Source organism: Indicator indicator, chromosome 9 (assembly GCF_027791375.1).
Source record: "Indicator indicator isolate 239-I01 chromosome 9, UM_Iind_1.1, whole genome shotgun sequence".
In the NCBI taxonomy this organism is placed as follows: Eukaryota; Metazoa; Chordata; class Aves; order Piciformes; family Indicatoridae; genus Indicator; species Indicator indicator.
Window position 1 is genome coordinate 13,419,367 of NC_072018.1, and position 144,179 is coordinate 13,563,545.

Here is a 144,179-nt window from a genome sequence, read left to right on the forward strand (position 1 = left end):
AATTCTGAGTTACCTATTAAGAGTATTTAAGAAAAACTGTTCTCAACTATATGAACTATGAGTAGTGCTTACCAGTTTCAGTGCTCCTGTCCCCAAGGGCTGATATTGTTAGTTATTAGAAGCTGATTTGGTGTTCAGTAAAGTTCTTTGATGGCTCCCAGGATCGATTCTCAAATTTCAACCATGCCAGAAGAACTGAGTAACCAGCAGTTACAAGCATTGTTGACTGTCTCATTTTCACTTGGGAATTGCTTGCCAGGCTTCTTGACATTCTTTATCAGCTATTGCCCAACTCTCTGCTACATGTAGTGACTCCAGTTGTTCTCTGGAAACTCCAGACATGCTAAAGCTCAATGCAAAAAAAAAAAAAAAAAATCATCTTTAGATCTGATCTGAGCACCAGGCACTGAGTCCAATCCATGATGCTGAATCCTTTTTTCAAGAAAACCATGTTATATTAATGAAAGAACTCATAAGATCTCACTAATAAGTGTAATTTTGAGGTTACCATTAAGAAATTGTATCATGCTATCACTTATCCTGGGGTTTTGTTTCTTTGGGTGCTTTGGTTTGGTTTTGTGGGGATTTTTTGTTCTGTTCTGTTTTTGTTGTTGTCGTTGTTGTGTTTGTTTTGTTTTGATTTGTTTGGTTTCTTTTTTTAATCCTTTCATTAGTACTTTTGCACCAAGATAAAGAACCCTTCATTAAAATATTGTGGAGAAAATACTAGTGTCTAGATTATGTATAAATAAGCTATTAATAAAAGAAACAAAAAAATCTGGAAACCCAGTGTTGTAGCTTTCACAATAGTAAATAATATTTTACAACAACAGCAACAAGAAAATCTGAAATGCGTAGAAGTTTAAGTTGTCAAACTGAATATGTTTAATTGCAATCTATTTAAGACTTCTAATTAGTTTTGGGAAAATTAAGACAAGTTTACAATGGGCCAGTTTAGGATGAAAAAAATAAGAAAAGTGCAGGGAGGATCAGGCACAGAGGGAAACTGGTGATGTGGTCTCAAACCAGGAGACCATTGGCATCTCTGAAAACCACTCTGTACATGCCAGGAGGAAAAGTAAACAAGAAATGTGTGAAAGCAGAGAGAAGATTAAAGGTCAGCCTTTTTATTATTATTTTTAATAACAGTCAGAAATACCTATCAATGTCAGTGTAGATTTACAGTTAGAACAAGACAGTGTGGTCTCTCCAGTGCTACAACTGTTAAAGCACAGCTCTCTGATGCTACTCCACAGAGTGACAAGCTCCTTGAAGTTACAGATGGTTGATGTGTGAGATCACGTACTGTTCCTGTACTATTGCACATGGGACAGATCAAAGATACAAGAAAGGTCACCCTTATAACTTTGTGAACAGTATTTGTCAGCTTTCAATCTCCAAACTTGCAGCAAGGTCCCTGAATTTTTTTAAAGGGCAATACAAAATCCTTCCCATAACCTTTTCAGTGAGAAGACTGGCAGTCAATTTCTCTGATGATTTTTCCAGTAATTTGTGGACACAATTATGAGAAAAGGCTGGAACAAGAAGTTAACATTATAGCATAAAGTACCAAAAGCAGATGATTAACAGGGGAGAGAGAAATGATGTGGTTAAGTAGGTGGACTGATGGGAATGATGAGAGCAGAATCACAGAACAGGCTGGTGTGACAGTAAGGAATACATTTCTGAATGCTCTAATTAGTATTAATCTTAAGCATTTGTTCAAATGCCTTGAGTACCCTTGTAAAGCTTAATTCAGGAGTCAAAACATGTTTGTAATATAATCTTTATAGTTACAGTGCATAATGAAGAGATTCCCTATAGTGGCATAAGTTCTCATATCTGCTACAACTTTTATGTTAGTTTTCTCCTGCTCTGGTAAATGACTTCTGCAGTAAAATTAGAACTAGTACTTCAAACTAATTTTCCATGGGTTTGATAAGATCCCACTTCAGAAATTTTCTGTTGATTTTGAGTATCTTGCTACAAACTGAGTAAAAATAAAATGGAAAGATGAAAATAATAAATGTGTTTAAAATTTATTAATGTAGAATACTTTATTCTATCTATAGTGAAGAATAATTTTGTCCCGGTGAAGTAACTAGGAAAAGAGTTTAATTCAATGAACAAGTGTAATCAAGTGTTTCCACCTTGTGTTCCATTGAAGAAATGAGTGAAGAACACAGCTGGTGGAGCTTTAAATTAAATGTTGGAAGAAAACAAAAGGTAGGAACAAGAGCCCATGAGAAGCACAGATCTCTCTATATTACTGCTTCAGGGAGGGTGGTTACCACGATCAGGGTGATGGATTTGAGATGAATCAAGTAATTGGTTGAAACAAAAAGTAAATGGAAGGAGAATATTAGAGAAAAAAATTCAGATTTATTTAAGAGTGGAAAAAAAAAAAAGCCTAAGAAATGAGGAATAGTGAAAGCAGAGTGAAAACTCAAGGTCTTATCTCTTGCTAAGTAGAAAAAGCCATTTATATTAATGCAGACTTCTACTTTAAAATTGATGGCATTGTCTTGCCCACAGTATGACTTGTGAAAGTACCATCAATAGCAAGGAATAAAAAGAGATTAGGTCATCACTCAGGAGTTTACTCCAGATCTGTTCTCTTAGGCTTTTCCAGTGACTCAGAATCACCTCACCATCAAACCATAAAGAACTGGTGTAACCACAGACATCCATGGATGGCTTTCACATTTAACAGTTGTGCTCTTGGCAACCCGCAGCATCTACAGGCTTAGCAGAAGCGATCTATGTGTTCTTTCCATCCATCATTTTTGCAAAGTCTTGGAATCCTAGAACTAGATCAGACTAGAAAAGGCCCCAAGAGGTCATCAAGTTCAACCCTCTGTTCAGGTTGTTATTTTTACATTTGAACATAGGCTACCATTTCAAAATACAAGGAAATTCATCCAAAACCAGCTATACTCATTTAAGTCAAGTTTCCTGAGATCCTTGGTGGTACATATAAAGGCACTAAATAATTCCACCCTACTATGTGAAGTACATCACTTGAGACTCAGGTCAATATAAAACTGATTCTAGTATTTATCTGACTATTACAGAAAATTTGAGTTGATTCAGGACAGCCTTATTCATTTCTCTGTTTATGTAAATAGCCAGCACCTTCACATATCTGAACTAGGTTCACAGGAAGCAAAAAGCCTAATATGTTTGGGTTCTTTCTGTCTATCTTTCAGTTTCTTGTCCTTGAAGGTAAAGGAGTTGTTCTTCTTCTTATGTATCTCCTACTGACACAGCAGGGATATATATAATATATATTATCATCCATCCTTAGATATCTTACTGGAAAGACAAAAGATGAAGCTTCTATTTATAAGAGTTTGGAGGAAGTGATGGTTCAAATTGTAAGAATAGAGAAATTACCTCTGTACTTCAGAAAACAAAGTGTGCTAGAATCTGTTGAATAAATTGGAGGAAAGTTAAAAAATACAAATTCCATTGCAATACATACTTGCAACGAAAATGCAACTCCAAAAGCTTCAAATACAACTGCAAAGCAGAGAACTGTCCTAAGACATCTATAACAGAAGCTACTGTTTTATTTGTTATGTATTATAAGTAAATTAAGTTTAGGATAAAATTCCAGTAATGAGGTTTTTTTCTGTCAACATTGAATTTCAAGAAAAATGCTTTTTAAATAAAATGGACACATTTTAGACACTTCAGTAAATTTTATTTATTTATATTTTAAGTGAGAAGAACCAAAATAAGAGGGGGGAAAAAAAAAGTAAAAATCAAGTTTCTTAACTATTTTTCTGTCAATATGTTAGTGAATGTGCAGTGATATCTAGCAATGTCACAGTATCTAGCATGCTTTCTTCTGAAAGGTATCTTTGAGTTACCTTGAGAGTTATACCTCACAGATATCATTTGCTTACTTTTAACAATGACAGTCATCACTCTCTTCATAATCCATAGTACTTTGACAATATCATCAAAGAAAATGTTTGTTTCTAGGTTTCTGAGCCTAAGGCTAACATGATAATTACAGAAGCATCTTCTAGAGAGCCTGCTGTTTTAGTTAACACCTTGATTCTGGAAAGATCATAGCCTGTTTAGAGTGAAAAAGAAAATAAAGAAAAAAACAAAGAAAAATAATGTTAAATTTACCAAGCTTCTCTAAAGATTCTATAATTAATGTCTACAAACCAAATTCTATTCAAGAGTATGTGGTAAGTTAATCTTGACTGGATGTTAAATGACTACAACTCTCTTATTCCCCCTCCACAAGGGAGAGAAAATAAGACAAAAACGCTCATGGGTCAAAACAAGGGCAGAGAAATTGCTCACAAATAACTATAATGGGTGAAATAGATAACTTTGGCAAGACTAATTATTAACAATTAAAATAGATCACGATAGCAAAGGCAAAATTAATACTACTTTCCTTCCACCTTCTTCTTCTTCCCAGACTCATCTTCACTTCTTATTTCCCAACTCTTTGCACACCCATCCTGAGCAGCACAGGAGGGTAGGGAATGGGGGTTGTGGTAGTCTGGAACACTTCATGTCCACCATAATGTCTCCAGGAGCTGCAGCCTCCTTCAGGGCAGATCAGCCTGCTCCCTCATGGGGTCATCTGCCTGCTGCAGTGTGAATATTTACTCAGTCCTCTGTGGACTGTTGTTGACAGCCTTGTTCACAATGATCTTGTTCACAAGCTATAGGGGAATCTCTTGTCCAAGATTTGAGGGACCTCCTTCTCTTCACTAACCTTGGTGTATGCAGAATTGTTTCTCTCACTTTTCCTTTACTTCTTTTCACTGGCTGCTGTGCAGCTCTTTTGAATATGTTTTCCTAGAGGTGCCACCAGCATTAGTGATGGACGCAGCTTCAAGCCATCATTTTGTAGTCAGTTAGAAGTGGCTGTGTCTGGCTTGGGACACCTTTGTGTCACTTCTCACAGGAACCACTTCTGCAGCTCCTTACTGCCAACACCTTGGCATATGAAGACTATATGAGTGCTAATGTTATTTGCCAATGGCTTTAAAATCAGGTATTAGTACAATTTAATTCTTTTTTTTTTAATGATATCTCAGGATTTCCCTGAAATTCAACAAAGAAACTGAGCAAAGTGACACATTTAATCACCAACTGATATTTACTAACAAGTGTCACAAAGTGATACTGTTTGCTGCCCTCCTCGTTTAATAAGTCTAAAATAAATTAAAAATATATCTATTTAGACTTTCACTTTCTAGACTGAATATTTTCACTTCCTGCCACCCCTGACACTGAAGCTACCATTTTAATAGTTGTGCAATTACAGATTTTTCTATCTTGTGCTTTAATTTCCTCATTAGGCAGTCAGGTGCCTCATAATTTATTTAGAAGTGATTGTGGTAGAAGCTTTCCTCAGAGATTTTGCAATTGTGAAGGAAAAAAAAAAAGATTCAGGATGCAAGTCTGAGCTTATTAGAGTCATACTCTGCTAGAAATTTGCAAAACTGATTACAACTCCTTGAGTGGCCTTCATCAATTTAACAAATATTAAAAGTCCAGCAGAGGGAATTGAAAAAGATTTCGCTTCCTTTAGCTGGATAAAACATTAAATTTGTTGACATGAGATAAAACAGGTGGCGGTTCTGATTAAACTTTCTTATATGAACACCATTTCCATACATTAAATTCCCTCTTTCCTGTTATTTCATCAATTTAGTTGCAAGCTCGAAGCATTGGATGTGAATAGAAAAAAAAACCTGCTTTGAAATTTTTTTACCCTACAGCAAAATCAGACAGAAGTAAATACAAATATATCCCTGTTTGTTTTTCTTTTCTTTCATTGAAGTAATTTTATAGAACGTGTGTAAGAATTCATGAACTTAATTACTCAATATCATTATGAAGCCAAATATTTCCTCTCCAAAGGGTGGAAATACCTGAGTGGATTATGCACATGTGCCGATGCAGACTAGGAGTTTACTGGCTGGGAAATGATCTGGAGGTTATGGTGGAGAAGGAGGTGTACATGAGTCAGCATGTGTGCTTACAGTGGTGAATATCAAACTTAACTGCAATGAGCATAACCAGCAGGTTCAGGCAAGAGATTATTGCCTTGCATTCAACACCTGTTAAGCTACACCTGGGGTTCTGTGTCTAGTTTTGGTGCAGTAATGACAAAGTGGATCAAGTCTAGAAAAGGGCCACTAAAATGATTTGGAATCTAGAGCATATTACATAAAGAAAAGCAACTGAAGAAACTTGTTTTATCTAACCTTCAGAAGATAAAAGGAGATTTAATTACTGTATTCCATGCCTAAAGACCAAGCTATATTCCAGGTTAAAACGAATTCAGTTCACAGTATCAAGGAGTAAAATTCGCCCTTCTCCACACTTCATTTATAGCTAAAATGTTGATAAATTCAGTAGTTGCTCACTACTCACAGCCACATGTTCTTAGAGATATCTATCATTGTTTTAGCTAGAGAGAGATTCTTGTTTAAGGACATCACATGAAAATGCATTTGTTGGTGCATTCTAGCTCCTAAAAGTCATAGATTGTTGTTAAGGAGAATTCATATTTCACTGTGAAAAGAAAAATAGGGAAGTTAAAGGTTATGTTTTACTTTGTTTTGTGGTCTGAAGAAAGAGAAAACAGAGTAAAATATAAAATTTTAATTTCCCCATTCTTTTTTTTTTTACAGGATGTGGCAATTGCACTCACCCTGACAAAGACTGGGGTTTTTTGGAAGTCAAAATGTACAGTTGGGTCCTTCAGCCAGTAAGAGCTGACATGACCACCTATTATGACAGTTTAAACCCCACTGGTGTATAAAGAAAGTCCCATCAGGGAGCCTATCTGAGTAGGTCCTACTTGGAGCCACAGATCTGCAGTCAGAAATTCTCCCCTTGGATCCAGACATTGTCCAAGTCAACTTCCTGGGACTGAGTGAGCCCTCCCTCTCTCTTTGGTGAGGGAATATTTCTGGATATATACTTGAGTAAGCCCTTGTTCCCTGTGGATGAGTGATCCCTTTTCTGGGTACCCTTGAGTGAAAGATATTCCCCTTTGCATGCACCTTTTGGGTCATCTTTCTAAAAAAGGAATATTCACAAAATTTAGGAATTAGTTGTGTAGTGTTACATTGCTGCTGACACACAAACTTGTAATTTACTTTTACTTGCCCAGAGTGATGGCCAATTTTTGATTGGAATAAATCTGCATATTGGGTAGCTACTGCTGTCTGGCTTGTGATTGCCTTTGCAACACAGGAAAAGAGATTACACTGATGCTGAAAAAAATTTAATGTACATTATGAACTAGCTTCTCAGAAACAGAATCTGAAAGAATTGCAAATTTATGCTGAAACTTGTTTAAGCCTGGATTTGCAGAGTCAAGACAATGAAATGCAGATGAGGACAGGCAACAACTAAAAGTAGATACACTCTCATTTTTGTGTACTAGGAATAAAATCACATAGAAGACAATGCAGAAGAATAAAAAGAACAGTAATAGTTGAATACATCAAAGTATTTCTACTGGCATTTCTGTCTGAATTATTCTATATTCTTCTTTTGCATTGTCAGACAGATATGATTAATGAAACACATGAAGAAATAAATGCAGTACAAGTGAGCAAACAGATCCTGGATTACCATCAGAAAGGTCAAGACTTTCATTTTTCTTTTATTTTTCCAATGGTATACTCAGTGAACTAGAGGAGTGTATGTGAGGGTCAAGGCACAGGTATCCATCTAAATAAAGAGTTATAGATAGAACTCAAAGAAATCAAAGCCAACAGGCTGGGGACTCCCATTCCAAAACCTAATTAATCCTGTGTGACTTCCATATATAAATCATACAGGTGTATAAAATACATCCTTTGAAACAGAATTAAAATGAAGGCTGGAGGTTTGTATGTTCCTTCACTATGCAGAAATGGCTTGGTGATTATAAGGAGACGTAAATCTGGGAAGTATTTCATCATTAGAAAATCAGTTAATGAACAAACTTTCACACGTTCCTGCACAGAGTAGTCTGTCGTGTTGTTATTTTGAGAATTTTAAAATTAAGCAATTTATTTAAATACACAATATACTACCTAACCTTCCCTTAAGGGGAAACTCACCCCCTGCAGAGGACTTGCACAAAGCTATGCATCACTGAAATCATGTCACTGCTTTAGGATCTTAGTTTGAGTGAGAGACAAATGCTACATTTACACTTCCATACTGTTTTTTTGTTTGCAGTAGGTACTGAGTCTCCTCACCTGGAAGTAAAAACCTTGCATAAAAACACTGCCAATTTACATGAGTATTGTTGAAGCATGATGGCCTCAGTTTTTCAGTGCCAAGTCTCAACTGCCCATTTGGGGCACTTTTCCAGACAATACACAAAAACGAAATGTGCTCTTCCTGTCATGTGGGCATGGTGTCAGCCCGTGGCCAGATGTCTCAACCTGCCCAAGTGTATCAGCATAGGCTCAGCAGCTGTTAAACTTCAGACAGGGCAGTGAACAGATTCTAACCCCAGTATGAGACACCAATAGAAGCTACTTGACAGAATAAGTTTATGGCCTTTATCTGCCAGACAAGATGCCAGCTCAATTCTTTACAGCTGGAACATTTTCTGGTACTTCAGATCCAAACATACAAAATGCATAGACAGCTTCTGAAGAGCTCTTTGTACTGACGTGGTGCAGCTGCTAAATATGCATACAGCACAAAAAAACACCCCTCCTACCCCCACCCCCCCCAGATTTTAGCACCAGTTCTAGACTTAGAACAAAAGTAAAAGCACAGGTACTGAATTCTTTGGACCAGGTTTCATCTGGTACTTGCAGTCACTGCTTGTGTGTACTTTTGGCTACCACAGCTGTAACTGGATACAAAAACCGTGTATACATCCCTAAAAAATGCTACCCAGCTGCAGTCAAGCAGCAGTTTGAGTCTTAGCAAAAAAAATCAGGATCCAGAGCTTTGTAAAAAGAACCTGTCTCAGTATCCAAATCAGATCTGACTGCAGATACCCTTAGAAACAATTGTATTTGTTAGGCTGACTGCTGGGAAAAAAAAAAAAAAAAAAAAAGAAAAGCTGGGGGGAAAAAAAATGGATGGAACATGGCTATTACATTGCAATCTACCCCAAGAGTACCACATACACAGAGTGAGTAATGTCCTCTGCTGTTACCTGTGCACTTGTACACTTCAACCAATGTTTGAGTCTGTCCTGAAACAGCACAATATTGCCTGTGAACAGAAAGGAGTCTTTGGGCATTTTCCTCTTCTTTGCTGTGGTATATTTGTTAATCTAGAAGCGTTGACCTAAGCCTAGTTTCCCGAATGTCATGTGCTGAAACAAACCCCATTAATCTATTTTATATGTATCTTGTGAAAGGAAAGCAAACTAGTACAAAGAACCTCTGTCCAAAAAATTGTCATACAGAAGGAAAAACACAACTATAAATAAAAAAGACATGTATTTTCTATGTTTAGTTATCACTAATCATTTACAGAATAAACAATTTGGCATTTTTACTGAGGAAAAGGCTATTGGAGAATAATTGGAGAGTATGTTCTAAGTGACCAGATCACAATATTTTCATCCAAATCCTGATTCTTTCTGTTGGTGTTCATTTGATAAAAAACACAGAGCTATAATTTTATGTTGAAATTCACTTGTAACCCTGTGCCTAAACTGTCTTTATGATCTATATTCTACTTCTCAATTACACTTCAAGAGGCCAACCTAAATCTATAGTATTTACAGAGGATGCAAGAGCTGTATTACTGAAGGCAAGCTAATAATTTCTATTTGCACTTACCCATAGATGTATTAGGACTCAATATAAGTGCATTCTTAATGTTAAAAATTAATAAATATATTTTTTATAATAATTTGAATTAATCAGGCCATTGGGAAAAAATTCCAGCAGGCAATTTCAGATCAATAAAAAAAGGATTGTTTGTTTGGGTTTTTTTTAACCTTTAATTCAAATCATTCTTTCAAATCTAACTTACATAAATGTAACCAATTAAATACAACCCAACTGTCAAATTATAAGGACTGGCCATTACAATAATTCCATTGTTTTGGTTTGGGTTTTTTTTTTAATATTTGAATAAGCATTCTTAAATCCCACATAGATTTCTGATCTTGTAAATAACCAAGGGAAGAAAAGAAATATAGCACTGAGATGATTATCAGGTTAAAGTCAGTCTCTGAAATCAGTTATTCTCATATTGGAAGGGAAAGGGGTAAACAAAACCTTGCTCTGGATTGTATTTACTTTATGCTAAGCAATAGCAAAGACACCATCTAGATGGCAAGAAGACAGATGACAAGATGATAGAGGGTGACTTTCAAACCTCTAATAGTAGAAGACAATTTCAGTTTCTTTCAGATAGATTGTAGAATTACAGAATCATGTATGTTGAAATGGACCTTTAGCAGTCACCCAACCCATCCTTCTGCTTGAAGAAGGCTGAATAGGTCAGGTTGCTCATGGCACTGTCTATCTGAGTTTTGAGAAGCTCCAGTGATGGAAATTCCCCAACACCTCTTGGCAGCCTGCTCCAATATATGAATATATAACTATTTGACTGTTTGTATGGCGAAGTCCTTCCTTATGTCTAATATGAATTTTTCTTGCTCTGAATGGTGTTTTTACCTTTCCCCCCTTACCTTTTACTTTTCCCCTGTGCCTTTGAGAAAAGTCCAATTCTATTTTCTGTTCTCTGCCTTTAGGTAGCTGAAGACAACAAAAAACTAGCTAACTTAAGGTGGAGCAAAACCAATTCTCTTGTCTCTTATGATTTTGTGTGTGTGTCAGCCACCCCGAATAGGAATATCTTGGTCCTTGTCTACAGACTGAAGCACATAACATGGAAGATCATTCTTTGAAATGTCTCTATGGATAAAGCTCAAGACAAGCATAGGTGTGTGTCCTGTTGGCTGGCAAGTGCTGCATAGGCAGACAGAGTGCACAGGCCATCTACTACACATTTGCAGAGAATTCATAGTGACTGGGAAAAGATCAAATGTACCAAAGATCTGCAGATCTGTGTGTGCACTGGATGGACAATTGCCTAGAATATCTGAGAGCTGTGCAGCACATTCAAAACTATTACTGCTATAAAGGGACTATTTGGCATTGAGAAATCCTGGGCAGATACACTGTATCAGCAGCATCAATGAGAGCTAGATCCACTTTGTTCCACTCCACTACATCTTCATCTGCCACCTATCATTGCAGTGGGTGATTAGAGCTGAAAGGATATATGCAAGACAACAGCACATGATTTACACTTGTTTTTATTTCTTTGCAAAAGCTTCACCTAAGTTATATTTTTCTGGCTGACTATAAGGTCTGTCAGGATTTGTCTGTATTTGCTTTATATTTTACCATATAAAATTTGGGGATATTTCTTTAGTATGATAAGAATTTTTATTTTTTAAACATGACACATTTTGTCAGAGAATAAACAATATCACATCTCATATATTAAAGGAAAATGTTATAAGCAATACATGGTCTCATAAACTGTCATAGTTTTTAACCTGTAGTTCTCCTATCCCAAAGGCATGTAATGTTAATGGCAATAGAAATTGGCAGATAAATCTGCAAAATTATGCAAATATTATTTTATCTAATGTATTTTAAATCCTTATATGGGTTTTTATTTGTGTATTTATATAGTAAGATTTTCTAATTCATGTTCCACAAGACATTAAAATAAACCTGTAAATAAAGACATAAAATTCAATGAGGAAAGAGAAGCCATTAAGGAGCTGATGGCAGATTGTGAAGCAAAACTCAAGCCTTACCTTCTTGATTAGACATGCCAAGTTCCATTGCTGCAAAAAAACCTTCATGTGTTTTGATCCCATGTTTGATGAAAGAAAAAGGTTTCAGAAGAAACGAGTAGGAAAAAAAATAGGAAGCATGTTCTTGCCCCTGCTTTCTAATTGCTAAGAAGAATTGATCTGCCAGAATATAAACAGGCAGACTGTTCCATAGTGATTGACTACAGAGACACAGAGGTTAGAAGTTATCTTATACAGATGTACTGTCTCCATGTTAGGCAATGAAGATGATGAACTGTACTACTTTTCTAATCAAAGGAGAGACAGAGACTTATTCTGATGAATGTTCACCACATACCAAGTTAAATTTGCACTTGGAATCACAGAATCACAGAATTGTTCTGGTTGGACCTTTAAGATCTTTGATCCAACCATCAACCCAATACCATCATGCCCACCAGTACCTGTTTTAAGTGCCATGTCTACATGGTTTTTGAACACTTCCAGGGATGGTAACTCCACCAGCTGCCTGGACAGCCTGTTCCAATGCCTGACCACTCTTTTTCCTGATATCCAATCTAAACCTTTCCTGGTGCAACATGTGGTCATTTCTTCTTATTTTATCACTTGTTACTAGGCAGAAGAGACCCACACCCATCTGGAGTGGACTAAGCTATCAGTCTCCTCTACTTACAACGGAGACATAAACAATTATCTTCGTGTAACCATTTAACTTTTACAAAACTGAACATGAGTCATAGAATCATAAAATCATGGAACTGTCGAGGTTGGAAGAGACCCTTGAGATCATCATGTCCAGTTGCTCACCTAGGGTTTACAATCTCACCACTGCAGTTAAGCCACTACCACTAAAACCCTAAGTACCTCATGCACATGGAGGTATTTTAAATACCTCCAGGGATGGGGACTCCATCACCTCCCTGGGCAGCTATCTGGAAAGCAATTAATATATTTGTCTCAAGTCCTGATGGTGAAAACAGACAAACAGACCAAAGAGATGAATCAATGATTAAGTCTAAAGACAGAAATTGTTAGTTAGTTTATTCTAACCAATTTTGATTTCACAATGCTGATGGCTCTTATCAAATATTACAGCTAAACTGAAATTCTATTTTCCCTGTTTAAATTTCTGAACCTAAGTAGTGCTTCCTTCTGTCAGCTGTGCAAACACTGCAAACATGAACTACATCACTGGTATGTACATGAGTAAAAGGGCTGAAACAGTAGCAGATGTTTCTAACCCTGGGTTTGTGCAGCATAAAGCATGAGGCATCAGCATGCGGCAAGAGAGCCATATAAATATTGCTTGTACTGAGCACTGCAGACTCAGAGTAATTCACAGGTCTTTGTTCCATTTTTTTTTTTTCATTTGGGTGCAACTGACTACTACAAGATCCCTGTCCAAAAGCAAACAACCACTTGCTTATGAAGCAGCAGAAATATGTGTGAGTCCTTTTACTTACAACATAAATAAAACATCGTGTCACATGCAAGCAGACCACTACAGAATTCTGAAGTAAAATCCAAGTATTATAAATCTAAAAGCACTTTCTTAACTTCAGGAGAAAAATCTTCTCTAGGAAATCTCTTATTTAAATAAAACCATTAGTTTGGCTTTGACTTGGATGTGTACATTTGCCATAGGATGGAATATCAAGGAGACAGTGAGTGAAACAAAAAGAACATAGTGAATGTTTAAATTGCCAGCTCACCCAATTCACATTTAATCTGATCCCTACAGTGTTTCCCCAACTAGCCTTGCTAACATCCTTTCAAACTGCTTTACTAATGCTGGTTCTTCTTTATTCTTCCCATAAACACAGACCCATGTCACCCTATCCTTTAATTCTGAGGACTTGGCCAATGCCCAAGGTCTTGCCACACCATTTTTAATAGCAAGAGAATATAATAGCGTGAGACAGGTATTTCTTTGGTGCAACAACCATTATTTGAAAATAATTTATTTGAAGATTTCCATTTTCCTTATAGTTATGATCTTAAAGTGACAGTGGAGATACCATCAGTTGATGTATATCTATTGTCACTCCAAAGTGAAGGTAAAGATCACAGGATGCCATCCCATTTTATACTTGAAGAAATCACAATTCTCAATTTACAATTTTATGTTGAAGACTTCACACTTTACACATTGCCTTGCTGACTGGAAAAAGGCATTCTACTCTTCCATGATTTTTCTCTTTATGGATAGTGATTTGCCTAGTTCAAATAAGCATGCAAAATATTCCAAATGTTCTCCCAGTGTGTCATTAGAACTTCCAGAGAAGCCCACAATGAGAGGATACAAACTGGCCCCTATGTAAGTTAAGGTCTAACAGGGAACAAGAAAAGTTGAATTTTAACAAATCCCAAGAAAAGAAAGACCACCAAAACATAATATCCTTCCTTAGGTGAAGGTTCTCCTGTCACATGTGCCGAATATAAACTAAGACCTAAGCTGCTGGATCTGTGAGATGTTATAGAACAGAATCATAGAATTATTAAGGTTGAAAAAGACCTTTCAGTTCATCAAGTCCAACCATTAACCCAACACCACCATGCTCACTAAACCACGTCCTAGACTGCCATGTCTACATGGGTTTTTTAACACCTCCAGGGATGGTAGCTCCGCCACCTCTCTGGGCAACCTTTTTCAAGCCTGATGACTCTCAATAAGGAAATTTTTCCTAATATCCAATCTAAACCTCCCCTGGCACAACTTCAGTCGGCATGATTACTCTCCTCCTTGTTGCCTGTGTCCCTGACAGCCTTGCTATGTTACACGTTTTGTGATTAAATGTTTTCGTTTGTTTTAATTTCAAACTGAAGAGTGATCACAAAGTACCTTATGTGTAAACATATCCAAAGGGCCTTTCTGCATACAAATGATTATCATTTTCTAAGCAGAATTTTGGAGCACTTTTACAGTGGCTTGAATTCACATGGGTTGTTTTCAGGATATCCAGTGAGAAATTCTCTGCCCTCTATACAACCAACACTTAGGGAGCCACTGAGGCTGAGGAGGAAGGAGTATCCTCTGCTGACAAATACAAGCAGAAAAGTTTCTCAGCATAGAATGGGCAAGCTTTTCAAGGAAAAAGAAACCCAAGAAATTTCTTTGTTTATAAATTAAAGCTGCCTTTCCAAAAGGTTTTCTGCTTATAGGAACTTTATTTCTCCCAAGGCCAGACTCAGACTGTTTATCTGACTGTCAGCTTGCATTCTGGATCATCCCACATACAGTGCAATGGTCAATTCTAATTGAAACAATGCCAAAGCCATCACTGTTTCAAAACATCTCAGAGGGATCATTTTAGACTACATGGCTGAGCTTCCATTCAGACTTTGCCACAGTGGTCTGCACCTTGGGAAGAGGATTGTATTGTTCCAGCTAAAAATTGTTCCAACTAACAATTAATTTGGTTGCTTCCTAATTTAGTATAAAAGCAGAGGAAAAACACTTCTGTATGTGGCATTTGGATACATCTATTAGCACATCTGCCTGGAAGGTTTGGACCTTCCAGCATAACGTTTACATTCTGGGTGTACAGAAAAAGCTGTTTACCCAGCCAAAGACGACTCAAGCTATTCAATTGCTTGCATAACACTATCAAAATGGTATTTAAAAATATCTACATACAATTGCTAATGAGAAAATAGCAACTTATATAAAAGATTAGCCCAAGTGATTATTTTAATTATATATAAGATAAATTCTCTTTCTCTTGTCAGCTTAGTTTCTTGGCCTCACAGTGATGTGGAGAATGCAGCAGATTCTGATTAACTCCTCTGTGATGGGCTGCTGAAGAAAATGAAAGCCCTTGAGAGGTGCAAGCTCTAGTCATGGGAGAGAGGAGCTGAGCCCTTCATCTGCTGTCATCAGAATCTCAGTGTTGAGAATGACCTTTGTATCATCAGTATCTCTTTGGTTTCGCTAGAGCATATTTGCCTCTTGCCAGGTTAATCTGATGCAAAAACTGCAATTCTTATTATTTGAATGACACTTTTAATCAAACTCAAGAACTTAAAAAAAACCAAAGTGGGGGCAGTCTTAAAATTTCCAAGATATCTTAGAAAAGCAAGCAGTGAACACTGAATTACTCAGAGATTGTGCAAGAAACTCCATTGGCCCAAATTCTGTGTCCGAAACATATGCCCAGCAAAAGGCACAGAAGAATTATTCTTACAAAGCAACTCCATAGTGATTTTGGTTCATGCAGTTTCTGTCCTACAACATAAGACACTTTTTCTGTTGAAATATTGACTCTTTAGCCAGCACCGACTTCTTGCCTCTTTACAGGTATGAGTCTGTTGATGTGTTATCCATCCTACTTATGTACTCTCATGGCCAAACTGTGCATAGAGCACTTACAGATTGTCTGCCTCTCACAGAAGGAAAACAAACAGTTCCTTATAGAAAATAATATTTCATATCTTTAATAGCATGTTTAGGCATTTCCACTCTCAGCTGAACCATGTTAAAATGACCTATTTCAAATAAGAATGTATAGACTCATATAGCAAATCAGTGTCATAATTATTGCATAAAGACCTGAACAAGTAAGAAAGCTGCCAGGTATTTCTCCATATAAGAAAGTTATTGCAGAATATGTTATAAATGTTTATTAGTATTCCCACCTAAAAAAAATTCACTCTATAATATGTTGAATTGAGTCTCTCTCTGAGTTCACTTTTAAATATTTTAAAAGAATGTTGTGTAAAAGCTCAAATCTGGATGATTTATCATAATGTTTGACACAGGAAGACTGCTAGACCTCTGAAAACAAATAAAATGTTTTAATGCACGTGCACATAATAGGAAGATGTTTTCAAGACAACATAAATTTAAAATCTTGCTGAATTTTATGGTTCTCGTCTAGTGGTCATCTCTTTTTTTCACATTCCAGAACACTCATTGCTTGCTGGAAAATAGCCCTGCCCATATTCCACTGATTTTACTGTGAGTTACATATGAAATGTAACTCACAGTAGAATACAGATTCATTGTTTTCCTTTTACATCACTTCAAGACAGCTCCAAAACTTCACAGCGTAAATGTAATTAGAATTTTAACTTGAGTAAGAAAAAATGAATCCCTAACAAATGCTATTCTTTTGGTATGAAATTAACTGTATCTGAAAGTCTGTTATAGTAACATTTGAAACCTATTACTGTATTTTGTATAATAACAAATCTATTCGTTGTTAGCATTTTCCCAGTGATGATTTGCATCTTCTGCATAACACAGATCAAGAAACAAAACAGAATATGGAGAAATGGACATCTTTATTGTTTATTTACTGTGCAGTTATTTCCAGTAATAATATAAGCAACGTGGCAGTGATAATACTGATTTTTTTTTCTTCAGAAAAACCTAAATGGGAAGTATCTGTATGCCTCCATTTTGTCATATAGATTTATTATAATTTACAGAAAAACTAAGTGCAGAATTTCTCACAGAGATGTTTTTATCTTCCAGCAAAGAAATATTGGGTGTAGCTTTATTAAAGTCAGACGGATTCTGACAAACAGCAACACTGAAATGAAAAGAACCTCTGAAAACTTGAATAAATGCAGCCTGTGTTTTCAAACGTGCTCTCAAGAACTTACACTGTCCAGTTTGCAGGCTCAGGCTATGAAATAACTTGCCCAGGAACTGTCACTAGTTTCCTGAAAGAAAGAATCATTGTTTTGAAATATGCAAAGTCTTTGAGTGTATGCAAAGTCTGTTAAAATTGCCTTGCTTGTTTGTTTGCTTGTTGCTGCTGTTGGTTTGTTAATGAGAAAGATTAGGTTGGTAGATGTTATCTTCTGTATTATTAAGCTCTTCTAAACATTACTTCTCAGAAGAATGCTTCTTTTCCAAGATGCCTTGGAGGTGCTTAGATTATTCAAAATTATTTAAAGCAATTTTTGTTCAAAAAAATATAAAATCATATTTGTAATTTCTTTTTTCTTAAGTTAAAATTCTTATGAAATGGTCCAGTCATGGCCAAGTTACACTAGGTGCCTAAAACAGAAAAGTCAGTTATCAAAATATTTTAAAGATGTTGCCTATATTACATCTCTGAGAAAGTAAAATAAAAGTTATTTCTCAAGGAACCACTAGATGCAGCTGCTCAGATTTAAAGATCTAGACTGTTTGGGATTTCTTTATACATATATTTACTTAAACTTTCATAATTGGTTTTTAAGCCATTGGATACTACGATATATAAACAGGGAGAACTTGGATTCACATAGGATTTTTTGTTTTGTTTCATTGTGTTATGATTAGTTTTCAACATCTTGGAAAAGGATAAAACATGTGCCTTCATAACAGAGTAACTGAGTGCTTCCTCAGGTTTTTTAAACTAGCTGACAGATAAACAAATCTACATTGGGAGTTGTATAACAGAATATTTCTGGACAAAAAAATTATCAGTGCTGAAAGAGGTTTGGAATATAAATATGTTGTTTACAAATAACCTGTCATCCAATACACATGGGAAATGGCAGGAAAGTATGAATTAGAGGGGGCTATAGAGGGAATATGTGAAGTTGTTAAGTAATCATATAAATCTCAGTAGAGGTTTTTACATAAACTTTTTTAAAAACTAATGAAAATATGTCATTTGTGGTTTCAGGTAGGATACATTTTAGAAATGATAGCATTTCAACACTCTGTACAATAACAGTTGTGTATTCTCACACTGTTTACTTACTACCTAAGAAGGACAATAAATGCTCGAACATAAACAAGGAAGTAAATAATTGTCATATAGGCTTAGCATCCCTTTGATGTCAAAAGTAAAAGTATAGCTTTAATACTTGCTTAGTAGGTTGATCATCATGTTTCCCTAGCTGGAAGACATATAGTCATACAATAGCATTTCTGGGACTTTTTTTATGAGAAAAATAATGTTAGAAATTCAACTAGATGGTGGTCTGCATTGTGAAAGTATTTTGCAATTCTGTTGGAAGACGTGTCTTACTAAGGAGCATTACATAGGTGGTTTTGTGTGCAAAATTCCACAAACACTGATAATGAGCAGATATGGGAATGCATACATCTTTTTCCTTCAAGATAAAAGTGAGCCAATGAAGACTTTGTATTCAGTAGAGGAAAATGAGCATCTTCATAGGGTGATTCATCTCATCCTAACGCGAGTAGATCATTCAGCATGAATGCAGTCAGAGCACAAAGGGATCCAACGGTGCCTAGCTTCAGATGTTTCACTTTTGAATATTTAGGGATAGCTGAGGTTATTTCTATCTATTTTACCTTCAGTAAGAAAAGGCTGTCATACAGCAAAGTAGTCTACAGTCAAATAAGTAAATCATTTCACCATTTTGGGAAAAAAAAAAAAAAAGAGAGTAATAACTAAAGTACCAGGCATTCTCACAGTAGCATGTTTAGGGAAACAGAATTTTCATTTTGACCCTGCAGGCATAATATGTCTTCAGTGCACAAGGTAATAATTTTCTTGTTATCTTATTAAAATGGTACTCTATGTTCTTTCAGATTTAAATTGTTATGGCTTCTGCTGTGCAAACATTCTAGGACACCATACACAAGGACTTGAATCGTGTTCTTCTGGGAAGAATCTTCTTTTTACTTCCATAAAACATAAGTACTATAGTAACTATTTGTTAGGTCTAGGCTAATGTATATGTTTAAACTGGCACTTGTGACAAAGCTGAAAGTGGGGAGATTCAGGCTGGACATAAGGAAAAAGTTCTTCACCATGAGAGTGGTGAGACCCTGGAATGGGTTGCCCAGGGAAGTGGTTGAGGCCCCATCCCTGGAGGTACTTAAGGCAAGGCTGGATGAGGCTCTGGCCAGCCTGATCTAGTGTGAGGTGTCCCTGCCCATGGCAGGGAGGTTGGAACTAGATGATCCTTGTGGTCCCTTCCAACCCTGACTGATTCTATATGATTCTATGACTTTTTCTATAACCTTTAGTGGTTACTTTTTAGAGCCTGTCTGTACACATAACATTTTTGCTCAGTTGGAAGAGAGCTTTTTGCCACACCAAAAAGTTTTGCACAAGAATTATGCAAATCTCTTGAGATTCAACAAGGCCCAAGTGCAAGGTCCTGCACCTATGTCAAGGCAATCCTTGATATCAGTACAGGCTGGAGGAGGATGGAATTGAGAGCAGCCCTGCCGAGAAGGTCTTGGGGGTACGTGTGGATGAAAAGATGGATACGAGATAGTAATGTGTGCTTATAAGTCAGAATGCAAACCTTATCCTGGTCTGCATGAAGAGAAGTGTGGCCAGCATCAAAAAGAAAGTGATTTTCCTTTACTGCTCCACTCTGGTGAGGCTTTACAGTGAGTACTGCGTGCAGCTCTAGGAGCCTTCTGTCGAGGAGAGACACAGACCCTTTGGAGCAGGTACAAAGGAGGGACACAAAAATTATCAGAGGGCTGGAGCACCTCTCCTATGAAGAAAGGCTGAGATTGTTGGGGAATTTCAGCCTGGAGAAGGCTCTGACAAGACCTTATTGTGGCCTTTCCACACTTCAAGGGGGCCCATGAGAAAGATGGGGACAGTCTTTTTAACAGAGCTTGTTGAGATAGGACAAGAGGTGATGGTTTTAAACTATAAGAAGGTAGATATACACTAGATATAAGGAAGAAAGTTTTTACAACAAGCGGAGTGAAACACTGCCCTAGATTTCCCAGAGGGGTGGTAGATGTCCCATTCCTCATTCCAGGTCAAGGTCTACCTTTAATTAGGTCATTCTAGGTCCTGACCTAGTTAAAGGTGTCCCTGCTCACTGCAGGAGGGTTGGATTAGATGATCTTCAAAGGTCCTTTCCAACCCAAACCATCCTACACTTCTATGCATCTATAAATACATACTTGTATTGAGGTCCAAACCCAGACATGGTTCTCTAGATGTGAAGCCATCATGGCTTTGTACAAGACTGGTGAGCAACATGCTCCTATTTCCTAATCACCTATGACTGGTGACAGTTCTTTTCAGTTGAACCTACCTCTAAGTGTACCACAATGCTGTCTCACATGTGGTCTAAGAAATGAACTGATAACATCAATTTAGGACATGAAAAAATGGCTAAAAATTGTTCAGTGCTGACCTAGGATAGTTGAAGCAGTGATGTAAAATTGAAAGTTCCTTGTGTCCTATTATATATTCCTTGATACGTTTAGGTGTCTGCTGTTATTTTTGGCACAAATGTATTTCACAAATTGTGTTTCAGCCACAAAGACTTCACAGCAATAAAAAAGTTCAGCATCATTAGGGGAATTTGTAACATTGTTAGCAAAGGTAAGAATTTCAGAAGAAAGGCTGGACACATCTAACAGAACCAAAATTGGCTCATATATGAACAAAAACATGGTCAGTGAAGTTACTAATTGGGCCATGTTTTAAGTGACTTATGAGTATTTTCCACATCAAAGCCACATAGTGTCACTGACAAGAAAAGAAGGATTAAAAGAAAATATCTCCAACCTACAGAATAACTATAGGGTTTAAAGGAAATCAGAAAGGCAGGAACATTTCACAAAGGATAAAGCATCAAACCTAAGAAAGGCAGAGACAAGAACTAGAGAAAAATATCTTTAAAAAATATATTTCAGGGGAGGAAACATCAAAACAGTGTCTCTTTGCACCTTGTCAGAAGGTGCTTGATTGAGTTATACACAGTGGGTACATAGGAATTTGTTTTGTAGAGAATAATGCTTTGAGCAGTATGTATTAGAAAAACCCTTTCAACCTTAAACACTGCAGCATTGCCTTTGTAACTGGCATCATGCTCATTGGGAGCATGTAGAGGAAAGAGCAAAACAACCCTCCAACTCCTTTGTAATCTCAGATTTCTTGTTGCCTTTAATTAGTCTGCAAATTCTCTGAATAGGGGTTTGCTGTAGTTTTATGTTAATCCATCACATCAAAATGTATTTTTTTTTAACTGAGTATTTTTAATCAAGGCATCAGACCAAAAATAATCCTTTATTCTAATTTAGGCTTCAAGTGTTTCACTATGATTTTGAGCTCTTATTATGACTGTCAAGAGACTGAGGCATAGACAATCCTGAGATGGGCTCTATTACAAAGCTAAGATTAAATTAACAAAAGGGATTGTGTTTATACAGACAGAGTTTGAACTAGACCAGCAGCCTGATCTAGCTGGAGCTGTCCTTGCTTGCTGCAAGCAGGTTGTACAAGGTGGCCTTTGAAAGTCCCTTCCAACCCAATGCAGTTTGCAAACCTGTGGATTTCCAAACTGCCACCACCCTAGTAATTAATCAATGATTGAGAGCAGTCCTGCAGAGAAGGACTTCAGAATACAGGGGTGTGAAAAATTGGGTATGAGCCAGCAACATGTACATGAAGCCCAAAATGCCAATGCTATTTTAGGCTACACAAAAAGAAGTGTGGCCAGCAAGCTGAGAGAGAGAATTCTACTCTGCTCACCCTCTGCTCTCATGAGACCCCACCTGGAGTACTATATCCAACTCTGGGTTTCTTAGTATAGGAAAGGCATGGAGCTGTTAGAGTGGGTCCTGAGGAGGGCAGGGAAAATAATGAGAGGTCTGGTACACCTCTGGTGTAGAAAGGGCTGAGCTGATTCAGCCTTGAGAAAAGACAGCTCCAGGGAGACCTTATTGTGGCCTTTCGATACATAAAGGGCACTTATAAGAAAGATGGAGAAAGACTTCTTACTGAAGCCTGGAGCAATAGGACAAACCCCAAAAGTTTTAAACTGGAAAAGGATGGATTTAGTTTAGATATAAGGAATGAATTATTTACAGTGAGTGTGGTGAGACACTAAAACAGGTTTCCCAGAGAAGCTGTGGGAGCAACCCAGCCTACTGGAAGGTGTCCCTGCCCAAGGCAAGAGGTTGGGCTTGATGACCTTTGCAAACATTATCTTTGTCTAGATGTATACAAACTGAAAGAGTATCTGTCTATTCTTCTCTTATTTTAACATCTCTTATTAAAATAGACACAGGATATACTAATAGCTTTGTGTAAAACTACATGAGAATTCCCAAAGGGAGAACTGCAGTATGCAAGCTGTAGCACCCAAATGTTAGAATAAACATAACAAAAGTCTTCCCAAGAGTGCATTTTCCATAATGAATATTGCATTAGACACAATACAAAGAAGAGACAAGTAAAACAAAAGGTTGTGGGTTTTTTTGGCTTGTTAGCTTGTTATTCATAAAGAAAAAAAAAACAAAACAAACAAATACATTTTATAACCTGACTGGACACTATCCTACATCTTTCAAATGTTTTGCAGTGAATGCTATGATAAAAGCACTTAATTCACATATTTACTGTATTCCAAACTTCTCCTTCTTGTTTCTTCCATGTTCTATTTGCTGTGTGTAAAGAGTATGTAGCCTACAGCTGGGACCATCCACTACTGTAGGCTTTTACAGTACTTAATTTTAAAAGGAATCATGTAATGATTTTGAGCTGCACTTTGTAGCAGACCTTTGTTCAGCTATGGGGGTGGTCTTCACATAAGAAAGGCAAAGATGAGGACTACATAACTTAACCATGACAAGCCTGGTGACATGTCCATTTATTTGAAGAAGTAAGGAGATTCAGAGATTATGGGAGTCTATTGAGATAATGACAGCTGAATGGAAGTAGTAGTGCTGCAAATTTGGGTACTTAACTTGATTTCCATCGACTCTCTTTAGGTATATTAACCTCCAATTTAGGTTTCTTAATCTTTTTGTGTTCCTCACTAATAAGGCTCAAAATACAGTAACCCTCTGGCGTGTTCTTTAAAAAAAAAAAAAAAAGAACATCATAGCTTTGTGTTATCCTGGAGGTGTTACTCAAAACAAGCATTAATCATCTTCAGAGAACTGATGTGGAGAACACTTTTATGTGGATTTACTCCTCTAATTAAGCCACCTATCTGAGACTTCTCAGTTAGAGGAACATCATTAGGTAATTCCCCTGTGTAGTCAGTGAAGAGAGACAGGCAACATAAGTGAGTAATTCACATTGATCAAATCAATGGTTTGAAACCGAGCCTTCTCTCAGAGAACACTATCAATCAGAAAGGAATGCAATTTTCATTAAAATCAACTTTATAATGGACTAGCTTTCCTATCAGTAAATCAAATGTCTTCATAAGTTCTTTATTACCTCAAGAATAAAAGTTATAACAAGAAAAATCACTGCTTTACAATATGTGTCAGCAAAAAAATCTCTTGCTGTGAATTAAGTACATTTAACTACAGAGCAGATTTGTCATTTAGCTGGATGAAAACAGCTTTTACTTCAAATCCTAATCCTGCCGTGTAAATTTAAAAGGACTCTGACAACTTATCTCTATGTGAAAGATGTTGGGTCAGGTATATTCAGGTCAGCAGCAGCAGGAGTACTGAAGTGATTGTCCCTCTGTACGCAACAGTGGTGAAACCACCTTGCAAATACTGTGTTCAGTTTTGGGCCACCCACTACGAGAAAGACGTTGAGTTTGTGGAGTGTGTTCAGAGAACGGCAACAAAGCTGCTGAAGAGACTAGAGAACAGGTATTGGGAGGGCAGCTGAGAGACCTGAGGTTGTCCAGTCTGGAGAAAAGGAGGCTGAGGGGAGACTTTGTCACCCTCTTCAACTACCTGAGAGGAGATTGTATTGAGGTGGTTGTTGGTCTCTTCTCACTAGTAACAAGTGATAGGATGAGAAGACGTGGCCTGAAGTTGAACCTGAAGAGATTTCAATTGGACATTGGGCAAAAAATGTCTGAACTGAAAGAGTTATTAAACATTGGAATGGGCTGCCCAGGTATGTGGTTGAGTCACTATGCCTAGAGGCATTTGCAAGACATATTTATGTAATGCTTAGGGACATTCTGTAGTGTTGGGCTTAGAAGTGTTAGGATAATGACTGAACTTGATGATCCAAAAGATACTATTCCAAACCCAAAAATTCTATGATTTTATGAAAATATGAAATCTACTTAGCCTGTTAGGAAAAAAAATAAACACAAAGGTCTCTAGGATACACTTGAGATTCAGCTTTTATTCTTGCTGTTTTCCTCCTGCTGTTCCCAGTGTTCTCACCAACAAGCCAGCATAAGGCTCTTTGCCTGAAACAAAATGAGGGATGTTTTGTGGGTTTTTAGAATTTGAGTAGGTGAACATATTCAACCAAGAGAATTGAAGGTATTTCAACAGAAAACAGAACGTTAAACTAGATTTTGTGCTGCAAAGAGGTGTTTTAAACTACTGGTATAGGCTTACAGGCAATCATGTGTCCCTTTATCTTGTTTTTCCTTCTGTTTAGGTTGCAACTTTTTTTCTATGAAAAGCATTAAAATGATGTACACTAGCTATTTCCTTCTGTTTGTGCATTTCCTTTTAACTCTGTCATCTGTCACGAGAAAAGACTCAAGGTACAGAAAGCATAATATTGTTTGTGATAGAGAGTGAGAAACTACAGTTGAAAACATCCCTGTTGTCATTCATTATGGACCACCTTCAGATAAATAGCCATCTTTGCAGAGATACTAGGATAAAATTAAGGTTAACATTTATTTTTAGTCCTTTCTGAGACATTTTTTGTCATAAATAATTTCCAATATCTCAATTGATACTTTGCCTTTTTTCTTTTCTTTTCTTTTCTTCTTTTCTTTTCTTTTCTTTTCTTTTCTTTTCTTTTCTTTTCTTTTCTTTTCTTTTCTTTTCTTTTCTTTTCTTTTCTTTTCTTTTCTTTTCTTTTCTTTTCTTTTCTTTTCTTTTCTTTTCTTTTCTTTTCTTCTCTTTTCTTTTCTTTTCTTTTCTAGCATACATAAAGCAAATGCAAAATGCACAGACTTGAAAGACAACATCCAGCTGGTTCTTAGACATCTGTTAAAGAACATATCCTCCCACAGAAGTGTTTACTACCCACTGAAAGCTATGATGGGCATTGTGATCTGATAAAATTGAAATATATAAAAGAAAATAATCAATGGGCGTTTTCAATATAGCATAGAAGACTGATAACAAAAAAAGTACTGAACAGAACCCTCGGTTAATACAAGCACATAATTTTAATAAGAAATATGCCTTCAGTGTTATTTAAACTAATTTCAATGAACACATCATTGGATTTACACTGTCACAAAGCAGACATCCATAAGACTGGAATATGAAATCAAAGCTGTGTGGCAGAAGAAACCTCATTAAAGTTATGATGTGGTGTCTCATTCATCTCTAATCCTTTCCTTCTCTTTCTTTGTGCTTTCCACAGTTGTTTGTTTGTGGGTTTTTTTGTTTCTTTTTTTTTTGGACTGGCTACAGAACACAGGAAATTATTTTCTTTTTGGTATAGTCACTTTGCAATTGATTACATACCTACCAGGTATACCTGACAAAATTGATGAAATTATTTTTAACTGTAATGAAAATCTAGCATATTTATTCCATAAGTCTTGTACCGAATCATAGCATTTGGATACTGACTTTGATAAAGAAACTAACTGCAGAAAGTGAAACAACCCAGATTGCTATCAGTTACTAGAAAGAAAAAAATCAAATATGAGTCTATGTACATACAAATAAAATACATGAGGTGTGGAGAATGCAAATTTTAATACAGCATTTGATACTATATCTCATAAAATTTAACTTCATTCAGAAGGACAGGGGCACTGTTACCTCAGCAATTAATGAAGCAATATTAAAAAAATCTACTCTGTGCCAGAATAAGAGGGAGTATCTGGTATGTGGGAAGGGTTATGTTAGGTGTGATTTCATTTAATATCTCTATTTGATATTATAAACTAAAGTGATATGTTGGTAGAAATTAATTTGTGGATTCACAGGGCCAGGTTCTCTTGCATAGCATATCTTCATTGAAGGCTGTGTCTCTGCACACATTAACATGAAATTAGAAGCTTGCTTTAGCATTTTCTGGTGGCAACCTCCTATCCAATTCAGAAAACAGAATGTTTGGTAACTTTTAGCTGAGCTAATGATTCTATCTAAAGAGGCAACCAAGTAATGCTGAAGTGGGAGGACAGCAAAAGATGAAAAATCAAAAAACAAGAATACCAGGAGTATGAACAGGTGGATGGAAAAAATAACATAATAATAAGATAATTATTGGAAATTTAAGATGGTTCAACATTTTCAAATCAATAGTTTCACATCAAACCTTACCTATAAATCCAAGTTTTACTTGACTTACCACAGTTCTAAATATTACAGTCCCTGCAACTTCTCAAGTGAATATTTTCTTTTCGTGTTTTTATCTTGTGCAGGTTTTGCTGAAACAAATGTACCTCATTTTCACTGAAAAACAACAGCAGTTTTCCTTCTTCTTAGGTATTATCAAAATTTCCACAAACAACAAAACAACAAAAGGATAACATTTCTCACAGTCTTCCTTTTAAGATCTCTAGAAATTATGAGTGTTCAGTGAAACACTGCTCAAGGTCAGATAGTTTGTCACAGGTTTGACTCAAGGTATTTTCGAAACTGCATCTATGAACCCAGACTGTTAGTAGGCAGATAGGTCTGGATTAGATTTTCTGTTTCCCAGTCAGAAGGAGTTCCTAGGAAAGCAAACCCTGTAGGGATAATCCTCTGTGGAAGCTTGAGAAAAAGACCAGGATCTAACAGGATTGGGAAAGAATAATCTTGAAGGAAAATGAAAGGCAGAATCAAGTTGCAAAAGTCCCTGTGAATATACAAGGTAAGATGAGTCTCATCTGGAGTAACTGTCAGAAGAATCTGGGAGAGGAAGACTATGATGGCAGCAGCAAAAAAATCTGATACATGGAACATAGTACTGTTGGAAAGACCTGCAATTAGAATTGTTGCTCTTCTAGATTAATTTGTACTATTCAAACTTGAATACAAACCTGAATAAAGAGTGGATAAAATGGGTGTCCTGGATCACTGACAACAAACAGGAAAGAGATGATGACTGTGTGTTTTGCTCTGTGCATTGCAGGAGCATTTGCAGAATCTAACAGGGGAAAAGACTTTATTTAAAATGGCTTTACCAATCTTATAGTTTTCTTTAAAGCAGGAAGAAAACAATCTCTTGAAAGACATACTTAATTAGGGGTTCTGTTATTTGCAGAACAGAAATAGATGAAGGATAGGCTCCTTGAATATCAGTAGAGACAGCTGCTGGAAGCAATACCAACATTCATAATATACAGAGAATGAGATGTAATCCTCTGGAAATGACATCTTTTGCTGAAACCAGAAGGCATCTAGGCTACTGATTGAAATGCAATCAATAACTGAACAGTACATGAGATGAATCTCATTATTAAGATGATGTTGCTGAAGTTAACACAACACATTTTAAGACACTTACCAAATTAGGTTCTGACAACTATTTATTTGATTACTGCTACATATCTGTTTATGCTGAAACACTATAAATGCAATTTCTAACCAGCTGAGTAAAGTGTTCGAGCATACTAAGCATGACCATAAAGACAGATTAAAAAACAACATGAAACTCTCTGCTTCCAGAAAAAAGATTTTTTTTTCTAATGGTTGCTGTTTATTATTCGTCATTTTCCTGACAAACCAAAGGAATTAGCAGGAGGAGTAAAAAAATCAGAGGTTCTGCAATGCAAAAAAATCTTACATGATTTTATCAGTAAGAAATATTAAAGCTTGAAACTCATTTATTCCTGTTGTACAATATTCTGTATGAACTTTAAAAGACAACAAAAAGGAATAACTGTTTTGTGTAATTTTTTTCTAATGACCCTGCTTTGGACTTCAGGAGATGGGAAATGCTCACATTTCCCTTTCACCTTTCAGTCATGACACTATGGCAAAAACTCGAGATATGAGGATCTTATCTGGGAAGAACACTCCCACAAGTAGCATGTTTGTCAGTCTCAGATGGATACATACCTGGAGACCATGGATCTGGACCAAGGAGAAGATGGAAAACTCTTTGAAGTCATCTTTTCCTAATCCTTCTGGTCTCCTCCTTAAGTGCCAAAAAAGTGCTTGGAGTGGTCTGCGCAGGAGGATACCAAGAATAAGAACAATGCCGCGATGCGAGAGACGGGACAAAGCCTGATACAAGCAAAGTGTCACTTTATTGTACAAAGCTTTTTTTTATATAGGTTAACATAATATCAGAAGGCAGCTTGTAATTGGTCAATTCCTTCAGAACAACAAAGCTGGTGAAGGCTCTAGAGCACAAGGCTTGTGAGGAGCAGCTGTGAGAACTGGGATTGTTCAGCCTGGAGAAGAGAAGGCTGAGGTGAGACCTTCTGGCACTCCCTGAGAGGATGTTTGACCCAGATGGGAATTGGTCTCTTCTGCCAAGGAACTAGTGACAGCGTGAGAGGATGGGCCTCAGGTTTGTGGCAGGGGAGGTTGAAGTTGGACATGGGGAACTATTTCTTTCCCAAGAGGGTTATCAAGGGATGGACCAGGCTGCCCATGACAGCAGTGGAGTTCCCAACCCTGGAGGGGCTTCAAAGCCATGGAGATGCGGTGCTGAGGGACATGGTTTAGTAATAACCTGGCAGTGATGGGTTAATGGTTGGACTCAGTGATTTTAAAAGGTCTCTTCCAAACAAAGCCTTTCCATGATACACACTTGCTCAAGATACTGCACGCTCTGCCTTTGTACTCCTCCGTGGGAAACTCTGGCAAGTAAGGCAAAAAAGGTTGGGTTACCTCAGCTTTAGGAAAGGAAATATAAAGAGAACACTGTTCATGAAGATGCTGGGAATCATTATTTTGGGTACCATTAAAGTCTTACCTGAGACAGGATCATATAGCTAATTTAATCTCCTGTGCCATCTCACAGTATTCATGGTCTGGACAAACTGAAAAAAAAAAAAGAGTTTAGCAATGCTTGATGAAGATGCTAAAGTCTTGCAGAGTCAACTAATAAATATGTGGTTAAAACATTTTGTCCTGTGTTAATCAAGCACCAAATCTCTCCATTATTGTTCTACAATAAACGGCTTGAGATTTTTGTAAGTGTCATTTTTAATTAAAAAGTCTAGAAGTAAACTATTTGTATGTATTAAAAGAATTGAAATTATCTTAAATTACCTCTTCAAGATAAGGAAATAGTTGTAGATGAAATGTGTTTTATCTATGCAGGTGCTCTTTCTCCTCTTTTCTGCTATAAAAACAGAATTGCAACTTTAGGATTTTCTTCTGAAGTATTGTTTAGAAAAAGAGAAAAACAAAGAAAAACATTTTCTTTCTTTTTATATTTAATGATTTTTGAAGAAACTTTTATCATAAGCAACATGAAATACAAAGCCATGCATGTTCCTTATCCTTTAAAAATTCAATTTATTTCAACATTTCAAAAGATCTGCAGATTCATACTAAGACTTTCTTTTCGTTTTCTTTGGCTATATTCAAATACATTAAACATGGTAAATTTACTGAAAGCAGAAAACCTGCAACTTAGTTGTTCAATCTGTAAAGGATTCAGTGAAACATCTCAAGTCACACAAAGCACCAAATGAAAACAGTACATGTATTATTTTAAGCTTAAATAGACGGATGTTAATTGCAAATAAACTATTTTATCAAAACTGCTCACATGCATATTGGGAGCAGAGATCAAAACTCCACTAAATTACTGACTAAATGCTGTTAAATTATGTGTGGAACAGAGATTATTAAATTCAATGCTATGATATGTATTTAAATTAGTTACAAAAAACATTTATGCTTGCACATCTCCAGTTTTATGGAATGGTACAAATATCACATTTACTTGGAGATACTATAATGGCAACACCAGATCATGTGTCTTACCCAAATTTGTAAACACTTTAGTCCAGAAATGGTCTTTTAGTACTTGACCTATATGGAAATTATTTGAGAGAAAAAATGACCTTATGAATTTATTTTCTGTAGTTTTCTTTTTATTTGAGAATAATAGTGAGCACTAAGGTAAACTAGAGGATATTAATAGGGAATTACTGTTTTTATTACTGATAAGGCTCCCTAAATTACAAAGGAAACAGCTAGTGGCAACAGGATATTTAAGGAAAAAATATTAAAATTCTCTATGAACATGTGATATGTACAAGTAGAATTGCAGTATATTCTAATGGTTCATATGCATTGTTAGGGATTTCTTGCTGTGCCTTTCTTCAGTATGACAAGGGTAAAGAAACAGAGGCATTTTGAATGAAAGGAGGAGGAAATATCATTGACTAAAAGGTGGGGGGTCCTTCTCCTCTGTGGCATCACATTGTATCAGTCCTCACAGCCTAGATGTCACACTGATGTGGAAAATTTTAGTCCCATTAAAATGATGTTTTCTCACATAATTTTCTGTAGGTAGACCTGACAGTAATCAGTGGTAGAATAATTCCCTAGACTGGATGTTGAAATCACAGGATTTTTAGTTTTGAGTGTTGACACTGAAAATGAATTAAAGGAGCCTGAGGTTGTCATAAATTTCCCCTGCTGCTAAACTCAGAAAGACAAAAGGGTTCCTGACATTCTGGCCAGGAAAAGCCCTTTAAGGACAGCTTTACTCTTCCTTTGTGTTTGAAGACTGAGATATCAGGAGGAATAATGGCAAGACTACCATTGAAGCCAAAGATAAAATGGAAAAAACACACATAAACACTTTTACAGATATTGAGGATTTGAAGCCATAGGTTTTGTTTGTTTGTGTGTTTGTTGGTAATGGCGATGATCATGCTGCAGAAGCTTTCAAAGCAGATTTTTACATTTCTGGAGCTGCCAAGATGATCTTCTCTTTTCTTTTTCCCACCACACCATAAAGTTTATTGTGAGGCTGGTTTAGATCACGCTGTTGTAATAATTTGTTACTGGCCATTTTTAAATGATATTAAAGAATGCAATGATGGTTTCATTAAATATCTTTATATAATGACTAAGTGTGAAAACAATCTGAATTCCCACAGAGAACTTCATCCTGACCTCCTGACTGGGAGATCTGTACTGAAGATCATTTTGATTAGAGAAGCAAAACCTATTTTAAGTAAAATTCTCTGTGCTTTGTTATAAACCAATAGAGTAACATAGTGGTATGTGCTCACAAATAAATATGCACATATGTGCACACATTCAAGCCCACCTCTAGCTATTTATACAATATATGAAGTGATATGAGGCAGTTTCACAAACTGTAAAATTATAATCAACACAGGTTGTTAAAAAAAAAGCAGAGGAAAATTAAAAAAAAAAAAAAGCAAACAATAATGTAAATCTTGATTCTGGAATGCCTGTTTTGGAGATTCATGAAGGCAGAAATCTTTTGACAACCTGGAAAGATTTTGGAGAAAAGCTACCTACTTCCTGAAAATCTAGAAACACAGACTCTACAGTGAAATATTCTAGGAGCAAAGAAAAAAAAAGTTGTATATGCAATACATGTTGAATAAGAAATTATAGAATATAGGATCATTTTGATTGGAAAAGGCCTTTAAGTCCAACCATTATCTAATTCTACCAAGTCTCATGCTAAAACATGTCCCTCAGCACAACATCTCTGCATCTTTCAGTTGTTTATTTTATTTTATTTTATTAAAGTGGTAACTAAACTGCCATGTAAAAGGAAACTCAGCAAATGTCCTCAGTGAAGAGATTAAGTTCTTTTACACAACTTTAAACAGCACTATGTAGGTTACATTAAAGGAGATCTAAATAAATGCAATAAATCAGATTATTATTTTCCCCCCTTTTTTTCTTGTTCACACAGAGAAATTAGGCATCCATTCTCAGTTGGGGAAGAGTAGAAGAGCTACTTATGATAATAAAAAAGAGCTTGACTCATCATTTCCTCCTTTTTTTTTTCTTAAAAGATGACAGTAGACCCTCGAATAGCATTATAATGAGGCATGTCACTTTCAAGGGAATAATGTCTTGTCTCCTACCTGTAAGGCTCAGGAGGTAAAAAAAATCTTCTCAAGGCTTCTACTTACAGGTACAGTTCTAGAAGGAATTCCTGTATGCCTCATGCCAAAACTACATATTTTGGGTGTAAACTAGAAATCTGACTTTGCTTTGCTAGTACATTTGATGTTCCTATTCATCATATCAGATTTTTTCCTCTGGTATTGAACACCAGACACCACTTCATAAATTACTTTTCTCCACACAAGCATAAATCGTGAAAAAAAATGAAAATAGAATAGACAGGATTATTAACAACAAACTTTTTATGAACCTTTGCCATTAAGTCTTGAAGTGAATGGTGTAAGCACTGACAAATACTGGTACTGGATCACTGTAACCATTCCTGGAGATTGTAGCTTTCAAAGGCTCACCAAAAGCCTCACCAAAACCCAGGGAAAAAAGAAAACAGTCAAGGGAGAGAGACGTCAGAAGGGAGATAGAATTGCTTCAATTCATTAGGAACTGCCTAAAAAGCTACTATGTCTTTGGCTGTCTCCCTTTTCTGCCACTTATCAAAGGAATTATCATTTGAGTATTACAAGTATGCTTATGTACATCATCTGCTAAATGACTCAGAAAAACCTCTGTTCTGAATAAGTGCAGTTTAGGCCTGCTACTTGGATAGAATTTTCATAAGAATGGTTGAAAGGAAAAACAGCTGTGAAAGCTTGTCTTCAGAATCAAATTTCTACCATTCTGTTTTAAATATAGTTAATGTTTTGAGGTTATTTTAAAATGAGGTTTTATTCCGTTTTAAATTGTAGATATTGGATTTTCTCTCTGCTGTAGACTTTCTCTTTCTCAGATTTTTACAACAGTTGCCAAAATGCTCTTAAAACATTTGAAAATAATTTACAGCTTTCAATTCAAAACCTTTTCAGTGATTTCAGCCTTGATTGATTCCACCAATGGGAAAGTGTCATATTTAGCACACCAAAACCAAACACTGTTTCCTTTCCGGCTGTCAAAGGAAACATAGAGAGGTCATTCTTTGTTGTTCTAAAGCTATCACTAATTTTAGTGCTCTGATCAAACTTTCCTTATCTTTAGAAGAGGGTCTTTGCCTTTTGGCTGCAACTGCTTTGCACTCGGAAAAACTGCACTCATTGCACTGATTCTTAGGTATTGTAATGCTGCTTGAGTAGCCACAGAATTGAGGCTTATGCCATTCATATTGAAGCCCTTAAACATAAGCAGTTCTTTTTCCCCCTTAGCAGCACAGATAAAGTTTTGAGAAATCAACACCCTCTTCCCTAGTGAGATTTGCAGCAGATACCTTTTAATATCTACTATCTTATACTTCATATGTTATAATACATTCAACATTATTCCGAGTTACCAGTGATTTGGAAACAGATGTTGCCATATTTGAATGGCTGTCCTAGTCTGTTCTTTTCTTTAAAGGGTTCATATCTATTGACTTTTAACATCAAGTCACATATCATGTCCCCATATTTTCAGATTATCCGATAGATCATATCTATCCACTGAGAAATTCCAGTGCCTCTTATATTCCATCCAAGATCATGGTTTTTAGAGAATAAACATTTTAAATGGGTGTTTGGGTTTTTTTTGTTGTTGTTGTTTGTTTTTTAATTTTGTACCCTTTTCTTCCCCCCAACTAATATTGTTTCTAATACCCTGAATTGTTCACACAAAAGAGGGAATGGTTTGATCAAACAAAAGTTACAGGCATCATTAATAGGGAAACATGAAATGTAATAGTTAGCATCTCATGGTCTCTTGCTATCATGAGCTCTGCAACTAGAGTAATACCTACATATTTACTATATAGAAAGTTAATCCAATTTACCTTTCCTGCAGACCCTCATTGTAGTTTCTTTCTGTGGCGTGAATAAATTTTGCTTGGTGTGTAAATTAATTATAGTAAAAGCAGTTTGCTACAATCTTCTGTGAGATTTTTGTGGGTATAACCCTCTAAATTTTACCCTGTACCCTATGCTGCAGTCCTCTATGAGAACGCCTACAAGCACTGATGTGGGTACAAAGAGATGTTAAAAGTCAGATCTTTCTGAGAAACATCTTCATTAAAGCAATGAGAACAGGAATTCTATGAGATGAAGACAGGGTTGCAGCCAGACATCTGGCCATGTGGCTGAAGGATCCAGAAATCTCAGGATAGGGATGAGGGGTCTGTTGCCTCCAATTCTGTGAGGATTATACCTGAAAGTCATAAAGCAATTTTTCCTGGCTGAGGTTTTGTAGAAACTGAGAACATTAGGGCCAGGGAGGGACCTCAAAAATCATCTAGTCTAACCTCATCTCCCAGAGCAGGACCACTTAGAGCAGGCCACACAGGAATGTATCCAGATAGGTTTTGAGGTCTCCAGTGAGAGACTTCTCAACCTCTCTGGGCAGCCTGTTCTAGTGATCTGTCACCCTCACAGTGAAAAGGTTTTTCCTTGTGTTTATGTGGAAAACAAGTAGTAACAACTACCTTATAAAAAAACTTCTAACTCATAAACTTACAAATGTATACATTACAAAATGAATTCCTAGCTACTAGCAATTTAGAATAATACAGAAACTTAAGTAATATTTATGATGCAACAAACCATTGACAATACATATTCCTAATCTATTAATCCTCACAGACATTTTTTCAAAAGCCTCCATGATTTGTTTCAGAACCTTAAAAAATAGGAAAGATTAGTGAATTTCATCTGAGTGCTTATTTACTGCAGACACTAAGTGCTATTGATATACACCAGAAATTCAAAACTTCAGTTTTTGGAGGAAGAAGCCTACTAGAAACTTGTGATGGTTTGAAACTGTCTTTTTAAATGTTTCTTTGCAAAGTTCAAACAGAGAAAGTGAAAGAATGTAAATAAGTCACTATTGGGTGTAAGAAAGCAAAATAACGATTGTTCTAAACACTTCCACTGGATAGATAGAAATGTTTAAGAACTATTATCCAAAACAAAGTGGGCACTCTGCACTCTGCATTCTGCAGTGGGGGCAGTTGCTGGGCTGTCTGGCTGCTGTTTTCTTCTTTTCTTCTGGCTGAAGATAACACACTGACCTTGGCAGCTAACTTAACAACTTTCTGCTTTAACTAACTCTGCTTTCTGTCTAGGGCGTCTGGGGGGGAAGAGAGCTGGGAGAGAGGCCCCTTTGGGAAGGGTCCCCTTTGGGGGGAAGCAAAGGGAGATTGGTTGTGCTTTTCTGTTGATTGTATATATTTGTAAATGTTGTGAATTTTTGTATATTTGTACATATTCATTGCATTTCATCATAGATTGTAGATTCTGCTTTGTAAATACAGCTTTCATTTGCTTCCAGACTGGGCTAGCCTGGTTGTTGGGGGGGGGGGGGGGGGGGGGGGGGCGGAATTTCAGCTCACACTGACACAAAACTTCAACATTTTTCTGTGTTGACAGCAATGGCCTTTATCAAGCAAAGCAAATTAATTAAAATGAAAATTAAATATTTGGGATGTTACACTCCCAGCAAAGACAGCCTGATTTACTGAGGGCAGTGACTTGTTTGGCAGTGACTATTTTGTGCTATTGATAAATTAAATGCAAGGTTTGAGCAAGCAGAGAGATTCACATATTAGAATAGAGAACCATAGAACAGTTTGGTTTGGAAGGGATCTCAAAGATCATCCAGCTCCAGACTTCCCTGTCATGCACAAGGGCATAGAGAGCAGTGGAGACTGTCTTTACCCAATACCTGGACAGGTGCTGTTTAACATCTTTGTAGGCAACATGGACAGTGGGATCAAGACACCCTGAGCAAGTGTGCCACTGAGAAGAGTGTGAGGAGTCCTTCCCCTTGAGGATGAAGGAGCATCAGAAACAATGTGTGATGAACTGCAATAACCTTGCCCTCCAGTGCTGCTGGGAGGGAGGAAGTGGAAAATCAGGAGCAGGGCCAACCCTGAGGAGAAAGAATTGCTGAGGGGAAGACATCTTTACCATTTGGCTTTATTTCTCATTATCCTGCTCTGATTTGATTGTTAAATTAGTGGTGGTGTTTAAATTAAACTGATGGTTTTTCCCCAAGTCAAGTCTGTCTTTTGCCCATGACCACAACCAGTGAATGAGCCCTCCTTATCCATTGCTTCATCAATGGAAGTGTTTAAGACCAGGTTGAATGAGGCTTTGAGCAACCTGGTCTAGTAGCAGATGTCCCTGGCCATGACAAGAGGGGTTGGAACTAGATGGTCTTTAAGGTCACTTCCAACTCAAGCCATTTTATGGTTCTATTCCTCCACAGGACTTTCCCAAAGCCAAAGTGAGTACTACAGGAACAGAAACATGTGTTTGGAAAGAAGTACTTTCACGAGTTTCACTCAGAAAATGTGAGTTCCTCTGGTGGCACTGGTATTGTTAGTGCTTTTTCTCTTTGCCAGCAGAGCTCCAGGCTTTAAGTACAGGAAGGGGGACTGAAATTATTGACAAGCATGTAGCACAAGGGAGCTAAGAACTACAAAAGGGTAGAAGAGGTGAAAAATACACAGAAGACTGGTATTTGCAGACTGTCATAAAATGACTCATGAGAGCACAACATAGCCTGAAAACATTCTTCTTCAGGTCCAAAACTCTAGATAATTTTAACATCCATCCAGTGTTATATACGGACCAAATATTCCCAGAGGGACAGAGTTCAAGCACGAATCTAAAGTCTAAGTGGACTAAGAATGGGTTTATTTGTGAGGAAGCAACATTTAGGAGACTTTCTGGAGTTACAGAACATAGACTGTAGATATATTCAGAAGTCCATTAAGACTGATTGCACACAAAGTGCACCCTGAGGAAGAAATACTCAGAAGGCAAGGAAGCTAATCACAGGTCATGTTCTTCGGATTTTGAAGTTAAACAAAGTATCTGTATCGCATCATTATGTGTCCAGAGAAACAAGTCTGTGCTAGAAAGGGATATTTTTCTATAAACAGAAGAAATGTCTCCACTGAAGTAATTAATTAATGGAAAAAAAAAAATTCAACAAAACATATAAACTGGAATCCTTATTTTGGCCCCTTCCTCCTACTTTGCAAGCACCTTTCTTCTCTGATCCACTAATCCTACACTGTTTTAAATGTGAAGATATCAAAGATTTTTTAATGCACAAACAAGAAGAAATTTATTTACTGTGACTTTCTGTTCCAATTCATCCAATTCTGGGAGAGAAGAAAGATTATTTAAAAAATAATTGAAATTTTTGAGCTGACCAGAAGACCTTAATGAATAATTTCACTCCTCCTCCTCCTTTAACATCAGAGATATTAATTTTTAATAGCTAAATATGTCACCACTGTTCAGTTCTGCCTTCCAGTACTGATTTACATGCAGATGATGCAGAAGACACTGTGCCAGAAAATCTCTGACAGAATAAAGATGTCTGAGTGAAAGAACCTCTTTAATTTTGAAAATATATATCATAAGCTTATGCAGACTGACAAAGGCATAGAGCACAAAAAGCTGAAGTGTTAGGCGTCTATCCTGAAGACATTTACAACTGAAGTAGTGATCTGAGAAGAGTCACTGGGGTGTGACTGGCAGAACTACAGGGGCATGAGTAGTCTGTTTTGTTTTGCAGTGGGTTTTTTTGACACCTAGATTATGTTTTCCTGTGCTCACTGTACAGAACTCTAGGTCAGAAACTCAGATGGAGATGTCTATCTGATCACTGTCTGCCTGTCACCAAATCCATTTTCTCTCTTTCTGAAATTGTTCAAATTATGTGTTTTCATGCCTTCAGATATATTTCCTGTGAGAGCAACAGAGAATAACATATTAAACTTATCTGTTAATGCTTTATGAGATCATTAAGGAAAATTCCTATTTCATTTAGTTGCATGGAGACCACATTATATCTAGTCTGATATAAAACCCATGGAGCATTTATGACCTGAGCTGAAAAGGCCTCAAGATATTGTTACACTCCTGTTTTAGTGAATCACCTCCTAGTGCGAACATATCTAGCTCTTTCATACATAAATTCAAACATATTGTAGGGACAAGGGGGTGGAAGTTGTTTTTGCTTTGTTTTCAAAATTATAAGTACCACTGTAATTACAGATCTTGCAAAATTATTCCAGTGAGTTATCATAGTAATAAACTGTGTGGCAAAACCAGAAGAGTTTTTGGCAGTTTGTATCTTGGGAAGACTAAATATTATCCTCATGCAAATGTTGCTGGAAGTCTGGCTGACAGGCTGGATGATTTATATTCACAAAAATGCTATGCTGTTTACAGTTTTACAGCTTTAGAATAGCACACTAGTTTAAACTTTGGTCTTAGACATTTTGATTTACTCAATAATTAAGATGAAACAGTATTCTGAGAAATGAATGCATCTGCAGAATTGTATAAATTAGCTACTTTATTACACTGTAAATGCAACTGGCAGCACATTTCCTTGCTACATGTAAAGAAGACAGTCCATCTAACTTCATAGCTGTATTTCTTTCTAGAGGTTCTGAACGTATCAACATGGTTTTACCTAGAGGAAGTCATGTTTTACCATCCTGATAGCCTTTTATGGGGACAAACCAGGTGGATAGATGACGGTAGAGCAGTGGATGTGGATTATCTTGATTTTAGTAAAGAATTTGACACCATCTCCTGCAGCATCCTTGCATCTAAACTGAGGAAGTGGGGTCTGGATCATTGGGTAGTAAGGTGAATTTTGAACTAGTTGAAGGATAGAAGTCAGAGAGTTTTGGTCAATGGGACAGAGGCCAGTATCTAGTGGAGTCCCTCGGGGGTCAGTACTGTGACCAGTGCTATTCAATGTATTCATCAATGGCCTCGATGAGGGCACAGAGTGCACTGTCAGCAAGTTTGCTGATGACACAAAGCTGGGTGGAGTGGCTGACACACTGAAAAGTTGTGTTGCCATTCAGCAAGACTTTGACAGGCGGGAGTGCTGGGCAGGGAGAAATTTAGTGAAATTCAACAAGGTCAAATGTAGAGTCTTGCACCTGGGAAAGGACAACCCCATATACCAGTATAGCTTGGGAATTGACCTGTTGGAGAGCAGTGAAGAGGAAAAGGACCCAGGGGTCCAGGTGGATGGAAGGATGACCATGAAACAGCTTAGTGCTCTTGTGGCCAAGGAGGCCAATGCCATTCTGGGTTGCATTAGAAAGGGTTCTCCTCCCCCTCTACTCTGCCCTGGTGAGGCCACATCTCAAATATTGTGTCCAGTTCTGGGCCCCTCAGTTCAAGAAGGACAGAGAACTGCTTGAAAGAGTACCGTGCAGAGCCACAAAGATGATTAAGGGAGTGGAACAGTTTCCTTAAGAGGAGAAACTGAGGGAGCTGGGAGTCTTTAGCCTGGGGAAGAGGAGACTAAACTCATTCATGTTTATAAATACATAAAGGGTGAGTGTCAAGAGGATGGAGCCAGGTTCTTCTCGGTGATGCCCAATGACACCACAAGGGGCAATGGCTGGAAGCTGAAGCATAGGAAGTTCCATGGAGACATGAGGAAAATTTTTTTCACTGTGAGGGTAACAGAACACTGGAACAGGATGCCCAGGGGGGTTGTGGAGTCTTCTTCTCTGGAGATATTCAAAACCTGCCTGGATGAGTTCCTGTGTGATCTGGTATAGGTGATCCTGCTATGGCAGGGGGCTTGGACTGGATGATATTTTGAGCTCTCTTCCAACCCTTACCATTCTGACATTCTATGATTCTGTGAAAGATAAGAGATTGTTGTTTACAGAAGGAATTATTAACACTCACTAATGTAACTAATAATGTACTACATTATCTGCTTATAGCATCTATATCATAGCAAGTATTTTAAATGAAAGAAAATGTGATTGTGTAATTCATCTTTAATTAATAACAACTTTTGTTTCTCTTGTTTGAGTGCTGTCAGTGCTAATATTTGGGATGAGAGAACTCATAAGGATCAAAACTTGGAACAAAATGACAAATTACAGAATTGTCAGGAGTGGAAGAGACCTCAAAGATCATCCAGTTCCAACCCCCCTGCCATGGGCAGGGATGCCTCACACTAGATCAGGTTGCTCAGAGCCCCATCCAGCCTGGCCTTATAAACTTCCAGGGATGGGGCTTCCACCATCTCCCTGGTTTATACATATATAATTACATATTTCAAGTAAATAGTTTACAAACTAAACAAATTGAGTTGAAAGAAGAAAACATGAGAGCCGTGAGGATTTAGCAGTATCATCAGAAAAGTTGACCAAAAGAGCTGTGAGCCTGAGCCTGGAAATGGACATGATGATTTAAAAAAAAAAAAAAATGAGAGTCAAGGATACATTTTTTTGTCTTCTAGCAAACAAAGGAATGAAATACAGGACATCTGGATTCCTTTTCCCTGACATCTTGATTTTGAATAGGTACAATTTTATTTATTTAGAGGCAATATGAAGTGTTCCTTTTCTTGAATCCAGTCAGTGGTTGAAATATCTATAACAAAATTTTAATTTTTAACCAGAAAGTTCACAGCCTTGCAAGACAGAAAAATGTGCTAAAGATGTTGTATTCCAGGCACAGGTTTTGAGTGTAAAACAAGATGACTTGTTGGATTGCAAATATGACATTCTGTTCAATAAATCCTTTATAGAATCATCTTATGGAGATCAAGTATAAGGTTATCCTGTTTTGGTGTATTGTCATTCTTTGATTATAAGCCTGACCTGCTAACGAATTAAAGCATATATATTTTTTAGGCAGAAAAGCCTAAAACCCTTTCCATTTGTTACTAAATGCTGTAAGTTTGACTAACAGCATACTGAGAAAGTGGGAAAAAGTAATGAAGTGTTTATATTCTGTTGTATTGTCTTTAAAAAATTATAGACAGGACTTCTAATGTTTTTCTCTGACTGGGAGTTTAATCCAATCCAGCTGTCTTGCATGTATCATTAGGGTAGAACCAACAATTTTTTTTCTTTGTTAATGGAAAGGAAAACTAATCACAAAAGACTGACCCGGAAATATCTTGAGTTGCAAAATACTCTCATACCCCTTAATTGTTATTATTAAAGTTCAGTGAGGAAATTAATTATAGCTGGTTTTGTGAGATGAGACAGAGGCACTAACACTGTAGTATTCATCCCACCTTCACTCAAAAAATTTCCAACAATGAAATCTATTAATGTTATTTGCAATATATTGTTAATATGCAGCCTTCATTTGCATTTTCCCTTAAAGCTGTTTCAATTAAATTTAAAGGTCATTAGATAGGACAATGCTTTTTCAAATACATATTCATGTTTATTGTTAATTATTTAAGTTAAAATAATCATTTTTGTCTTGTTCTTACTTTGTGTGTGTGTTCAGTTCTAAATATCAGTTCTTCATGCAAGGCTGGTGCATCTACCAAACTGTTTACAATCGCTTTGATTTCTGTAGTCAAGAGTGATGTGATGATAACAGATGCAGCCTCCTACTTTTCAGATCTATGTTTTTAGGATCTAGCAGCCCTGTTTAAGTCAATATATAAATCAGTTAAACCATGCAAAGCTACCATACTGTGTTTCAACACTTCCATCTAAAGCACCAGCTAAGGTTTTTGCAGAGTTTTTTTTTTGGTTCAGTATTGAATTTCAGGTCAGGAGATGCAGATTTTAAAATATTTTTAATATTTTTTTAATTTGATAAGATGTCTTATTCAATAGGTTTACCGGCAATCTTACAATAAACTCAAATGAAGAATATATAGAAGTGGAATGACAGATTAATTAGCTATAGATTGCTTACAGACATGGATTGCTTACAGATACAGAGCATGCAACTGAATTTACTACTACTAGAAAGGAACTGATGTATGCAACTGGGATTATTAAAAAAATAATAAAGAAATGAATAATTCTTTCTAAACTGAGGTCTCTGATATTGAGATCACTCAGCTGTGTTCAGGCTCCTATTAACTCCAGGCTTTCTTCATTGTTCTAGCCCAAACTCAAAAAGTAATTTAAATGCATATGTTCCAGTGCAGATTTTTAACCAATATTTAGACATCAATGAGATCTTTGAAACTATCTGCTCTTAATCTGCTCATATCTGGTGCCTTAAAGACTACAAAGGTGTTAGACACTCAAGTTTCACTTATGATGATTTATATTACCTTCAGTACATGTGAACACAACTTTTCTGGTACTGAACAAAAACATAGTTACCCAAACCTTGACATTCATTAATTATTTAGCCTGAAGCACCAGAAACCTATAAAATTTAGCCTTTATTTGCCTATAATACCTTCAGCAGTGAATTTTAAAGTGATGCTTTTACCTATAGGTAACAGAGGAGCACATCATTCCTTAAGTCAGAAATACCAATTTCAGTAAATAGGAAATGTTTGGGGTGGGAAGACTATGTGTATTCTCCATCCTTCCAGACTGAAGATTACAATAGAGCTTGGCAAGATGGGGCGGGGGGGGCGGGGGGAAGAAGAAAAGTAAAGCTCTTTGGAGAAGAAAAATTATAGGGGTCTGGAAAATGTAACTGCATACATTATGTGTCCTGAGAAAAGACGTAAGGTTTCCCAAGCAAAACTGCTAGCCAACAGTCACTCAATCTGTGGGTATTGTGAATCATGGATTTTGTGAAAAACAGCACTGGTGTGAACCAAGTCCCCCCAAAATATGGAAAAAAATAACCAAACCATGGCTGAATGGTGTTCTAGTCTGGAATAGCTGCATCTCCTCATTATTTTCTATTGACTCATTTAGGCACATAATTTTCCAGTCTGTTAATTTCTGTGATTGCTTTTCTTTCATATGGATGTTGTTGTTTACTTTTCCCCAATTCCTTTTAGGAATCTGACCACCAAATTTAAGGTAGAAGATTTCATTTGGTGACCAGATTGTCAAAAATTTGCTACTGAGACATTTAGCAGTTTAGCATTGTCTAAGAGTTGTGTGTTTTCTACTGACACCAAAGAAAACTGAAATCTCTCAGCTTCACACAGATTCCCTGGTTCTTTTGAGAAAATTTTTAAAGCTAAGTTCCTAATTCCCACTGGAACAATTACATCTAATAGTATCTGAACTTTACTTTAAAGTCTAGTTCCAATTAAGGATTGGAACAAGTAAAGAACAGTAATCCTTTCCATGGGGGAAAAAACCAACCAACCAAACAAGTCACATACCTCTTTCAGTGACTTAGTGTATCTATTTCAGCCTGGTTCTTCCCTAACCACTAGCCTTTCCTAACTGAAATGATTCTATAAAAAAATACTTCTGTGTTTTCACAAAAATGCAGCTGGACTCATCATAAATTTTATCGCTGTCTCTGGTGGAGATACACTTTAATGCTGAAATTAATGCATAACAGCACTGAAATGTAACTCAAGTTACATTATTATGTTTATTAAACATAACAGAAAGCAATGGAGCTGGGAATAATGAAATCATGATCCTCAGCATTCTTGAGGCTTCAAGGACAGATGCTCTTAGAAACAACTGATGCACAAACAATTCAATCTGGATTATAGTATAGCCCACAATTGTAAGAGATGCTGCAAGCCAATTCAAGTGAGTAGAGTTCCTTCTGGGATGAATTTTGCCTATTCTGTATATTATTTCAATTTTAAAAATTTCTATTGTTTGACAGTCTTTACATAACTTCTAACATTTTTACATTTCCTGCCTAAGGGGTATTAAGTAGGTTTGAATGCTTTGTTTCCTTTGAAGAGAACTAATGCAACAGGTGATGACTTTCTTCCATTAACAGTCTTCTTTTTTCTCAATTATTCTAACTTAAGTTTAGTGTCTTAGATATTGTAGTGTATAGATTCTTTTAATACAGTATAACAAAATAGAAGCAATGGCAATTTTTTAATACAGTGGAATATTTTCTGTTGATGGAAGAACAGCCAAAGGAAACTAAACATTATTTTTATCATAAAACATTTATATAAGTTTGCTCTTTTTTTTCCAAGAAGGAAATTCTGTCAAGAAAACAAAACAAAACAAAACAAACCCCTCAAAATCTACTAAAAATTTTATGCTTACATCTACTGCAGTGGCTTGCCTTATGCCTTTAACCCAGCCTGATTTAGACAAATGAAAATGTTCTCCCTATTAACAATCAAATTTCAATCAGATCTCATTTGAATCATATGATATTGATATCCCCAGTCCCCAGTTTTATACAAGCTTTGTGTGTAGAGGGTTACAGAAACAGAAGGTCATCATTGGATAATTATTTTACTTCAAGCAGGATTTAATTAGTTAGTAGGTGTAGAGGACTATCTGATGTCCTAACAATTTTCATCCTCTTTAAACAGCAACTTGATAATTGAAAAAATTTCATGGATATGGCACCAAACCAAATAATGTTCATTTCATATTTCAGTGGAAGCAGACAGAATTTTGCCTCATACATATTTTATATATACATATAAAACAAAGGTAAAATCTGTGTTATTTATAAACACAAAAATTAAAGCTCTGGTTCACCTACTGGTCCCTGATGGAATTTAGAACATGGGACACAATTTAGCAAACCTAGTGTAGGAGGGGAAAGGAAGCAAAATCCAATGTCCTGGCCAAATTCCTATCCTACACTGTTTCATTTCTCTGCCTTCTGTTTTCCATGGCACAATTTGAAAAACTGACAGAGAAGGTAGGATGACCAGAAATATGCCTCCTTCTTAAAACCCTTTGTTTTTTGGGCAGGAAATCACATAGAAAAAAAAATACATCTTGCTCACACAGTTCCAATTGTGCATTGAGTGGTGCACAAAGTAGAGGTTTCAACTGAACCACACACACAACTAAGCATAAGTATGTACATAGCATTGTGGTGACTGGATTAAAGCTCTTCTGGCTATCAGACTAAATGATGAGTTATTGACAACATTGTGTTTTCAAAATGTCTGTTATTTATAGGTGAAAAGTTATTATTTACCTAATGAAACAGTGAATAAGAACAGGTGGCTATAACCACTGCGTTTTATTGCTTTAATCTGGAAAGAGAATTTTGCAAAACTATTACTTGCCTTTGGGTTATTTCTAGCACACACTAAAATAAAACAGATTTCAGAATGCCTCTCTTGTGCTCATGAGCCTGCTGCAATGGACAGTGGCATATTAGTTGTCCTAAATACCACATAATATTATACCTAGGGCTACAATTTATAAGACAGTGTTTAGAGAGATTAGAAATGTTCATTATATGTTTGGCTAGCTGACATTTAAAGAGATATTTCATTAATTATGACAAAGTTGACATTCCCATGACTGTTTATTTATTTGTTTGCTTCTTTTTCCAGGCTCTGGGTATGAATGGAAGAAAGTGGAAGACTGATGATCTAGGACAACCTAGTTTCCTGGCTATTGGAAATGAAAAATACATAGCTGTTTTTTTTTGTTGTTTTTTTTTTTTTTATAAGAATAAAAAACTGCCAAGTAGAATCAGCATTTGAATCAGTGGCTATTCTCTTTTTGTAAAGACAGAATGACTTCAAAATGCAGCCTCCTCACATGCCCTTATTTCTCTGCCCTGGGCAGGCATTTATGGTTCAATGGGAACTGGAGTAAGAGGAAGACTGGGTTCAAATCAGCTAGGCTTTCTACTGTCTAAAGCAGCATATTTATCTTCTTTCACAGGGATGAACTTGAACCATCTCTGGTCCTTTATGTTTCCTGAAGGAGTTTTTCCCTGGACACCTATTTTGGAGAGGTGTTAAGTATACAGGACTAGTATCACTAACAGTAAAAACAAAAGACTAAAATTCAAGAGATAAATCCAGATCATCCACTAATCCCCCTAAACTATAGCCAATTACTTGAAGTTTAAAAAAAGTTACAATAACATTAAGAAAGTGTTCTTTCTTAAGACATGGATGTTGGAAAAAATCTCCTAGCAATATGTTTTTTGAGTTATCATTTTGGTTAATTACTAAACAGAGTTTTCAAAGCAAAAAAGCTTGATAGGGATTCCCAGATTCATCATAGAATCATAGAATCATTTTGGCTGGAATAGACCTTTAAGATCATCAAGTGTAAACCATTATCTAACTTTACTAAGGCTGGTGCTAAACCATGTCACTCATCACCACATTTCTGCCTCTTTGAAACACCTCCAAGGATGGGGATTCAATCACCTCCCTGGGGAACCTGTTTCAGACTTTGAATACCCTTACAGTCAAAAAGTTTCTTTTAATATCCAACCAAAACCTCCCTTAGTGCAACTTGAGGCTATTTCTTCTTGTTACTAGAGAGAAGAGACCAGCACCCACTTTGCTACAAGAATCTTCAATCAGATTGTTCCTGGAAGCCTCACAAGCAGTTAAGCCCTGGGGTACATAAGGAAAAATTGTTCCTACCTTTCCCAGTCTCATTTTCCATATGGCGTGATCAATACCAGAAAGGTGTCCATTAAAAGTTGAAGACTTGCAGGGGAAATTGTATGGAAATAATCAGACCTTATCTATGCAGCTGCCTTCTAGCAAGGAAAGTTAAATATCAGCAGATACATTTACCTGTATAGTTTGTATAACAAAAAAACCCAAAGAGATTCAACCAGGATTAAAAGGGGGAGCTGCACGGTCACAAAATATCTCATATAACATTGGTGCATTTTTTTCTACTGACCAATCTCATTGACAGGAAGAGCAGCAAAATCTCCTAATCTCCCCTTTAACCTAATGCACTTGTTCCCATACATTATCACTTAACAAAAACTTTGCTTTTGATTCTAGCCTGTCACAGATATTTAATGGACATTTTGAAGTGTTAGATGGGCAATATGTGTGTGTATCAGTAGAGGCTGATGGGGAAAGGAGAAGAATTCAGTCTGAATGCTGTTATAACATCCTTGATAACTTCTGTACTCGAGTCACAGGTTACAAACAGGAGCAACCAACCTCCTCTTAGCCCAGATTTGTACAAATTACACAAATTACAAAACTTCATCAGTGAATGCATTTACTGAAATTATCAATGCTTGATTACAAACTGCATAGGTCAAGTTGTGTTCTAATGGACTTTAATCAGATTCTAATGGTAATTCAGGAACTCAATGCAGTTCTAGTAATTTCTTTCCTGGCATCCATCAAGGCCCTATATTTGTGCTTAGAAACATATCCAATCATATTCAGTTTGCATTGTAAGCTGTGGATACAGGGGTAGCTTCTACAGGAAGATGCTAGATGCTGCCCCTATATCTGATAGAGCCAATGCCAGCCAGCTGCTAGCCAAGGTTGAGCCCATCTGTGATGCTGGTATCATCTTTGTGATAATATACTTAAGAATGGGAATGAAAACCTGTGCAATGGCAAGTTCAATCAGAGAGAGAGTTGAGAATACATGAAAGAAACAACTCTGCAAACAGCAAAGCCAATGAATAAGAAGGGGGAGGAGGTGCTCTGGGCATTGGAACAGAGACTGCAGCCCCTGGTGAAGACTGTGATGAGGCAGGCTGTCTCTCTGCAGCCCATGGAGGTCCACATTGGAGCAGATATCTACCTGCAGCTCAGGGAGTACCTCACACCAGAGCAGGAGGATGCCTGCGCCGTGACCACATGGGAAGGCTACGCTAGAGCAGGACCTGTGGACACATGGAAGGAGAGAAGCCCGCACTGGAGGAAATTTGCTGGCAGGAATTGTCCTGTAGAAGGATTCCACAATAGAGCAGGAAAAAAGCAAGAGAAGTCTACCTGCTGAGGAGATAGAAGAAGCAGCAGAAACAACGTATGATGAACTGACCACAACCCCCATTCCCCATCCCCCTCTGCTGCTCAAAGGGAGGAGACAGAATTCAAGGGCAAAGGTAAGCCTGGGAAGAAGAGAGAGGTGGGGGGAAAGTGGTGTTTGATTTTATTTTATTTCTTATCCTACTCTGATTCAATTGGTAAGAATTTTTCTTTTTTTCCTTAAGTCAAGTCTGTTTTGCCCATGGCAGTAATTAGGGAGTGATCCCTCCCTGTCCTTATCTCCACACATTAAATTTTGGTTACATTTTTGTTCCCCTGTCCAGCCAGAGGCAGTCCACCACATTGATATGAACCTTTATGATTCAGATAAAGAGGAAGCTTGCCCAAGGCAACTTGGTAAGCAATTTACTTTAAGACACAAAATACCAGGAACAATTTTCTCTTTAATGAGAGGTACCTGCACACTTAAGTAACCCACAACTTCCTGAAAAAAATTCCTTTACCAGAAGAATTTACCTGTCTGTTTAACTCCAAATTTCTTCTATGTTCATGTCTTCAGTTTCTCCTAATCACTTACCTCGGCTACAGTGATGTTCCAGCTCTGGGTCTAGCCCTGTCATGCTGATGTTTTCAGTGACACTGACCTATCTTGTCCTCACAAGCCATCTAATTTTCTCAAAGAATCAAGCAGGTTCACAGGGCAGCACCAATTATATGTACTCAAGACCATTAAAAATATCTCACTACAACTGGTTCACTTAGTGAGTTTTCAGGAAACTAATGGCCATAGAGCATATATAGGAAAATCAGTGTATTTATAGACAGGAAAACAATTACTGTCATGAAGCAGAGTGCTTTATAAAGTAAGGGACTTCTGCATGCTGTCACTGTAACTGAATACTAACTCCCAAACAGTATTCAATAAGCAAACTCTTCAGCTGTACTATGGCTTGTAATTTTAATGAAACAGTCTTTTGGTGTTGCACTCTTTTGGAGCTGCTCCCACTACTTGCACTTTTGTAGTTTTGAAACTGCACAAAATGCAGGAACTATCTTGAAACTGATAAGACGTCTGTGTTGCTGTTGGGGTTTTGTTTGTTTGTTTTCCTCTATCCTGATGAATACATGAACAAAATAATGTCTTTGGTTTGTTGGGGTTTTTTTGCCTACAGCTCTTGGATGCTCTCTGTGTACCTGAGGAAAGCACAAATTCTGGGCACCAGGTCCTTCATGTCCCTGAGTATTTTAACATCAGACTTCAACACAATCATACCAGCTTTTTTATACAGTGTTATATTAGATTCTCTTGCTTACAGTTACCAAAAAGAGCATCAGAGAGATGAGGGGATCTACATTCATAAGATACCCCATTGTGGCTTGTCTACAAGGGCACCAGAGAGCATTGCAGCCTCTCAGAGCCTCTATGCCTGAGGCAACAACAGTCTTTTTAACCTAACAATGTGTGTATTTTAGCACTGTGTACTGGAAAAGATTGAGATGCATTCCCAGGTGTGGGATAAACACCTAGCTTGCCTTGGGACAGGAAGAGAAGTTGATTTAGTAGCTTCAGGATCAAGTTCATTTACAATCAGCAGGTGTTTGTGTTAAGTGAAAATCCATGAAGCTGGCCTGAGAAAGAGCTGAAGGAGGGAGTCTTGTGAAGATAAGACAGTGGTGTTTTGGATAAAACTAATGAAGCAGGGCTAGAATAACATAAACATCCTTACCCATAGCAGGGTGCCCCACAAAGACTTTTGTCTAGTTAACTGCAAGTTTTATATCAAAGTTGAAACCCCTCAGTATGCTGATGAGCACAACTAAGTACATGTTAAACACATATGACTTAGTTTTCCTCCCAAATCATGCTAAACATCATCTAGAAGGCAGGGTCAGCCTATGCTAGGATATAAAACCCACAAGATGGATATCTCTGTGCACCCAGCAGGGGCACTGCACCAGGGGGTGTGCAGGGGCACTAGTACCACCACCAGCCCAGGGGTGCAGTGTTGCCAGCAGCAAGGGTGCAGTGTAGCCACCAGCAGCAGCAGACAGGGAAAGACTGAGGAGGATGGCTGATGGCTTTCTGTCCTTTTCCTGCACCCAAGACAGTGACACCTCTCTTGGTGAGAATTGTGCCTTCAATACACAGCTCAACTTTTGCTGCATTTCTAGTTTATATTAGGGTTATTGCAGAGGTTTGCTTCTCCAGCTGTGTCAGATATCTGTTACCCAGGAAGACTTAACCTGAAATCATCTTGCTGTCTGCATTTATCACCAGCAATCCCCAATCTGTTGTATCTGTTGCCTTGAGTAATTAAACCATTTGATATTGCTTTAACTTTCTGAACTTGTTTCACAGCAAGTCCTTATTGGGGCACTTTACATTTTGCCCAACAGTTCCAATAAGAGTCCTGGACTCTGAGACAGGCAAACATCATGATCCTACCTGCAACACAACACCAGTGTCTTGAGTGAAGTCTGTAGTATGGAACACAAGAGCATCTGAAACATCTCTCCTATGAAACATTTCTGAAGTACAATATTTGATGACTACAGTCATATTGAACTACTTACAGACAGGTGACAAGTTGGTTATATATTTGTTAAGCATAGCTTTCAGTATGCCTGAAGCACCTAGCTACCTATACAGCAACCAAAGTTCATATGGATGGCAGACCAAGAGCAGCAGGATTTGAAATTATTCCTTAATTTGCTCCATAAAATCTTCAGTTTGATATATTATTATGAAAGGAGTTATACATCCTTATTCATCATGCTATATAAAACCCCAAGAAAAATAAAATATTTTCCTCCCCAGCATCTAGACGCTACTGAATGCTACTGCTGGATGACAGTCCAGTTCAGCTGATACCATGCTTATGTGTCTTTTACTGTATTTCTGTTATGAAAACAGTCTTGAAATTCTGACAGATCAACATTTACAAATTTTGCTATACAAAGGAAATACAGCATTTTCACATTAACCTTCTTGCCACAGTAGGCCATTTTTAGTATGATGGATGTTCAGCATGTTGTATCTTCAATAATCATAAAATCAGTCAAGGTTGGAAGGGACCACAAGGATCATCTAGTTCCAACCCCCCTGTCATGGGCAGGGACACCTCACACTAGATCAGGTTGGCCAGAGCCTCATCCAGCCTGGCCTTAAACACCTCCAGGGATGGGGCCTCAGCCACCTCCCTGGACAACCCATTCCATTAATGATAAGGTAATTTTTAGTTATATCACACCGATTAGAAATTAAAAAAAATATTTCATTCACTTTCTTGAATTTATCCAGAAGACTTCATTTTAGTCTGTGGAATCATGACAAATACAACAGTTTCTTCTGTTAAGTATATGTCACAATGAACTGGCTAAGAATCAAGCTCCTCGTCTTTGATTTTACAAGGATTTAAATATTTAATGGTGTTAAACAGGCTGGATCTCCACAGAAAACCAGAATATGATTTATATTGGGAGCATAGTTCTTGCAGACTCCTAAGAAACAGCTTAAGCTGAAATTCTCTCAAGCATAAGGAGGACTTGATTTCAGCTCTCTAATGTCTCATAGACCATCTAACAAACTGTGCTCTAAGAGATTATCAGAATGAGGCTGGACTTCAGGAAAGCAACTTCATTTTAAGATGAAAATATTATTCTCTTTCACTCTGATAAGTGAGAAATACTCTGAAAATTTCTACGGATTTGCTGCAGATGTGAAAAGCATGAACCTGCAGTGAATTCAATCCTGTGATAAGCTGCAAAATCTTCCTTTAGCTATTTAGTAAGAAATATTGTAAGTTCTGAGCATGCTTAGGAAATAATGGACAAAGTAGCTATTTTCTGCAGTGTAGGAGTCACAGAAATATTAAAAAAATAACAACAGTATTGTTTGTTTAAAATCAAATTTCAAATCTTGAGTTTCCCAGTCTTGTCTTTCAATCAGATGTAATCACCAGTTCAGGCAGAACTGAAGTGGAACTGTTATTATGATTCTGACAGGAGCCTAATCTGGAGACATTTTTTATTAGTTGGACTTTTCCTGTTGGCTTTTTAGGGTTTGTGCTAGACTCAAAGAAAGCTTCAGTAAGCTTGACAGCAAGGGAAAAAAAGACCAGACAAAAAAAAACAGAAAGAAATTTGTTTCATTCTTTAGATAGTATGCAATTAATTTTGAGTTGCATTCTAGGACTACGCAATGTCATGAAAAAAATGCTTGAAAAATAGTGGGAAGTAAAAGTAAAAAGTAAAAAGCTGGGTAATTATACGGTCCAGCATCTGTGAAGTTTTGCCTTTCAGTTTATGAAAGTCATGTACTCAGAAGCAGTCATTTAAGTGTAAAGGAAAGTGTTTGTAATGGTGTAGCTTGATGTCTGTGAGCTTAAAATTCAGAGCTGGAGTCTAACTTGATCTAAAACCCTGTGACACTTCTCAGAAATGTAAACGGGGCTAGAATGGGTAAGCCCCATTTCTTAAATTCCCTTGACTATCCATTTGAATTCAGAAGTAACTTTCAGTAGAACCATAACATTGTTGTTTCATGTTTGCTGTCAGGATTCTTTCAAGCAATTGAGCCTTGCTGGCATGAATAATTACAAAAGCAAGAATTAAGTTGAAAGGCTTGAAAACTCAAACAATACAATATAAGGCATAATAATTCCATAAGAATCGATAATTAAACCAGCAAATGTCTCATAAACTACTTACATTGCACTCCTCACACACCAAATAAACTTGGCCAAAGAAATGACAAGTCATTTCAACTGATAAATAGGGTTCAAAATTTTGCCATCAGCGTAAATGAAAACTTGATTACATTTGGCTAATATGACTGAACATATAAAACCTGTGGGGCCCTGTGGATAGCACCCATTGCCTCTTTGCTTCCCACCAGGAAAAGATAGCAAATATTTGACTTGAACGAATGATGAATGATAGAAAGAATGATTGACTTGAATGATAGAATCAAGAAGGTTGGAAGAGACCTCAAGGATCATCGAGTCCAACCTGTCACCTTAAAACCTCATGACTATCTAAACCATGGCACCAAGTGCCACGTCCAATCCCCTCTTGAACACCTCCAGGGATGGTGACTCCACCACCTCCCTGGGCAGCACATTCCAATGGCCAACCACTCTCTCTGTGAAGAACTTTCTCCTCACCTCCAACCTAAACCTCCCCTGGCACAGCTTGAGACTGTGTCCTCTTGTTCTGGTGCTGGTTGCCTGGGAGAAGAGACCAACCCCCTCCTGGCTACAACCTCCCTTCAGGTAGTTGTAGACAGCAATGAGGTCTCCCCTGAGCCTCCTCTTCTCCAGGCTAAACAGTCCCAGCTCCCTCAGCCTCTCCTCATAGGGCTTGTGCTCAAGGCCTCTCCCCAGCCTCGTTGCCCTTCTCTGGACATGCTCCAGCAATTCAACATCTTTCCTAAACTGAGGGGCCCAGAACTGGACACAGTACTCAAGGTGTGGCCTAACCAGTGCTGTGTACAGGGGTACAATGACCTCCCTGCTCCTGCTGGCCACACTATTCCTGATGCAGGCCAGGATGCCATTGGCTCTCTTGGCCACCTGGGCACACTGCTGGCTCATGTTCAGGTGGCTGTCAACCAGTACCCCCAGGTCCCTTTCTGCCTGGCTGCTCTCCAGCCACTCTGACCCCAGCCTGTAGCTCTGCATGGGGTTGTTGTGGCCAAAGTGCAGCACCCGGCACTTGGATTTGTTGAATGCCATCCTGTTGGACTCTGCCTATCTGTCCAGCCTGTCAAGGTCCCTCTGCAGAGCCCTTCTACCTTCTAACAGATCAACACCTGCTCCCAGCTTGGTGTCATCTGCAAATTTACTGATGATGGACTCAATCCCCTCATCCAGATCATCAATAAAGATATTGAACAGGATGGGGCCCAGCACTGATCCCTGGGGGACACCACTAGTGACAGGCTGCCAGCTGGATGTGGCACCATTCTCCACCACTCTCTGGGCTCAGCCCTCCAGCTAGTTCCTAACCCAGCACAGAGTGCTGCTGTCCAAGCCACAGGCTGACAGCTTGGCCAGGAGTTTGCTGTGGGGGACAGTGTCAAAGGCCTTGCTGAAGTCCAGGTAGACTACATCCACAGCCTTTGCTACGTCCACCAGGCTGGTCACCTGATCATAGAAGGAGATCAGGTTGGTGAGGCAGGACCTGCCCTTCCTAAATCCATGTTGGCTGGGCCTGATTCCTTGGCCATCCTTCAGGTATGCAGTGATTGCCCCCAAGACAATCTGCTCCATGATTTTCCCTGGCACTGAGGTCAGGCTGACAGGCCTGTAGTTCCCAGGTTCTTCTGTTCATCCCTTCTTGTGGATGGGTGTCACATTGGCCAGTTTCCAGTCTTCTGGGACCTCTCCAGTGAGCCAGGACTGGTGGAAAATGATGGAGAGAGGCTTGGCCAGCTCATCTGCCAGCTCTTTCAGCACCCTAGGATGAATCCCATCAGGTCCCATGGACTTGTGAATATCCAAGTGACTCAACAAGTCTCGAACTAATTCCACATGGATTTCAGGAGTACAACACTGCTCCTTGACCCCATCAACCGGGTCAGGAGGCCAGTTATCCTGAAGTCCTCCTGCCTTACTGTTGAAAATGGAGGCAAAGAAGGTATTTAGAATCTCAGCCTTCTCCTCATCCTTAGTTACAATGTTACCCTCCACGTCCAATAAAGAGTGGAGGCTCCTCTTGCCCCTCTTTTTAGCATTAACATATTTATAAAAATGCTTTTTGTTGTCCTTCACGGAAGCGGCCAGTTTAATTTCTAACTGTGCTTTTGCCTCTCTAATTTTTCTTCTACATGATCTAGCAACATCCTTAAACATATCACTAGTTGCCTCCCCCCCTTTCCAAAGGCGATAAACCCTCTTTTTTTCCCTTAAATCCTTCAGGAGCTCCTTGCTCATCCAGGCCGGTCGTCTTCCCCGCCGGCTCGTCTTACGGCATGTGGGAACTGCCAGTTCCTGTGCCTTTAGGAGCTCCTGTTTGAAGTAGGTCCAACCATCCTGGACCCCTTTGTTCTTAAGGGCTGTTACCCAGGGAACTTTCCGAATAAGTTGCCTGAACAAGCTGAAGTTTGCCCTCCGAAAGTCCAAAGTGAGGGTTCTGTTACTGCTCCTCCCTATCTCCCTGCATATTGAAAACTCCACTATCTCATGGTCGCTGCACCCTAGACAGCCTCCGACCATCACATCTCCCACCAGCCCTTCTCTATTTGAGAACAGCAGATCAAGCAGAGCCTTACCCCTGGTAGGTTCACCTAAGAGCTGCATCAGGAAGTTGTCATCCATGCACTCTAGGAACCTTCTGGACTGTCTCCTCTCTGCTGAATTAAGTTCCCAGCAGATGTCTGGTAGGTTAAAGTCCCCCACAAGGACAAGGTCTGATGATCTTGAGACAGCTTCCAGCTGCTTATAGAATATCTCATCAGCCTCCTCATCCTGGTTGGGTGGTCTATAACAGTCTCCAACCAGGATGTCAGTTTTGTGCGGCCTCCCTCTGATTTTAACCCACAAGCATTCAACCCTTTCATCTGCAACCTCAAGTTCTGAGGCATCAAAGGATTCCCTAATATACAGGGCCACCCCTCCTCCTCTTCTCCCTTGCCTGTCTCTCCTAAAGAGCTTATAACCCCCCAGTGCAGTACTCCAATTGTGAGAATCGTCCCACCATGTTTCTGTGATGGCAACTACATCATAGTTCTCCTGGTGAACCAGGAGTTCCAGTTCCTCTTGTTTGTTGCCCATACTGCGTGCATTGGTGTACATGCACTTCAGCTGGGCTGCTGATTTCACCAGTTTGTGTGGTCCTTCCTCCTCTCCAGGGAGACTGGTTTCCACACCCACCCCCTTCAGACCTAGTTTAAAGCCCTCCCAATGAGTCCTGCCAACCCCAGTGCCAGCACCCTCTTACCTTTTCTAGATAAATTCAACCCATCTTGGTCCAGCAGGTCAGGTGCAATAAGAGTTGCCCCGTGATCAAAGAAGCCAAAATTCCGCTGCTGGCACCATCTCCTAAGCCAACTGTTGATGGTGTGGGTTTTCCTGTTCCTCTCAGTGTACACCACTGCTGCTGAGGGAACTGAGCAGAACACCACTTGAGCTCCTGCCCCATCAATCGATTTCCCAAGGGCCTTAAATTCCTTTTTAATCTTCCTGGTGCTGCTCTTTTCAATTTCTTCACTTCCAGCCTGGATTACCAGCAATGGGTAATAGTCAGAGGGCTAGATTAGTTTAGGTAACCTTTAGGTGATGTCCCTCACCCGGGCCCCAGGTAGGCAGCACACCTCCCTATGGGATGGGTCGGGACGACATATGGGTCCCTCTGTTCCCCTCAAGAGAGAGTCTCTGTGTAAGAGGTTAACGCACTGTAAACAGGACAACCTGCCTGTGCCCCCACGACCACCCCAACACAGAAGTGAGGGAAAAGGAACACACTAAACCTCCAAGCTCAGATAAGAAGAGTTTAACGTAAAATAACGTCATCCCAACGCACAATTAGCCAATAATATAATGCACAATAACTTAGCCTATTTGCAGGAAAAAGAAATGCAGCAGAAAGCAGAAAATCAGAGGACTATCCAGTTCCCAACTATCTTGATGCCATTCCCATGGGAAAGAATCAACACCCAAAACCCAGAACCCAAAGGTAACAACAGGAATAGGAAGCCTCTCATGTTACAATCTCAAACTCAAGGCCCATAATCCTTTGCTCCAGCCAGCACTTTCATTTTGAAGCTGTCATAGAATCATAGTCAGGGTTGGAAGGGACCACAAGGATCATCTAGTTCCAACCACCCTGCCTTGGGCAGGGACGCCTCACACTAGATCAAACTGGCCAGAGTCTCATCCAGCCTGGCCTTAAACATCTCCAGGGATGGGGCCCCAACCACCTCCCTGGACAACCCATTCCAGGCTCTCACCACTCTCATGGTGAAGAACTTCTTCCTCACATCCAGTCTGAATCTCCCCACTTCCAGCTTTATTCCATTCCCCTAGTCCTATCACTATCTGATATCCTAAAAAGTCCCGCCCCAGCTTTCTTGTAGGCCCCCTTCAGATGGTGAAAAGCCACAAGAAGGTCACCTTGGAGCCTTCTCTTCTCCAGACTGAACAGCCCCAACTCTTTCAGTCTCTCCTGACACAGGATGGTTTTGAGTAACAGCAGCAAATTTAAATTCAACCCATGACAAACTGCAATTCAGGTTTTTATTGCTCCAGAATCTCCTAAGACATCCTTAACTGCTTTTTATACCTGTATTATATTGCACTAAAAGGTTACTGATATTTAAACATTTTAATTAATACTCAGTACTGTGGCAAAAAAAAAAAAAACAACAGGAAAGGTTTTGTACTTAATTGATTAAATATCTTATAAGCTTCTCCAGTATTTCAGCAGTATTCAGCAGCTTTAGCAAAGGCACTTGGTTGTTACCACCATTTGGAAAACCTTTAAAAGAAATGGTGTTGAAGACAGTTGGAGCGCTTGAAGTTTCTGGGTCCTCAGAGACTGAAGGCTTTGAGGAAATCATAGTGAATTTTTGCACAGGGAAGAGAAAGGGAGTAAGGGAGAGAGACTTGGGGACTGGAAAATTAATACAGAATATACTTTCCATGTTACTGACATAGAATCACAGAATCATTTTGATTAGAAAAGACCTTTAAGATCATTGAGTCCAACCATTACATAACTCCCAAGTCTGGTGCTAAACCACGTCCCTCAATACCTCTGATTCTTTGAAACTCCTGCAGGGATGGGGATTCAACCACCTGCCTGGGGAGTCTCTTCCAGTATTTGAGAACCCTCTCAGTGTAAAACCTTCTTCTAATATCTGACCTAAACCTCTGCTGGTGCAACTTGAGGCCATTTCCTCTTGTCCTATCACTTGGTACTGGGGAGAAGACCCTGACACCCACCTCACTCCAACCTTCTTTCAGAAAGTTATAAACAGCTTGAAGGTCATTATTTTTCTATATGTACTTTGAAAACAATAAAACCTTTATGACTAAAAAGAAAATGCTTGGATCAAGGCCTCTGTTTCTGATACAAATATTTACACAATACTTTTTTTAGTTTACATGCACATATATACAAATGAAGTGTGAATAAGAGTTTAAACACACACATATGTGCATGCATAATGTTGAGCTATCAGTCCAACACATTTTGCCTCCAAAATTTAGATTAGAGCATATTAACAAGCAAATTATTTTATATGGATGCAGATGCTAGAGCAAGATGCCACAAAATAAATAAAATAAATTTATAAATAAATAAAGGGGAAAAATAAAAAATTAGTACAAAACCCAATTCAGCTGAAAAATGGAAGAGTTTTGCTTATTCTATGCCAAATTCTCTTATTACAGAAATAATCCTCTACTTTTTTTCCATTTGTGTTTAAATTCCAAATTCAAATCTGATGTTCTACCTTAAAATATCCTTTGCCTTTGTCATAAAACCACTGAGGCAAAGATGAAGCAAATTCAATTGCAAATTCCTCTGTTATATTTATTACTTCAAATATAAAAAGCATCTTAGGGAGCTGCTCATTTTCACAGCCAAACACTAAACAAGATGCAAATCAAAGTCAAGAATAGTGACAAAACGCACATGCAATTTCACTCAGAAACTTAGCTTGCCAGAAATGTAAGTGGCAGGCATCACAGTGTCTCCGTGGGGGAGCAATTATTCAATACAAAGCTTTGATACACCTTTTGTCTCTCATGCATTCATTAGCTAACTAACTTTGGCATAAAACTCCACAACTAATGCAAAGTGCCACAGGTGACTGACTCAGTGTAACTACACCAATATTACATCACCAAATATTTCCTTATCTTTGGAGGTGTATGCCAGACATGGAGAGTCCAGTGGCTCTACCCCAATATATCTTGGTGGCTGTAAAATTGTCACTATTACAACATTTTAGTTAATTGCTTGACATATAAAGTTTATTAGTGCATTTTTATCTGAGAAGGGCAATGAAGATGGTGAAGGTTTTAGAGCACAAGTCTTATGACCAGGAGCTGAGGAAACTGGAATGGGTTAGTCTGGAGAAGAGGTTGAAGAGAGAGTTTATTGCTCTCTCCAGTTACCTGGAAGGAGGTGGTAGAGAGGTGGGGTTCAGTTTCTTCTCCCTAGCAACGAGTGACAGGATGAGAAGAAATGCCTTAAGCTGCACCAGGGGAGATTTAGATTGGACATTAGGAAAATACTCTTTATTGAAAGAGTGGTTAGGCATTGGAACAGGCTGCCCAGGGAGGTGGTGGAGCCACCATTCCTGGAGGTGTTCAGAAAACACATAGACATGGCACTTTGGGCCACAGTTTGGAGGACATGATAGTGTTGGGTTGGCAGTTGGACTTGATGATCTCAGAGATCTTTTCCAACCTTAATGATTCTTTGATTCTACTAGCCATCAGACACTATAAGTCTTCTATTATCCAGCAAAATGCTTATGTAAACATACAATTCATATAACAGTCTTGCCAAATTTGTGAATTGTTGTGCAAGGAAATACTTTATGCAGTTCATCAGATTGTGTTTGAGGACAAACAGCAGACTCTTTTGGGAATGATGGTAATCTTGATGGAAGTGCCTGTAACTCTGGCTCTGAGGTATAATACCACCTTTAGCTTGTGTGTGACCCATAAAGAATTAGAATGTTATTTTCATCAGGATAGTAAGCCTGAAAAACATAATTTCAGTCTCTTAGTACTGATGAGAACTAATTTCTTAGAGATCTCTACCAGCAGTCTAAGAGTATTAATATGATGCCTTAGGATATTGTTCAGAGTTTTGTACCAGCTTGCCTGAAACAAGGTTAACTTACAGACTTTCCTTGGTATGTTCTATACCTTATTTTCCTTTGCCTGAGCCTTCTGAATTTTGCTAGATAAATGCTTCCCCTACCTACCCTAAATGATCCTGCTCTGGTAGGGGAGTTGGACCTGATGATCTCTTGAGGTCCCTTCCAACCTCTGATATACCGTGATACTATGATACTGTTGTACCCTTAAGAAAGCAAGAATATGAAATGAAAATGTTTTAATTAATGATTTTCCTGCAGTGCTAACTCTTAAAAAAATATTAATCCATTCATACCAAATTTGCTATTTCAGCCATTGGGTTGAAAAAGGAAAGAAATTAAATAATAATCATGAATTTTTAAATGAGGGGATAATCTTTCCCATGACTCCTTTAATACTTTTAGAAACCCATCAGGAAGCAGACAGCTGCAGAAGGCAATGCCACCCCGTCCCCAAGATGTTTACACGCTCAATGTGTAGCAGCCAGGCATCTACAGTGGGCTCAAACCCTTTGCCTTGAACCTGTGGTCCTCCAGGCACAATGAGATGAAATTTCACAGCATAAGGGGCAGCAGTTCCAGCACACTGAACAAAGAACCAAGAACAAGAAAATGATCCCAGTCCTGACACAGGGTTCATTTGTCAGGACTGACAGGTTGCAGTGGGAAACCTGAATGTTTGATATCAGATTCAGACTAGAGAGAGTAGGAGAGCTGCACAAACCAAGCTGCTCTGAGCAGCAGGTCATTACTCACAAGTGTAGGTAGACACAGGCAGTCTCAGAAATATTGACTTCAGTTCTGAGTTTTATTCTGTGTTCCCATCCTGTGAGGGTAACACTCACAGAAAGTTTCTAACAATTAAAAAATTAATGTTTCTCAAGTGCTATTGTCCCTGTGTGATCTGGAACAAAACAAATTCTGTTCAGCAACTTCACTTTTCAGCTCAGTCTCTTCTAAATAACTGCACTTTCCGAAGTTAACTGCACAGGCAGTGGCTACCTCTAGCAGTGCTAACACTTGATGTTTATAGCTACTACTGAGGATTGGGGTGCAGAATGGCTCTTGCTGATACTTGTGCCTATGGAGACCAAGGTCACTGCTAAATGTTGTCTACCATGCTGGGCGTGCAGAAAGTAAGAGGTCACATCTGTGGGGAGGAGTGGACAGGTGACCCTAAACTGACCAACAAGGTATTCCATTCCATTCCATTCCATTCCATTCCATTCCATTCCATTCCATTCCATTCCATTCCATATACTTCATGTTTGGTATAAAGCTGAGGGATCACAAGGGTTAAGCTGTCTTCTTCAATAGCTGATGTCTGAGGAGGGCTTTGTCTGTTCTGTCTTCAGTACTGATCCATGAGTTCCAGTATTCTGAATCCAATTCCTACCTGCTTCTGAGTCCCGTCTGAGCCTTCCCCAATGCTTGCCCACAGCATCAGTTGTGAAAATGACATATCTGCCATCAAGAACATTGGATTCAAATTTGATTTGGTATATATTTGTCTATATTTCATGTAATTACTATTATTATTTTTGTTAAAAGTGTATTAATTTTCCAGTCCCCAAGTCTCTCTCCCTTACTCCCTTTCTCTTCCATGTGCAAAGGGAGAGAGGTTAACAGAGAACTACTTATTTAGTAGCCAGCCCAGTCCTAACCCTTGACAGGTATGTAGATACAAAAATTCACTCTGATTTCCACAAAGCCTTCAGTCTCTGAGGACTCAGAAACTTCAGGCCCTCCAACTGTCTTCAACACCATTTCTTTTAAAGGTTTTCCAAATGGTGGTAACAACCAAGTGCCTTTGCTAAAGCTGCTGAATACTGCTGCAAAGTCATAGGCAGGATGAAAAGCAATCTGTTTTGACAAACACTGCAAAGCCATTGTTCTTGCTTTAGCTGCTTCCCCAAGCCAGCGAATCATAGAATCATAGAATTGTTAGGGTTGGATTGCAGCTCTGGATCCCACTTCTGGCTTAAACATAGAATCAAATAAAAGAAATTTAGAAAAATAACCTCTTGTTCCTTTGTTATACATAACAGGAAAACAGGAACCCATTGCCCCTCCTTAATATATTTCCCTTAATTGCTATGTTGTGTAACATGAAAATATGGTTCTCTGAAGTCTGCTTCAAACCCATGCAATTATAATTTTAAAAGTGCAATGCATTCATTTACAGCACATTCTGTTAATGTGCTCTTTTTCAGTGTGATACTTAGAGCAGAATGAGCATCCAAATGAGAGTAGCTGTTGCCAAAAAAACATACAAAATAAATTCAAGCTAGCCTCAGTAAAATATATCTGAAGAGAAAAATATTAAAAATCTATAAATCCTAGACTATAGTATAATACAATATAGCATACTTGTGTGTGCAAATTTGTTCCTATATGGATCTATACTGATACATACAAAACAAACTTGCACACACAAAGGTTTCCTAAATAAAAGGTCTTTATAATTTGGAAAAAGTACTCAAAAAAAAAAAAAAGAAAAGACTTTACTGAAGACAGAAGATAAATAGGCTTTCACATTTGATTTAAAAAATACATACCTGCTTCAAGCTAATTTTAGAATATCCTCCCCATTGCAGTCTATATGTGACATTCTTTAAAAAAAAAAAGAAATCTGACCATAAAAAAATATTTTATAGTTTCTGAATTTTCTCTTCAGAGACTAAGATTAGCTATAATTTCTAAATTATTGTATTTTTTCCTAATGTTTCTAAGTATTTGCCAAAGAATACACTCATCAATCTAACATGCTTGTAATTTGTCACTGATTTTACTTGCAAATAAAAGGATGTTTCTGATTACAGTGACAAGAAACACACACCACATATCCCTGCAATGAACAGGCTCATGATCACTGCTTTGTCAAGAATATATTCCACCTGCTTTGCTATACCGTTAACTGCACAATATTATTACTATTTTACTAAGGTAACACTTTTGAAAATGCAGTTAGCTGGGGAGGAACTGTACTTAAAGAAAAAATAAATTAATCAGAAGGTCATCATGGATTGCAAAGTTTTAGTGGGTCTTTCATGAAGTAATAAGGACATCACCAAATAAATATGGTTTTGGTACTGCCAGAAGCAGTTGTTGTAACTGGATATTCAGCTATCAAAGACTTAACAGAGATATAGAGATGTGATTAGAGAATCCTTGCAGACTGCACTATGGAGGCCACTCATTATGTCAGAATATAAGACTCAAAAGAAAAGAGAAACAAAATTAAAACAAATTCACAGGAAGATGATCTGTCATTACAGCCCCTTACTCTTTTCTATGCTAAGTTGTGGCAGTTTAGGCTGGGCGCCCCCTGCCACTGCTACATGAGATACACCTCTGGTGTCCTGGGTGCCCACCAATAGGGGTGGGCACAGGAAACGTATTTCTACCCATAAGTCCTGCACCCTATAAGGCCATCTGCAAAGTCATTCTCTTCCTCTGTCTTCCCTCTCTGCTCCCCTGGGAGATGTCCTCTCTTATCGGGTAATGCCGGGGGAGTATCCTCAAGGCCTCCTAGGCCTGTCTAGGCCTAATGCCAGGAGGAGAATGGAGGGGGGGCAGTCTCAGACCTGGCCAGCCTGAGACTTGCCTAGCAGCGGGAGGGGGAAGAAAGAGCCCTGGGGGGGGGTTGGGTTTACCCTCAGGTGGGAAGAAGGGAAGGATTGGGAAGCTTTGGGAATTCTGTGAGGGGTTCTGTACGCTTTGGGATACTCTTTGCCACTATGCTTTGTAGTCTTCTGTAGCTTCACCAATTGCTTTTCCATTTAAACTTTCCATCACTCTCCAATCCGTTTGTGTGAGTCTCATTCTTTTGTCCCTTTCGGGGCAAGAGAGGATCTGTCTGGCCCCAAACCAGCACATAAGTGTTCTGATTTCTTTTCTTCTAAGACACCACCTAAGGCTCAAGAAGCAAGCTCAGGGCAAGGAAAAAAAAAAAAAAGAAACCAACAAAACCCAAAGAAAACCCACCCAATCAAAACCCCAAACAACAATTAAAAAGCAGCAGAAAAAGGTAACTTCAAAGGAAATTAACAAATTAACTCTCTATGCCAGTCAAGAACCCTGCAGTTCTTAGCATAAAAATAAAAACTATTCTAACATGGACTTAGTTTGTGATTTTAATCACATCTCATTGCTGGAGCACTCGGATTGCAAAAAAGTCTTGTGGTGAAAAAAAAAAAACTAGCAAGCGAGTGAAGGTGTGATTACAACAAAAGGAAAAGCTAGACAAAGGAGATGGTAGTAGTTATGCAAATTCAGATTACAGTGAGTGTGTGTCATATATTTTGCAACATTATTTTTCTGAAAAATTTATTCTATCATATCTCAGGAGCTGTGCAGCTTTGTAGAAGAAATATAAGGCAGGATAATACTAAAGAAATTAATGGTTTAGAAAATGTCTCTGATTTACTCCATCACTGATACATTTTTTAGCTATATGCAGCTATAAGTTACAACATAAATATTAGGTTACTATTAATAGAAAATAATGTTGTGCTTTTGTTGTTTTTTTTTTTTTTAGTAATTCATTCAAGGTATATTACATCCCAGTGCTGAAATGTTAAATCACATGAAACTGAAAAAGACAGCATGTCTTGTTCCACCACTGGTGCGAAAATGAAATGGAATTCAATTAGGTGTCTTCTGTAGGAGTCTCTAGGAATAAATCAGACACTGCTTATTAATCCACAGTAAGCAATATCATCTGGTTAGGAAAAAAAAAAAAAAAAAGAAAAGGTCTATATGTACAAAAGAACAGAAGGCAATTCTAGCTGTACATGAGGAAGGAACTCCCTGGCAATTCTCTGTGCGTGCGTGCTCAGTGGAATCCAGACAAGAAAAGGGAAAAAAATAGTTTCCAGGAAAAATACACACAAGGGCACCATTTTGGGATTAGTTTCCCATCTTGCTTGCCCATTAATTCATGAGACTGTAAAATCACTCAGTTTGTGGTCTCTAAGGGAATGACTTTCTCATGTTGGCCCAAATCACCCACTAAGTTCTGGCTTTTGCTGGGATGTCCTGTCTAGGCACCTGCCTATGCAGTTGGTGCTCTAAAATTTTGAAAATATTTTGTGTTTATGACAGAATCAAGGTGATAACTTTCAAACTGTGCATTTTGAGAGCTGTTGACAAGGCTAAGGTTGTGAACCATCTACTTTCTGTGTCCTCTAGTCTCAGCAAGACTGGGAGATGTGTCACTTTGTGCTACAGCTGCGTCCTGGCCTGTATACTAGCAGTTATAGTATTCATCTTTGTTTGTTTGTTTTTTTTATACAATATTTGGAATCCATTCTTTGTCCTCAGGACAATTCCTGAACGAATTACCCTGTTGAATTCTCTTACCCTTCACATTAAGACCACAAACTTCAACTGTTGGTACAAACAAACAAGGACGTAAGAAAAGGAACACACAAGGGCAACTAAAATAGCAGAGGGGATGGAGTTACTGACTTATGAGGGGGTAGAATTATTGCCTTGTGAGGAGACACCAGAGAAGTCTGCAGGGTGTGTAACTGAGATTTAAAAAAATCTGAGAAGTTAGTATGAATATAATTTGCTCACAGCCCTTAAACAATGTATCTAGAGGGCACTCTTTAAAGCTGGTAGCACACGAGGTTAAATCAGATTAAAAGGTACATTTTCACTTGGTGGCTGTTGAACTTCTGGAATTCGAATATTTGCACAGGAGGTTGTGAAAGTAGATAGTATCTGTAGATTCAGAAAAGGATCAGAAAAGTAATGACTCACAGGTCTCTAAACAGATATGAAAAAGTACACCTTCCAATAATCCTAATATAATGCTGGAGAAACTCTGAAATAAATTGTTTAAAGACAGCATCTAAGTTTGTGTGCTTGTTCCATCTCATTTTGTCTGGTTAATGTGGTTCACATTGAAGATAATGTATTACTTTAGATAGAATTTGTCATGTAAATACAGAATTCTTTTACTTTACCTAATCCATTTGCTGCTTTAGATTCACATGCTTTGCTAATGAACTGTAAATGTGCTCTTCCAAAATCAGGTATATTATTCAGTTATAAAACCCAAAACATAACTATTTCAATATTCACTTCCAATGTGATAGATTAGCAGAGGTGAAAATTAGTTTAATAGAAGAAAAGTGGCATTAATTATACATATGGATGATTTTTAAAAATCTTATTTCGGTTTCTTATTTTTGTAGATTGAAATTTTTAAACTGAATTTGATTTTGATAAAGATATTCTTAGTTTATATTTTAAAAGCCTAGTAACAATATAATTAATAACCTTATAGTGCTCTTGCCTGATGAATATTTCAACTTCACAATAATTCCCCAAGCACTTTGATGATGTTATGTAACTATCTTGTCTCTAGCAATCATCCACTCCATTTATACCAGAAATAAAGGAATCCTGCAAATTTATATAATCCTCATAATAAATTCCCATTTTGTTGCTCTAGGAAAATACACTCCAGCATCACCAGGAGTAGTTTCAGACTTTACTAGAAATCTCTCCATGAACATTCATTCTTGCTTTGGTGCATGCATAATTTTCACCTAGAAGTGCCTCCTGATTTCATTTTCTGGTATTTTGTCAATACTGACTTTAAAGATAAGAGATTATCTGAAAAACAAACAAGCAAACAACACTTAAGTCTCCTTAAAATTCTGGTGAGATCACAGGGTATTTTGGACAATATTAAGGATCTTTTAACCTATCTTAACTGGGATACATCATCTCCCATATTCCAGGTACATACAAGGAAGTGCAGCATTTTCAGTCATTTTTTCATGATACTAAAACATTGGATTCACTTGTATTTGTCAGGGCTTGTATACAATAACAATCAAATGGCTGCATTTACAGAGAACACTAGAGGAGTTTACATTTCAGTGTTGTTAGATGATATCAAAATAAACAAGAAAGCAGAGTCAAATGGGCAATAAGACCAAAAGACAGGGAGAAATGCAATTAGACAGGAGGTAACATAGTGAGCACCCTTGGACAGACTATTTGTCCAGGCTGGGTTAAAGGACTTGTTCAAGGAGGTCATCAAATGGTATACATCTAGAAATAAAGAGCAAATGAAGAACGTAACACTGAGATGAGAGCAATCAGAGCACATGTGCTTAGTGAAAGAAAGTAGACATGTAGGCAGGGGAAATAACAACAAGGATGAGCATAAAATGTTGAGATAGTAAATCCCAAACCACGGACCTTAACGTCTGAACTGGGGGCGTTGGTTAAGTTTGGTCTGAGAAAGAGGCAATGTATGGTGAAGTAAATTGAAAGACAAGAATAGAAAAATAGAAAAGAGAAAATCACAAAGGCAGGAATCAAAGTTCAGGGAAAAAGATTTTGTCTTAAAATTTTTCTACAGATCTGCTACGGCTTCTGGAAAACAACCTCACTGTGCTTGGAAGTGGCTTTATACATCATCCCCAAAATAAACAATCAAGACAGTTTGGGGTAAAACAGAGACAGAGCATCATCAGTAAATTCAAGGAGAAAGTAATAAAAATATGTTAGTGAAGTCTCCCTTATATGAGATACAATATGTGAGATGAGGATGAGAGAACCAGTTCTGGTATCTGGGACATGTATGATGCTTTTATGGCACCAAGCAGGAAAAGTGTGCCACTAATGACTATGTAATTGTATCATTTAAGCACTTTACAGTTATTTTTAGAAAAATATAAAGCCTTAATTTGTGAAGGGTCATGCTGTGACAAAGAAATCAAACTAGCAGCAGGAATGTCACTTTAATGCCGTAGATAGATACCAGTTCCATAATAGGTATTTAACAGGTACACATCTGCCTGTCACACCTTTTTGAGCAGTCTAAAGCTCAATTGATTTTTTTAGTCTTTCTCATTATTTTGTACTCCTGATAAGCCAGCAGAAGTGAAAAACAATCCAAAACATTTAAATAAGGATTATTGAACCTTCCTTGATTTACAATCTCACAGCAAACCATCTGCATCTTCTAGCCATTTCTTTCACCCCTATTGTCTCTGTAGCTGAAATGCAGGTAAGAATTCTAGCTTAAACAAAGTCTAGACTGCAGCATTGGCTGAAGATTTCATGGCTTATTTTACTTTGGTCCCATCACTGACTGCAAGGATAAAGGCATCTTCTCCAGAAGTACACTGAAAAGATATTTATATATAGAGAGAGTCAGACTACAATTTGCATCAAAACCTCTTCAGTAAAGAATAAAAGATAAGGCACTGTCACAGGCGATTCACTTCTGAGGGGAGCAGAAGGTTCAATATGTATACTGGACCCTTCACGTAGGGAAGTCTGCATCCCTGGGGCCTGGGTTAGTGATGTCAGAAGAAAGATTCCTTCCCTGCTATGGCCTCACAGATTACTATCCACTATTAATCATTGAACATCAGATTGTGACTTGTAGCTGACAAAACAATATTTCCTTTCTCCTTTTACTTCCATTAGAGAGACATGATCTGTTTTCTGTAGCAACACCTGAAAAAACATGACATAGGTTTACATATAATATAAAACCACCTGTATATATTTTTTGTAAAAGTAGGTTTTTTACTTACCATTTAAAATGGTAGCATATTAATATGTTGTTAGCTAAAAATCTTTTCTCAATTGTGGCTACAGCATACTTCAGCCAGAAGAATGAAGACATTGAAGGACTGAAGAGCTGCATTATGTCAGCAAAAAATGCCAAAAACTCCTGATGTTATCCACTGAATATTTATTTTTGAGAAAGACTCAGTTAAATAAGTGTGTGGATCTCCATCCACTGAACTTTTTCATAAGGTTACCAAACATAGCAGAACTTCTCTTCATTAGCTGAGAGAGTATGAATAAAGAGCAAAACAAAGTCATCTCCTGGTAAAGGTTAAAGTTGCATTCTCTGTAAATGATCTGTTATGTTGAATATTTCATAATACCAACAATCCTGTAGGAAATATCTTACTCTACAGAATTAATTGCTCTGAATGTAAGCTCCTGCAAAAGGCATCCTTTCTGTATGAGGTATCTGAAAGGAGTTCAGAACACCAACAAATTAGCCATTTTCATATATGTTTTACAAATTGCAGTAGAACAGCATTGCATGCACACATCACACAGATTTGATTCTGAATGTATAAATTGATTTTAGCATTTGAAAGCTGGTACTGTGATCACCATGTCTCATTCATATCCCACATACGTTTTCAGAAAAAGAACCACGTGGAAGCCATGAAGTGAATGCCACATAATCATGTAGAAGACAATTTGCAAGCAAAAGATAAATACTTTTAGTATGGTAAAAGAGTTGACTAAGATGATTTCTTTCCTGCTGTCGGTCAACACCAGATATGTAGAGATTGGCACTGTGCTGTAATACTGTCAATATTTATCAACTGGAGACAACACTCTTGGATTACAAAGACTCACAGTGTAGTATCAGTCCTAGACAGAACAGCAATTTAATAGCTAACTAAAGGATTGAAGATATTTTATGGAAAAGATACCTTGGTAAATAAATCTTACTTCATGACTGGTAATTATTAGTTTGTCTGAAAAAGGGAAAGGAAAATAGGCATTTGAAAAACACTGACTTAGTAAAAGATGGCATTGTGACAGAGAATTGGCACATGTGCTGTATTTAAGAACAGATTGTGTGATCTCCAGTGTAACTGTGGATGACACAGTCACATCAGTCAAAAAGGAGATTTTCAATGAGACTATTTAAGTCTTGATTTTATCCAATATTGGTAATAGTGACATGGAATATATTATAAAAATTGCAGCTGATGTGCAGATGGTAAAAACTCATATAATTCTGAAAAAAGATGAACACAATGTTATTGTGTTTGTATTAGTACTTTGGAAATCTGAATCTTTTGGTAAACAGAATTCATTCAGACTCATTTTAGCATCACTTTCTATGTCTGTGTTAGAAACATGAAGAAAGAAAGCATTGTGCATCTGCACATTTGTGTGTACATTGTCAGGCACCCATATATACATAAGTGCAGTTTATACCAGATTTCTGTGTCTGCTTGTGATTTATTTGGATGTGTTAGACAGCATTAGAGCTACTCTGACTTCATGCATACAACTGGTACAGACAAACAAATACGTGCAGTGTGAAAGTCTATCACTTGAAAAAGTAACATGAAAAGATCTTTCCTCAGTGATATGATGGTTTTAAGGCTATACCTTTAATTTCTTCTCACAGAGTTCGAGCAGAAAGGCAAAAGAATGTAAATAATAATGAACTCCTGCTCCTCTTATCAGAATAGACAGCAGTTGCATTTTATTTTGTGAAAAACTGTCACTGACTGAACAAAGTACATAGGTACCTTCCCATCCTCAGCACCTGAATTCTTAGGTTTGCAATGCTATGGATACTCTACCACCTTTCAAGCTCATAGTCAAGAAAACTTTTCAGCTTACAAAATAGGTGCCTCATCTCTGCAAAGTCCTAAATTTACACTGGTTTCTAGAAATATATGGGAAAAACACACCACGAATTAGAACAGTCATACAGATCCACAGGTGGAGTGAAAACCACAGAATTCCCCGAGCAATATTCTCATTTTTTCATACAGACATGAACACAAATATCCAGTGTAGAACTGAACTTGTCTGAAGATAAAATTGTACAAGACAAGGAAATTAGTTAGATATGTACTCAGATGAATCATGGAAAGTTATGCTGCTGCTAAAGTTATGCTGCTGCTAACTCAAGTTAAAGACCTGTTGTTCAAACGACTCAGGCAAGGTTTTCTGAAAACCCTATGTATAGAATATGTCAAAAGGCCCAATGACAGGCAGAACGCACATAGTAAACATGCAATCAGAATACTGACAGGTGTGTGTTAATCACATAAAAATACTTAGCAAACCAGCAAATGTACAAAGCAATGTTTATGTGTGGTATAGAAATGAAGCCTCAGTGAGTGACTTTGGAAGTCTTAACAGCTGGAGAGCATGCACTGCCTAATATTATATAAAGTGATGTGGTGCTTTGCAGCTTGCCAGACTGTCTGGAACTTAGCTTCACTGGACTGATTTCTGGTATTCAGTCAAGTTTTTGACTGTGGGGAACATGCCAAGTTCCCAAGAGCGTATCACAAGGTCAAGTCAGTTGGTACCTTGTGCAAACAACAAAGGGACATGAATACTTGATTCCAGGCAAGCCAGCATTGTTCAGAAGATTGATGATCACATATTTACAGAATCATGTGAACTAGACTGCTTCCAGAAAGGACTGTACTGCTTCTAGACTGCTGTACTATCGTCAGAAATCTCTCTACACATTCTAAACATAGTCAAGTATGACATGGAGTATGAAAGGACAAAAGGGATAGAGAGATCCATTAGGGACTTTTCTGTTATTTAGAAGATAAAGTTTAAAGCCCAGTTAATATTTTTTTTCTGTACCACATTTATAGTAACCTATTATACACCAGTTTCAGAGGCTTCTTTCCACAAAAGTTTTTCTTTCCACAAATAATTCATTAAAACTTTGGGATTTTAGTGGATATAAGCTGTCTTTAGGTAGTTAGGAGGTTAATGAATTCAAGTCAAGACTGATTTTAGCCTTCTGAATTTTTTTCAAACCAAGCAGGTGTCATTCCAGTGAGAATCTTGTTCACAAAGGATTTGCTGCAATGTTAGGTTAAACATTGTAACCACTGGTGGCTGTCCAATGATTCACAGCAATTAGAAGTCTGTATCAGCATGCACAGAGGGGTTTAAGTTCATATATTCAATATGTAAAGATTATGTTAGTATTTCAACATTAAAAATGGTCTGGTAGATAGAGAACTGAGCACAATGGAAGAAGGGTAAAAAGCTGGGATAGCAGTAGATGTAAAACTGACCGTTTTCCACACAAAACAAAAATCAAAAGCAAAAATATAAATCTTAAGCCATTATATTTTGCACAATAATAAAAATATTTCAACTTTAATTGTATTTTACTCTCTCAAAATTTGCATGAGTTGCTGTAATATTTCTCATTTGAGTATTTTCTCAGATTAGAATTTTCACAAAGGCCTAAAGGCACTCCAGATAAAGGTTAATTGGATCTAGGTGTCTAAGTACTTTGAAAATCCCAGTAGGTTGCTTTGTGTAATAAATAATTTTCTCCATAGCAAATTGATAGAAATTTAAGGAAATGTAGAGGTGAGAGGGATCTCATAAACCTCCTGGCTGCAAACTTCTGTTTTACTCTCTGGTGGCCAAATTCATGATGAAATATTGTTCTGGTTTGGGAGGAGTAGTTAATTTTCTTTATGGTAGCTAGTTTTGGGTTATGTTCTGGATTTTTGCTGAAAACAGAGTTGATAATACAGGGATGTTTCCATTATAGCTGAGCAATGCTCACACAGAGACAGATGGAAGCCAGGCAGGATGCCTTAAGGCATCTAAAACAGCATCACTGTCCTAGGCAGTTGTATTAAAATTACACTTTCTATTGAATCCTGCACCTTCCACCTCAGAAAGATTCATCTGTGACCTCATCTTTTCATAAGTGACAAATGAGGAACGATATGTGATGCATAAGTTTTTGTGTTAACTCTACAGTTTCCTCCTTCTCTATATTTTCTCAGACTGAGATCAAATAATCATTTTTTTCCCCTCTTTTAATGTATTTGTCTTAGGTCACTGATGGAAATTAGAACTTGTTTCCTGGAGTGAAGCCAGTATGGCCTTTTTGCCAACACCTGTAATTTTGTCTTTGATTGAACTTCTCTAGCTCTTTGAGGATTAAAAGTCAGGGAAAGCTTAGATCAGTAAACAGTAAAGAAAAGTTAAGCTGCTCTTTGGTTAAAAATTCATACATTTGTTCAGTGTTCACTCTTTGAAATTTTTGTTAGTCCTGTAATCAAAGTGAAGTTTCTTTGTGTAGACACCTGCAGGAATTATACTGTCCAAGATCTGATCATTGAGAAAGTGCCCCAGTAATTGATATCCAAAGGTGCTTCCAAGTCAACACCATAATTTCATCCATTGTGCAAGACACTTCACCTTTCTCTGGTACTCAGATACATTCATACCACTGGATTTACTTGAAAAGTGGAAGATAGTTTAGCATATAATTTCTGCAGGACTGCTCTCAATCCATTTATCACCCCATGATTAATCGCTAGGGTGGCACCAGTTTGGAAATCCACAGGGTTACAGATTGCTTTGGGTTGGAAGGGACCTCCAAAGGTCATCTTGTCCAACCTCCCTGCAGTGAGCAGGGAAACCTCCAACTAGATCAGGTCACACTGAGTCTGATCCTGAATGTCTTCATGAACAGGGCCTCAACTACATCCCTGGGCAACCTATTCCAGTATTTTACCACTCTCATTGTAAAGAACTTCCTTACGTCCAACCTAAATCTACCCTGTTCCAGTTTCAAACCATTGCCCCTCATTGTATCGCTGCAAGCCCTTCCTCAGCCTTGCTGTAGGTCCCTTTCAGATATTGACATATAGTTACAAAGTCTTCCTGGAACCTTCTCTCCAGGCTGAACAGCCCCAATTCTTTCAGCCTGTCTTCATAGGAGAGGGGGTCCAGCCCCCTGATCATCTTTGTGGCCCTCCTCTGGACCCATTCTATCAGGTCCACATCTCCCTATTAAGTTTTATTTAATATTAAAATACATTCTATTTAAAACTTTCCTCCACACCTAGCTGCGTTACTGAACACATACTCAGCTATGCATATGGTAGGAGGATAGTTCAGTCATGGTGTACTGAAGCTTGACTTGTACTTAGGTGTCTTGTGATTATGTCCCAGTGGAGACCAGTGACAAGCGGAGTCCCTCAGGGATCAGTCTTGGGACCAGTCTTGTTCAACATCTTTGTTGGTGACATGGACAGTGACATCGAGTGCACCCTCAGCAAGTTTGCTGATGACACCAAGCTGTGTGGTGCAGCAGACACGCTGGAGGGAAGGGATGGCATCCAGAGGGACCTTGACAGGCTGGAGAGGTGGGCACAAACCAACCTCATGAGGTTCAACAAGACAAAGAGCAAGGTCCTGCATCTGGGTCGAGGCAATCCCAAGCACAAATGCAGGCTGGGCAGTGACTGGCTGGAAAGCAGCCCTCAGGAGAGGGACTTGGGGGTGCGAGTGGACAAGAAGCTCAACATGAGCTGTCAATGTGCACTTGCAGCCCAGGAAGCCAACCAGATCCTGGGCTGCATCAAGAGAAGTGTGGCCAGCAGGTCAAGGGAGGTGATTCTCCCCCTCTACTCAGCTCTGGTGAGACCCCACCTGGAGTACTGCATCCAGTTCTGGAGCCCCTATTACAAGAGGGATATGGACATGCTGGAACGTGTCCAGAGAAGGGCCACCAGGATGATCAGAGGGCTGGAGCACCTCTCCTATGAGGACAGACTGAAAGAGTTGGGGCTGTTCAGTCTGGAGAAGAGAAGGCTCTGAGTGAGGTGACCTTATTGTGGCCTTCCAGTATCTGAAGGGGGCCTACAAGAAAGCTGGGGAGGGACTTTTTAGGCTATCAGGTAGTGATAGGACTAGGGGGAATGGAATAAAGCTGGAAGTGGGGAGATTCAGGCTGGAAGTGAGGAAGAAGTTCTTCACCATGAGAGTGGTGAGAGCCTGGAATGGGTTGTCCAGGGAGGTGGTTGAGGCCCCATCCCTGGAGGTGTTTAAGGCCAGGCTGGATGAGGCTCTGGCCAGCCTGATGTAGTGTGAGGTGTCCCTGCCCATGGCAGGGGGGTTGGAACTGGATGATCCTTGTGGTCCCTTCCAACCCTGACTGATTCTACAATTCTATGATTAAACAAATTAACTACTAAGACAGAAGACACGCAAAAGAATGTGTATTTATGACACAAAGTGAACAAATTGCCCCCAAATTAAAACCTTTCAGAATCAAAAATCAGTACTTCCAAACTTTATAGCACAAAGCAAACAAAAATGTGAGTTATATTAATCACTAACCACAGCATTAGAAGAAATCACTATGGAGCCATTTCTGTGGATTCCATAATGTTTGAATTATATAAATTACCTTCATTTCTATATGAAGTATGGGTTCAAAGTTAATTGCCTTAAACATTACCAAAGACAAAGACAAGCAGATATTATCTAGTGTGGCAGGGAAAGAAATTCTTAACAAAACAGGAAAAATATCTCTTGTGTTACAATTCATATTTCCAAACAGAAATAACACCCAATTATATCTATATAGTTATATGCTCTGCCACCCTAAAGAAACTAATTGGGAAGAACTGTTACAGTAGGTGATTTAAAATTATCAGAGACAAAAAAAATGAGGGAATAACCTAAGCCAAAGTAAGAACATTTTATCTACTGACTTGCAAAATGCATCTGTGGTTCCCAAAGCATGTAGACATTTTCCATGCTTAGTGGAGAAGTTATAAAATGCATAGGGGTCTCCCTTTTACAGAAGCAATTAACATCAGACTAGAAGAAAAAATGTGCACAGGATGGACTCAGAAAAAAATGTAAAATGCAAGAGAGAGAGAACCTTATATTACAGAGCAAATTGATAAAAACAAAACTATCTTAATAATATTAATTTTTAGTAATTGATTTAAAGATTAACCAGCCTTTGAATGCCCTGTGTGTCATAAACTGTGCAAAAAAACAAATCAGAGAATGCCTCCCACTCCTTTCTAAATATAGGATATAGTATATGATATGAGTTATGAATGTGCATGAGAAAATGTTTCACAAAAAAAAAAAAAAAAGTCACTAAATTGGCTGAAGCCCATAAAGCTGAAAAATAATGTGTGGAGTAGGCTGATGAAAACAAGAGAAGTTCCAATTGCATTTATTCATTCAAGAACACATATTTGTTGTGACGGCTGGAACACTATCTCTATGTATCTGAGTTACATGAATAACTGATTTGGGCCAAATATATTTGTCTCAGTGTTCATTAGTGCCAAAATTCCTTTGCCAGTAAACTAGACTTCAGGTGAAGTTTTGCTGTGATCTAAATGGTGGAAGTTAACCACAGCCCTTAAGAAAATGTTAATTTATCAGAGAGGAAAAAGGAATATTACAACTTACCTTATGGGTCCCCAAAGCTGGTGCCTTCCCTTTGTGCTCACTGCTGTAATTTTCAGTCATATTGGCACTATATTAGTGCAGAAAAGTTTGAACTGGATATGTCTGTCCAGGTATAACATGAAGATAATTAAATCCAAAAGAAAATCTTTCTCAATCAGTACAGATTGCTTATTTATCCATAGTCTTAAGTGTTGAAAACATTGCATGACAAAGCACTGATACATTTGTGGGTGCTCCCTTATTAGTCATCTTGAAGGCATGACCCTGAATAAAGAGCTAGAGCAAAATGAAAATATGCATTTGGAAGATCTTTTAAAATGAAATTGTAAGTGCTTCAGTTTCTTTAAAATGTTATTTAAATTTTGCTGGACTCATAATAAATAAAAATAGCTTTTCCATCCCCCTATCACTGGAAAATATAAAATAATGGAGACACTACTGAACTAAGATCAGAGGCTTTTTGATTACAGGAGATTGTTAGAGTGCCAGAAAATGTCACCAATAGCTGTATTTTGCTATAAACCCCATGAATTCATTGAAAAGCCCTTTTATTTTTTAAAAGGAAGAACTATCAGCCTCTAATACTAAATGCCTTACAGTACATCTTAATGGCATATGAATTCTGATTAAGTTCACAAGATGTCCTCACATGTGACACTACAAAACCAACAGATAATGACTGAGATAAACTGCAGTATACTCTGTAATTTCTTCAGAGTGGTTTTTACACCCACATTTTGCCACAAGGTTAATGAGCCTTTTAGTATTATAATCACTAAAGTTTTCATAAGTCTTCTAAATTCTGAGTTTCTATGGGCTAGTTTTCTATGCATAGTGCTACTTAATTAGCATTCCTGCTACCTAAATTCCTTGTTGGGTACAAGTTCATATCAACCAGAAATCTCAGCAACTCATTGTCACCCATCTTTCCCAGATCTTTTATCAAATGCACTTATTTTAGCCATGAGTGTTTTCTTTGAGAATCTCCAATTAGCAGGCAGAGGAGGGACAACGTTCACTTGTTGTAGACAGTCAAAAGGGTGTAGTAGTACCAAATGTGTAGAGATGGGAATGGCTGTGAATAAAGTGACTTTCTGTATATAGCAGTCACATTCTGAATTTGGTAATGTAAGTGGGAGAAAGCTCCTGATGACTTACCATCCTGGAAAATGTAGGATTATATAAAGCACTCACTTGTGTCCCTGAAGCCTGTTTGCTGAGGATTTATCATAAATCTGAAATAAACAAAATCCCAGCAGTGCTTGCAAAAGCTAGCATGTCTGGAAGGGAAGGAAAGGAAGGGTGAGAGAAAGGAAATAATACAAGGGTGAGCATCTCAATTCTTCAGCTTTACTTTCTCGTGTTGGCGTACAGAATTATGCTTCTCCATTCCAATATATACCAAAGTGCCCACTTTACAATTAACAGCTCCCAAACAATTCCCCTCACAAATATAATTTACTCTGCAAAACCACTCTATAAATTTGGAAAAGCCAAAAAAATCTCAAAACCCAATAAAGCTATGAGAAGTTCCTGAGGTAGATCTCTAAGCTTTTAAAGCCACCTTGTGAACAGCTGTAAGAAGCAATTCCCTCAGTGTGACAAATAGCTACAGGCTGCAGGGATTTATGCTACTTTTTTTTTCTTTTCTCTTTTTTTTTTTTTTTTTTTTTGAGGGGTATTGCTTTTTTTTTTTTTTTTTTGGTCCTGCATTAGAGATAATTGTTTATTTTCCCCATAGCAACCAGAAAAAAAGGTAGATTAAGAACAAACTACTTGCCTGAGGTAAAACACCTTTAACTTTTTAGGTTGCATGACTGACTCATTCAGCTAAATGACTCATGATGCTTTAGTGGAACCTTACAGTAAAATGGTCGATGGCACTGATCTGTCAGTAACATTTTTTGCCTCTACCTCCTCCTGTTTCCTGCAGAATAGGTGGACACTGCATTCTCCTGTTTTGGGAGACAGCATGCATCCTGATAACCAATACTTGTGAATTCCCAGCAGCATGAGCATGAAATTCCTGTTGAAGTGAATTCATTCCTACACAGGGTAAGACATGTCCTCCACTATGTTAGTCATTACTTCATCTGAGCCTAAGAATGTTCTCAGGTTACGATGTTACTCATCAGTAAGAAAATAGCTGTTAAACAGGAGAGTGTTTGAGAATTCATTACTATCATTGAGGCATTAGATGAGCTAATTAATCACTCAAATTCTCATTTATTGTCTTAATTAACAGCTTCTTTCTGAATTCTTGCAATACAGTCCAAATGTTACCAGTATAGGTGTGTTGATGCAGTTGAATGCACTGATGATCAGCCCATGTATGGCTGTCCTCACCACCACAGCCTGTAAGTTCTTTATCATGAGGGTGGTGAGACACTGAAACAGGTTGCCCAGAGAAGTTGTGGAATTCTCATCGCTGGAGTTGTTTAAGACCAAGCTGGATAAAGCTTTGAACAACCTGGTCTAGTATCTACCTGCCCATGGCAGGGAGACCCCTTCCAACCCAAAACAGTCTATGATTCTATGATCAATTCTATGATTTTATGATTCTATGATCCAGCCACTGAGCAGTGTAAGACACACCAGCAGACACCAGGCATTAATTTGCTTTCTCCTCTCTTCTATCATAGGACTGGCACAGCTGTTCCCCAACGGCTAACAGTGCAGTGGCTGGAGGTGAGAGAGGTAGCAGCTAATGAAGGTGACATCAGTCTGTTGCTGTGGTGGTGGCAGAATTCATTCCATGGGAATTTACCAGTGTTTTCATTCTCAAGATGTATAGATTGCCGTTCTATTCCAGACAAAAAGTGAAATCTTGGAATTCTCTCTCTATCATATTATTTTACACTTTCTGCATCCCATTGAGTACAACATCCTGAACTCAAGAAATGTAGAAGTGGACTGTGATGTAGGATACTTTTGGTACAAATTGGAAATAAATCCTGAAGCTAATTTGATTATATTTCTCTTAAGGATATTTGCTGGATTATCAAAATACCTACAGGTTGTTTGTTTGTGGGGTTGGGGTTTTTGTTGTTGTTGTTTTTGTTCTAAATGTCACCAAGTAAAAAACAATTATACTATGGCTTTAAAAATATGGGTAACTTAAAAATGCAGCAAGCTTTAGTGAAAATTTTAAAGTATTTAGAAATATACTTTGCTGTCTTGCACAGCTAAGCAGTGCCTAATGACAGGACCATTTGAAAGTTGCAGGAATTTTGCTGTGGTTGAAAGAACTCAAGATTAATTTTAAAATATTTTGGCCAAACATCTGTAACATCTCTAAAAATATCATGGTCTTTCTATTCTGTGATTCTATGATATCTATCCTTTAATTACATTTGCTTTTCATTACTGAACCATCCACACACATAAAACTCCAAAACCCAAAAAACAACCACCAAAGAACAATAACAAAACCCCATTCCCCAAAACTATGCCAGAACCCACAAAATGTCTAATTTTTTTAAAGGGTTTTTAACTATTTCCTTTCATAAATATTACTCTGAGAGTGTAGGGACTCTGAAAATGTACAAAACCCCTATTTCAATCTTTTACATTTAGCACAATTATATTCTAGAGTGCTTTCTGATGCAAATTAGAATTGCTTTTAAAAAGACTGCACCCTTTCTATTCAACACTATATGAACTTTTTGCTGCCCGTTACGAATGACAATATGTTTCAATATCATTTTTTCTCTTTATAAATCTATCTTTGAAATACTCTTTCTTTGTACTAGCTATGAGTTTGTATCTTTAAGACATGAAATTCCCAGGAAAGGGAATTTCCTGGGGAAATAATTTCCTTATTTCTAAGGAAAATAAGCTGAAATCTTGCATCATATATCCTTTAGAAAAAGTAAGTAAGCATGGAGGAGTTCTACTGGGGCTTGATACTAAAAGAATAATTTGTTCCAGTATGAGCCAATTTCATACTGAAAAAAGGCAACACGCTTTTCCCATAATTATCAAGTCCTCCTTTCATATAAAATTTGATTTAAAGCTAGAACTGTTTCTTGACAGTGAATAGAGGTATTTCTAGCTCATCTAGTAACTGAATATGAATCACCTGAGCATTGATCTCAAGATATTTAGCCTGGCCTCTATTTCAAACAGAAGAAGTTCCAGATAACACAATAAATTAAAATCTGAATTCCTCTGGAGTTAACTACTTGAAATTTGAGATTAATTATTTATTATAATGAAACTTTTTTATTTTTATGAATGCACTTTTAAATTTCAATGGGAAAAGTATAGGTAAATATTTTTCATTAAAATTTCTTCCCTGATACAGGTTGTAGAGCCAAGTTTAACATTAAAATAATGGATAAAATAGATGATAAATTCAATTTTATGAGTTGAAGCACTATGCTATGCTTCATTGATAAATGTCAGTCTGATAAAATGAAAAATTTCAGCATATGCTCAATTGTTTTATCTTGTTTAGCATATGCTAGAAAAAGAGGAATGGTCAGTAAGACCTGGAGAGATTTATATAACACTATCAATTCAAGATGCAATTGCACTATCTTCAAGCTACTAGATATTAAAACTTACTTAAATACCTAGCTTTTGAAAAATATTTTTTGATAGATTTTTGATTTGGGGAAGTGGGGTGTTTGCTTGTTGTTTGTTTGTTTTTTTGTTTGTTTTAATGCCAAAATAGCTTAAGAATCTGGCTTGCACTATCTGTTTGGACAAAATTCCTAGTAACGGGTAGGATGTTATTAATAGACCTGTAGCAAAAAATTTAATCAAATGGTTATACTTACAAACACTAGAATAGACAGATGTCAAAAAAATGTCACCTTAAGTGAAAAAGCATCAAGAATATTGGACAGATACAGAAGAATCTGTAAGTAATTGCATTTACCACCTATTCTGTAATATTTCCCTAATTAAATTCTTGCATCTGTCAAAGGACAAAAAAGAAAGGTGTTTTGCCTGGTTCAAATATTTTCACAGCCTAAAGCTTGTCATTTCCTGGATGAAATTGAAAGTAAGCATAAAAGCAGAATGCAATTTAAAGATTCAGTGAACAAAAAGAATAGATCCCAATATAACCAGGTTTAAATGTCCTGTGGAAATGCACTAATTTAATCACACCCTTTTAACTTTCCTGTCACCAGTCCTTGATTTTTGTGCCCATTAAATTGCCCACCTTAGAATCACAGAACGACAGGGCTTGAAAGGGACCTCTGGAGATTATTTAACCCAACTCCCCCTGACAGAGCAGGTTCACCTACAGCAGGTTGCACAGGCCAGCACTCAGATATGCTTTGAATGACTCCAGAGATGGAAACTTCACCACTTACCTTAGGCCTGGGAGGTAGATAGATCAACCCAGAAACCTCTGCAAATTTTTAAATGTTGATAAAAGTGTCTTTTTTTTTTTTTCCAAAGATTTCAGAACTTCCATTAGACACAAAATGCCAGAGAGAAGAGGTTTCACTAGACACTAAAGCTTTCACTCCAAATAGAATCATAGAATCATAGAATCACAGAATCAGTCAGGGTTGGAAGGGACCACAAGGATCATCAAGTTCCAACCCCCCTGCCATGGGCAGGGACACCTCACACTACATCAGGCTGGCCAGAGCCTCATCCAGCCTGGCCTTAAACACCTCCAGGGATGGGGCCTCAACCACCTCCCTGGACAACCCATTCCAGGCTCTCACCACTCTCATGGTGAAGAACTTCTTCCTCATGTCCAGCCTGAATCTCCCCACTTCCAGCTTTATTCCATTCCCCCTAGTCCTATCACTACCTGATAGCCTAAAAATTCCCTCCCCAGCTTTCTTGTAGCCCCCTTCAGATATTGAAAAGCCACAATAAGGTCACCTCGGAGCCTTCTCTTCTCCAGACTGAACAGCACCAACTCTTTCAGTCTGTCCTCGTAGGAGAGGTGCTCCAGCCCTCTGATCATCCTGGTGGCCCTTCTCTGGACATTTGTTTTCCTATTTCAATATTTTCTGGTGAGTAGATTCTACTTAGCCCAAGATACACTGAGTCTGTGCTCTCTGTACCACTGCCCAATGCCCCAGGAGCCTTTCTGTAAGTTGTGCTGAGAACTGATTGCAAACTTGCTTAGCACCAGCTCTCACTGGCCCTCTTGGAAAGCCACCTTCCTATCACTGCATGAAATGTTTAACAGCTGCATGGCATCTTTACAAATGCTTCAGGTTTAGTAGCCTGTAGAAAATACAAGTGAAAAGCAAGCTCAGTACAAACACACCTTATCAATTCTGTGCTCGTGGCCTGCAAGCCTACTTCTGTCTATTGTCTGTGTCAAAGTTATGTCAGATAATACTACTGTTCCCTTCTTCAGCTGGCATACTTAGGAATAATATTTTTGTTCCTGTTTCCACCCACTAGATGATTCATTTATTAACCTTAGCTCTATTGAAATGGCAAGAGTCAGATGTTCAAATCTCAAGCAGAAATATCATCACATTTGATGGCTTTTTGACTCCTAACTTACACAAGATCAGATGTGCAAGCATGAAACATCTCTCTTGTTCACAGAGGCTTTGAATTGTCATAATAGCTATGAGTATCAAAATGCAGGCCTCTGAAATATGAGCCTAAACCACAACTGTTTTGGTTTTAATCAGATGAGTGAAAGAGTCAGGGTTTTGCAAAAATACAATTTATTACAGTGCAATTTTTAAAAACAAGCAGATAATTCTGAAAAAAATCAAGTTTCTTCTCTTTCTGGAAAACTCATTTGGTAGTATTGTTGGTATTAAAAATGCCCCCAACTGATGTTAAGCTTTTGCCAACATACAAGCTGCTAATGTTGTTTTATTCCATTAATTTACTCCTTTACTCTTTGCTCACTTTCTGTTTTTCATATTGCAGAACAAAACCACTTACAATGAACTACTCGAGCTGACCTTCAGTATATACCTTTCATTATACAGTGAAATCTTACAGTATTAGATCTCAAACATATTAATCTTTTCTTCTCAACACAGCAAAATTGCAATAATATGTGCATCTATCATCACGTTTCAACACATTTACTTAAAAGAGCATTAAATTCCCTTCCTTAGGAAACAGTTTTATTTCAAAAAAAAAAAAAAAAAGTAAGCATTTTATGATATATCAATTGGGAAAAAAATCCCATATTACAAATGAAACTGCACCCATTTTTCAGCTGAGCAATCAGAAAACCTATAAAAGGAATGCATTTTTCCAACTGAAACAAAAACACATCTATAACTGTATATGTATACTACAATAACATAACACTGTAATAGCTATTGGCATGTCTCTCCTTCACTGACATATTCTAAAGCTGGCAGGCTCACTAGACTGGGGGATTCAGATGATAAAAGGGAAGCAATCACCCAACTCACCAAAATCCTAATTTAATAACTGAAAAAGGTCAATGTTTAACCAAATAGTTATTTTTTAAAAAATAAATTTATTTTTATGATTCTTAAGTCAGCGTTGAGCGGAACTGATGAATTATTTCACAATCTCTTAGGTCCTGTCTTAAGCCAGTGAGATTTCCACACTAGCTGCATGTCACCTTGGAGGTAAGCTGAATGAAGGCAGTTTAACTGTGGCAAGATCAGAATTGTCTGGTTTAGTTTTTAAGTCAAAATTAAAGGTGACATTGTCTCCCAACCCAGCTTTGGATTCTGTATGTTTCAAGGCTTTCCAGACAGGTCCCATCCAGGTACAGTAACAGATGGAGATATGGAAGGGTTTAAGCTGTGAAGTAATGAAGAACTATGTAATGAAAATGTTAATCAGCTGAAATGAGAAAGCAAAAGTGGACAACTTTTGGAAATAGTATAACCTAAAGGGTATTTAGCTGCAGAGAAGCGAAGCACAATGGTTCATTTTGCAAAGTGTAAGGCTCTCTATAACAGAAAGTTACACAGAGCCACAACAGGGACCTTCCTCCTGCATCCATGTGCCATAATCTAACTTCCACTGAAACTGCAGAGTAATGGGTTTAACTCTGGGCCAGTAATGAGTTTAATCCTGAGGCCAGAGACTCACAAATATTTGATCTGCAACTGATTCCAAACATCAACTTCATGCAAGTGATTTTAACTACAATATGTAGGGAGCCTTATGCAGTTGCTCAGTCAAAACAGTGTTTCCACCGTTTCCACTGAATCAATTTACACAGAAAATAGTGACCCCTTTGGAAGGAACCTACTTGAGAAGTTAGAGAAAGGTTGTTTCTCACTTCTTCTCGTCTGTTGACAATGCAATTTTGTACAAATAAAGATCAGAACGACTCATAAACTCTTCCTCTCTTGCTCCTCCCACCAGTAGAAAGTGCTATTGGCTTGCTCATAGGATTCATTGATGTAATAGCACACAAGCACTTTTCATATACAGGGTGAGAATGTCAAATACCTGTGGGACCCAGACAGTATTAAGTACTTAAACTTTTTACTGTGTGTTATTTCTGGAGGTCAGTGGTTCCTTTGTATTGCAAAGTAGCTGCACAAAGAGACCAGCAGCAGGATGTCAATACACACGTCCAAAGAAACTGTTGAGAATTTGCTAGTAAGTTCTTTTTGAAAGTATTAAATTTGTGGTCTTGGTTACTGAACATGGCACCCCATCTCATCAGGCAGTGAATTTCTTAGTGTATATTCTCAAATCAAAGGCATTTTCTCCCACTTACTAAACCAGTATATTACTAGGACTCAGAAAAAACAGATAAATCCTTTGAATGCCCTTAAGCAACACTGTGGTTCTGCATTCTGAAAGCTTTCCAAGTCATTCCATCATTCCACGGCTCAATTAATAAAGGATGCATGTGTATATAAATAGGCAAACATGTAAGCTCCCACGTTATGCTACCAGACACAGAGGAGGAGCTGCAGAATTTCTAACTGAGAGTCTATACACTTTTCAGGTTGAGCAAACAGAATTACAGAAACATCTGGAAGACATTATGCTTATTATCATGTCCAAGGCATTTGATTTTGCTTCTTGCCAAAAAAACATAAGGTTGGTGACATCTGAGATGTTCTTGATGGATTCCCTTAAATTTCTTTATAAATTGCCCAGAAACTCTGCCCAGCTCTAGTGGGCTTTTCGTGTGTAAGATGAAGAAAGAGAGTAGCTGGGCATCTATGGGAAGTATCACAGCTGGATCTGACCATTCATCATATTGTGATACCACAAACAATACAAGTATATCTCTATCTCCACAGAACTTCCCTTTGATTTATGTATGTGAAAGGAAAACTGTATAGAGTTTTAAGGTGGAATTTATGTCTGAATTTAGCTATCATCAACATAGCTATATCTGGACAGGTCAAATCATATGCACATTAGTCAATGGACTGACAATTCTAGGGAAGAGTTCTGAAGTCCTGTTTTAGAACTGAAAATGTGATGAGATGGATTGCAAGTTCAAACAATTTTCTTCCTAGAGGGCACAAAGATGGTAAGCTCAGCTATATAGAATTTCATCAAAAGAATATTAGGATAAAATTTTTATTAGTATCTATGATACTCAAGATAGTTAACTGGAATTTATAGCATTATGTTCTCTGGAAACCTTTGAAATTTTCAACTGCAGACACTGAAGCTGCACTGACTTCTGAGTGATCCACATGCCTAAGTCCATATGAAACTCAGTGATACCTTCAAAGTCTGAGTATTCTATTCAAGAAGCATGTAGGGGTTTGAAATTAATTTATCAAGCAATAAGGAAAGTAGTTGTTGTGAAAGTGGTAGATTTTCTAGGTTCTTTGTGAATTCTGAGTCGTGAAGTCATGCAGCTTGCTCTCTTCTGAATATTGGAAATCTTCATTAACTCCAGAATGCCACAAAATCACAGAATAGTAGAGGTTGAAAGGGACCTTTGGAAATCATCTAGTCCAAACCCCAGCTAAAGCAGGGTCACCTAGATTACATTGCACCAGGTTGGCTTTGAAAGTCTCCAGAGAAGGAGACTCCACAACCTCTCAGGGCAGCCTGGTCCAATGTCATGGCACCCTCAAAACAGAGTAGATTTTTCCTTATGTTTAGGTGGAGGTTCTTGTGTTCCAGTTTGTACCCGTTGTCCCTCACTTACTGAGCAATGGAATATTTGAAGCATGAATGCAAAGCAGTCGTAGGCACTATTAAATAATGAAATTCACCAAAATGTTCCTTTTCATCAACATATTTGTAGCATTCACTTGAAAAGAAATTGTCATTTTCAGCTTGTGTTACATCACACTGGTGGATAAAGTTTGCAAGGGCAAGTTATTATCATGTAATATATTAGATGCAATCAAGTGTACAAGCAGAAGGGACATCCTGATGAGCAGTCAGAAGTCTTGAGAAATGACTCTCATTGCACATGAAACTGAGGTCATGCCCAGAGAGAGGCTTGGATTAATGACCTGTCACTTTCTGTAAACATACATTTCAAATACCATGAACCATCCTCAACTGCATGACAACTGCTTCAAATGTTTGTTGGCATTATAGCTATAAATATCAATGAGTTGGTTAAAAAAATCTGCACATGAAATATGGCCCTTTCTACTTAAAGTATATTAAACTGTTAGATTTGTAACTATTACTTAGCCTCAGAAAATACATATCAGTAGCTGCTAGGAACAGAACCACAGGAGCTATTAGAGCCATATTTCTTGATGACTGATTGTTCATTAAGTCATCACAACCCAAAGCTGTGGTGCTCACCCTTCAGCTCTCTGTAACAGGGAATTCATTCCTTGACTTCAGGGGGTGGCCAATTGAGCTTCCTGCCCTTCTTGAGGGGACCTTCTGAGTAAAATCTTTCTGAATTGTTCCCTGATTACATTGAATTCTCCATTCTGTTTAAACATTCTGTAGTTGTAGCATCGATATACACTAATTCAGCAGAGTTTCTAAGCAAAATTTAGCTTATATGTGAATGCTTGATGACAAAACTGCCTCCAAAATTTTAATCAGCCAGGGTAATCTGTTTTGTATCTCTGTGAAAATTGACTCAATCTTCAGGAGTCTGTTTCCTTCTCTGCAGATGCAGGATAATAAAAAGCAATGCTATGGCTTATTGATGGCATAAGAGGCTGGTTTTGATTACAGAAGGAATTTCTTTAAATCCTAAACAACATAGAAGCCTACTCATTGACATGGAAAACCAAGTGACTTTATCTGAGTTTCCCTAAAAATCATATCTTAGACAAGATTATTGTTCTATCCTTGGAAATAATGAGAATTTTAATATTTAGGAAGGGTTAGGAAGAAATTTAGAAGAAATTCAAAGTAAAAAACAATTAATAATTCAACACTACTTCAGTTTAGAATCCCCAGTGCCTTGGACATTTATAGTCATGATGTTAGTCTTCTCAAAAGGGTAAGCAAATAATACAATCTAGTGTTTATCTAGTCCTTCTCTTCATTGTCATTTACTCAAACACTTTTATTTAGTAGGCCTACTCCCTGTGTCAGCCTATGCTGCAGTTGGTCAAGAAGAACATGACAAGATTCCTTAAACTATCTCCACTCTATCAGCTACAGCATTGTCTTCTCACAGTGCTTGAGAGAGTGCCATGGTTTAACCCCAGCTGGCAGCTCAGCCCCACACAGTCATTTTCTCACTCCCCTACAGTGGGATGGGGAGGCAATCAGAAGAGTAAAAGTGAGAAAAGTCATGGGTTGGGATAAAGACAGTTTAATAAGTAAAGCATGTGAGCAAGCAAAGCAAAACAAGGAAGTTATTAACTACTTCCCACAGACAGGCAGGTGCCTAGCCCTCTGCAGGAGAGCAGGGCTTCATCATGTGTAATGATGATTTGGGAAAACAGAAGTTGTAACTCTGAACACTTCCCCCTTTGGGGTCATCTGTCCTGGCTCTGTACCCTCCTGATTGTGCACCCTCCCAGCTTGTGTACCCCAAGCCTAACCATTGCTGGAGTTCTGTGAGAAGCAGAAAAGGCCTTGTCCCTGTGTGAGCACTGCTCAGCAACAATGAAAAAATTCCTGTGTTATCAAATTCCTGTGTTATCAACACTGCTTTCAGCTCAAATCCAGAATAGCCCCTACTATGGAGTAAATTAATTATCCCAGCCAAAACCAGCACAGACAGAACAGATGAGTTGTTACCAGGAAGTTTTATGGGGTTAAAGTTGGGATGGGTTTGCTGATAGAATTCCTCACACAAGACATATGAAGGTCATTTTTGTTACCATTAGACAAGACAACAACATTTCAGTCTTTTACCCAAATACTCAGTTCACCACCCACTATTCAAATGGCCAGGAGTCAGAATTCTATCTGTACTACCCTTCATGGTATCTTGTGTGATACAGCAAAGTGGCACTTTGTGGTGCAAACTTTTTCTGCCACATTTATTTAGTCAGCAACATCTGGCATCATGTGATGTGCAATCCAGCTTGGAAAGCCAGTTCTGAAACCAAATTAATAAAGAAACATAGTAAACAAAGTCATTTTCCTGAGAACTACTGAAAAGATGCCGAACTGTAAATACTTCTCATTTTTAACCTTTCAGAGAAGAAAGAAGAATTAGATAAAGTTATGACACAACATGGAGAGGAGAATAATAATGACAATGAATCCTGTGGAAATTCAGTTTTGTTTTTTTCTCCTTCTTAGAATCATAGAACCATAGAATCATTTCAGTTGATAGTTAATATTTTCCTGGTCCTGCACTTCAAATATAGCAATTGTTATTGCATATATTTTTAACAGTAGCAGAGAAAAAAACAATCTGTATTTTCCACTAGAAATGCTATTAAATTGTTAGGTATAATAAAAGGAATAGCTTGGCTTACTGTAACAGGTGAACAGTCTGCTTACACAGCTTTCAGAATGCCATTCACTCTACATTTAGAAAAGTCAAACTTGCTTGTTGGTTTGCAGCAATGTTCCCTGCTGCACTGAAATGTGCTCAGAATAAACCAGAGTGGAAGAAAGTCTTACATTTCTGTTTTTTTCTTTCTCAAACCCACAAATAAAGTGCAGTTATTCAGGATTTTGCTGATTAATACACTCATTCGATTTCTTCTTTGAGATTCATGTAGTTTTGAACCCACCTTTGGAATCTCCTTTTCTGAATAAAGGACAATATAATTCCATGGGCTTGGTCTGTCAGTAGGATTTCTGAGTGCTCAGGCCTATACAAGCAAAGGCAGGAAATTGCTGCTTTTATGGACATTAAAAGACACTTTTAAGGACCATTAAGGAGACAAATCATTCTAAACCTGAGATATAATTAATTGATTTATTGGAGGTGAATTATTTATGTTTCTCAGTCAAGCCAGAAGTAACATTGTTATAAAGCAGTTTATAGATATTGTACACCTTAATTCCAACTTGTCACCCTTTGACTAAGAACAAAAGACACAGAAGAAGGAAAATCACTCCTTTCAGTTGCCCAGACCATAGAAGTAATGTATGTTCTGGAAAGTTAAAAAAAAAAAAAATTAAAAATCTATGTTTTATGCAAATGGATAAACTGAACATTTAATTTTTCAAACTGAACATTTTTGCATTAACTCATAGACATATTGGAATAAAAAAAAAATTACAATCACGTCTTAAAAGAATGATACTTTTGAAGATGACTCAGTTGTTCTGAAATCCTCTCCTAGGAGCTGGCTGATTCCTTGCCAAAGGTCTGAAACACATTCAACACAAAGGAACATTCAGTGAAGAGATCTTTCAGCAGCTAACCTTCCCTTAGTGGCCCCTCTGCAACCAAATGAAGGTCTAGGCTCTTTCTCTGCCTACATACTAAACATTAACACTCCAGGTATGGTCCTGGTCATTACCAGGGCCCGTGAAATACATCACACATTTTAAATCTTAAACCTGGACTGGACCTTTACCAAGGATGTAGCTGAAATTGTTCTCAAGAGAAATTATTTTTGCAAGCCAAGCCAAGTCTATAGCTGCATGTGTTTCTATTTTTTAAGTCATATATATATATATGTGGTTGATGTATGAATATGGATGCACATATGTGCTTACATACAAGTGTGTAAGCTAAAAGGCTCAGTAATTCCAACAGTCCAAGACTGAGTTCCACAAATCTATAACACTACACAAAGGTGTGGGGTTTTTTTCCCCCTCGTTGTAACATTTTATGTTCTGTCTTGAACACCAATGATGGCCCCTGGGAACCCCAAAACCCTGTATTGGATGATCATGACTGGAGAAATTATATACTCCCAGTCAACCCTGAACTTATTCAAGACTTGTTTCTCCAGCTGGATACACACAAGTCTGTGGGGCCCCATGGGATTAATCCCAGGGTATTGAAGGACCTGTCTGATGTTATTGTTAGCCTTGGTAATTACAAAGCTGTCAGTCTTGCTTCATTGCCTGGCAAAATTACAGAAAAGGTTATTCTGGGAGTTATTGAGAAAACACTTAGGGACAATACATTCCTTGGTCATAGCCAGAACGGGTTCATGAGGGTAAAGTCCTGCTTAGTCAAATTAATTTTCTCTTATGACAAGGTTATCCATCGAGCTGGCCAGTGGAAGCTAGTAGATATGTAATGTTTTTATTTCAGTAAAGTTTTTTGATACTTTCTTACAGTATTCTTCTGGACAAAATGTCCAGCATACAGGTAAGCAAGTCCATAGGAAGTTGGGTGAGCAATTGGCTGATGAGACAGCCTGAAGAATTATAGTAAATGGCCAGTAACCAGAGGGGTTCCCCAGGGCTCAGTTTTAGAGCCAGTACTCTTTAAAGTTTTTATAAATTATCTGGATGTCCAATGCACCCTACCTTTTCTGTTGATACTAAATTAGGAGGAGCTGTGGACTGTCTAGACCACAGAGAGGACTTAGAGAGATCTGCATAGACTAGAGATCAGGGCTATCAGAATCACAGAATGATAGGAGTTGGAAAGGACTTCTGCAGATCACCTATTCTAACACCTTTGCCAGAGGGATTCACCCAGAGAAGGCTGAAATTTGACAGCCATATGAAATTTTAAAATACCATGTTCTGGATCCCCTGCTTAGGATGGGATAATCCTGCTTATACATGTGAATTAGAGAGGGGAAGGCTGCAAGAACATCCCCACTGGCAGAGATGTGGGGCTTTGAGTTTATGGCAAATTGAATATGGGTCAACAGCAGCCAAAAGGGGCAAGCATCAAGGGTACATCAAGGGTACATCAAGTGAAGCACGGGTAGCTGAGAGAGTAGAAGGAAAAGGACATATATTTGGCTATGTGTACTCTTTCCATGATGAGCTGAGGAATATGTATACTTTGAACATTTCATTTTAAAGTGTATCTTTTTCAGACATCAATGTCAATTATGCTGTTCATTTTTTTTTCTTTTTTCTTTTTTATTTTTCCACTAAAACAGGTAAAGTAATATGAACCAAAAATTTTTAGCCCAGGAATGACATTGATGTAAATTAATACTACAGCAGTAAGTAACAGCTCTGAGAAATTCTTGAGGCACATGGGAGGAACACATTGTAGAAGTACTAATAAAGACTCTTCTTCTGAATGTGTGTCTGAATGTGTGATAATTATGTCCCAGGCAGTGCCAGGAGAATCTGGCAAGTTGAGTCTTACAAATAAGATTCCTCCTGTGATTCTTATTTGTAACTCATGAGTTTTGATTGCATTCTTTGCCTTGGTGTGAACAAATTGGTACAGATCCAATTGGCACAGCTTGGATTCACATGAAGAAACAAATCAAAAAAAATAGTTCCCTTTGCAAAAAGTTACTTAGCTCATAAAATGAACAGAACTTGTTTCAGTATAAAAGGTACAGAAGAAACTAAACAAGCTACAGTGCTTTACTTTGAGAGAAACACTTTCAAAATGTGAAGACTACTGGGAAAAATAGATATGTGCAAAAATATTGCAATTTATTTATAAAAACATTCTGGACACTCTATATTGCAATTGCACACAGAATTCCACAGAAAAGTATAAAAACTATATAGCAAAAATAAAATATAAACAAACAAAAAAGAAGATGGAGGAAACACAAAGAGGTTTAATATTTTATTGTCATAATCAGTGTTGATTTTGTTAGCATTTTCAGGATCTGCTTCTTCAAATAGCCTGAATCACAAATGATATCAATAGTCACAATTAACAGCCCACAATCTCTGGCCACCCCCTACTAACCTTTCAGTCAGATGAATCTTTATGTCACTGATGCTGGGAAGCAATTCAGATCACTGATTTGAGATTATAGGTGTTCCAAAAATATATGGATTACACACACGTGGCTGTTCAACTTCAAACCTAGGGTCTGGAGAACAGGAGGTTCTGAGGAGCTGCTGAGGGAACTGGGGTTGTCTGGCCTGGAGAAAAGGAGGCTGAGAGGAGACCTTCTGGCTCTCTAAAACTTCCCAAAAGGAGATTGTAGTGAGGTGGGAATCAGTCTCTTGTCCCAAGTGATAAGCAGTAGAACAAGAGAAAACGGCCTCCAATTATACCAGGGGAGGTATAGACCGGATATCATGAAAAATTTCTTCTCCAAAATGTTTGCCAAGCATTGGAAGAGGCTGTCTGGGAAGTGGTTGAATCCCCATCCCTGGAAGTATTTAAAAGATATGCAGATGTGGTGCTGAGGGATATGGTTTAGCTGTGGACTTGGCAGTGCTGGGTTAACAGTTGGACTTGATGATCTTAAAGGTCTTTTCCCACTTAAACAATTCCATGAGTCTATAAATGGACAGTACAATCTTGAGATGCTTTTAATTGCTTTTCTATAAGACTTATTTTCATGTGCAAAGGTTCTCAGAGGGACCACATTTTAAGGTCAAACATTTGATTTTTCCAAAATTAAATTTCAAACTGCATTTTCAGTGGCTATATTCATATGTCACATTTGGTGCTCATCCTTGCCTAGCTGATGGTAAATCATGGATCACATTTATCTGAACGTGGTGTGTGGACTGGCCTATTAGATATCTGCTGAGTTTCTTTGAAAACATCTCTGAGAAACTCTGCTGAACATAATGTGACCAAGCTTGAGTGGGAAGGGAAGTGTTCCTGTGAGGAGTAAGGAGTGTAAGAACAGTAAGAATTGTGGAAGACTTCAGTAAGAGAAAATTTCAAAAGTTTATAAATGCTCTTATGAGGGAAATGACACCTCTCTTCTGAGTCTAGTCTTTCTCTGAATTGTACAGCTCTGCAATGATTTGACAATGAAGTTTAATACTTCATTCCTGATATTTACAGTTCCCGTTTCAGCTTCTTTCCTTGCAGTTTGTTCACTTTGATTCCTAAAGTAACTGTTGGATAATCCTGAATTTTTATTGACAAGTACAGCACTAAATAATGATGCAACTTGACAAAATAGATTAAAAAACAATTAATCTTCTTTTCTTGGCAGATCTTGGAAAACTCACAATGGCAAAAGTAAGTTGGGGTATAAGTCACATACATACGTTGCAGTAAAATGTGATTTCAGCAGAGATGTGAGTTAGTTACCTGATATTAACGCTAGTAGTGCAGTGATAGTTGAAGACAACATGTAACCATATTCTCAGTGCTGTAGAGAGAGCACTTTACCAGATCTGTGACTGACATCACACAGGATGGGACATATTTTAACTCTGGATTTTTATAAATAAGATGTCAACCAGAAGCAACAGAGCAGTGTAGTAGCAGCATCTGTGTTCAGTAATCAATAGCTGCTGCCTTCATAGGAAGTTAGGTATTGTGAGGAGTAGGTAGAGACTTGGGGCTTGTCTGGTTTGCAGAAAAGGGGACTGAAAAGTGACTTCATTGAGCTCTGCAGATTCCTGAGGGGGATAAGTAGAGGAGGAGGTGCTGTTGGCTTTTCCCTCGTTTCCAGTATTAAGAAACAAGGGAACGGTTCAAAGCTGCACCAGGGAAGCTTTAGACAGGACACGAGGAAACTTTTCTTTACTGAGAGAGTTGGTTAAACATTGCAACAGGCCTCTTAGAGGTGACCAATGTCCCAGTCCTGTCAAGTGTTTAAGAGGCATTCATACAATACCTGTACTAACATGCTTTAACATTTGTTCAATCCTAAAGAGATCAGGCAGTTGGACCAGATAATTATTCTAGGTCCTTTCCAGCTAAAATATGCTATTCTATTTTTGGACCCTGTTTTGGCCATCTGCAAAACAGGGATAATGCTATTGAAGGGATTTATAGTTCCCCCCCAACAAGCAACCTTCCCTGAGAAGTGACAGAACAAGTCAGAGAAACTGAAGGTTTTCTTGGCAGTTATGAAGTGAACACAATTTTTCAGTTTTCATTCAAACCCACTTCATGTCAGATGCAAGAAGGATGTCTTAGAAAGAATGAACAATTAATAAATTAAAGATTAATATTTCAGGAAAATTTGGGTTAGTATTTTCAGACATTGATCGACCTTCTATGTGAATATAGCAGTTCAATATAGCAGAGGGAGTTGAACTACAAGTCTGGGTTCAGTAATGCAGTGTAAGAACTCTTAGAAAGTTGTTTTCTCTGTGAGTCTTGGTGCTACTGAAGTATATGATAAATTCTTCCTGACAACAATCAGATATTAGTTGTTTAGAAACCAGAGGGGGAGAGTCAAAGACTTCATACTCTGTGTCACGCTCTGAGTTTACAGAAACTAGCCCATCACTGCATGGTTTCTGCTTCCAAATCACCCCCAGAACTTACATAGAAGTGTACACTGACTGGTGTGGGCAAAAAAAGGAGAGGAATATCACTTTCTGTAGCTTTGTTTTAATCACTTGATACTGCAGTTTCATAATTCCTGGTTCCTCCTCTTAAATCTTTAAATAGCTGTAATGTAATTCTGCAATGAACACTTACAAGATACTAAACCCAGATGCTCAGAGACAAAAGGCAAATTTACATGTCAGAACAGCCTCATAAAGTTCCTCACAGACTAGCATGCCCTGGGATCTATTCCAAAAATTGTCTTGTTTTGAAAATCACCAGAACCTGAGAGGTTTTAGAGTGTTCATGCTTGGAATGGGGGTAAAATACCTACAAGGAGAAAGGAGTGTAGAATGCCATCATTCTGACACAGCTTTTTAATGGAAAGCACTTGATCAACGTTTTCTTTTGAATTGTGAAGGAGAAAGAGAAACCCAAGGTAACGTGTGTCAGAAATAGATACTGATGATTCTTTGATTTTGTTCTGTATGCTTCATGATCACATTCTGCAAGTCCAAAATAAAAGCCTGAGACAAGATACATCTAATCCGGTAGCACTATCTGCTACAGCATTTACCAAAGGTCACAGATCCCTGCTGCCTCTCATTCATTTATGCCAAATGGAGAGCCAAGATAACAGCAGGAAGATTAAGAATGCCTGCTATCAATGATTTTCAACACTTGATGAAGCTTTTCGTGTGTTCTAACAAAAACACATCAGTACCACTAAGAGAATTTATACAAGCAAGACGGGAGAAGACAGATCCTTGTGGGTAATAGCCAGCAGCGGGATCTGAATTCCCACTGGGATGGAGGTACAAGCCAGTGGCATCAGTGACTACCCCAGAAAGCATTCAGCTTTGCAACAGGTTGCAGGGGCTTTTGGGCAACAGTTGTTACAAAATCCTCTGAAACCAGCACACCAGCTGTCCCTCAGTCAGAATTAGTTTTTATATATCATGTTGCTCTTAACAGGGCAGATTTGATTTGGAGATTTAGAAAGTTTGTCATATCTGCAGTAGCCACCTGCCTATTTTAAAGCGGGATGAAACTTCTGGGAATCCAGTTCCCCTCTATGAATTATACAGAAAGTAAATTCCTCAGAATTAAGATTTAATTGTTAGATAGTTAAGTGAGAGTGTTCCTCTACTCTAAGTACTCACAGATTATAACATTACAGAGGAGAGTTATTGAGAGTTTAGAATGCAGACACTGGGCTTGGTGGATAAAGTTATTCAGCCTGTGGTCAGTGGATTGTGTGTGTTTTGTAAAAAGTACCTGGAAATACTCTGCAAAATTGTTCCAAGAACTGACATGCCTGCAGACATTGTCAGGCAGCAGTCCTTGATGCTATGTGTCATTCCTTCTGTCACTGCACATTAACAGAGCAATTGCAAATTATGAACAATGGCAATAAGGTGGTCCAACCATGGAGGTTTGGTGTTTCTCCAGATAAAAAACAAACAAAAAGCCCTAACCAAACAAAACCCCATAAAAAGCTCTATTCATAACAGCAGGTATCTGTTTTAACAAGAGCTATCTTGAAAATAGTGGCTGCATTAGGAGAGTCTTCTAATATGAGTCAAAAGCATCTTCTCCATTTTAACAATAGTTTCTAAGCTAATGACAAGGATTGCTTTGTGGCAGCAGGCACATTACCTCTGCAGTTATTGTGCTTGTGCTATTATAAGCTGTATTTTCCATTCCAAGGTTTTCATTCTGAATGGGTCTTTGAACAACATGCTTATTTTTTAAAATGCTCTAATCAATCCTTTTTCTTAAAGTGTTGCAATCATATTACCATTTAATCACATTAGCAATTAAAAGCTCCCAAACCAGATTCTTGATTTAACATCTTGTTGAATTTTATTCAAGTTCTAGCAGGTATCACAAAACCAGATAAATAAACAGTAATATTTTTGTGAAAATGTAAAACTAAGTGCAAGAAAGGACTACAAATGGCCAGAAAAAAGGGCTTAAGATGTCTTCAGTTCCATAGGGTATAGCTTCTTTCCTGCATAAGAAAGCTGAAAGGGGAATAGAGATCAGAAATTTTAAAAATCATTTCACATTGATTTATTGCCTATTCACAGAAGGGTGCATTTCCCTTTGAAGTAGAAACATGATTAGAAACATAGAAACATGCAGAGTTTATGTGCCAGCTTCTGAAATAACAACTCAGGTTCACAAAACGTGGCAGATTTGTGCCTTGCCTTTCTATTATAAAGCACAATAATTCCTTCAATATGCTACATATTTGTGGGTGGGGAGGGGGTTCTTTCTCTTTTAGAAGATGTGATAAAACAATTACATTTGCTTTTTATTATTTTTGTCTGGATTTAAAGTTAATTCCAATAAAAAAAAATACCAGCTAGTTGGGCTTCTCCTTTGTGTGTGAACTCTACTCTTATTACTGAGGGAGATGTAAAATAATATCCTAGAAGTTTGGGTTTCCCTCAAAGATGGAATATTAGAATCATTGAAGTTGGAAAAAGCCCAACCACCAACCCAGCACCACCATGACCAGTAAACCATACCCTGAAGTGCCATATCTACATGTGACTTTGAACACCTCCAGGGACAGTGACTCCACCACCGCCCGGGGCAGTCTGATCCAACATCTGACCACTCTTACAGCAAAGAAAATCTTCCTAACATCCAATCTAAACATCCCCAGTACAGCTTGACGCCATTTCCTCTTATCCTAATGTTTTCATTTCATGGATGTGTTTTCATTTACATATTTGAGATTGCTTTAAAGTGGACACTGATAATATGTTCTTTAATTCCTCAACAGGAAAGTGCTACATTTATTTTCCTGAATTACAGAAAATAGATCAAATTAGAGAAATTAAGTTGTTGGGTAATGGTTCTACACCATAAGATAACATAATTTGAATTTTCTCTTAATATTTTAAAACCCAACAGTTTATCTCCTCCATTCAGTAAAGTTGTCATCCTTCCCTTTCTTATACATGGTGACACTATAAGGTAAAGTTTTGCCTAATTAAGCCTGATGAAGCTAAAAATTGTCTGAAGCTTTTCAGGAGCAAGCAGGAGAGCTCTGAAATATAGGAAATAGCTATGGCCTCTTTCTTGCCAGGATATGAATTATTTTATTTAGAGTTCTAGAGTTGATTTCTCTAGGGCTTTTAATGCCTTCCACATAGTGTTTCAAAGGCAATGTTGGCATGCAGGGTTTTCAGCAAACTCTCTCCTGCGGCAAATTTATGTTGATGAAATATCCTGTGTGTATCTCATTTCATAGCAATCCCCAGGGAAAATTAATCTCAAAAGTCAGGGGAAGAGATAGGAAGATAATAGATTTTCTCAAGTTTTCCTAAAAACATTTGTTTTGACACATATTAGTAACACTCATTGAGTAGTCTTCTTCAGAATATCTTACATACAAGAACTCTCTACACATGAAAATATATTTCCACTTCAAATCCAATATCCAATCAAAACCACAAATCACACTTAGATTTGTACCAGTTCTTTAACAAATGCATGTATGGCTTATAGGAATGCTTCAGACTAGACAATTTTAATATATTATCACAGTAGTTTCCTTTATAATTTCTAAAATTCATCTCACATAATCCAGAAACATTTTTTATTTTTGTTGTGGCCATAGCAAAAATAATCACACTAATTTCAACAGGGTAATGATGTGACCTTCTCTAAATAAAGTCCCTCCAAATCAAATAATTTCCTGGCAGTTTAAAATAGCTGCTATCTGACATGTCTTTCAATAATGTAACTAAAATCTCTAAAGCAGACTTTATCTGTTATAAGTATATATAAATATATTTAGAACAAGGCCCTCGGGAAGGTTCTAGAGCATTTCTGGACACCAAACAGAACGATGGACTTGTCAGAATCATTTGAAACACTAAAAGAAGATGATGATCAATGTTTTATGTAACTGAAACCCCATGCAGCATAGATTGTAGCAACTTATTTTCATATTGGTCAATATCTAAGCAGAGTAGGTTTGAATAAGTAAGAAAAGTACATTTAGGAAGAAACATTAAAAACCCAACACATGCAACAGTTTTCTGTGAAACTCATACATCAGCAAAAGAATCTAAGGTAAAATAATGAGTTTAGTTCAAATACAGTGTGCTTATAAAAAAGGACTGCTTCTGTTATGAACTTTGCAACCTCAGCAGACCATAAAATGAAGAAATGTTCTACATGGTAATACTACCACATATATTACATAGCCTGCAGGGGCCATTCTGATCATCTTTTCTGACCTCCTGCATAGCACAAGGAACCAGACTTCAGTCTTCTTTAAAATAGAATATACTAAAGTTTTAATTCCACAAGTTCCCTGATTTTTATCACAAACATTCAAAAAGTTCTAGGAAGCAGTTTGGGGAAAGAGAGGAGTGGTGAACATACAGACATCTGTCACTAGGCATATCTAGAGCTGTCATTCTCCTTAAGCCTGCTGAGCCTAGAGAGGCATCACACACCTCTTCAGAGTCCTGGCTGTGCTCTGGATGCTCATTTTTTATACAGCTAAGGGAGATTTCTGAGCGGAAACTCCAGCAAATCCAATAAAATCTTCATTGCATGGCATTTATATAACTAAAAAATTATGGGGTTGGATCGCCATATAGATCATGCTTTTAAAAATGCATTTTAAGTCCACCTGTCCCAGAAGAACCAAGGAAGACAATTCCACTTCTTGTCATATCTAATGAAAATGTAATATTCAAAGCAGTGCTTATTAAATTAATCAAGACTATTTTTGTTATATATAAGTTTGCAGCTAACAAAAGAATTACCTTTAAAACATTTGAACTGTTAAAACAAACTTTTCCATGCTATTACAAACACAAAAAGGAATGTTAGCTGTCAGAACATACATCTTAAATACTTGAGGCTATCATACCTGCATCTGTTCAGCCCTTACAATTGGTCCAAAACTCAATGAAACCAATTTTTCAAAGTGCTATTATTAACTAATGCAGAAATATACTCCTGACTCATCTAGAAAGTGCAAGCTTTGATATTGCTTTACCACAGCAAATTCAACCCTTCTAGTGTAAAAGCTTCTCCATATTTTTCTGTCTCTCCTGATAGTGTGATTTTTCTACTTCCCAGAAGGAAAAGGTAGGCATATTTTCATGCAAGATCTTTTCTTGAAATTTGCTTTAGTTAGGCTTCCCCCCCACCACCTGTTATTTTTAGGTACAGAGACTGTGTGAACTAGAACTTGCAATTTGAAGGCATTCATGCACTTCAGCATGCAACACTCACATGCCCTCCTACCATGACCAGAAAAAGTCCCCATCAGATGATACTTAAACACTGTGCTAGACTGTGAATTGAGTCTGAAATCCATCGATAGCTCAGCTAGTGCTCCATAATCATGGGGAAGGACATGGCAGGAAAATATAAACTTAGAGTCAGTCTTGGTTATGAAGTAAATATTATTTCTATACCTTTATTTTTTACTTCACTTTAAAACAATATTTAATACTGAAATGGTATTAAGGCTGAAAAGTCTTTCTTGATAAATAAGTTAAACCTATTGAGGGAATAAGATGAAATTTTACTGTTGAAAACCAATCAGGTTTCACTCTGACTAGGATGTGCTATTTGCTTTAAAACCAAATCACAAGTCAAACTAGCGAGTAAAAATGATGATGTTATTATTTCTGATTAGAAGGAAAGCAGCATGATTTCTAGTCCAGGCTTCCAAAGGCACCTCTGCAGTATCCATGCTAAATATGTTTGTGTCTGAACTCAGACAGGGCAATATTAACAACCAGCAGTTATATAGCACGTTCCAGACAAAGATAACAGTAAATTCTACAAATTAATGAAAAAATCATATTTGCAGGGATCCCTTTCCCATCACTGAAATCTTGGCAATCCTAGGGTAGAAATCAGCAACATCTACAACAAAAATACAGAAAGCAGTATGTTTAAGATGGAAAGTTGCAAATACTGTGTCCCCTTGGAACTTCAGCAGGTATTTGGACAGGCAGAAAACATAAGTTCTAGTCACCAGAACTTTAGGTGAATGCTGCAAAACCAGTCTGTATTAATTTGTATTTAGAGGAAAAAAATTAAGGAAGAATCAGCATAGATATCTGCTTTACATTCAAGGTCACTAGACATCTAAGCTAGAACAATTTGCACCTTGTTCTAAAACTGAGTTGAGCAGAGATGAAGGTATCTAAAGACTCTATACATCAGGGTTTCAGAGCAATGGGGTTCAGCAAAGGCTATGGGTGACTCATGCCTTGTCCTAGACATTAGCTCTGTCCTAGGCTTCTAGAGAACAGCAACCTTACCACAAAGCTGAAGAACCCAATGCTGATGGTCTTAAAAGTCAAAGTACTCTAATTTGTGAGGTTTCTAATCAGCAAGAACCCAGCATGTGTTGTACGAACGGACAATTTTCCTCTAACATGCTGGAGCTCCCATGTCCACTTGCATACACCCATTTTTCTCAGGGTCATGTTTTCAATAGATGACAATATTGTACATGCATAGTCTAGTAAGACCCCAAGAACAAGTGGATGCATGAGACATGTAACAAGCACCACTGCAGAAGACAACTTGATATCAGAAGCCCAGAATAAGGGGCTGCCACCAGGCCTTTTTTCTATCAGAAGGTAAATCTAACACAAATTTAAGCATTAATAAATACTTCACAAGAAATTGCTTTCCTTTGTTTTGTTTTTCCAACATATTTAGCCTCTTTTAGCTCTTTCTCAGGCCCCATGCTATACCAACAATATAAAAAAGTATAGAAGCATAGCACAAATAATTCTCTTCTAAATGAATAATTTAAAACCAGTATTTATTCTTCATGTATATTTTTTCTTCAATTAAGGTTAAAGTCAGGTAGTTTAAAATTAACTCATATCATAAATACAATTCTCATTTAATTTAACCTTAATTTATATTATACTTTTATTAAAAAAAAAACCTCTTCAAAATAATTGTCTTCTAGTTCCTTGTCATTAGTTTGGTAATTTTCTCCACTGCTTAATTTAGAAAATATTATTCAGTAGGGCAGTAGAGGATGAATGGGCTAAGATATAGCAATTCTGCTTATTGTTTTACAGATTACAGAGAGCAATTTGTTTCATGAAGCAGGACAGAAGAAAACAGGCTCTATTCTTGAAATTAAAGGTCTGCCAGTGTGCTGTATAATTCTCTCCTGAATTACAGATTAATTAATTTTTTTTTTTTAAGTCAAAGTAAATGTCAGAGGCAAAGAGCTGAAATTAAAGAATATAGGATAACTATTACATGTTATGTCAACATGAAATCATTTGAAATATTACCATAGATAATGCATAATAATGTCTGAAAAATAATCTTCTCTCTTTCAGGTCCAGGTTTCAGTATAAACAGATATTGATATGATAACAATGATTTGTGGGTGTGTGCTTAATTACTGTGGGTTTAGAACACAAGATGCTTTCTTCTCATATGTATTAAACTACCAGCAATTTCTAAATAAATAATAAAGGACCTTATTTACATAAATGGTTTTGATCAATGAAAGTCCTCTAGACCTGTGTTTCTCCCAGGGAAAGGAAGGAACATGACTGTTCTCAACTGAAAAGACAGAGTCTGAAATCTTGTTAAAATTGTCAAATGCTAAGGCAAAAGTAGGGCATCATAAATGAACTTTTTCTCCTATCAAGCTACTTTTCCCATTATTCTGTGATTTATGTATTGACTGCTGTGCAAGTCAAACCTTTTTTAAAGAAAAGGGCAGAACTCAAAAGAGACTACAAGGCTTCTTTCAATTTGCATTTAGGTAAAAAGCATACTAGGAAGGAGCAAGAGTATTATAGTAAATATGAAAAGAAACAAAAAGAAGCTGCCTTTTTGAAGACTTTTTTTCCCCACTTCTCATTCCCTATTCTAAAGTTTACCTCTACTCCTTTCTTTTTGTGTTTTCTTTTTCCTAATCTGTTGCCTTATATTCCAACTCTTTTCATCTTCCCCTTTCTCTTCTATATGGTTTTGCGCAGTCTTGTGAATGCTGTAAATCCTCTGTGGTAACTTCCCTATTGTAACTTACTCTGTTTAGAACATCAAGATGACCAAGAGCTGGGATGAAAACAGAAGCTTCTCAGAATCACAGAATACATCTGGTTGGAAGATACCTCAAAAGTCATCCAGTCCAACCCTTAACCCAGCACTGAAGTGTCAACATTAAACTATGTCCCTAAGCTCCAGGTCCACACCCTGCTTAAAAACCTCCAGGGACAGCGACTCCACCACTGCTCTAAGTCAGACCATTCCAACGTGAAGAAATATTTCCTAACATCCAGCCTGAACCTCACCTGGCAAAGCCTGAAACCATTTCCTCTAGTCCTGTTGCTTGCTACCAGGGAGAAGAGGCCTGCCCCCTCCTCACTTCAGCCTCCTATCAAGTAGTTGTAGAGAGCAATGACGTCTCCCCTCAGCCACCCCTCCTCCAGACTGAACAACCCCAGCACCCTCAGACACTCCTTGTAGGTCATGTGTTCCAGGCCCTTCACGAGCCTCCTTGCCCTTCCCTGGACAAGCCCTAGCACCTCAATGTCTTTTTTGTAGTGAGGGGCCCAGAACTGAACACAGTACTCAAGGTGTGACCTTGTCAGTGCTGAGTACAGGAGGATGATCACCTCCCTGTTGCTGCTGGCCACAGGATTTCTAATACAACCAGGATGCCATTGTCTTTGTGGTGAGCATAGTCCACCTAGCCTAGCATGACCTTTGTCTTGGGCAGAGAGAAAGAGATTCCTTACTGCTTTTTCTTGCTCATACAGATCATAGATGATGATGACATGCCTTCTTCCTTGGACAGAGTTCTTGTTTGTAGTTGTTCACAGTCTCTAGGTTCTGGTCAAAACTTTCCCAGTAATGCAAAATGTCACATGCCCCACGTAATGGGCTAGGTATTACATGGTAATAGGAATAAATCAAAGGCCTTGCATACACGGGTATTGAAATAATTTACTGAACCTACAGATGAAAGAAGGGTATTCAAGTCATTGAATACACTCTTCAAAGAGTCTTAAGCAGAAAAGAGCTGTGGCTTAGGACACAAGCAAGGAGAAAGCAGGAAATCCGATGGTGCTTTGACTTGCGTTGATTAGAAACTCTTTCATAGTGCTTCTAAAGATATGTTAGATATTCATTTGAGAAATGAGGGGTGGTTTTAGCTCAGCAAGTGTGTGCATTATATGCATCAGTTTTACTGAGAACAAATTCTCGCTCTGAATTATCATTCAAGCATCTCAGTTCTCTATACACACTTCCTTGGGAATTTGCATTTCAACAGAATATGAAGCTGAATTACATGAAAACTATTTTAGATAACATACATAGGCTCTGACAGAGAAAATCTTTTCTAGAGAGAGATCTTACTGCTAGAGGTAATTCACTGCATAGAGGAAACACACAAACAAAAAAGCGAAGAATAAGTGTTATATTAATAATAACTGTTTACATTTGCTTTATTAGTTTCAATGAATTATTCTGTGTGTATTGGCATGTGTGGGTTTCATGAAAGAGATTTTTAAGTAGAGCAATGGAGGTGAATATTTAGATGGGATTTCACATAACAGGCTAGCAAGCATGTGCAGAAAGATCTCTGAAGAACTGCATATTGAGGAAGATGACCAGAAAGAGGTTTTAACAGTTATGCTGTGTTTAGCTTAGCCATTTATATTTTCCAAGGAGCATAACACTTGCATGACTTGGACTGATATTTCAAAACATGAGAATACAACAGGAACAGAAGGGAAAGGGAACAGATAAATCACTGGATGCAGTTCTATATCTGTCACATCTTGATATTAATGCTTATAAAAGTCACTTTTTTAAAAACACTTACAGAATCTATCAGAGGCATCAATTTGAGTCATGCTTGTTTACCTGTCTGCATTTATTTCTGACTTATCTGTCGAGGTAATACTTGTTCATGGTGTTTCACAGAAACAGAATAACAGGCCTTCTGGGCTAAGCACCCTGCTCAGGCAAGTCCACCTAGAACCAGCTTCCTAGGACCATGTCCAGATGGGTTTTAAATATCTTTTTCATGACTTTCAAGTAATTCATTTTATTGTTCTACTGACTTTTTAACTTATTTTAAATTGTCTTTTACTTTAGTACTTAAGTGTTCATAGTTAACAGTTGGGATTATAAAATCTGATGACTGCATAAACTATCAGGTCCCTTCCAGCCTCTGGTATATTGTGATGTTGTTTAATTTTTATTTACTCTTGTATATCTTGTAATCATTTCATTTCTTATGTCAATATACAGAAGACCTTATTTTCAAAATAATGGCTTCAAATCCAAAATCCATCAGTTGAGCATAGTGATCATATTATGTTTTGATTTCCATATAGAGTAAAAAAAAGTAAAAATTACCTTAAAGACACTGACTTGGTCTAGTGGAAGGTGTCCCTGCCCATGGCAAGGAGGTTGGAACTAGATCCTAGAGTCATAGAATCATAGACTCACCAGAGACGGAAGCAGCCTCTAAAGGTCATCAAGTTTAACCCCCTTGCTTCCCCCATCACCCCCCTTCATCTTCCCAAAGCAGCCCCTGCTCCCTCTACACCATCCTCCACCCTGCCTAAACAGCTCCTGCTCCCCCACCACCATTTTCTCACCCATCTCAGAGCCTGGGGCAAGACCCTCAAGCAGCCAAGATACCACACAGAGGAGCTCAGCCCCAGCAAGGAGGAACAGCCAGCAACCATGGATGATATTGAAGTAGCAATCAACCCTATTCCTACCTAGCCGGGGGGCCTGGTGGCCCCCCAGCCTTTGTCATTTCCCCCCCCCCCCCCAAATTTGAGTCAGGGAAGATCTCAAGAACTGACTGTATTGGAGGCTCTGGTGAGGCCACGTCTTGAATATTGTGTCCAGTTTTGGGCACCTCAATACAAGAGAGATGTGGAGGTGCTGGAGGGCAAGGAAGGACCTGGAGAAGAAATCTTATGAAGAGCAACAGAAGTAGCTGGGGCTATTTAGTTTGGAAAAGAGGAGTATGAGGGGAGACCTCATTGCTCTCTAAAACTACCTGAAAGGACATTGTGGAGAGGCTGCTGCTGGTCTCATCTTACAGGTAATTAGTGATAGAACAAGAGGAAATGGCCTCAAGCTGTGACTGAGCAGGTTTAGAGTGGACATTAAGAAAAATTTTTCACAGCAAGAGTGGTCAGCATTGGAATGTGCTGCCCAGGGAGGTGGTTGGGTCCCCAGCCCTGGATGTGTTTAAAGGTGGTTTGGATGTGGTGCTTGGGGACATGGTTTAGGGGTGAACCTTGTAGAATAGGGTTATGGGTTGGACTTGGTGATCCTGAGGGTCTTTCCCAACCTGAATGTTTCTGTGATCCTGTGATCAGGAAATCCCACCTCTGATTTGATGTTAAGGCAGACAACTATTAAGATTTGAGAAGCTTCATGAACCTGACACTACTGAGCAATTTTAAAATTATTCGCACTTGGAAACAAACCTTTCTGCTTTATGTTCCTTGGGATCTGTTTAAAAGGATCTGTATTTTCTCTTGCTATCACTTTTTTTACACATTTTTTTTACAAGTCTACAAATCTTGCTATAGTTTGTTCACTTTTTCATGTTTAAATAATTGCTGGCGCTTACTGGTTTGTGATCAGCTAACCACATTCAAGAAAATATGCTCAGCAGTCAGGCCAAAGATCTGCCCACACATTGAAGAGATGACAACACTCTTGGGAACACATGAGGTTTGGGGTTTGTAACACTATCCCTACTACAGAGGTAACACTGTAATCTCTCTAATAAAAGCAGAAAAACATGACTAACACATAGTCATCAATAAATCTGAGGGCACTACTAAATTTCTTGTAGAAATATTTGAGAACCAAATCCACTGGAAAACCCCAGAATCTTGCTTCCCATACTTTTCAGGCTTTTTGGATGTTTCAGATTTTTTTTTTTTCTATTTGATTTTTACTTTTATCAGCTCTCTCAGGGATATGTGGAAATACACAAAACATACTGAACTGCAAGGCAGATTTGAGTTATGCTTTACTTCTGTGCAGTTTTAAGTAAACTTTGTCTTTACCCTAAAATTCATGCAGTACCTCTCCCACTCTATCAGGTGTTCACCAAGAAGAAATATTTCCTTTACTTCAGTGGCTACTAGCTTTGTGTAAATGTTTCAGACTTGACATATGAAGCTGTTTGCTCAAAAGTATTTTCAAGTCATTTATTTCACTTTGGAGCTCATTTATATCCACTATCACACAGTGATTTTCCTATAGTGCTCTGCACAGAAACTTTGTACTAGTGACTATATACTTATGTTTTCTTCTACTCCCATTATTTTTCCTCATTAGCTACCTGAGACATAAAAAGAATTAAAACAGTTAATATATGCCAACAATGATACAACAGATTTCAAAGCATCCAACTGTGACAGATGTGAGTTATTTTTCACACAAGAATAAATCACTCTGCCCTTTAGCAGCCAGGATGTCAGCTTCACCTGTGTGATTTGGAGAGAGCATTTCCTAATTTTCATTAAATGGAAGATTTCAGGTCTGCAGACTTCTTTGTGAATAATTGCTGGTTTCAGGAGTGTCAATCCTCTCCTTTCATAATGATCTTTAACATCTTGGGAATTAATTCTGTTTTATAGAAAGAAACCTCCACAACTACTTCTTTAAAGTCTAGGCAATTAAACTAATCCATGAGGGGGGAGGGTAGGGGGAGAGAGGAGAGGGAAAATTTTGCTGGCACAATTTTAGTTGCAGCAGATGTTATAGAAGTCTTGTTTTTATATCATGTCTTTCAAGAATATGGTACAATCAACTAAGCTTAGTTACCAAGGCACCTAAGCGTTTTTAGCCACCTGAGAAATCTTCATGCTAAATTCACACCATTTGTTGACCTTATCTGAATTCAACCAAGATAAAACTGAGCTTCATTTTCTTCACTTTTCAGATATGAGATATCTCCATCACAGGTTACTACATGACTTAATTCTGTTATTTGTCCATTATTTTTCATTAAATACCTTGAAATTCTCAAGTGAAAGATGCTGAGAAAGTGGGATTTTTTTTTCTTTTTTCTTGTCAAACCAGGCTTACAAATATATATGTACAGTAAAGGACAGGTGGATACTTGAAATCTAAGGACATGTGGATTTTGAGGATATCTGGTTAACAGCAATTAAACATAAGAAACAAAGGCATGAGACTGGAAAGACAATAAATTAAACACCAAAGTACACAAATTCTAATGAGAGATAATGAAGACAACAACAATGAGAACACTTAGGACTTAAAACTACCACATGGACTCAAGGAAGAAAGGCTCTGCCACTAGTGACTTCCAACTAATCATCTGGAAAGGGCCAGGCAGCCAGTGCTTCCCATGTCTCTGTGAGTGCTGTTGGTGTTTTTGTGGGTGATGGAAAGGGTACTGCTCTGCCTGTACTGGTCTGTGAGCTTGCTGGGAAAGTTGGACTCATTCAAACTACTTAATTTAAATGCAAAGTTGCTTAGCTCCAATTTTGCCTTAAAAGGTAAGTAATCCTATCTACCATTAACTGCCTCAAGTACAGGACTGTGGGCTATGATACAGTCTGTAGCCAGAGGAGCCTGCAGCAGTAAATTCATGTGTTTATCTTATCACTAGACTAATTGGCTTCTGTAGGTAACTATCTCTCTTCATGCATAGAAGAAACCCAGGTGCCTTAGGCAAGAAAACTAAATTTTAGAAGGCTGTGATTAAGTGAGAGAAAATCTTGACCACAGGCACTAAGAAAGAACAGAAGGCTGTTGTTCTGGAAAGAAAACAATTTAGAGATCATGGAGTTTCCAGTGCAGACTTGCAACTAATGAGACTCAGAACATAAAAACAGGGTGGAAAGAATTAGGCAGATAGTCCTGCCTTGGTACACAGGACTAATAAAATCAGTGTGATTGTTGCCCACTGAGCCTTCTTAAATAACCTGAAGAAGATGGTGGTGAATTAGAGATTGTGCAGGAAAAGCTATGTAAAAAAACACAGTTCAAGGACTCAGTGTAGATAGTGTACATACCACTTCAGGACATCATCACATGAAGTCCCAAGGAAGATTGAAATAGTCTTGATTTCTCTCTTAGACTGATTGTTCCATTATATTTCCTATACTACATTAACATTACTCACAAAATTCTGTAAAAATGTGGGGTTCAGTGTAATTCCCAAGACTTTCTAGAAACAACTTACAAGTATAGTTCATCATATGGAATCACTCTTCACGAAATTCATCTGCAGCTTGAAAGATCCTGATTTCTGACATAGACTTTTGCCTCCTGAGCTCCTGAAATGGTTGACATAAATAGTTATCATATTTTGGATGGACAAAGGATAACAAGTCAAAAGGATAAGACACTAAACATCTGTGTTTCACAGGTTAGTCTTTTGGCAGGGAAAATATTAAGATTCAAATATCTTTGGTTCTGTTCTAGCAATTTCATTCTGCTGCACTCAGCCCCATGACTTTGCCATGCATTTTTCTGTTCCTTCAGTTCTGACCTGCAAAGCAGGTCTTCCTTTTGTGAAAATTGTTATCCAGTTCTATTTCTGGGTAAAATCTGTATCTTTTATTTCCAGCATCATCACACCAATTATTGGCTCAAGAAATGTGTCACTATAATTTATCTTTTTAATGTCTATTTTTTTGAAACCCTCCTCTAGGCAATAACTAAAATCAGAAGACATCTAACAATCAATACCATAGAGATAAAGCTTTCATAGACAGAGATTTAAAAAATGCTGATAATCTGAAGAGGCAATATTGTGAATAAGGAACTGTACAATCTAGATATGACATAGACCATCGTTGATGTAATTACAATGATGTGAAACATATCAGCAATTACAAAGATACTAAATGAAATGTGTTTTCAAGCAGAAGGGGAAAAAGGGAAATTAAAATTATGGAAGAGTTTCAACTCAGGCTGCTTCAATTTTGGAAATGTAGTCAAGTTTTGATAACAAGAGGGACTGAAGTGAAATAAGAATAAACTCCAAGTGATACTACTGGGAGATGCAAACCTAACCCTTGAGAGAAGGGTTCTAATTTGACATATAGCAGGGTTTTGTTAATATCACTGACACTGAACATGACACAGACATGAAAGAATATAAAAAATACAGCAAAGAAATGCCCTTGGGAAAAGAATTCAGAATCACAGAAACATTCAGGTTGAAAAAGACCCTCAGGATCACCAAGTCCAACCCATAACCCTACTCTACAAAGTTCACCTCTAAACCATATCCCCAAGCACCACATCCAAACAACCTCTAAACACATCCAGGGCTGGTGAGTCCACATGTTCTGATAGCCAGTGTAAGCTAAATTAAGGTGAAACAGTGGATTATGTAATTTTTCAAGAGCTGGTAAGCAAAATAACAATTATTGTTGTCGAATACCCCATTATCTATTGTCTTTATACAGGATAAGAAGATTATCTGGTTGGGCACTAGCATGTAAGTCAATGCATTGCTAAAGTCATTGCTAATTTTCATCTCCACAAATGTAAAGCTGATCATAAAAAAAAAAAAATCTTACAGTTTAATGTGGAAAAGTATGTGATGGGCTGTGATAACTTCTTTTAAAAGGTATATTTGCAATGGTATGGAAGAGAATGCATTGATTATTGCATTAATCTCATGTCAGCATGAATTTGCAGTTCAGGGTTTTTTTAAGAATAAAAAAGATAATTAAGGAAGAGGAGAATGAGGAATATACTGGTTCATCTCTGAGCTCAGAAAAAAAAAAGTAAAAAAAAAGTCTAAAAGTAAACTTCTCGAGGAAGGGTTCCCTTTTCTTAGGACAAACTCTGATAGGACAGCTGGCTAAACTTTGCTGTGAGAATCATTTAGGATCAGAATAGGTCTGCTACTGGCCATTATGGAAGAAAAGACAACGTAAACACTCTTCCAGATAGTAGATCCTGCTGTTATGCACACCATGCCCCACACAGGCTGCTGGACACTGTCTTCTCCAACCTCATCCCTTGTTGTAGTGAGTGCTATGATCCTAAGCAAAGTTTTTATCTTATGGTTTTGGTTTGGTTTTGTTTGTTTGTTTAGTTCTCACTCCTGTAGAGTGATTCATGTTAAGGTATAGGTGAGTATAGACTGAGGGAAAAAACATTTCACTCTGAATCACTCGGCTCACACAGGAGTTTGGTTGATTTTGCTGCGTTAAAAGGAAATACTTCCTTTGTGTTTTGTGGTCCACAACATTTCCACATTTTACTACATCTTATAGGAAAGAAATCTTGTATGGGTACTTTTCAGTTTGTGAAGTTCATGTAAAAAGAGCAGACAACAGAGGATGAGACCACAATACAGCAAAATGAGACTAAAGAGCATCCAGCAGTCTGTTTGGGGCAGGGTTCAGTGTCATTGAGTAGAAGTGCATAAGTTAATACTAAAATAAACTGATTGTCCTGGTCCAGGTCCCATTCCCATTCCCTGTTGCATAAAAAAGAATTTTTTTCAGATGTATGAGTTTCACTCTTTTCAAACAACTGCCTGTCTAAGAATGGTAAAGTCTGCTAACCATGGGATTTTGACTTCTGGATGACTAGGAAACTTCCTTAAAAAAATCTAAATGTAAAACCTGTGTAGCTCACATTCCCATTGATTAAGGCCTTAAAATTCCAGTTCTGGTTTGGTTTTTTGCTTGGTTCGTGATTTTTTTTTTTCTTTTTTCTTTTTTTTAAAGTAGTTAAATCTCCTCCTTTCTACACTGTAACATATGTTCAAGTTTGCAATTCTGGAGAGTGCACATCTTCACATTACAACCTGCACTGGATTTGGATGTGAATATTTATTACAATTCAAACTCCAGTTGGAGCATCACTCTCAAACTGCAGATGAAGAAAAGCCAAGATGACAGGGCACAGATGAATGCTAATAGATTTGAACTTTTGCTAGCAGTAGTCAGCTTTGATATTAACACCATTCCCACTTTTGTCCTGCTCAGTGTATTGAAAAGTTATTTTAACTGTCTAAGTCTAGTAACATCACCAGTCATAATCTATTCCAGAATCTGTGAAAAGTCATTGACTTTTTCCCCCTCTCAGTCATCTTCATCATCTGCCTAGACTGAACAAGACAAAATTATTTTCACTTACTAAGGATTTCATAAATCACTGATACTGTAATAATTGCCAAGTATCACAAGAGTTCTGCTGATATTTAAGGAAGTTTAACTTGAAATTCATGTAAATGATTATTGAAAAAGAAGCTTTCAGAGACTGTTTTTATGCATTTTTCATCATCCCAGCATGAAATCTCACTGACCACAAAAGAATAAACATGGTTTAAGTGATACCCTTTCTATTCTTGAATTCCTTGCTTCTAAGTCAGTATTAAGGAGTTTGGGGAAAAAAAAAAAACCACAGAGTATTTAACAATTATATTGTAATCAATTCTGCACAACTGCTTTGATGTGGTTTCCCCTTTATCACCACTGAGACAATGATGAAGCTCACTGCAATTCCTTTTAGAGCTTGCCAATTTTGTCACTGACTACCATGACAGTCTAGTTACTGCTGAGAATTGCCATTTGTCTTTTTGAAACTTGCTGAAAGTTAGAAAAGCAGTTATACCTTGAAAAAATGTAGAACTACCAACATACCCTGAAACTTTCACATGCTCATTTTAATTTTGGTATTATATCATTCACCATCTTTGGAATCTGAAGTTTGTTTGGTTTGTTTTTTTTTTTTCTTTCAAGAGTTCTCAGGATGTGTCTCTAGTCTCTAAAAGTGCCTGAAATTCTGGTGCATGGAAATTTTCTCAAGTGGATTGGATTTCACGACCCAACAGGTCTTCTTTATTCATATGTTCTTACAGCTAAGATTTTTATGTAGACAGTTTTGCATCTTCTCTTCTTTCCTTCTGTCTCTGAATGAAACTATTTCAATGTTAATATTTGATCATACATAGAAATTGCCTATATTGAGTCATTTTTAGGTCCTCATCAGAACTAACAACCAGATAAACATGAGTGAATTATAGAATCAGTCTATACTTCATGAGTCTAAACTAAAAATAAAATTTAATGAACAGTGTTATTGAACTAAATGGTGGTATTAAAGAGCAGTCTGTCAAATATTATATGTGCCTCTAATGATAAAGAGGTGTAGTTTGATAACAACTCAGTTATTAATCAACAGGCTTGGTTTTTATTGAGTGGTATAGGAAGAAACTGGTAACAGTTACTAACCAAAATGGAAATGAATGTTTCACTAGTGTGTTTTTACAGTATCTACAATTTCTGGACCTTTAAAGGAAAATGTCTTCATTGGCCTTTAGCTGTCTCTGTGTTAAACCCATATGGCCTAGTTTCCCTCACTTAGGTCCTTCTGCTTAGTCTTTTGTGACCAAGAGTGACTGGTGGGAGCCTGTGGCTCAAATTTACTCCATTTTCCAAATGCCCTTAATTGTCTTCTGGATTAAAAGTGCTCTCAATACATGCTTGGAACAGATGACAGACATAGGAGAACTCCTTTCACATCTATGTGACTAGAGACATCCAGAGATACTTTGGTCCTCATAGAAATCTGTCTCAGACTTCAAATGAGGCAACACCAGCTACTGTAATAGGAACAGGTTTCTGTGGTGATTTTAAAGTAGGAAGATTTTTTAATTTATTTTTTAATCTACACAGCAAATGTTTGATAAAACATTTGAAGCTACTTAGCTTTCTGGGCAACATTCCCAGTTATTTGCAGCAAATAGTCCACCTCCTGGAAGGAAAAACAAAATTCCCACCCAGGGGAGGCGGTAATGAGGATCTGCTACAAGTAACTATGGCTCACTACCATCAGGGAAACCACAAAGCAGGGCACATAAACTATTCAACATATAATTAAAATTGCTAGAAAGATGTCATTGGTAAGACAAAAGCTAATAATTCAGGCATACTCTCAAAGGTTTTACAACCCTTTGAGTATTCCCTGCTTTGGTAAATAATTAACACCACGTGGCAAATCCTGCTGCATGACAAAAATAAATAAAGTGTAATAATACTGAAGGCAAAATAATATGTCTGTATTTCTGTTTTCTTCACAGATGAAACATAATTTTCCAAAAGTGAAAGTTTGCTGTTCAGAGCAGCTAAAAATATTTAGTTCCCCAGAAGCATAATCTCCTCCAAAGAGTACATTACTGCAATTTCAGCTATCACATAATAAAACATTGTGTGCTTCTGAGAAAAGTGACTTATTTTAAGCATAATTAAAACCTTTGTGGTTATCTAAAAAGAATGTGATCAAGCCTTTGCTTCCCCACTTCCCAGTTACAAAGTAAGGTGTATTTATGGCACTGTTAATAACCCAAGAAATAATGTGGCTGCTTTTATTTCAGCAATTGATAATTGTATCCTTTGAACTATCTACTGAAGCTACTAAAATTTGTTTTCCAAGCTTCTATATATGGTTCAGATGGAAATATTAAATCACTAATGTCCAATAATATAAAATTATTTAGTAAGCATTTATTAAAACATTAAAATTATAAACAGTTGTTAATAATTGTATAATATCTGCCAATAACACCTCTAAGTCAAACAGTTTTTCCCATGCTTATGAATTCATTGCCTTTCACTCCTGACTATCAATAATCACAATGAGCTAAACACACAATAATTAGAAGAGCTTTTAAACCCTTGATTAATTCAGTATGAACACTGGTCTGTGTACAATCACAGAAGACAAAACTTGGTCTTTGCAGATCCAAACCCCACATTGTGCATAAATCTTAATCTGTATCTGCTAAACATCATTAGAAATGTCTTTGCACTGAGAGTTATTCCCATCAGCCACTGAGTAGCCAGGTGGATTAATCAGCTAATTTATCTGTAAAAATGTTCTGAGTTTTACAGTGTTGTGGTAGAGCTGATGAACTTCTATAACATAGAGTATACATCTTCAAATACTATTTTGACATAGCTGGGCAAAAGATCTCTGGCAATGGAGCATTTAATGCTCTTTGTCTTCAGTGCATGGTAACTTAAGTCAGCAATAAGCAACCTGTATTTTTATAAATTGGCAAATATTTCCAGTAGCACTGAAGCAACATTTCTAATGATGACAATTATCAGCTAAGCCAAACTGTGGCTCTGAATTGTGATTGCTTCCTTTTTTCTCGTAATAAATCTTCAAGGTGATTCTGCACTGACAGATAACTTGACACCTTTCTTAGAACAAAACCCAAAACACTCTTGTCCTCGTCCACAGAGCTAAAATGGATCCCTGTTATATAATGAGGATTTATATATATATATATATATGTATATAAAAATTCACCATTTGAATCAGAAAATACACCTAACTTCAAAGGCAAAATCAATGAGTTAAGATTCATATCCTGTTCAGATCAACTTTGTCTTTCACTTGTTGCAACTGAGTACCTGCCTTCCACCATATTATAGATCCTAGGACTGTAAGGTGAGACTTTGGAGTCAGCTGCTGCCAGCGGTGGAGACTGTATTGGGTATGGCTGAGCTGGAGTTAATTCTCTTCAAAGCATCCTTCAAGTGCTGTGTTTTCCAGAACTAAAACAGCATAAAACAGCAGTGGTTTTGCTCCTGTTGAATAAGTATCCAGGCTGTATATTTCCAACATTTCCCCTCTCCACCCCATGGCTTTGGTGGGCATTTGGCATCTAGATCAGGGCCAAACCACCACATCCCTTCAATTTGTCATAGGACCTACAAAAAAAAGTTTCCCAACTTTGCTTTTTTCCCCAGAAATCCAAGAATTCCTATTTCATTGTTGTGGTTCTACATTTTGTGAAAGTGAAAAGCCCAACACACAGCTTCTAGGCAATATTTATAAATAATTATCAAGTGAGTGCTTTGTTATTCCCAACAAAATATCACAATTCATTGTGATATATAGTATCTGAAATCTGTATAATAAATCAATACCCATTAGTGGGCAAAACATTAGAAAAGTTAAGAAAAACAACCAAAAAAAAACTGTGGTGGGTTGAAATTACCCCCCAACTAATTTGGAGAACTACCACCCAAAATAGAATTGCCACACCAGTCCAGGTTGGGATGGAAGCATACAAAGCTGTATTTACAAGCAAACTAAAATCTAGAACTATGAAATGCAATGAATATGTAGAAAATATACAACATTTACATATATTTACAATTTATAAACAACACAAGGACCCCCCTGGACAAAACCAGGAGGCTACCACTCCATTTCTTCACCCACTCCACCCCCTTCCCCTCTCTACAAGGGAAAAGAGAAAAAGAGAATAAAACAAAGAGCAGCTAGTTAGTCACTTAGCCACAAGAAGAACGCAGCCAAGGTCAGCAACAGCCAAACCAAACCCACCAGCTAGTATCAGCTTGAGTAAAGAGCCAAGAAAGAGAGAGAGTAGTTTCCACAACTAACTTTATATTAGTTATCAGACCAACGGGATTATTTAGACCTTATAATTATTTTCCCTTTAAATTCAATGGTAATTTATTTACATTCTACTACTCTCCTCAAGAGCTGTGGAAAATTTCCTAGGCATCAGCCTAAAACTGCCACACAACCAAAAAACTCCAACCACCTCAATCAAACCAAGAAGATAAATTTTTATTAATAAGAGCAGTCATGGCAAATAAAATAATTCTGTATATGTAGAGACAAAGATACCTAACCTGGGCTGCCCTAGCAATGATAGAAAAATACACTGTTACAGAGAGATGGGAAAGTTTAAGAGAGTTCAAACTGACTTATATATTTTGATAACATGAGTTGACTTAGACTCCAAAGAAACCTTGGCAGTTTTGAAAAATGTCCCCATTTACACAAAGACTTTGAGAACTGGCTGATGATTCAGTTTTGTTTACTTACAAGTTTATAGTTTGGGATACCTAATGAAAAGCTCAGAGCATATTTCTTTGAAGCCAGGCCTTCTTGTGATGTTTTGCCTTCACAAATCACTGGTGTCATCAAAACCACTAGTCACTGTTCTAAAACACTGACTATAAAAGTATTATCTATCCCTTATTCACTCCCCCTCCCACACTGACACCAAAGAGACTGAATGAAGAAAACTGTCTCTTGAGCCAAGAAAAGTATAAACAGTGAGAATGTGCAACTAAATTCTTATTCCTACTTCCTACATGCTCAAAGTATCCTAAAAAAAATTCTTTAAAAAATGCAGCCTGCTTTTAAAGAATGGAAATATATTTCTTGTATAGAGACAAGTTATATATCTATGGCTAATCCACAGTGTCAGAATTATACAAAATAAGTACAGTCTATTTGTGATATAAAACAGTATCTAATGTAATGAATGGAATCGGAAGAGACCAACACCCACCTTGTGCCGACCTCCTTCCAGGGAGCTGTAGAGAGCAAGGTGTGCCCTAGTCCTCCTTTTATCTAGACTAAACAACCCCAATTGTCTCAGCTGCTCCTCATCAGATCTGTCATCTCGTCTCTTCAGCATCTTCGTTGCCCTTCTTCGGACCTGTTCCTGCACCTCAATGTCCTTCTTGTAGTGAGGGCTCCAATACTGTACCCAGTACTCAAGGTGTGGTCTCACCAATGTTGAGTACAGGGGGAAAAACTCTTCCCTGGTCCTGCTGGTCACACTATTCCTGATCTAAGGCCAGGATGCTTGAGCACACTGATGCCTCATATTCAGCCAGATGTTGACCAATACCCCCACGTCTTTCTCTACTGGACAGCTTTCCAGCTACTTTGCCCCAAGCCTTTAGTGTTGCAAAGGGTTGTTGTGATCCAGCTCTAGGATCCAACACTTGGCCTTGTTGAACATCATACAAATGGCCTTGGTCCATTGATCCAGTCCGTGCAAGTCCATGGCAGAACCTTCCTACCCTCAAGCAGATCAGTGCTCCCTCCCATCTGAGTGTCATCTGCAAACTTACTGAGGGTGCCCTTGATTCCCTCATCCAGATCATTGGCAAAGATACTAAAGAGAACTTTCCCCAAAACTGAGCCCAGGGGAACTCCACTTGTGACTGGCCACTAACTGGATTTAACTCCATTCACCACCGCTCTGTGGGTCCATCCATCCAGTTGCTTGGCAGCAAAACACCCACCCACCCGTTCAAGCCATGAGCAGCCACTTTCTCCAGGAGAATGTTGTTGAACACAGGGTTAAATGTTTTAGTAAAGTCCAGATGAAAAACATCCACAGCCTTTCCCTCATCTTCTAAGCAGGTCACCTTGTCATAGAAAGAGATCAGGTTTGTCAAGCAGGACCTGTCCTCAAGAGCTCATGCTGGCTGGGCCTGATCACCTGGGTGCCTTGCATAATGGCATTCAGAATTACCTGCTCATTCATGACTTTCCTGAGCAGGTCAGACTAACAAGTTTGTAGTTCCCCAGATCCTCCTTCCAGCCCTTCTTGTTGATTGGTGTTGCATTTGAATTTCACATAATTTCTGTCTGATCCTTTAAAATACTTCAAAATGTTAATATTTAAGGCTGTAAATACATAAGAAGCAGTGTCAGAGGAATCTTTTAGCTGATCATATGCAACTCCTTTATATTCAAGGCTACTGCAGTTTGTAATGCCTTTCATAAAATAAACAAAGTTCTCCTGAAAGTTCAGTAAGGCTCCTTATTCCCTGTCTCTACCAGGAACAATGACCTGATATAATTTATTGGTACTGGTGAGTCCACACCTGGAATACTGTGTCCGGTTTTGGGCTGCCCAGTTCAAGAGAGACAGAGACCTGCTGGAGAGAATCCAACAGAGAGCCATGAGGATGATTAGGGGACTTGAGCATCTCCCCTATGAAGAGAGACTGAGAGCCCTGGGGCTGTTTAGTCCTGAGAAGAGAAGACTGAGAGGGGATCTGATCTATGTCTATAAATATGTGAGGGATGGGTGTCAAGTGGTGGGGGCCAGGCTCTTTTCAGTGGTTCACAGTGGTAAGACAAGGAACAATGGGTTAAGACTAGAACATAGAAGATTTCACCTCAACATGGGGAGAAACTTCTTTACAATGAGGGTGACAGAGCACTAGAACAGGCTGCCCAGGGAGCCTGTGGAGTCTCCTTCTCTGGAGACTTTCAAAACCCACCTGGATTCCTTCCTGTGTGGACTACCCTAAGTGATCCTGCTCTGGCAGGGTTGTTGGACCTGATGATCTCTTGAGGTCCCTTCCAACCTCTGATACACTGTGATACTGTGATATTACAATTGCTATGCACTGGCATAGCTATTCTGAAATGAAGCTTGATAGTTGTCCTGTAATCGACTTTTCTTTCTTGCTCTGATCATTCTCTGCCCTTTCCAATTGATTAACTGTCTACTTATGGCAAGAATTTCCGCCAGCTTTGGTTAAGATCCTAGGCAATTGAATGTATTCACTGATCAGTTGCTGCACAGAACCAGATTTAGAGCACTAATTATAAGCAGCTGAACCCTCACAACTTATGATTACACAGCTAGGTAGCCAATCAGCTTCTTCTGATTCCTGATAAAGGTTAACCAGGACCTATTGCCTTCCTGATAGCTGACTCATCTGTATCACGTTAACTTCCTCATAGCTGACTTCTCTCTATGATGTTAACTTACAGTAGAGATCTTTTACAGCGAACTTTTCAGCAAATGTGACCCATATGCATACCTGACAAGTTCCTCAATATTTGTTACATAAATCTGTATAAGCAAATTTGAGTTATCAGTCAGTTTCCACTGCTGAAAGCAGTGGATCAATGAAATAAAAAGCAACCAAATGGTTTTCTTTATTTATTTGATATTATTTTTTGACTTGATGGAATAGAAGTTAATGTTGCTACTTCTTTGTACAAAAATCATAGAGATCATGTGGATTACTGAAATTTGATACTTTGTACTTATTTGAGTCTATCCTGTATTCTTTGAGTCTATCCTGAATTTTGTCCCATCATTGTTGATATAACTAAACACTACACACAGTATATTTGCCAATGTGGTAGTCTTGTTTACTTAAGTTTCTCTGAAGAAATAAAATACTTGATATAAAGACAACAGGTCTGCAGAAAGTTTGATTTTTTTTTCTTTCATCTTAGAAGAGCCTTTATAAAGGCATTGTGCCAGGCCCAGAATCACTGTCAGCCTGGCCATAGTTGCTGCAGCCACTGGGGCACACAGTAGATAGTTGGAAGTAGCCAAGGCTCCATCTCTCCAGGAAAATGGGCAGAGTCATATTCAAAGAGTGTTTTAAAAATAGTTGAGGACAGCTTGTGTACCACTAGGGATAACTGTATTTGTCTGGGCACCCTTTCTGTCTATTCAGACAAGTGTTTGGATTCAGCCAGATGTCCCTTTCAGCCAAGAGGCTCCCTACCTGAGACAGGACTGTCATAAAAATCCTGAAACAAGTTTTCCCCTCTTAATTAGAGTAGTTGAACACTGTGCTTTACCCCTTTCTTCCCTACATGCCCTTCAAATCCTACTCCCCTGACTTTGCCCATTTATAACGCAAACCATTGCTGGTTGACAGCAGTCACCAACTGACGGCTGTTCAGCCACTCCTCCTTCCTCCCCTTGTCCCTCCTCACATCTTTTCCCATCTTTTCCCTAAGCTATGTCAGAGAGGAGAAAATTACTTGTGTCATTTCCACGTAACACCTTTCTACCATCATAACCCTGGAAATGTTACCTCCTTGCAATTACAGTGAGTTTGCACAGGTATAACTTCATTTATTTAAACAGACCTGCATCTGATTGGCATATGCAAGAATGTGAGGAGAATCTTAGCCTACATCTTTGTCAATGTGAGTTATTTCAAAAGTAAGAACATTATTTACTACTCCTGTTAAATAAGGATAAATATAAATAGACACATATTGCTGCTGTCATTTCTCCTCAAAAATACAGAATTAATGAGCTCTGACCAGACAGTCTTGGCTTGTCACAGATTACTTTGGTGGAGGTCTTGGGGCCAATGTAGACATAGGATTTTTTTGAAGGAAAATATTTTGACTAGGTAACTTTTAAATTTACTATAAAACTTTAGTTACAGGTCAAATGACAGCATAAAAAAATTGTTTTGCTATAAAACTGCTTTTCAGATTCGACCTGTGGAGCAGCAAAAGTTTTTTTCCTGGTTCTTGCCATGTTTGTGACTCTGTCCATTCAGCCCTGAAGGACACTCTGAGGTTGTGGAGTTCATTTGTTCCTCTGTCACATTCAAAATCCTTGTAAAGGTAAAGCAAAACATGCATTATTGGTAAAATCTGAAGTTTATTGCTAAGTGTAGATGAAACCTTCACAGTTAAAACTAGGAATTATTTTTAGTCTGGAACCTGATTTAACAGGAAGGGAAAGGACAAAGAAATAGGAAAGGGAATTCCCACACAAGAAAAGTCTTAATATTAACAACGCAATTAAAATTGTTATACTCAGGTTTTTTACTGTCAGCACCTTGCTTTTTTGTATGTTGTTACCTCACATCCCATGATTCTGGGTTTCAGAATGGAGTGGCTGGGTGCTTAACAGCATGCCTAGCCCATCACCAAGGGGAATATGGCTTTGACACTGATGGTTTCCCTATCCATTCTTTAGGGTCCACTTGCATACTTTTGTACACTTCCTGACCTTTTCTTTTAATGCCTTGTTTATTCTGCAGTTATCTCAAATGCGCCACTAAATCTCAACTTGTTAAATATATGCTATGATTTATTCTAGATACTTTGTTCTCTTTTATCCTCATGGCTGGTTTTGCTCAACTCCCTGGGTTGACATTTCTGCAGCTGGTCACTGATGAGCTGTTCATAGGCATGGGGATGCAGGATCCCTCTGTGCCCAACTGTTACCATCCTATGCTATGTCTGCTCCCCACTGCATCCGGTGCCTGTATTCCTGCTTCCCACACCTTGCTATTTTCCTATCCCTATCAACTAGTCTACATCATGACATTACACAAACATTTCATCCCACATCCTAAAAAAAACTACTTCCTACTGGTATTAGTGTTAAAATTATGATAAGGTTATGCACAAAAGTAAAACAAATTAGGCAGTAATACATTTGCCTTATAAAACTTCTTCCACTCATAAATGAAGGAAAATAAAATTCCAGACCTGTCAAGAAAAGCCTAGAAAAGTCCTAGTTCTGAGGCCTTACAAAGTTAGCATAAAGCACATCAGCCTTGCAAACATAGGTTTCCTCCAGGAAAAAAATACAAAATAAAATATTCCCTACAAGTTCTGCTCTTCTCAAACCAATGCAGTGTAGTGCAGTTCCCTAAACATCTTACACAAGCATATTAACAAAGATTAAATTAGAGATCTTACTAGTGAACAGAAATGACTAACTGAAATGTTAACTTGATATGGTACCAAATTTGTTGTTTTTATCATGGTTTTATATATATATATATATATATTTATATATATATTTTTATATGTGTATATATATTTATATATGTGTGTATATATATATATATAGAGAGAGAGAGAGAGAACAAAAAATACAACCAACTGAGCTATTCCATCCTAATAAAATATGACCACTTCACTGATAATCTATCTTGGAAAATTTTTTAATAGATTACCTTACTTTGTTACAATTAGAACAGGAAAAATAAATCAGAATAAATCATTGATGGATTTTTTTCCAATGTTTTTGTTTGTTTGCTTGTTTGTTTAATTTTTAACTGTACGTTAAGGAGGCAGAAGGTTTTTATGAAAAGTATAAGCTTTCTTCAGTGTTTTTTTTCAAATTGAATGAATGTTTTCCATCCATTGTTTTGGCAAATTTTCTTCATAAGAATTTATTTATCAGCTTTATTAATCTGAAATCTAATCATATGAAAGATATTTTATAAGAATTTCAGAGATCTTTCCATTCTGGGGAAGTGAAATTAAAAAATGCCAAACCAAAGAAATTTAATTTCAATTGTATGAATCTATGACCTAATTCTTGGCTAAGCTACACAGATTTATTTGCTTATTGTATCTAAACATCAAATTAAGGGAATTGAATCAGAAATTAAAATGCAATACAAATTTTTCACAATGACTGTCCTGATTTTCAGTTCTTCAAGGGTCAAAAAAAAAAAATACTCAAGGGTTTGCAGTTATTTTTATTTATACACTTGAATATGGAAAATAATAAGTTAGGTTCCAACTTCATGAGTCTTTAGTCTTACTGATTCTGGATTTTGTAACGATGGTGATAGAGTATGGAAGCTGATGTCATCTAGCCCTTTGTGTCATCCCAGGAACTGACCAGATGGATACACTCTATTGGTAAATTTTAGATAATGCTCAGATATTTAGTCTTAAGTATTATCACAGCATCCTCTTTATGCCTGAGGACAGCCCTTTATGGTTTCTCAGCATTAAGGACTATTCTTCATATAGTCTTAATCTAGTTGTTAGATGCATTACTGAGCTCTCAATCTCAACCAGAACTTCTTGACATCTCCTGTTTTACTGTCTCATCTACATTTTTTTTCTCTTACCTCTATACCATTTGCATTAGCTGACCTCTTTGTTCAGGTTTTTTCTATCTCAGAAAAGTTAGAATATCCTTGCAATGCTGCTACCATTGAAATGCTCTGACTTCTCCAGCTAAGTTCATAGGAAAATGCACAGGAATGGGCAAGTACCTTTCACAGAGAACAGCTGTTGAGCTCATCCACTTAAAGCAAGTCACAGCCTAAGAAGTTTATTTGTAAAGCAGTGATACATAATTAATTGTCAATGAGTGAATGATACCTTCAGGATTAATATAAGCAAAATGACAAATAGACCATAACACTAGACAGACTAAATACTTAGAAACATTAAATATTTCTAATACTTTTTCTTGTTATTAATCTCCCTTCTAATCACACACACACACATATGGAGAGATTTGTGAATGTGTTTCCTCCCTGCATCCGTATGGGACTGCACTTGCACCCCCCTCCTGAGTTCCTCTCTTTTTCTTTTCATCTCCCACTGGATGTGTGGGTGCTCCTGGGCTGTCTGTGTCCCTGCAGCTTCCCACAACTTGTCAGATCTCATGCTGGTGCAAAATTCCTTGCAAAGCCCCATAGGCATGCTGGGGTGTGTGTCCTCGTGAGTGCTCCCCATCCCCAACCACTCTGCTCAGAGAAGGTGGTTTGTGTTCATCGTATCTGTCCAGAAATATATAATAATTTCTAAAGTTCTCATTCTTATTTGGATACTTTTTTTTTTATTAGCAAAATTTGCTTGTATTAATTGATAATTTCAACTGCCTTAGAATAGATTTTCATAGTTTTCCTAGACAAATGCATTACTTAAGGGATCAGTGTTACAGAATCCAGGAAAAGAAGTGTGCTGGTGATGTTTAAAGCCTGGTTTTTGAAGAACCACAAAATGTTTTCTGGCTTCTAGGAGCTCACTCCCCATCCAAAAGGCAAAAAACATTTTCCTGTCAATTACTAACTCCAAGATGTCTTTCATTTTATTATCAATAGTTACATTTTAAGGTTATTATAAAACCGTTTTTCTAATTTTGCTGGGATTTTTAGATTCTCCCATAACATACAAGACTTCTACAACTACCACTGAGCCACTGCAAGGTATCCCCCCAGCTCACCTCATGAGACCAGCCAGCTGAAACCAATACATCTCACAAGATTAATTGATTATTGCATTAAAAAAAAAAAAACCAAATATATTTTTGTGTGTCAAGATGTCTAGTTTGCTGTAACTACAGAAACTTTCTAATGCCATCACTTCATGAAGTTTGGAACACTAAAGATGTGAAGCTATAATTATTAGTGTCTTGTAGCATTTAATTGGAATATTATTTTGCATAATTCATGCAAAATATATTCTTAGGGGAGCAGTGAATGTCAGGAATAAGGCCCTGCCCTTCACAGTTTAAATTCTTAGGATGTTTTTTTTTTTTCCCTTTCGTATCTAGAAAGTGTTAATTTTTAATAGAACCATTTGTCCAAATCTACTAACACGAGTGTGAGAAACTGCTCAGGAGGATGTGTGTGCAAAAATTCTGACAACATGATTAAATACTATATAGATATTCTCCAAATCTTTCATTATTTTGGCCATGATTCTTACTAAGATAAATGGGAGGGCAGAATTTTAGAAGAGATTTTTCTCATTGTACCAGGAGAGACCACAAAGCTTCACTTCTTAAAGGGGAAAAGTGGCACAGAGTTGAAGGATTATGAAACAGAATTCTAAATACTTTCAGCATTCATCTTAATATGAAATGTCTTCTCTCTGGAAAAACTTTAAATCAAAACCTTAAAACTGGTTGGTTGTTTTGCTTTGTTTTGTTTTCCTCAGTAGTTCATTTTTAATCAAGTCTAGTTTGGATTTAGAAGATTTATTAACTTTACTCTGTTGAGAAATAATTAAATCACACCCCTCTATTATTACTTCTGGGTTGAAAGTGTTCCCTTCTGTCTCCATTAGGCTTGTACCCAATTGCTCACATCTTTCCTCCCTGGCAGTAATTGTTTCACGCAGAGAGTCCAGCTGTTAGGCCATAACATCGTTGTCCCAATCTATCATATTCAACGAGTTCTGGAAAGTTAAATCATTTCTGAAGCCTACAATGAGGAGATGTCTAAAGATAACTTTGTGTATATAGGATAAGGTGTTTTTATGGATAAAAGTGCTGTTTATTCTTGTTTTCAGTAATCCCAAAAACTAGCATAACGAAAATCCCATAAGAAAAAAATTAACAGAAAACCAACCAAGCCTCTTGTTGGTGAGGGTTGGATTTTTAGTATTTTTCATTTTGCAAATTTCACCAAAAAAATGTGAAAACATTATTTATTTTTTGTTGTTATTGTTGTATTCACTGAAATTGATACCCTTCTGCATTTTCTTTGCAGGAAAATATTGTCACTTTTACTACCAAAGGCAAGTCTTCCAGAGTCAGTGAGGTCAGTCAGTCACATTGTAACTTACTTTATGGTATCGACTCAAAATCTGCACTGATAATTGATTTTATGCAGTTTTGACCTCAATTTTTTTTTTTAACTGTTGGATTTGATTTGCATTGATATTCCAAAATTATATAATTTGTTCATGGCGAATTTTGCTCTTTTCTCTTCCTAAAATAATGAGTTTGATGATAATGTTGCAAGTGAAAAGCAAAACCCTAGTGAATGGCCAAAGTCTGATCTTGAGAAAAATGCCTCCTAAAAATATTGACTATAAAAAATTCTGAAAGTTTTTAGATTTTAGAACTTTATGTATATACAAGTTACTGCTGTTGCTCTTGTTTAATAAGTTTAAGCAACGCTGGGTTTTAGCTGTGATGATGTATTACAAGCCTATACAAAATGTCATATCTTAACCTTTATAGAACTAGGAGTTGACATGATGCTCACTTAATATTCTTCACTCACACAGTTGAAAACCTAAGGCAGCTTGTCATCTGAGGTGTATTAACCAGCACGACAGAGACTATAGGGATATTTTGACACATGTCAAATCAGGGTAATAGCTATATTACCTAGGCAGCATAAGGAGATGATTACAGAATTCCACTGTACTGAAAACCTGTAATCATCTGGAATAGAACCTGAATTTTTACAGAAAAGTTGTGGGATTTTTTTTTGTTTCTGTAAGTACAAATATTTTGTAAGGAACTATTACCTATAATTTAGCCTAGGTATATCTATACTTCAGGTATGAATTTTAGAGAAAATAATTTGAGGCTTTGCTTCTATGGTATTAGTCTTCAGAAAAAGTATGAATTCTGGTTGGATCACTGAATTTATTGTGGGGATGGGTATGTGGACCTCTTAGGCATTTTGATGGAACTGCGTATGTATAATATTTACAGCCCAGTTTGAAGCAGACTAGAAGATCCCCAAAATGTGATACTGGGAGCTGCTCGCTTATTGAGGTGATTAATGCTGCTGTAAGTGCCTGTTCATCATGTCCTTACAAGCAAATAAACAGGGGCAAGATGAAGGCCCAGGAGCTACCAGATTGTTGCATACCTGACAAGATTTGGAGCTCTGTTTTGGCCCAAATTCACAGCCATCTCTTGACACAATGGAAAACCTGATCAAACAAAGGACCACACTAACCAACTTTGGCAGAGTTCAGCCATCCTTTTGAACATCTGTGTGGACACAAGCAGAGCCATAGCACAGCTGGCTTCAGAGGCAGAAAAACATACCTGGCCTGTTACATTTACCAGGAGCTACTGATTTAGAGCATCGCTGTCTTGTGCCATGGTTTTGTGAATGCAAGGTGAACAGTAAGACAACAAAGTCCTGTAGACAGTAAGACAACATAACCTATTTCTTGCCGTGCAGGTGTCCTGCTTATATTCACCCCATGCTGCAGCCTTCCTGATGTCTTAGGCTTTAGAAAAAAACATAAAACACTGAGGCACAAAGGCAGACATCAAAAGAGTAGGTGATGAGAGAATGCTGTCATTTGTATTCCAGAGATTCACTGTTCAAATGAAGGGAGAAGGGGGTAAGTACTAGTGTAAATACTAGTGTAAAGCAGCTTCATTTGAGCTATTTCTGCTCTGCAGCTAGGGCCCCTGACACAACACATGCTATTCTAAGGATGTATGGATACTGTGATGAGTCTTTTCACAGAAAGCATCCGAGTTCTCTCAAATGCTGTCTCAGATACTAAAACACAATGATGTGAGCTCCAGTTACAACCCTGCTCATAGCACTGCTGTAACACGTTCCCATACTTTCAGAAAACTGGGAGTTTATTCCTTAACTTTGCTGTCTATGTCCCTATCAGGGGAATTTATACTGAAAATTGCCATTTGCTATCACACTATCTCATTTTCCCATGCAGACATGAATTAACTAGAAGAAAGAGTTGACTGCAGTATATATATTTACATGCTTCTACTATGTGCTACAGCAGAAAGACACGGTTGAGAACATTATGCTAAGATGGCATCTACCCCCACATCCTGCTCAGTTTCTAAAAACCTTTATGATTTCCATACATTACTTGTGGTATCCTTGTAAAAAAATCCTTGGAGAAAAGGCCTCTTTTTGTGCATTATTACATCTGTATGCAATGATAATTACTGAAATGACAGAATGGAGTAGAGATGGATTGCAGAGTGGGCAGGCTGGAGGCTGTCTCCAAGGTAGTATATCAAGTATGAGGTATGGAAGACAGATACCTTGAGCCAGAACAAGTTGGATCTTATTTATGGCATTTAGTCTTTTTATTGTCACTTGAGATAGTAAAACTAAATAGCTGATTAATTTCTTTTGGCAGGAATAAAAAAAACAAAAAAACAAAGAACAAAAAACAAAAAACAAAAAAAAACAAAAAAAAAAAAACAAAAAAAAAACACAAAAACAAACAAAGATCTGCCTTCCTCCCCCCTCCCCTCCCCCCCCCCCCCCCCCCCCCCTTTGGGAATAAGTAAAACACAGGATGCCCAAAAGTATTACTTTTGTCTGTGTTACTAAAAAGAACATCACATTTTTTTGTTCTAGTGATTATTATATTAGTGTAGCTATAGCAAACATAATTTCCTGCCATGCTGCTCTTCCCCCCAGTGATTTGAAAATTCTACTTATATAAAGAATGGGAAATAATTTACATTTAAGACTATTGCCAGTAAGTTCATTTATTAGTAGAAGCCCCATCCATAGAGGTTTTTAAGGCCAGGCTGGATGTGGCTCAGAGCAACCTGATCTAGTGGGAGGTGGCCCTGCCCATGGCATGGGGGTTGGAACTAGATGATCCTTGAGGTCCCTTCCAACCCTAACAATTCTATGATTCTAAGTTATCACAGAAGCTAATACACAATGTAGGCAAAAATGTGGCCAAAAATAAATAATTCTATGTTCTGAATAAAAAAGACTTACTAGCAATAAACTCAAATGCAAGTTATTGAGCTACTCACATGAATAAGTGGTATTCAAGTTGAATGAGTAGGAAACTCTGCTCCCCTTAAGTACCACCATAGCAGCAAAGAACTAACAAAACAATATTAATCAGTGAACCAAAGACAGAATTATTAAGAAAAAAATGATTTTTAAAAATGCCAAAAATAAATCTTAATAGCCATATATGCCACTGAATTTAGCAAATTTCTTCAACAGAATAAATTGATAAATTTAGTCCACTTCACTGCCAGATGTTGCTGAAATTATTTCAGGATCTCTAAACAAGAGTGGTGTGTGCATAATCACGTTGCCACAAATTTGGCAGCTACTCTCATCTTTGCTTCATTGCATGGCATGGTTCCCATTTGTCATTTAGTGTCACAAGCCCTCAAGGATGAGCGATTACAGCACTTCAGCTAACATGCTGCTACAATGGCTTAAATGAAGAGCAGAAACTCACTTTCTAAACGTAGTCCTTAGAGACAGACAAGTAAGATTATTCATAAATACCTAAGAGAGTTGATTAACAGGTATGTTTCCAAGACTTGTCTCCTTAAATTAGACCCCAAAAGTGTAAAAATGATCACTTTTTTTTCAATAAAACTAATTCAGGTCTTAAAACGCTCTTGAAATTAATACAAAGCCATTTAAGGATGATTATTGTGCCTTTCTTTCATTCTACTGTCTATTTAATTTGTCATTAGATTTTTCTGTGTCCCTGACTAGTTTTGAACCTATTAATTACAGGGCACTGCACTTGAAACTGTCTTTAGAAATAAGTAGCTATACAGGGCTTTTAAGGCACAATCTAAGGTGAGGAAACTAACAGAAATCTTTGGCTTAGTTGTTTAATTTCTCTAAGGACACTCTTAAAACAAATGGCAAAGGTTTTAACACTTTCCTAAGATAAACTACCATGTTTCAGAATGCAGCTTGTAGGATTATGGGAAAGGACTTTTTTTCAGCAATTTATTGGAGGAGAAGAATTCCTTGTCTGCAATTTTAAAATGCGATAAACTCCTATGTATAGTCAAAACATATTTCAAACAGCTCTCACTCATGTTTATCTACAAACTTCTATATACCAAAATTTACTGGCCTGTGTTCCTATCTTGCTCTGTGGGGGTGCTGCAGAGCACTGTAAAACTATACTTTTTCACCAGATCATGTAGAGTTTTATCCTTTTTCTTTTTTCTATTAACAATCATGGTGTTACTCCTATGAACTGTAAATAAGGTCATGCAATTGTGATTATGCCAGGTACCCTCTTTTCCTATATATCATTTTATTTCCCTCATCCTCTCTTACTAGACTAAAATCATGAAGTCATGAGAACCTTGTCCTCCACTAATTTTTCCACTTGAAAGTACTTGTCAAAAATATGAATTGCTTACTTCTCACAATTAGAAGGAAGCTAGGCTTACACTCCATTCCTAGTATCTTTTACATAAAAACTACTATAACTATTATCAGACTTTAATTTACTGATTTGCTGCTATTTCTCTTACAGCTCTGTATTTATAGGGATTTTGAAATATCTTCTACAGTGACAATGCATTTCAGCCAATGTGCTCCTGATTTATTGTGGTATACATAAACATGGTGATCTCCATGTTTGTTTGATTGTTTTTGTTATTATTATTCTTTATTAAATCATTGCCTATGCTTTAGGTAGAAAAGAATATACTACACAAAAATATAATAGTAAAATAAGTCAAAAGACTATGACTGTATTTCAAACCCAATTTCTGTTTAGATCAGGCAGATTAATGAACTGGTGCTAACTCCATTAATCATAAAAATAACTGTTCTGATTCTATAAGATTTAAAAACCAGTGATGTTCATCATTGCCCTTCACCTTTCCTTTTGCTACGTGCTTAGCTGAGCAGAACTTTATACTTATCAGACTTTACTTTTTTTCAGAAATTAGACATACACATATGCAAATGTGAATATGTAAATATGTATATATACTATACTGCATATATATTAGAATTCTGAGATCAAACTTTTCTATAGATAAATAGAAAATTAGTCAAATACATAAGCTGCATGGTGAGGTTTATATTTTAAGAGGAACAGCTGAGTATTTCAAGGTTTTGTTAGAAACTGAGTTAAGATATTGTAGCACAGCAGAGCACAACTCTTTTGTGTGTGTGAGTACGTGATCACAAGCAAAGATGAAGCTGGACTAGTCAGCAAGCAGGTCAAGTAGCCAGGGAGTCAGGTGTGTTTCTAAAGGGTGAGAGAATGTGGCAGTTGGTTAGTGGGTAGCCAAGGTGTGCCTGCCAGCTTCTGGACAGGGGTGTCACTCTGTGTGTCTGTTCAGAAGCATCCCATGGGTAAGGCACCTGGAGAAAGAGGGGAACCAGGGGCAGCTACTGGGCAGACTGAGGTTGCAGAAGTGTGTATTGAACATATGTGTACTTCCCACTAATGGGCATTTATCTTGCTCAGCTAGACAGGGAATGGAATGAAGCTGTTGATGCTGCATGTGCTTTTACAAGTGTGGACTGTGTCTGTGTGGATATCCATATATATATGCATCTGTGATGGATACACATTTGTATCTGCCTGCTGGGAACACATGTTCAGCCTTGCCACTAGTTGGACCTGTGGATGGCAAGCTGAGGCATACTTGCCTCCTGGGTTACACAATTCAACTCCTTTAACATCAACAGGCCCTAACTGATCCAGCTCTGAGCAGAGTATCAGACTAGATGATCTCCAGAGGTCCCTTCCCACTCCAGCCATTGTGTGAATCCATCTTCCAAGAAACAGCTCTCAGTGTAAGTACTACATCCTGCTTTTTAAGGACTTACAGAGAGGGATTAACGAACTGTTTGGCAGATAGTAGTATACATTTCTGGAAGCAGAGGAAAAGAATTGGAGATGATGCAGTAGAAATGGGAGGGGCTGCTGCTTCTTCATCAACTCAGAAAGAGACCAGATTTGGTGGCTTGCCCTGAAGGAAAGCATCTCCTGGCAGCTTCTCCTCTTTCCTGCAGAATTCCTGCATGCCCTGCAGAGCAAATTATCTCAGACAAAGTATGGTGCCCATGTGGGTGCCCCTGGCTTGATAGGCAGCTGGCAACCATCAACAGCAGTACCACTGGTTGGGGCTGGGGACATTAAGTCTGCTGTTGCACATTTAGACAGCTGTGGAGGGAGATGGGAGGCAAAACTGATGAAGTCTCACCTGTGCTGTCTTCTGGGAGCAGTCCTAGTGTGAATGACATGCCTTGCAAAAGAGGAGGGAAAAGTGAAGGCAAAACTGCTTTTGTGGTATAGAATCTTAAGTACAGACATTTTTCTTAGAACAGGGTCTCTTTTCTCATAAACCCACGAAAAACACTGAATTTCTCTTTCTACACACGGTATGACTTTTTGTGCTATCATTACCATGGTCTCTGAACACTCTATGGATTTTTAACACCTTTACATAAAAATGCATTTATCTTCAATGCTATAAATAATTTTGTTCTTCCTACATTATCCTCCCTCTTAATTCTCCTATACACTCCCACTCCCAGTACTCATCCACACAGTCTGTTCGTCAGTTTTCTCCATAGTCATTATTTCGCTGTCCTCTTCTACACAGCTCATTTGCATGGTAAGGCTTCCAGGTCTTATCTGTGAGGTTCATACCTATTCCTCATTAAGCATCACTCATAGATTATTCTTGCAGTGTTCTGCCTACAAATTAACATTATTCAAAGCACTAATATTGAAAGTTTAATATTAGATCTCAATACATCTGTTCCCTATTCTCTAACCTTTGGCTGTTTGTCTACTTATCCTTCACCAAAAAATTCTCAAGAAGCAAGCGTAAGTTCCTGAATAAAAAGTATCAAACAGACATGAGCCAGTACTGAATAATGGATGGCTGTGGTAGAGAAAATGAAATTCAGATCAGTATTGAGCCAGCAGAAGCTTGTGGTAATGCCTAAATTTGTCCTGCCTCCTACTGTAAAGAAGTTTCTTGGATTTTTGTCTTTGCTATACAACACTGCATTTATGTGAAAGTTAGCACTGTGTTCTATGACAAAACTATTATCTATAACAATGAGAAATAATGGGAAACAGTTCTTTCACATGTGCAATTCCATGAATTTATCATTTCTGAAAATGATGCCCCAGGCTCACTTTTTATACTGACTTCAAGTTTGTGGGGAATTTCACAGAATTAGTGAAAGGAGCTCATTGGCACAGCCTTGGCAAAAACATTCCCATGGAACACAAATGCTGTTTATATATTATTATATTATAAATTGTAACTATATTTATTACTACACGATAATTTTACCTATATTATGTGGTACCTATAAGAATAGAGATTTTGAAATAAAGAGATTTCTTATACTGATGTATTTTTCTTGTATTACCTCTGATTGCTATTCACTTCACCTGGGAAGTGTAGACACCCGACAGACAGACAACAGTAGGCTCCCATGGTAGCAAATGGCTCATTTTAGAAGTCTGCTTGAGGATGAGATCAATATTACTCCAGAAGTTTGACTTTATAACTGTTAGATTATATAACAGTTATATAACTGTTATACACTAGAAATCTGCCTTTGGTAACATGAAATTCTTGCATCTTAGCAGAAGCAAAAATTTAGACACTTCCCTCAAAGTCAGTTCATTAAATTTCCACTTTCACTATAGCATAAGGCTGGTGAGATTATATTTTTTAAGTTTATGTTATATTAAGCTAGATTCTAGAGTATTTCTGTATTTGCAGATTCATGGAACAAGCACCACTATCCTCTGGTTTCTTCTGCACCTTCAGAACTATGCTCTCACATTCTTTAGTGTCCCGTTTCTTCATATTTGCCCTTTTGCTTCACAGAAAATAATTAAAGTCACATCTTATGTTGATGCTTCTATAAATCTGAACAACCAGAGGCATCCTTTTCCACTGTTGATTTGAAGGGGTACAGATCCTGGTGTTCCTATAAGCTTCCTTGAACACTTAAGGTGGGTTTAACCTGAGCAACTGAGCTAGTTTTCTAGATCCCTTCAGCAATCGGTTCGGAAATGTGCCTGTAGAGCACAATTAATCTCATTCTAAAAATTCTGCTCTAGAAGTGCCTATTTCTCTCCCTTCACTGTAAAAGAAGTTCAGGCAATTACCTCTGAAAGAGTTATCTCTAGCAAGGGCATTGAAAAACAGGAATCCTACTTCTACTTGGCCTAATCTTTAAACAAAATCAGTGCCTCTCCTGCTGAATTGCTTCCTTTCATCTCATTATTCAACTCAGTAGCAGTGGCTCACTCCAGGCAATCATTACTGATGTCAAATACACGTGCTACATCAGCAGGTAAGGGATTACTGTGAGATTTGAAGCTGACCACCTGCAATGCAGAGCTATTTAAGACACAGAGATGTGGTGCTGAGGGACATGGTTTAGCACCAGAGCTGGGGGTGTTAGATAATGGTTAGACTTGATGATCTTAAAGATCTTTTCCAACCACAACAATTCTATGATTGTTTACACTTCTCATAACATTTCAAACTTTACCTGAAGGGAACAGCTCCATTCAATGTCAAACTAATTTTAAATTTTACAGTATATCACAAAAATTTATATTAGTAGTATCATGGAATGTTTATAGAGTGATTTTTGTGGACATTATTATTGTATGCAGCACTAAATGAGCTTTCAGCCAAATCTTAAGATAAAGTTTGTGCCTCAGCCATACGATATCTACAATATATAATATATTGGTCTTCTCTCTGCCTCCCTCAGACAACCACATGAACATCTCTACTTTTTTCATACAACAAAACTGTAACTGACAGGCTGATATCATCAAGACTAAAAAGATCTCTAGATAAACCATGCCTTCTGAAGCATGGATTTCTATGCTTAATTTCATCTTCATCTCCTTATCATCAAAACTACAGTGAGAGGTCCTGAGTGTGTCTTCTGAAGACATGCTAAATGAAAACCAGTGTCCCAGCTGAAGTTACATAAGGCTGAAAAGAAATAAAAAGACCCTATATCTGGAATTCTATTCTCATTAGCTTAGTTTTCTGAGCTTCATATTCTGCTGTTTTAGAAATTCAAACAACTCAGTCAATTAACATTTAGGTTAATGTTTACTTCAGTCCAGTATCTCTCTGGAGGAAAATTAAATTGTCATCTATTTTTATCAATCCATCCTTCTCTCTTCCAGTGAAAATATCAATAAAATTAAATCATGACCAGAAGTATACTATACGGTCTTTGAAACCTCACAGTAACAATTGGAAGAGATAGCTTAGAAGTTTGATTCATGTATTGCTACCACAAAATTATTATTGTTATTTTTTCTTCTACCCCTCAGCTGCTTCTAGCACAGTAAAGAAGCAGTTCAGTAGTTACTGGTGGGGATTATTTCAGTGCTTGCTGTCTGGAGTGCAGGCAGTGACAGGAAAGGCTGATGGATTGTCCCCCATGGTACTGAATGATTTCGAATTTTAGTACTCTGCAATTTTCTCCCTCCCAACCGACATCAGAAAATGAGGGAAGGATTTAGTTTATTTCCATAAAGGAAAAATCCATGGAAAACATGCAGTTCGTTTTGTGGCAGATGTGGGTAAAGGAGTTGATAAACCTGTGGATTCAGAAGGTAAATGTCATTCTTATGAGCAGTATCTTAAAAAAATGATTTTTTTATGCTGTACAACAGTCGGTATTATCAAAGAATGGACCAAAGATGTATTATTTTATTTTCTTCCTCTTTCTGTTTATCATCATAAAGCTGTAGTAGTTATCACTCTTCTAACAAAACTAGTCAGAGGATCACCAATTCACAAAACCAGTACAGGCAAAGCAGAAACAGATGTTTCTCTTTATTTAGGGTATGTTTTTCTACTTGTATGTACTATATTTTATCATATTTTATAAATTACTGTCTTATAAAGATGGACTGAATATCTGTTAACTTCAGCAGTGGGCTTTCACTGATTTGCATATAATTATTTTATTACCAAGTTTTATATACAATCTGGCTGGAACGCTATTTCATTACTGTTCACAGAAAACCCAACAAAATAGAGACATGCTCCAGGTCTGTACAGGGCTCACACCAGTGAGTGACTAGTTGATTTTAGAAGTATTTTTCTAGTGGTATCAAATGATCTGAGAATTTGGAAAACAGCAGTAAACCTTGCCCAGCAGTCCCTTAAGGGCTCAAGTCCTAACACAAGCAATGCATCCTCCATCAAGACTTTTAGCAATCACAGTATCACAGTGTATCAGAAGGTGGAAGGGACCTCAAGAGATCATCAGGTCCAACCCCCTTGCCAGAGCAGGATCACTTAGGGTAGTTTGCATAGGAATGCATCCATGTGGGTTTTGAAAGTCTCCGGGGAAGAAGACTCCACAACCCTCACTGTAAAGAAAGCTTCTCCTCATGTTGAGGTGAAACCTCCTATGTTCAAGTTTGAACCCATCGTTCCTTGTCTTATCACTGTGAACCACCAAAGAGAGCCTGGCCCCCTCCACTTGACATCCACCCCTCAGATATTTATACACATTGATGAGATCCCCTCTCAGTCTTCTTAAGACTAAATAGCCCCAGGGATCTCAGTCTCTCTCCATAGGGGAGATGCTCAAGTCCCCTAATCATCCTTGTGGCTCTCCACTGGATTCTCTCCAGCAGGTCTCTGCCTCTCTTGAACTGGGGAGCCCAAAACTGCAAGCAGTATTCCGGGTGTGGTCTCACCAGGGCAGAGTAGAGAGGTAGAAGAACTTCCCTAGACCTACTGGACACACCTTTCTTGATACATCCCAGGATACCATTGGCTCTCTTGGCCACAAAAGCACAATAATGCTAGAGTGGGAGCCAAAGCAAGTCCAAGCACTGACAAGAGATCCCCAGTCTCCATGTCTGTGGCCTCTGCCCACCCACACCCGGTTATCTGTAGCTTTCAGAACAAACATAAGTTTCATTTAGCAGTCCCTGATGGTTCATGGGCCAATTCCCATGCTCACATCCACATCAACTAACTCTAAAAGGTCAAAATCTAAACTATTGAGGACTGGTGGAGAGGTATTGGAAATGAGTCTAAGTAGTACTGCTAACTTTGTTTCTACATGTTTAACAAAAACTTGGTTGTCTGATTTTTTTTTCCCCCTGAAAGACTCAACCCTTATGGTACTGCAGTGGTTCCTCTTGGTTCTTGTTCAGTCACATCCTATTCCTGACTTCAGTCTTAATGCTGGTAGATCATAAAACACCAGAACTATCACAACCCATCAGCCTTTCTAGTCTCAGCTCAGATCTATAAACCAGTCTGAATTAAGTCTTCTTCCCCAAAGGGAAACTTTTTTAATCCTTGCCACTGGGTCACCAACAAACAAAGCTCTCCCTGACCCCTTCTCTAATTTTGTTTGCAGATCTCTCCATCTCTTGTCCTACAACTACTTGATTAGCTACCAGTGAACCCAGTCATAAATGACACTCAGCACTCAACATCAAATTTGTCATAGCCTCAAAGATCATGCTGTCTGGTAGAATCTGTATAATTAAAACTTCATGACTAAACTCTAATCTTTATGATGAAGTTCCTCTAGTTATGTAATCCAATCCTGTAGTTCCTGATCCTGAAACCAATCTTCAAAAAGCTTGTGTTTCGGGTACAAGGCATCAGGATTGTCTGTTTGCAGCCCAAAGTGAGGAAAGTGAATAATAAATGTAGGATATGCCGTGCTGTGTACCTTACGCTTTTCTGCTTGGTGTTCCATGTGCCTGCTCTGATTCCCACTAGGATGTCACCCACTGCATAGAGACCAAATGATTCCTACATATATTTTAAATGGGAAGTGTCTGCACCTTTGCATGCACAACATGAATAGAAGAAAACGTCATTCCATTTAGAGTTTACAGGTTATTTGTTAATGGTGATTTAGAAGACATTAAAGCCAGGTTAAGTCCCTAGTGGTACTTACAAGAAATTATATTCAGAAATAAAATGTAATGATTTTATATTCTTGCAGATAATCTTTCATTTTCTCCTAATACAATTAATTTTTATGCTTGTTAAGGTGAAAGTCATTCTTTTCCTCACCATCTTATATTGGCCACAACTGTTGTAAAGTATTTTAGCAGAGTTTTCTTCACTGTTTCTGATAGCACAAATGTAACAGCAAACAGATTATGGTCTAACAGAGGTGTCATGGAAGTGCCACTACTTCTACTTCAGTCATAAGTTATTAGGTTCAAAGATGTCACTCTGCAAGTACTTCAATATAATTTTTCTGGAATTGTTCTGTGGAGTAACTGATGGCCTCCATGTGACAGTACTGATACCCTTTCATGTGATCCTCCTCCCACATTCATATCATACATCATTAATTGCCAGCATCATAAAAGTCATTCTTCTTCCTTTCATCAAAATTTTCTTTTTTTGGATGGTGACACCAAGATTTTCTTTTCAAAGTAGCATTGCTTCTTCATAGACGAGTTAAGAACAGCATCCCTACAGGATAATGTATTTTTCACGTCCTTTTATTTTAAGGGAATATTTTTTCCCTGACTGTTCCATATTGAAAGAATTTTCTCACTAACTATCAAAACCCAAAAAACTTACAGGATAAATTGATCATTGAGATGCAATCTTTGTATTTTCTGAAGAAACTGAAGAAGAGTAGAGGCAAAAAATAACCTGAAATTATTTGAATTAAAAAAAAAAAAAAGTGGTGGGAAAGTGCTATTTGTTCATTCAGAAGTTCTGACCAGATCAAAGTTGCAACGCAACGACTAAGAAAATACTTCAGGAATAACAACAAGGTATGTTTATCCTAAAATGCACACAATACATACCACTGAGGTGTCCATCCTCTGTCAGCTACAATCCTCCTATTCCTCATGTAAAGAAATAAATAGCCTCAGAAAACAATTTACCCAGCTATCTTAAATACTTAGGCTAAGATAAAACACCATCAGGCTAAGATAAAACACAATCAGGGCATGCCACTTGCCTTCTCTGTTCACAAACTTAGGAGACGAATTCTTGACTGTTCAAATTCACTGTGACAAATGGAATCCCACCAGCCTATGGTTGCATGCACTGATACCACCAAGAAATAAACCAGCTGAATCATTCTTGGCAGTTGCAAGTTTGATACAATTAAAATCTCCGCCCTTAATGGAATATGGTGAGCCTTGTATTACACTGCATAAAAAAATTTAAAGGCTGAAGCAACAAACAGAAAAAAAAAAAAAGAAAAAAAAAAGGTAGCATCTATGCTGAATTAAAAATGTATCAGCATCCACTGGGGAAGAAAAAGCCCAGAAGCATGTTTCAGGAAAACATTTGATGATTTTGAATTCAGATTCAAAATTTTAAAATATTTAGCTGTACTATCTTTAAACTGTTTGATCTCCAGCTGTCTAAAAAAAAAAAAAATCTAAAGCTTCCTATGATTTTTAAATGCACTGAATGGATTTTCAAACTCCAAAGGGATTAATATTTTACACCATTTACTAGGAAGAGGTTAAGTTCCAATAAATAAGTGTTTTTGATAAGACACTCAGTTATGCACTCTGAATCATGGCTGAGTGAAATAGTTATAAGAGAGGCTGTGGTATGAAATTATTTAAGGAAGCTATTTTACTACATAAATACAAGGGATAATGTGTGTGAAAATTAATATTGAAATAAGTTTCTAAAGTTGATTGAAACTCAGTTGAAATATCAGTAACTGCCAGCCCCTTCGTTAAGTCAAATCAGATTCTACTTAACTGATTTTCTGTAAAGTCAGTTTTATCATTGAGAATACCTTTAAGCAGATTAAAGCATTTCATACATTTCCCTGTATGTTTTACACACCGTTTGAACAATCTCTTCAACATTATTGACTTTTTGTTCTAATGATAGAGGAGCACATTGCATAAATCTCTTTAACTGAGGTATCACACTCTAAAGTCCTAACTGCCTGAAACACTATACAGAAGTCATATTCAATAAATCTAAATGATTTTTTGCTATTTAGCTGTTTAAAAAAAAAGGGAACAGATAGAGAATTAAGACTCATCAGATGAAAAATATCAGAACTCTACATAAAGATAACATTTCTGAGACTATGAAGTCTTTCTAGGCTGCTTCTGTCTCACTAGATCTTTCATAAATATAAAAATAATTAAAAAAATCCAAACAATGCTTCTTTTCCCATCTTAGGTCTTCAAAGCCATGTAAGCCAACCAAACACATTCAATTAAATGATTTAAATAAGGTGAGAAACATTACATCAGAAAAAAAATAATACAAAATTAATCAAAACAGGGTTTGCCTGAGGGAGAGGCTCCATTAAGTAGTAAATTGGATAAGCAGGTTAGCATTTAAGCCATGACTAAATAAGAGCCTTCTTATACGTGGTTTGGTCTAACATGCACAAGTTTTACCAAGAACTCATCACTAGAGACTTACTCTGCCTAGCAACTTTTAAATGTGATAGAGACCTTTATACACATCTTGTGATTTATAATATATAGATATTTAAATCTCTTTGTGGTTATAATAATGCATATTCTGCCTAATTCAGAACAAGGGAACAAAACCAAAATACTGTTAAGGCACGAAGTGGGACCCATGGATACTCCAATTTACACTGTATTTGGGCCATAAACTTGGACAACCACATCTCAGAAGAAACAGAGGGAAAGATCTATAGCCTGAGAGGATTTCCCAGCAGCACACTTACCTCATGCATTGCAGGCTGCTTCCTCCTCTCGCTGGTATTTGCACAGAGATTACAGGTGAGGTATACTGGAGAACTTAAATGTGTTGGAAGAGTTACTTTAATTTTAAAAAATACTTAATTTCTCCTTTAATATGCAGTTTCTATAATGCTAGAATTTTATTTAAAACCTTGATAATCACTTTACATTTTTTATTATGTGAAAGTTACTTGACACTGAAGGCATCAGGACTAACACTGGTGTATCAGATTAGGCTGGGATCAAAAATGTATTATCAAAATCTATGTCAGTCCAGAGACTTCCAGCTCTGTCATTGCCTTGAAAAACATACTCTAATTGACCATCACAGGAAGTTTCTTCCTATAACTTTTACCATTAGTGAAAAGATTTTTTTTTTTAATCACTGACTAGCCCTTGATTTTGTTTAAAAGATTGCAGTTTTTGAATATTTTGACCTGATTTGATGTGTTTTATCCTTTTGCAAGATGCGATTCAGGGCTACAGTTTGAGCAGAAATCCTCACAGTGCAGAAATGTGTGTTCCCAAGAATCAAAGATGTATGCTTCAATCCATTTTTCAACCTCTGTGTTCTCCAAGTGATAATAAGCTAATTTTTAGACATGTGGCATTTAATTCAATGGCCCCTTCTAAACTGGTCAACATGTTCTTCAAATACTTTTTCTATTTTCCACTTCAGTTAGATAAATTGTACTTGAATCATGATATTTTCTGAGCTTCCATTTTTCCTTGCTACTTTTGAGAGCAGTCTAATACCACACATTTTATTTCAAATTAATAATAAAACAAAATCCTTCCTCTTGATCTAAAGATTGAATATATGCGAAGCTCCTGCCTCCTTTTAGGCTCCTAGTTTTCTTGGTTATTAGTTAGGTGTGATCAGGTTTACTTCTGATCTGCTACTGGAAAAGGAGCTTTGTTCAGCCTTTGTGTTCAATGTTGGCTCCACCAGACGTGTGGTCAACAAAATGGACTAGCAAAGACAGAATCCACCCTGTCCAGATGGAAAAACACTGCTGGCTGTAGGCTCCGTCACAAATTATGGCATATGTCATGTGCAGATATTTGAAACCTGGGAAGAATCACAGGTGTGTTTTGGTTGGAAAAGACCCTTAAGATCATCAAGACCAACCACTAACTCTACCAAGTCTGGTGATAAATCATGTCCCTCAACACCACACTCCTGCAAGCTTTGAAATACCTCCAGGGATGGGGTTTCAACCACCTCTCTGGGGAACCTGGTCCAGTCTTTGAGAATCTTTTCTGTCTTGAAATTTCTTCTAATATCAAACCTAAACCTCCCCTGGTGTAGCTTGAGGCCATTTCCTCTCATCCTATTATTTGTTACTTGGGAGAAGAGACCCACATCCACCTCACTAGAAACTCCTTTCAGGGAGTTGTAGGGAGTGAGGTGGTTTCCCCCACAACCTCCTATGTGGAGTTTTGAACTGAAGAAATTAATTTGGACAACCCAAACCTTAGTACATCATCAGAAATCTGAATTCAGTAAGGACTGGGGACCTTCCTAGCCCCAGTATAAACAAAGACATTCTTCACAGTAGCATGCAGCATATCCGTATTTATGAATAGTTAATTTGTAATTAGTTTCCAGAATAATCTTTCCTGTATTGTCAAATACATCTTTGATTTACGGTGTATACCAACTGAGCAGTCGGCTGCATAATGCAGTTTGTCTACAATGTTCATGCATAAGTAATTGCTGTCAGTAATTCTGAATTAATTTTGAAGAGCAGACTGTGAAAATCAGTTACTATGCAGATGAATGGTATTTTAGTCATTCCATTTCACAAGGATGCATACCCATTCCAAATAACAGCAGTCAGGTAATGGCATATCTAATATTAACCTTCAGTACAGAGGGCATGCAAAAAGAAGTGTTGCTACAGTGCACAGCAGTCAGGTAGGGCTCTCTAATACCAAACTTGATAATTTATCCACAGAATTGAGCTAGTCTACTTAGAATAACAAAGTCAGACTGACATGCAACTAGATAACTTAAATCAGGATTGGGTAAGTGGCTAATAAAAACAGAGCCTAGTTTAATTTTTACATCAACAATGTTTTGAACTTCAGAGAAATATTCCACATTTTAAAAGATGACAATTTCTACTTTTATTATTGATGCTGATTACACCATTTCCTGCATATGAACAGAAAATATACTGGCCCATCATAATTTTTAGGCTTTTCATAAATTACTGTAATTTTTATTTTAACCTAAGCTAAGGAAATTGATCAGATACAATGATTTTTTTTATTCTTTTAGGGCTTATTTCACACTAAATTCTGAAATTAATGAGAAATGTATTATAAGCACACACACACACACACACAAAAGCCTTAGGAGAAGTTTTTGGGTGATTGTGTTGCTGTCAGTTTCTCAAAAGGTTGCCTACATTTTACAGAAGCCTGCACATTCTTCTATGCAAAAATCAATTTTGGAAATGCTTGCTATTATAAAAGGCAGTAAAGTTTGGCAAATGCTAAGCCACTAACAATTTAACAAGATGATTGCCCCTGGAAGCTGTAATCAAGCATCTGTAGGTTTTTAGATTCATTTCTAACAATGAATACATTCTGCCCTAAAACTGGAGAGGCTACTATGATTTCTAAATTTTCACATTTTGCTGTAGAGGTAGGGAACTGTTACAGGATGATGGAGATTACTTTCGTTTAACAAATAAGCTGAATTCACACAGATCAACATTTTCAGACAATGTAGAGGTTTAAACATACAGCCAATGGATGTTTCATAGCCAAATCCCTTTTACAGTTTGAAGAATGTTTTATCTTCTCAAGACAAGAGAATACAGCATACAGATAGGAAAAAAAATAAAATATAAACAACAGGGTAAGCAGTCAGTTGGGAAAAGGGAAACATCATGGTCAGGGCAAAATAATTGTCCATAATAAAACATCTATGAGCAGAAACTTATTCATTCATTAGGAAAAATGAACATTTGCTATAGTGACAACAGCATTACATGCACTATTTATTACACTGCTGTAATACACCTAGCACCTACCAGAAAGGTAATACCCTAGGAAGGGAACAGGATGACTAGCTAGTAGATGATTTCCAACAACTTAGGCTGTGACCACCTAACTACTAGATTTTCAGATGACTCAAAATTTGACCACCTTACTAAATGCAGAAGTGCAGGTTTTAAAAGAGCCTTTGAAAGCCTGGCACAATGAAGCAGTTTATACTTTTGCAGTGGTGGCTGCAGAAAAGACATAAAATATTAGCAGAATCCACATGTTTCTGATGTATATGTTCCCTTCTTGCAACATTACAGGACAGCTGACTACATCTAATTGCAAACTGATAAGGTAAATGGGACAAAACATTGCAACATCAGTATGGCTGCAAAGTCAATTTTATTGATTTTAAGTGTAAAATCAGTTAAAATAGACCTTACCTAATTTATTTTTTGTACCTAATTAGCGATTTTTTTTTCAAGTAGTGGCTTATGTTTTATGTACTAAAACCAGGTAAATACGTATTGGTTATTTAATTCTGGGCTGTGATTTGTGTTGCATCTGTAAAACAAGAATCTGCTCTTCCTCTCTAATTCTTAGATATCTAAAGCCAAGTAGCATGAAGCTACATCACTTTTTCTAAGTGCATTTATTATCTTGAAGGAAGACTGGCTACCAGCAGACAATGTATTAAGCATAAAGATCTAACAGTGAGAGTTTGGAACAGGAAAAGAGAGTTTTTCTAGGTCACAGAATGCAGTTTCCAGTCTAACTCATGATCTAAACCCAAGCAAAAATTTACCATCATCTACTTTGATATATGCAG